The sequence below is a fragment of the Diadema antillarum genome, unplaced genomic scaffold, assembly GCF_040938485.1.
Source record: "Diadema antillarum isolate AM-2024a unplaced genomic scaffold, OU_Dant_1.0 scf00000174, whole genome shotgun sequence".
Taxonomy (NCBI): Eukaryota; Metazoa; Echinodermata; class Echinoidea; order Diadematoida; family Diadematidae; genus Diadema; species Diadema antillarum.
Genome location: NW_027271063.1, coordinates 1,351,141 through 1,481,794, shown reverse-complemented (window position 1 = coordinate 1,481,794; position 130,654 = coordinate 1,351,141). Strand labels below are relative to the sequence as shown.

The 130,654-nt window shown below is 38.1% G+C and overlaps 2 protein-coding genes across 2 annotated transcripts; one reads left to right on the top strand and one right to left on the bottom strand.

The window, feature by feature from the left end:
• Positions 1-9,638: 9,638 nt before the first annotated feature.
• Positions 9,639-89,302, bottom strand: LOC139722864 (uncharacterized). Its single transcript, XM_071634145.1, has 5 exons — positions 88,907-89,302; positions 16,110-16,197; positions 13,139-13,225; positions 10,348-10,571; positions 9,639-9,869 (listed from the first exon to the last, which is right to left on the bottom strand). The coding sequence occupies exons 2-4, from the start codon at positions 16,184-16,186 to the stop codon at positions 10,391-10,393; spliced, it is 345 nt and encodes a 114-aa protein (XP_071490246.1). The 5' UTR covers positions 16,187-16,197; positions 88,907-89,302; the 3' UTR covers positions 9,639-9,869; positions 10,348-10,390.
• Positions 89,303-102,112: 12,810 nt separating this feature from the next.
• Positions 102,113-129,837, top strand: LOC139722871 (uncharacterized). The gene is made up of 2 exons (XM_071634153.1): positions 102,113-102,187; positions 129,412-129,837. The coding sequence occupies exons 1-2, from the start codon at positions 102,113-102,115 to the stop codon at positions 129,835-129,837; spliced, it is 501 nt and encodes a 166-aa protein (XP_071490254.1).
• The last annotated feature ends 817 nt before the right edge of the window (positions 129,838-130,654 follow it).

The window sequence follows — 130,654 nt, the reverse complement described above, 5'->3', positions numbered from 1 at the left end:
TTAGGGTTATCAGGATTAGGTTCAGGATTAGAATTAGGGTTAGGGTCAAGGGAAGGGTTCGGGGTAACTGGCCAGGAGGTAATTGCCCAAGACCCCCTGCAGTAGAATTGTGAAGGCAGTTTTGATTCATCAGCAGTAAGAGGCCCGTAACGGGGGGGGGGGGGGGGGGGGGGGTGTCAGAATGAGGAAAAGTGGACCTTTTTACTTCAGGTTTATATTCAGTTCCGTTATTTGACACACTGGGCCGAAATATAATATTATACAGTATTATATATATATATATATATATATATGTGTGTGTGTGTGTGTGTGTGTGTGTGTGTGTGTGTGTGTGTGTGTGTGTGTTGCTGCTGGCAAAGTTACAGACCTGCAGTAGGTTCATATTATATAAGTGACAATTTGAATATTCAATTCAACTCAGTTTATTTTATTTTCATATTTCTCAATGAAGGAATGTATATCAAATATAAAGTGAATTACGATATCCGGCTTGGATGCACAGTAAATTAATGTAACCATATAAAGCATGGCTGTCAATCTTTGTAGGTTTGGCTCTAAATGCTAAAGAGATATGTGTCTTCAAAGAAAATGTCTTGAAAGATGTCTATAAAAAATGATGTATGTTAATAAGGCAATAGCTTTTCTATTCGATGATGACCTTACTTAAAAATCTTTAAAAATAGAGCTTGTCTGTTTTTGCATTCAAATTTTTGAATTATAACTGCCTTAATGAGAAATTGCATTAACATGACCAGCCCTTTCTGTGATTGCTAATTTACATAGTTTGCCCTTTTTTCACACATTGTTTCGTTTTGTTGGGACAGAATATAGACGTATCATAATCAGTATACCTGTCATTTCCCCCTGCCTTTTCCTTTGTTTTGACCGACGCTTAATGAACATCGAATGATATAGGTCGCTCTCAGTCTATGTTTAATGGTCTTTGTTTATCATTGGGAGCAATGATCTAAAAATGTTCGAATTGTCACAGTTATTTTGATGCATAATCGCCTTGATCAGTTGTATTACAAAATATGTTGCCATTTAAGAAAATTCACAATAAAGCCTAAAACATAAAGAGCTATCACTATTTTTCTCAACAAATCATTACTGTGTAGATGGCTAATGCTAGAAATTGCTTTTGTTTATTTTTCTATACATCTAACAATATTTCACATTGGTTATATTGATTAAAATTTTACATTGGTTGTTGCTATCACCATGGCCACATTTTAGAACTTTTGAAGCACTAAAGATGGGGTTTTGTTTCATTTGCAAATGGTAAATAATGCCTTTAAGTCATATATTTAGTCCATTTTGTTGATACATGATAGCCACACTGAAAATGTTATCTCTTTCTGCGTTCCTCTTCGATTGCTTCTCTCAATCTAAAACATCAAGACTGCATTAACGTACAGTGCTCTGAACTTAGCCCTTTCCGGAAGGCATGGGGAATAATCGGGCATTATTTGCCTCTAAACGCTACGTCGAAGGGATATATGAACTTTAAAAACGATGAAACTCTATCATATTCGTTCTTTATTATCATCGAATAATTATTCTGCCTTTGTAACCTTTTACTGGAGTAACTCACCAGAGTTCACGTCTTAATTGAAGTTTACCTACTTGTATACAGTACCGTACCTATAACTTGATGCAACGTGAATGTAGTACTGAGGGTAGCTTGACCTTTCTCGCTGTTCTCCGAAAGTCCGAATTCACGATACCATTGAGTGCTTTCACTGCAAAAAGATCGGTGTTAGATTTAACACCATGGGTGTTACATCTAACAAGTGTAAATCAAGTGTCAATATATAGGACCACATCGACAGGTGTAGAAAATACTTTGTGATGGTCTTGAAATGTGCTCACCTGACACTTTGTGGTGTTAATTTGACACGGTAGCTAGTGATATTTTTGACACTGTGCTGGGGTTAATTCAACAACGATATACTACATGGTGTTGTTTTGATATTGCTGGTGTTAATGTCAATGGCATAACACACGTCCAGTGTCAGTAGGTGATCACACCAACTGGTGCCACTGTGGTGTGAATATTTTCACTCTTTAAAAAAAAAAATCAAGTACGTTATCGGAAAGTTCTTGTTCGTCTTGTTGAAGTTTAAAATCAAGAAGAAAAGTAACTTATAATTACTATAATCATCTATTCGGAGAGGATACACACTGTGGCTGGAGAGTAAAAAACAGAATGTGAATATGGAGATGGTTCTTATGAAAGAAAATATCCTATACTTTTTCTCAAATATGTATACTATCTTTAGACACTCATACATACCAACATGACAAGAACCATTCATTCTCCGTGTTCTTCACTTGACACAAATACAATAAATTCAGTACTTGTGTCACCGTATAGCGCGAATCACCAATGCATAAGCAATGAAGTGTAATATTATCTTTCTTGTCATTTTTTTTTCATACTTTGTTGTTGAAATACAGAACATTATACAAACAAGCGTAATTTCGTTTAATTTTGTTCTGTTGAATTGTGCGTGGTTTAACGACGAGCTGTGTGCATGGTATGGGGTGAGACTGAATGATGTTGTCGGGCATGCATGGCAGTCACAGTGTAAACCAAACCAATGATTTGAAAACTGACTGGGCCATGATTGAAGCGAGAACGATAAATATGAGATCTTGCATTATTTCTATGAATACATGAATGACTCTTCAGTAACTGTTATTCATGAAAGATGTCGCACACCCTTTGTGGTGGGACTGAAGAGAATTAGTGTATTTTATAGGCGTGGGTGACGATAAGCTTATTAGCAATAAGTTTATTTTTGGAGCTCATGCATCAGATATTAGTCCGCGGCAGGTATAAAAACCTCCTCAGCATGTATGTTGCATTCGGTTATTCATTTTTTTTTTTGGCTTTGTTTTTGTCCGTTTGTTTGTTTGTTCGTTTGTTTGGTTTTCATTACCCTGATAGACCAAAGTCTTACATCTGTGTAATGTTTAACTTAACCCATAATTAATAATGCTAATTTGCCAGAGAGAGAGAGAGAGAGAGGGGGGGGGGGGGGAGAGACCTGGTTATGATATGCACCGAATGCACTGACTTATAACACAAGATAGTTCAATTCAATTAAATAGATAATTTATTTCCATCATCAAGAAAAAAGGGAACATGATCCAAAGCGGTTCAAGTTTTCGATTTGTCTTTCATTCGTCTGATAAGGGCAATTTTTTTTTCAAATACAATATAAAGTATATGCACAACTGATGTCATAAAAAAGGAACAATGCACTTTGTCATGGCAACAAAGATCAGACATAACTTTTTTTTGAAGTGTCCAATTTGAGATAGTTACATGCATTCGCTTTAATCGTCTAAGATATAAAGGTATAGTTTTAAAGATCAGTCATACACAAACGAAACGATTTAGAGACTTTTGCTATTTTACTACGGAAATAAACAATAAATTATCACAAAACAATGGGCTCAAAAGAGAGAAGAATTTCACTCTACACCTTATATCAAAATGAATTAAGATGGTTAGGATAGAACATTGTACAATAAAAAGATAGACCACCAAAACCACTGAATTTTATAGTTTCTATGAGACTTGACGAACCATTTTTGATTAGCCCTTGTGCTAGTTAAACAGGTTCTCCTTTTAACAACGATTTTCTAAGCAGTCAGGCTATAAATGCGTTTGTACTATGATTATGCATGCACTTATCTGTTCCTGTACATAATTTTTGTTTATTGTATTCATATCAGCATGCAAAGACATATTCATATCCTCGTGTAAGTGATTATGTTTTGTTGTTGATAAACTCAAACTCAAACTCAAACTGAAGGGGTAAAGGGTAAACCTACATTTTGGACTGGAAAATGCATTAAAAATTATTATACACTACTCTCTAAAAAAAAATCGAGTGAAAATATTCACTCTTAAAGGAGTGAATACAAAAAAAAGAGTGAATTTAGAGTGAAATTGGAGTGAATTTTGAGTGAAAATGCTCATTTTCACTCATTTTGGAGTGACCTCAGGGATCACTCGAAGATTTAGGAGTGATCCCTGACGTCACTCCAAAATGAGTGAAACTGAAAATTTTCACTCAAAATTCACTCCAATTTCACTCTAAATTCACTCTTTTTTGTATTCACTCTTTTAAGAGTGAATATTTTCACTCGATTTTTTTTTAGAGAGTACTAATAAAGTGGATGTCTATTTTGGTTATGAATAGTTCGTTATTCCGCAGGTTCGTAATTCCGAAAATAAAAAAACAACAACAACCGTTTGTTATTCTAAAGGTTTGTTATTCCGAAGTTTTGTTAATCCGAAGATGAAATAAGGTTCGTAATCACGAATGTTAGTATACGTATATACCGTCTTCTCATTCCACGATTAATCTATATTTAATTTTGGATTTAAAAACGAGCCTTTTGAATAACGAGCTAAACCTGTTTCGTGTTCGACTCTAAACGAACCTTCGGAATAGCGAGTCAAATGTTGGGATTAATGAACCGTATTTAATTTGCGGATTTACGAACATATAGGATAGGGAGTTCTTAACAGGTATAGCAGTATAAGGGATTCGTGTCTCTGAATAACACCTTCGGAAAAGAGAACCTCATTTAATTTTCGGTAATATAAAGTCGCAGGAATAAGGAATACCAGCTTTCTGCTCGGTCCATATCTTATCTAATAGCAGTCTATTCATATCCATTCGCCAGTCTACACATTTCTAGTAATAAGTCGATCCAGCTTGTTCTTTACTCGTATTCAGCAGTCATTTTTCCACAAATCAGTCATTCATTCCTACCTTGATACATTCTTTTCTCATCTATCCATTTTCCTGCAGATTCATTTCAAGACACATGATCATAGATTATAATTGTGTATATCATGTATATATATATATATATATATATATATATATATATATATCCTATATATAATATCATGGAAGAGGAATAATAGTCAATGTACCATCAATTTTCATCGCCCTTGATTATCAAGAAATATTAGTACTGTCACATCGATTGTGAGTAAAATAAACTTCATCTGTGCCTTACATGCAAGTATCTGTCAGGATGGCCATTCAAACATGCGTATCGTTTAAAGAAAATGTTATCAGATTGAATTCACTGTCCAAAATGTCACCAGCAGCAGCAGCAGCAGCAACAAAAAATGACAAACCACGCACAAACACACAGACACACAAACATTCGTTCGTTGCTGTTTGTATCAGCAGGACTGCACAAAATATATTCATATATATATATATATATATATATATAAATATATACACATATGTACAATATATATATATATATATAGTACATATGTATATGTATGTATATATATATATATATATACATATATATATATATGTATATGTATGTGTATATATATATATATATATATATATATATATATATATATACATATATATATATATCCGTTGGGTATATCCGTGCGATATACAAACACACGCCACAGCCTTGTCGGCGGTTTCACAAGGTAGCGGACAAGGCGCCAAAGAACAGGTACGCCTATCTCTCTCTCTCTCTCTCTCTCTCTCTCTCTCTCTCTCTCTATATATATATATATATATATATATATATATATATACGAGTATATATATATATATATATATATATATATATATATATATCCGTTGGGTATATCCGTGCGATATACAAACACACGCTACAGCCTTGTGAAACCGCCGCGGCGGTTTCACAAGGTAGCGGACAAGGCGCCAAAGAACAAAAGAACAGGTACGCCTCTCTCTCTCTCTCTCTCTCTCTCTCTCTCTCTCTATATATATATATATATATATATATATATATATATATATATATATATCCGTTGGGTATATCCGTGCGATATACAAACACACGCCACAGCCTTGTGAAACCGCCGCGGCGGTTTCACAAGGTAGCGGACAAGGCGCCAAAGAACAAAAGAACAGGTACGCCTCTCTCTCTCTCTCTCTCTCTCTCTCTCTCTCTCTCTATATATATATATATATATATATATATGTACGTATATAATGTTATATCGGAGCATTTAAAAAATGATAAATATGAGTAATTCATATATGTATATGCATCTCTCTCTCTCTTAGTTTGAAAATCACAATCAACGATCAAAACTATTGTTTATGCCTAAATGTTCCTAAGAATTACAATCACTTCTGACGTTGCTTTTTTGGCTCAGGAAAGAGCACCACGGACTATCAGTCATGAGGTCGGCGATTCGAGCCCCCTGACAACAGCGGTTGTACCTCAAGTGGCTAAGTACTCTGTCCCCAATATCTGGTCCTGGTGGCTTGAAGCCGTTGAAACCGATGTTGCTTTCTTGTAGAAGCTGCTGCAGTCCTGTTTAATTACCGGCCACGTTACACACATCAAAATTTTACATCACAATCAATGATTCAAATTCAAGTGTTGAAAAGTCTGACGATCGTATGTATGATACAACAAACCCACTTTCTCTTTTTATATCGAACGATAAAACATCAATTATTGACATTATCCTACAAGCGCTGCTTTTTCTTTTAGCATTCCTCCCCATTTCTAGCATTTCTGTATACTTATTTTTGTAAACTTATCCTTTATTATGTATATGATGAAATTTATGTATTCAATTTCTGTAAAATATTTATATGTTTCTGTTGGAAATGGAAAAAATGAATGAATAAATGAATGAATGAATGAATGAATGTATGAATGAATGAATGAATGAATGAATGAATGAATGAATGAATGAATGAATGAATGAATGAATGGCACTGATGACTACAATCTATATATGCTGGCGTTATCGGGATTATCTCTCATTTGTTTTATTTCTGGGTGAGAGAGTAGACGTCTGTACTCATCAACATAATAACCTTCAAGTAATTTATAGGCAACGAGCAAAAAGGCGACGTAATACCAGAGGTCGCATCAAAGTTCACTGCACGGGTGACAGAATGAGACAGAGAGTGAAATTTGTCAGCTTAATATACTAAATGTGTTAGAATTGATATATTGCATCCGAAGATGATTGTCGGCAAGCATTATCTTAACAATCTCGTATATTAAATGAAAGAAAGAGTGGGGTGGTGTCGTTGCCCGGAAAGCAGTAGATGACAGGTTCGAGTCCCACTGGTTCCTTTTTTCCGACATGTTTGTTGATTTACAGATCAGCAGTTGCGATCTTAGCAAATTTAATTTGTAGAGGGAGACAAAGTGAAGAAACTCACACCTGAATCTTGTATATTGTTGGAATGTAGGCCGATCGGTAGTGAAATTTCTGCATAGCTGGCTCCAAAAAAGCTGGGAACACGAAGCGGTAAATCTGACCGGAATAGTAATAATCATGGATTCATGCTTTGTTTTATATACCATGAGTAGCAAGTCAATAATAGCATTGTTTCATTATGTTTGGGGGAATAAAATCTATACTAGCGTTGTTTGTCTTTCAGCATTTCTCCCCATCTCCTTCCAGCTTATTTTTACTTTCAAAATGTTTTTGTTGTTGTTGCTTTTCTTTTCACCTTCCTTGTAAATTGCATACTGAAAATTTCGTGTATTGTGCATTTTTATAATGTCAATATCATGTACTTATTTTCAGTTTAAAACAATAGTATTCACATAACTAATGTTTTTGTTGAAGATGGAAACACTCATGAATTAATGAATCAATTTGCTTGAGGTTGTTTTAATTGTTGTTGTTGTTGTTGTTGTTGTTGTTGTTGTTGTTGTTGTTGTTGTTGTTATTGTTGTTGTGTGTGACTGTGGTGTTGGTGGGGGTTGAAGCAAAGGGTGTACTGAAGCTTTGAGTTCTATTCAAGACAGAGTGATCACACATAGCATTTTCACCAATGGCATCCATAAAATCGCATGCGTAGGTTGACATCACGCAGACTCTGAAGAAAATCAGATGAGAGCAAATGAATCTGTTTATACGAGTCTTCTGGCTGTTTTGAGAAGTTTTATTGAGAAAGAAAAGACATTCGACAACAGTACTGAGTGACGTAAGAATGACGACATAATCCATAGACTTTGACCCCAATCTTACCGATTGCACGCTATTAATTTCAATCCTCAAAAACTTTCAAGGAGAATACAATAGTAGTTTGAAATCACAACAGGTTAGTTTGAGTGAGGGTAGATTTTATGCCATGGACATCAAAAACGTGGAGATTAATCCAGAGTCATAATTGTAATCAGACATTTCTTTGTATATGTAGATGTATATATTTTTGAGGGGATCTCTTCAACCCTTTTCGGTCAAGAGGTTTCCGGAATGATTGGAAGGACATGCCAATAGCTTGTCTTACTATTATAGGGAAGAAAAATTCCCGTTCAGAAACGAAGGAGACAGTAAAGCCTACCATCACCATAATTATCAGCATCACCTATACTATCTAGAAGACTCTAGCATGCGTCATGTAATATTTACATTCTCGAAATAAATTAGATTTATAATCAATATGTACATATACAGCATTTCGAGGAAAACGAGATATACACTGTGTTGGTTCGATGGGCAAGGAGAGGAGAGGTAAAGTGCACTGACTTTTTGCGAGCGAAAAATACTTTCTCAAAGATTGCACGTCGTTTTATACAAAGATAGATATCTATAATCTATAGCCCACATGTTTCTTTCATATAAAATGATGAAATTCAGCGCCTGCCATATTATCTTATTCTTTTTGGTGTATATGTAAATAATGGGCAAGTGAATAGATAATGTCCCTATAAAGGTCGGAGCCTGTTAACAACATAATTACAATTGCAACCTACCAGGTTTTCCGAGTTCATCCAGTGTGTGGAAAGTTCTGTGCATAAAGACATGAAACGAAACAAAACTAAACCCTCCCTCCCCCCCCCCCCCCACACACACACAAGTAAAAAAATCTCCTCATTGAGATTTTTGTTTTCTTTCTGAGATATTTTGGTTTTTTACGAAGAAAAAAAGAAGAAACATCATGACACGTGTACAATTAGTAAGTCAATTTTGTTATTGTCTGTTATACGGACATTCACATAACAATACAGAGAATTATCTTTTCTTTCATGTAACACGTGATGAATGAAATACGAATTGTAATACTACGGGAGTAAAGGGGAAGGATCAACCTGCTCATGTATGCATTCATAAGTTGCAAAAAAGGTGCTGAAATCTTATCATTTCACGATATTTTAATGTTACTAAGTACAATTATCAAGTAAAAACTCCTGTACATACTCCATGGCTGGAGATGATTGTTTGGACGAAAAAGAAGAAGAAGAAAAAAGATGAGCGCTGCCACAGCTTCGATATTTGATACCTCAATGAATGGGTGTATCACTCGTCTGAGAGAATGGTAGGTCCCCTCTTGTTGCCCCGGGCAACGGGGATTAATGCGCAGAATGTGAATGAGACGAGTGATGGAGCAGTGTGTGTGTGTGCGTGTGCGTGTGAGTGTGTGTGTGTGTGTGTGTGTGCGTGTGAGTGTGTGTGTATGTGTGTGCGTGTGAGCGTGTGAGTGTGTGTGTGTGTGTGTCTGTGTGTGTGTGTGTGTGTGTGCGTGTGAGATAAAGGGAAATATGACAGAACCAAAAATATTCTACAAATGGGAGGACGGGGGGGGGGGGGGGGGGCACACTCTCTTAGGATGCCCGCACTATAATAAAAACATTATCAGGTATAGTGTTGGAATGATAATCCAAGGATGAAGTGTCGGATGTATCTGGAGCAAAGGCCGAGACAGCTGTCAATGTTGCGGTGTGCAGTATCTGTTCCTCTTTCCGGTGGTTGCTAGGGGTTACAGGCTCTCGATGATGCTAGACGTTGTGGTATCAGTTGACGGGGAACCAGGAGGGTGAGAAAGATACAATGAGTAGAAGACGCGGAGCTGCAGAGATGGAGAATGAAGAGTAGAATGAACAGTGGCAAGAATCATTAGGATGATAGTGTTTTCGTATTTTCAAGGTGTACTGAGAATAAAGGAATAACGAGTGCAACGAAGCAACTGAGAGATGTTCAGCTTCCTGTATTCCATGTTTGTTTGTTTTTTTTTTAATCGACGATGACGGAGGGGAAGGGGTGGGTTCATGCACTAGATTGTTGTATGAAATATGCGTATGATTAATTTAGCTGGAAAGTAGGTATTTGAAATTAAATAAGATAAATATCCTATCACGATACTGCAATAATCATCAACAGATGATTTAAATTAGAGTGAAACGATTTAGTGCAAAACTCACAGGCGGACTGACAAAAACACGGACAAGGAAATGCCTATGTATGGAAATGGAATGGAGGAAACAACAATAACAAAATGAAACGAACGAATTGAACTGCGAAGCAGCTGCACAAATTAAAAACCTTACTAGAAACAAGGTGATGACGGACATCAGAGGGCGCTGTCTGCTTCTACTCCGTGTTGGCGTCATTCATGTCTGCAGCGGCATCGTCGACGGATCGCTTCCTCTTGCCGACCCCCTCGAGCCCGAAGAGGTGGGCGTTCCTGCTGCGGAGCATGGCCGCCACAGCCTCCTGTTCCAGTCGCAGACGCATGCAGCCGCTAAAACTCGAGCATCCCGAGCGCTTTGAGCTGCAGAAGATGTGAGAAAAAAAAAAAACAACTGTTAATGCTTTACAATACATAATACAGTATTCATCGCATAATCGGGACAGGTTGGGAGTAGCAAACACGGCCCCTTTAAAGCGGGTGCCCGATTTCGCGATGAGCATTCACCATACACTAAATTCATACGACATGTACATATAGTGCACACTCACACACTCACACACACACACACACACACACACACACACACACACACACACACACATGCATACTGACGTACTGTACATATACATGAATACACAACCACGCTACCCCTCGGCGCGGCCCTCTAGCTCATTCATAACTGAGGAAGATTAAGTGACGTACACACAAATCATAGTGTATAGAAAGTTGAAACACTCAGAGACGAGGAATTTGGGCTTTGCCTTCAAAGTGTATGACTGAGATTAAACAACGTACACAGCCTGAGCTGTGTGAGCGAGGCTTGTTTTTTATTGGATGTGAGTAGGAATTGCAAGCGAGCACATGGCTTTGCTTATGTAGGGGAGAAGAATGTTCGCGAAAGCAGGTGTTTCGCAATGGCATGGATACTTATACACGGCGCTTTCGTGGCTATGCATACATCCATGTACATGTACTGGATGGACGGAGGTCAAAACACACCAGTCCGAAGCTTGCTTTCTAAGTTCGATGTAAACGACAACTGAGAGGGAATCTTTGAAATATTGTTGTGGTATTTTGGTAGATTTTTTGTGTAAAATATCAACAAAATCAAAGATCGAAGAAAAATTGTCCCGTTTATCAGAGGTCCCCGCCCGATTATCCAGTGAAAATAACACGCTTTGGACATGTTTCTGGGAGAAGCGAATGTCATTTAAACGAGGTTCCCGATTATCAGATGCCCATTATGCGATGAATACTGTACAAGGGATCCAAGATTTCGTTTTGACCCTACACTTTAGTCTAGGACATGCGTGTGAACTAGCACACGATTCTGTACTGAAGGTGGCGCAGAAAGACGGAAACCAAAGATAAATTACTACGTTTCGAAGTAGGCCTACAGCATTTCTTTCAACATTTATAAAACCAGTTATCATCGAAATCACTGTGTAATATACGTGTCTGCGTTCTTTTGTTGTTGTTGTTGTTGTTGCTACATGTATTGACAAAGTGCGAAATATTGTGCTCACATTATTTTCAATGGAATCCGGTGTGAGAGGTATGAAATAAATTGAATTGAATTGAAAAGTGAACTTCGACGGTACTAGTTTTATAACATGAATGATTTTTATCGCTTTGTTATTGATATAATTGTTATAACCACAATTTTTATTACCACCGCCATTATTATTACTCTCATTTTTATTGTTGTGACCACATTCATTGACACTCACTGTATAGGGAGAAATATAATGTTTTCATTTCAATATGAGACGACACCGGTTACGTGAAAGATTACGTATTGACCATGCAGTAATGAATTAGCTGCAGTGACTTTTTTTTTTAAATCAATGTCCTTCTTCAATAATCTGAATGCTCTGTATAAAACCGTTAGTATATCGTTGCTGATACGAATGCCAGGAACAACACTGCAGAGCTTTTCCTTGAAAATCCTTCAATATCATTGTAGTATTTTGTTTGCAACTGTAAACCTTGGTACTGTAGGTAGTGGGAAGTATCTGTAATCTGATTATCCCAGTATTTATATATCTATTTTTTTTAGGGGGGAGGGGGTTAAGGATTTCCTCATTTGTTACATCTTAAAAGAAGATGGGAACTGCAATTCACAAGTGTAGTTGTAGTGTAGTGTAGTGTAGATTGGTTCATGGATTATGCAAAATGTTCACAGCTTCAATCTACGTGACACATCGCAAAACAACAAGGCATCCCATAATGCCGGCGTAACACTGTCCCAAAATCGAGCAAAGATGCACACTTGGTTAAGGAAATGTTCAAATTCGCCTTTGATTGTATGACCTTCCTGTCATTGACGAGGGTATCTTCAGCCATTGTATAACCCCCGAGTACGGAGTTTCTCAGTAACTTCGCAAGCGGCGGCAAGATCTTAAAATCTTTGGCAACCACCCCTCCCCCTCCCCCTCCCCTCCCCCTCCCCTCCCCCTCCCCCTCCCCCTCCCCCCCCCAAAAAAAAAATGCGATGGTTCATTCATGATAAAGATTCATATTTTCATGTATCCTTCTAGTGTGGTTCGGATGTCATCATGTAACCTTCTGAAGGCATCGTGTTTGGATTGCTTCCGCTGTTGATTGGCTTTTAACCAAGTTCGAGGCCAGCTTAAAGCAAAATTGAAAATTCTATATTCGTATGGCCGTCTTGTGCCCATTTCCAGACAGCGTGACGCCCCCCTAAGGGCGTCGTTACGCTGTCCCGAAATAAAATCCACGGTGACACGCGCATGTGCAAGGTATATGCCTGTACATTTCACACTCATGAAATAGATCAAAACTATGGAATTTAATTCATGCTTCTAGCCCAAAATTATAATTATTCTATAGCCCAGCGGGTGCCTGCAAAACAGTTCCGGTCTGCAAAATGTAACCCTATGAGTCGAGTTCAACGATCAACATACCCTTCCAAAGTGTCTAGCCTGGCCAGTTCGTCTGATGGGTACAAGTCTAGAAGCTCCCGTATTTGCGAGGAAGTCAGTCGGCCATCTCTGTGAATGAAGCAATAACGATAATGATATCATACAAAATGATGAAGGGATGACATTATTTTGAAAGGTAACCACTTAAAGGCATTGTTTACCATTGGGGGCATTGATATACAAAATGTTTGAGTTATCATATTTGATGCATTTATGTATATGTCAGTAGGCATCACAAAACATCCGACCATATAAAAATTTCACTACTTTTTCTCAAGAAACCATAACTGTCAATTGACTGTAGACGGTTTATTTTCGAAACGATCTTATTATAGTTCACATTTTGTATACCTAAATACACTCAACATTGATTATACTGATTAACATTTCTTTTCTTTTTTTTACATTTGTTATTTCTACCCCCGACTCACATTTTAAAACTACATACTTTGAAGTACTAAAGCTGGTATTTTGTTTCATCTGCACGTGGAAAATATTGCCTTTAAATGTTAGTCTGATATAAAAGAGTAAAACTTATAAAATTAAGCACAAGTGTTAAAATTCGATCAGAATAAGATGAAATTAAGCTATGAAATTTACCAAAATTTCCAATGGCAGTTCTTGAACAGTGAATGTTAATATGCGAATGTGGTATTGATTGAGTTGATGATGTCATTGCCTCACAACTTGCAATAATAATTTGTGAAACAAGGACACCTCGATTGTTGTTGTTGTTGTTGTTGTTCAAAAGCAATTGTGCCCCAGTTTTAAAATCTACTATATGTGACTGATAATCATAATTTTCCGGGTAAAAAAAAAGATATTTGGTTAGTTTCTTGTTTATGGGAAATTGTGAAGTGATTATATCATCAGCTTACATTCCTTTGCATGTTGACATCAACTGTTCGAGAGCTGTCAGTTTCTCAAAATTTAGCACAACCCCACAATTTCACAACTTTAATTCCAATATTCATCACATTTTAACTGTTGTGGTCAAAAAAATGTTATTCTTTCTTTTCAGACAAATAATAGCTTGTAACAGATCTGGATTCCCTCCCTTTACAATGCTTTAAGACAGAAAGACAAAAATCAAAAGGAAAAATCTTCGCAGAGCGAAGAACTGCCTTGGCCACTCTGATAAGACCACAGTCATCCACGAGGCCTCGTGGTTGACCCCAGACTGTCAACTGTGAAGCCTCATGGTTCGAGTCCCTGGCAGCAGCGGTTATTTCTCTACATAAGCTAGGGACTTTATCATATCCTCTTTATCTGTAGTCCTTCGGAGGAAACTGAAAGCCCCTAATTGGTCCGGACCCGTTGTACCACATGCAGTGCTTGTGAGCATTCAATGCTTCTTTGGGGCAACGTAAACTAAAGAACAAGCACAAACACAAATCATGCAAGACAAAGTGGTACTGACAAAAAAAAAAATAAATAATCCAGGCATGTTCGTCTGTATTGTTTATAGAATACCTCTATGATCCTGTTTTAACTCTCCTTATACTAATATATGGTCCGCTTTACACACACTATCTTACAGCCGACGAGGGACCCAACACATTATGATTACAGCTCTCTTGCGCGTCACTGTATATATAAAAAGTCCAGCCATTCCTTGAAGCTTAATATGGCGACCATCTGCACTTTCTATGGCTGTTATTACTAATATCTATGTTCTCGCATAATGTAAAATCAACTCAAGTCTATTTCTGTATTTTTATTTCCAGTTACTATTTGTCATTTTTACATTACGTATTTTGTCTTCTCCTGCTGTTTACAAACTTTATGTTGGTAAAATGTTGTTAAATATCAAGTATCATTGAAGGTGCAGAAATAAATCCTTCCCGAAATAAGGAAGCAAACCAACCACCACTCCCCCCACTAGAACGATGATGGCGCCAAAAAGATATACCCGCTCATTCCTTCCCAGATATATATATACATATATATATAAAGATAAGTAACAAAGCTGCAACAAAGTTCATGCTGTATTCACCAACGGTTTATTTCTTCACACAAATTTTCGAGCGTCTCGCCGCCCTTTCTCAAGTGTTGAGAAAGGGCGGCGAGACGCTCGAAAATTTGTGTGAAGAAATAAACCGTTGGTGAATACAGCATGAACTTTGTTGCAGCTTTGTTACTTATCTTTTTATCTTGCCAACACGTGGACTACCTTATCTACATATATATATATATATATATATAGTAGTTGTTCCGCGTATTGGCAGTACTAGAAATAGCAATGATAAAGTCACAACAGAGGAATGCAGGGAATGCATTAATAGCCAATTTTGATTTAATGAATAATCCGAATTTTCGAGGAACCTTCCTCTTCTTCAGGGATGACAGTGCGAATATTCACAATGATTATTAAGAATCATAATAATAATAATCATAATAATAATAATCTTAATAATCATTGTGAATATTCGCACTGTCATCCCTGAAGAAGAGGAAGGTTCCTCGAAAATTCGGATTATTCATTAAATCAAGATTGGCTATTAATGCATTCCCTGCATTCCTCTGTTGTGACTTTATATATATATATATATATATATATATATATATATATATATATATATATATATATATGTAAAGATGAAATATAATGTATATATATATATATATATATAATTATATATATTATATATATATATATATATATATATATATATATATATATATATATATATATATTTGAAATATACTGTGGATAAAACAAGAAAAAATAGAATATGTTGAACACATGATTTCATATCATGCGCCTATCTGCAAAGCCTAGCAACGTTACGTGCACCCGTAATTATTGTCCTGCCCGCCTCCGTCGGTTGACGTGCGTGCGGACGCAGCTGTTTTATTTGGCACGCACTCACAATTCACAGGCAGACCTCCAGAGAATCAGAAAAACTCCGGGGGAACAATGGCGGGAAGATGGGAAACAGACGACACTCACCTGCTTATCGTCGCTGCTTTGATCGTCTGGTAAAAGAGACAGCAGAAGGTGAGCGTGACTAGGTAGGTGGTCTTCATATTGGATTTGTCTGCAGGTGAAAGATAAAAGTTGCATACAGAGTGTCATTAGAAACGTTCCTCTACGTCAGAAGTGACGATGTATACACGGCAGATCGAAAAGTGAAAAGGAAGACGGAAAACGGAAAGGGAGAATGATATATAGAGAAAGAAAGATAGTGAGAAAGGTAGAAAGATGGAAGAAAGAGAGGTAGATAGATAGATTGAGAGATAGATAGATAAATAGATAAAGAGAAGATTTCTCTCTCGCGAAGTAGGAATCGAGTCCGCTTTCAATCATTCTTAATAGCTGAAGTTCGGAATCCATCTCTTCTTTTTTTGTTTGTCAGCGATATAGACCCATGAATGATCTTCTCCTCATTAAGTTTACAACGTGACATTATGAAGGGAGATGTTACTTAAAGCCAGAACTATAAACAGCGATGCTTCAATTTACGATAAAGAGCCAACCTTTCTGTGAAATTTAAACTTGCCTTTTTACTTTTACATTACGACAACTGTGAGTATATCAAAATCATTCAAAGATAAAGACGAGGAAAAGTCCACAACATAACCATTGCAACACTGCAAAAACATTGGTGTTAGATTTAACACCATAGATTTAACACCATGGGTGTTAAATCTAACACCAATCAAGTGTCAATAGAGGACCACAACCACAGGTGTAGAAAGTATGTTCTGATGGTATTGAAAAGTGTTCACCTGGCACTTCGTGGTGTTAATTTGACACTGTAGCTGGTGATATTTTTGACACTACGCTGGTGTTAATTCATCAATGACGCTACATGGTGTTGATTTGATATTGGTTTTAATGTCAATGGTATAACACCAGCCCAGCTTCAAAAGGAGACCACACGAACCGGTGTTACTGTGGAGTAAATGTGCTCACACCTTTTTCCAAAAATCAAGTACTTTATCGGAAAATTCTTGATCGTCCTGCTGAAGTTCAAAACCAAAATCAACTAAGAAACTATTAAAAAAAACCAATTTTATATTTTGAAGTGACACCCGAAGGTGTTAATCCAACACCACAAATGAGCACCCGAAATTTAACACCAGCTCGGTGTTTCATATTTAACACCGGACTTTTTGCAGTGCATCATTACTAGCTACTAAGGTGGCATTAAATGGGTGTAACGTTGACGATTGCTCACAGTCGATAGGTGACTCTGCATGAGAAGATCTGAATTTAATTTTGATATTGCAATTTTGCATCACCCCTTTCAACTTTCAGGAAAAAAAAAATGTGTGTGGTATTAATACCATTTTAAACCCAAACGTGATTCGAATTACATCTTAAACCAGCTACAAATCTACATACGAAGAATGGAATTATGGTTCGCTAGATTTCTGCTCATCTAATTTGACCCCGACTTATGTCAAGTCTTGGGGTCACTTTGAGATTTGTGTCTAATAACTTTGTGGCACATTCGTAATAGAGGGAATGAATAAATTGTCTGTGGAAAGCAAAAACACATCGGCAGTTTTCACGTTGACGTAATGGGGACGTGTTCGAGAGCTAAGTTGTCATTTCGAAGCTCCTCAATTTTACTCAATAAGACTTGGTAAAATGGTCTTATATAAAGTTAAAAATAGCAATGATATAGGGACCTAATGTATCTTAATTGACGTGTTTACGTAGTATTAAGAAAATAGTCTGCATTTGCCTTGAAAGACGGATATTGCGCAAAAATACATTAATGGTGATTCCCTGTCGTACGCACATACTTGGCAATGATTCGTAGTTTGAGATATGATTATGATTTCTAGGAACGTCGTCATGTCTTATGACAGTGTTGAGTTATATGACGAGAATAAATCAACATGGATACAGCAAATAACATTTGGAAAGAGGTTCTTCTGAACATCATCCTCCGTTTACGTTTCTTAAAATAGCTTTCTTAAGAATACTGATAGGCTATAACCGGTGCGGACCGTATGAAGACTGTCATCACTTGGGAGGAAGTATAATGGTTATGTTGTGAATGTTATGATGCACAGGCGCGTACGCGTCGTTTCGCCCCTGTCTATTGGTGATAACAAAATATCAGAACCCAGCTTGCAGTGGCAAGATATTTGGGAGAAGGCCTCCCAAATAGCCTGTGTTTACGAGTCAGAACAGCAAGGAAACGGCGCCAGTATCACCAAAACAAATCTCTTTTAACGACACGGGGCCAACTCGTCTGTTCGGTATTACAGTATTCAAAACTTGACATCAAACAACTCCGAATCGGGTTTTCGCCAAACGAATGACCGGCCGGCTGCACGACGTACGCCAAATTAGCGCGGCAAATTGCGCCCTCAACCAACCGCATAGACGCATCAAAGTCGGTGGCTAACTGGTGAGTCAGCGTATTGCCGTTTTGTCTCATTTAAATGTCGCCATTATCAAATGAATAAAAAAGAGAGGCAAATAGAAAAAAAAAAACATATATATACAAAATTATTGTCTTCTCCCAAGAAAGTTTGATACAGTGTGCTGCTTTGCTTTGATGCTATTCTTATTTATTTCTATGACTTTGCAATATGGGTTAATATTCAAGAACAAGTAATAAATCCCTGTTGGGTAATAACACCATAGTCAGGTAAATTATGCAAACTTGATGGGAAAACTCGGATTTTGTCCACGTCTAAAAGAGGTTATTGCTTAATGTACGTGTGTAGAACTACAATCTTATCGTTAAAAAAAAAATGAGTTACATAGCTTGGAAGAATGCTTATTAAACCTTATCCAGTTTTGTATCACCAGCTATTTCCACCGCAGTTTATGATGGTATAACGCAACAACTTTATCATTGGAAGTAGGATCATTCAGTTCGATGAGAAAAAAACCCTGCTTTAATATCCGGCTTAACACGTCAAACTTCAATGTTAATTAGACCCACAGGGAGACCAAGCACGTGAACTACTTTGAGCTTATTATTGTAGGTGACTTTGCACTTCGAGCTCATTCTGCACGTTATACAACATTGACATCCTCAATAAAGTATTCTGGTCTACTTCTGGTCTACGAGCAGCTCTGGTTTGAAAGACGTAAATGTATGAAGATTGTTATGAAATGATTGCTATGAAATTATGAATAATTGATGATCATCCAGTGAAATCTGTGGAATCCTACATGCGGATAGTCATATTATGTTCATACAATTATTGTCATTTTGTTAGTCTATACGTTAATCTGCAAAGAAATCCCTTCGTACAAACGTCAAATAACACTAGAGGTTCCGAGTGGTTTTCACACGACTGGTATGATATTACAATAACCTTTTGTGGATTTATATAGCTACCGACTGATGTGCTCTCAGACTTCCGGTAATGTAATGTAATGTAATTCAATTCAATTCAATTCAATTCAATTCAATTCAATTCAATTCAATTCAATTCAATTCAATTCAATTCAATTCAACTTAATTCAATTCATTTATTTTCATTATTTATTCTTTTTCCAACAAAACATAACACAAGATCAGGTATTACATCATAAACAAAAACATTTGCCTTTGCAATAAATGAGTGATATCGATAAACATAAGAGCGCATTATGGCAAAAAAGAAATAATACAAAGTCATGCTTCAGTTGGAAAAAAAAAAGAATAGAGAGGTCCACTAAAGACTTCCGGTAGTGTAATATACACTGTGTTATAGGTAGAACGCCATACTCACACAAAATAATTCAACGAGGAAAAGCTATCTCTGCCATCATAATATCATTATTGCCCCGAAAATATATAGAGAACACACACACACACACACACACACAAACACATAAACACAACGACAACTACAACAATACTCGGCATTATGTACAGTGGAGAGCAATCCGTGCTCTTTGAAGAGAAAGGCAACAGAGTTTCGCTCACCACCTTTATGCATAATATTCTTAATTTGGATAATATCAGGGGCTCCTCTAGTGAATCTGAATGGTAGACGTAGCACAGCTGCATTATGCGACACTCGCTAGACTTTCTACGGTGTGAAGTGTTTCATATCTACTCCTGATAGCATTAACAACGAGAGTAACCGCGAAAGGGGATACCGTGCAGTGTACAGGATCCCGGTTTTATCTATACGACACAGTAGGTGGAAAGTATGATGGGGGAGTACGAAAAAAAAACTTAACTACTGAACGCCCGACGTAGAGTCAGAGCCCTTTCTGTGTAGAGTAGAGACATAGCGCCCTCTGGCGTCTCATTCTACTTCTTTTTTTTTTTACCTTTCTTTTCTCCTCCTCTTCATTCAAGCATGAATGGAGAGCCTCCTGTTTAAAACAAAAATGTGATATTCAATTGATGTCGATAAGTTTTCGATGGCATTTGCGATGTGCAAACTTATACTCTTTCACAGCCCCTTACACAGACAGGATATACAACACCCATTATCTATTGTATACAACGTTATCGCAGCTTTTTCTCAGAAGCAACCTTGTGATAATCTAGACGAACTGCCATTTTTGGTGTCTTTTCCTCGTTTACTTTATACACCAGAATTGAGATCAAATCATATTCCTCTCTCTTCACTTTCCCCTCTGACAGCCAAACCGGATATTCTTCACGTTTTCAGGAAATACAAGGTATCAAGCAACTTCACGTTATTTCCATTTGTAGAGGCATGCATCGTATCGACCAAAACCGCCAGTTTGAAATTTCACAGACTATCTAATAGAGATGTCAATTGAGATCTCTATTTTACCCATTCACGACGGGTAGTGAATATACTGTTTCTCTTTTCTATCTCACTCTCTCTAAATTTACGTTTCTCTCTCTGTATACATATATTTCTCTTATTTTTTTTCTATCTCATATAGGAAACCGTGTGAGAAATGTATGATCCTGATATAGTAACTTCCAGCAACAGGTGTACATCAGTGAATGTTTCCATTATTGATGAGAAAAAAAAATGTATATGAGTATACAAGAAATTGTTTCCTCTTACTAATATTTCCTCTTCACTTTTCTCTCCCCCGCCCCTTCCATCTCTGTCTTGCTCAAGCATGGTAGATGTTTAAAGAAACGTAAGTATGGATTGCTTCGTGATCGCTACACAGTCTGCAATCTTTGCTAAAGGAAAGTGGTTTTCGCAATGATGTAATACATACCTGCAGTATACACGAAAAAAAGAGAGATGGAAAATATATGCATTTAATCTTGTATGATAAACATAAATAATGCATAGGCCTAAATAGATATATATATATACATATACACTAAAATATAAAGTTATTATGCATATAATCACAACCTTGTTTATGTGATCACAACCTTGTTTATGTAATTAGAAGACTGTACAAACCAAAGTTACCTCCTCGTACCATAAGATACCGCTCATTTAAACGATTTGATGATAACGTATTTACATTAGCCCTGCAGGACGTAGACTGGTCGCCAGTTTTACTGGAAGAAAATCCTAACACTGCTTGGGAAGTTTGGAAACAGAAATTCCTCGATATATGTAATAAGTTTGCTCCTGTGGTAACACGTAGGGTAAGGGGAAAGAAAACTCCCTGGGTCAATGATGAATATATCAAGCTCTCTCACGAGCGGGATAGACTGAAAAAGCTTGTAGACTCTGGAAACAATCCTGCTCAATGGGCACAGTATAAACAGATACGAAATTATGTAAATAACTTAGGGAAGATACTCAAGAAAGAATACTATCATACAAGCATTGTTGAAAACCGTAGAAATTCCAAAGAATTATGGAAAATTCTCAAAACTGTAACACCCTGTAAGAAATTGAATAGAAAGGTGAATTCTTTAATCATTGATGGTGCATCTGAGCTAGATGAAGGAAAGATAGCTGAAGAGTTCAATAAGTTCTTCATATCTGTCGGTGCAAGGTCAAGTTGTAAAGACAAAAATAACACCGCAACATGCGATAAGCCCTATAAAAGAAATTATGTGAATTCAGTTTTTTCCTTTCATGAAGTTGATGAAGCATTTGTACAAAAGGAACTACAAAACTTGCAAACGTCTAAATCAACCGGTCCTGATGGGATACATCCAAAACTGCTGAAGGCAGCTGCCTCTATCATTTCCAGCCATCTAGCTCACCTGTTTAATGTTTCAATGCGTACTGGGCTCATTCCTGAAGAATGGAAGAAAGCCTGTGTCACCCCCATACACAAAGGGGGCAACGCAGACGATACAAATAACTACAGACCCATATCAGTTATTTCTGTTGTAATGAAGGTCTTTGAAAGAGCTGTACACCTCCAGTTGACCGAGTATCTTGTGGCACATGAAATGCTGGCACCCGAACAATCAGGTTTTCGAAAAAATCATAGTGCAGACACTGTTTTAGCTTTTCTTACTGATCTATTGTATAAGAACATGGATGAACGTTTACTTACTGGAGGGGTGTTTTTAGACTTCCAAAAAGCATTTGATTCGGTAAACCATGAAATACTCCTACAGAAAATGACATCCTATGGAATAAAAGGGGTTGAACTCATATGGTTTACAAATTATCTCTCAAACCGCCAGCAAAAAACAACAGTTGGGGATACTGCGTCAACTTGGGGTACAATACTGTCAGGGGTACCGCAGGGCTCAATCCTCGGACCCCTACTGTTCACCATAATGGTAAACGACTTACCCAGTGTCACTTTCAAGAGCAAGGTCATAATGTATGCTGACGATACTGTTTTAATATACAGTGCTAAGCATGTCGATGAACTTGAATTTCATCTAAATAAGGATTTAGATCTTGTTAACAACTGGGTACAAGAAAATGGCCTCACACTTAACCCTAGTAAGACACAATTTATGATTTTCGGAACGCCTCAAAAACTAGCTGCTATCCCAAATCCTGTCAACATAAAGCTGGAGAGCCACACACTCTCCCAAGTAGAGTCTTACAAATATCTTGGGGTACACTTAGACCCGGCTCTTAACTGGAAGGAACACGTATATCATACAAGTAAGAAAATAAGTTCCAGATTAAGTCTGATGAGTCGTCTGAAAAAATCCCTACCTCTGAATTCACTAAAACTTCTTGCAAATTCTTTAGTTCTCCCATTGTTTGACTACTGCAGCATCGCCTGGTCAAAATGTCCCTCTACTACGAAAGATATTATTGTGAGACAACACAAACGAATGGCCAGAATAGTCTTAGGGGTAGACACACGTACATCTACTGACTACGTACTAAGTCAACTAAACTGGACCACGATAGAGGATAGGTGGAAGCTTCAAAGGTGCAAACTGGTTTATAGGGCACTAAATGGGGACGCTCCAGAGTACCTGTCACTCTTGTTTCAGAAAGTTTGTAATACACACAACTACCAGACTAGATCAGCAGTCTCTGACGGGCTAATAGTAACTAGAGCTCGAACGAATGCTGGGAAACAGTCTTTTTCATACACCGGCGCACTCGAATGGAACAGTTTACCAATAAACTTAAGGCATGCTCCATCTAAACATTCGTTCTCAGCCCAATTTTGGAGGGCACTCCACTGTGCCCAAGTATAGTTCTGTTGTCATTTCTTTTTTTTTTCTGTTTTTTTTTTCTGAGGTAGGGGAAATTTAAGGATATGAGGATGTAATGTGTTGCATAATATTTGTTAAATTTTGAGTTTAATATATATCAGTATACAGTATATTAAGATATATACAGATTTGATACTGCAGATATGATTTTGTTGTTGGTATTGTATGATTATCATACATTTTTGTGTTTATTTGTATGTATGTGTTCATGCAGGGCCTCCAAGAACAACAGTGTTTAACCCACTGACGGAGCCACCCTGTGAAAATAAAACATATAAATAAATAAATAAATAAATAAAAATAATTATCTATTATGATTATGTAATATACATATATGAATATATCATCTATATATATACATATATATATATTTATATACAAAAAGACAGTGTCGTCATTATATCATCAGAGTTGTAGAGATATGAATCGATTCTCTTAGCTGATCGCAGAGCAAGTTTTCAAAATAGGAATTGTTTATCATTAGGTGGCATTACGTCCGAAACTTATAAGAATGACGTTTTTAACAACACGCCCTGTTTGCAACAACACTCTGTTTTTTTTTAACCTACCAAATAAACATTATGGTGCTAATGCCCTGAAGCATCATACCTAGTACGGCGGAGGAATGGCGTCTCGTTCGCTGCACGTTGATGGTATCACGAAAAAGCTGTCACGCCCGGCTAAGTTGAAAACGATCTGACATTATCACTCCACTTTTCCAAAAAGTACACCCGCTTGTTTGATGCCATCGCCGTTGTTAACGATGCTCCCCCTCCCCCTCCCCCTTTCATCCTCCACCTCAATCCACACGCACATACTAACTCTCTTGTCTTCCTTTTTGTAACAGACGTCACAATTACGTCAGATTAGGCGTCTCTCCCAGGCAATTTGACGGCGCCGGTTAAGGCTTGCCTGTCCGTCAAACGGATAACTAGTCGTCCAAATTGTGTAGCGCGATGCCATTTTATTGGATGCTTGATAAAGAGGACGCACTAATCCGGTACAGATGTTCGTTTACCGAAATAAGCTGGATTGCCTCGATTCTTCTTTTTTTTTTTTTCGTTTTGTTGTTGTTAAGAAGGCTCGCTTACCGTTTCGATCCGGCCAGTGGACGGTGCAAAAGAAATGAGAGAGAGAGAAAAAAAGCAGGCTTACAGAGGAGTGAGAAAGCACATTTGCAAACACTTGTTTCATGATACTCCAGAAAGAGGGTAGAGAGAAAAAAAAATGAATGGTAGGTTGTTAGGACAAGTTCATTGGTATTAGTTCCTTCACTTCAACCCGATCTCTCCGTTTATCCTCTATATCAAAAACTCCCTTTTCACTTTCAAAACTCTAAAAAAATGTAGACAACTTTGATTCAATTCTTAAAACTCACCTATTTAATAATTTTTTTTTTTGTTATGTATAATTGTGTATACAAATACATATATCACAATGTTGGTAATAAGTTATATTATGTATTTCAACTTAATTTCTTTGTCTCGCATTAATTCGCTAACAGATGCCAGTATCAAGCGATTTGTTAGTGTTATACCATTTTAATCATTTTCACAAATAATTACTATTTTTGTTATTATTATCATCATTATCATCATTATTATCATTATTATCAATATCACTATTTTTGCTTTTGTTATCGTTATTTTGATTATTATAATTATTATTATTGGAGAGAAAGAGAGAGAGAGAGAGAGAGAGAGAGAGAGAAGAGGCTTTCGTTGAAAATTGACCTATATAGTATTAGCAGTACAATGAAAGACCATTTCCCTTTTTGTGTCTTGAACTGAAAATAGAAAAGAGCCTAAAGCACAAAAATCACACATGAATAATCACATACAAAAGAGAATCATCATATTCCAAAACGGTTGTTGTCGTTTTCAGATTTGACAGAATTTGAAAGTCTGATTAGAAAGGTTTTTCAGTTTTCATTCAATATATACTATCACAAATTTAATTCCGTTAATTGGGAGAAAATTGTCATATATATCTTCTTTTCTCGCAAGGCATTTTCTGTAAAGCCGAAGGATTTGTAGAAACTGTTCTATTTGCTACCTTTATTGCATGCAGTTTCTCGTGGTATCCATAACGTAAATGGTGCGATGCATAAGACGCCGAAGAGAATAATCTGAAAGAAAACTGTCGCACGAGTGTATTGAACTAGAATTCGGTCACAAAAGGGTGGCATGTCGCATAGTCTTCAACGGTGCAGTCCAATTGATTTCCAGGCCACGTAATCACAGAAGAAAGCTAATGCGTCAGGGCACACATCACCGCGCGCGTGAGGTGGAATTCTTTTCGGAACTGGCGTGACTGGACGTAGGGTGCATTATTATACCGCTGAGTGTATTTATTTTGGGATAGCTAAACACACATGAGCGATGATTAAGTCATTTTTCCTGTCTTCGCTAGCAAACGGCGAGCGAGCACGTACTTTAATGTGCGGTCGCTTGAATTTTGATACGTGTTATCAATCAATTTAGGCCACTCTTTTTTTCTTTCCCCCATTTTTTTTTCTTCAAACGCGACTGTGTTGTAATGTCAATGACATTCCCTCTCCCCCTCTCTTTCATTCTTACTTTCCCTGTTTCTACATTGCTCTTTACTCCTAAAAATCCTTTCTAGATAACGGAAATTCGTTCTCCACACCAGCTCAGTGTCTTTATACACACGTGACCTGTTACCGTTACAGTCTCTGCACGCTGGCGAACACGATATGTCTCTACGTACGTTACCAGCGCATGTGCCGAAAACGGATAGTACGAGCGATGGCAGCTATCTATATGGCCGGCCCGTTTTATCACATATCGTATTTTGGGGGAAAGAAATCCAATCAGTGGAGGGGATTAATATCACCCGCATGACATGTGTGCCTGGATGAAGTGAAGACAGTTATTGTGAGAGTAGCTGGCAGCGGATGTACCTGGTAAACATGATCGGTTGTAAGCTCGTTGGCTCTTTCGTGGGCTAACGACTTCGTCGAGGGGTGAGAAGGGGACAAACGAACATAAGGAGTCTTAACCGAGGGCTGAAGAGATATAATCGCGACTATGTAGTTAAGAAAAATCAAAGTCTTCACATGCAGGCAGTGTCATGTTCAAGAGGAAACAGGAAGCAAGAATGAAAGTTGAGGATAAGATGACACGCGCAATGCACACATCTCAACAGAGTAATGTCAAGAAATAGAAAGTGTAGAAGGTTATAGTTAAGGATTATCATCAGAGTAAGATTATTGAAATGTGAGTGATTGCATTATTGGTCTGAAATGATATAGGGATAAGATTATTAATGAGATGACATGGACAGCCAGAGAGAGAGAGAGAGAGAGAGAGAGAGAGAGGGAGAGAGAGAGAGAATCGGACACAGAAGAGAGAGAAAGAAAAGAATAAGAGAGATACTTACCTAGATATAGAGAGATAAGGAGAGATAGAGGGAGATATAAGGTGAGGCAGATAGATCTCAGAGAGAGAGAGATAAGGACAGATGGAGAGATAAGGTGCTAAGGTTAGATAGATAGATAGATAGATAGATAGATAGATAGATAGATAGATAGATAGATAGATAGGTAGATAGAAAGAGATAAGGTGAGGTAGATAGATAAAGAGATAAAGAAAGAGAGATATAAGGAGAGATAGAGGGAGAGATGGAGTGAGGCAGATAAAAAGAGATAATGGTACGGAGAGAGAAAGATATAAGGAGAGATATAAAGAGAGATAAGGAACTAAAAAGAGATGGAAGAATAGCCAGAGAAAGGTAAAGAGCGATAGGTAGAGAGATATACTTAGAGGTAGAGAGATATACTTAGAGATAGATAGATAGGTAGATAGATAGATAGATAGATAGATAGATAGATAGATGGATGGATGGATAAATAGACGGGGAGATAGATAGATAGATGGATAGATGGATAGATGGATAGATGGATAGATAGATAAATAGATAGATAGATATAGCGACAGATGAGATGAGATGAGATAAAGCGAGACTAACCAACAAGAATGTCTTGATGATTCAGGGAGTGCAATGAGACATCCAATCTTGTTTTAGATATTTCGATGATAAAACTGCGTCATGTGATCAAACTAACTCTTAACATTCTTACCACCTGTTTCCCCATGTTTCATAAAAGTCATGATGCCGCCCCCACGCACTTTTTTTCCAGCCATAGTCATCATCTCGCATGGAGAATTATTTCGCTCTTTCTGCGTTCAACTCCGTCAGCACTTGTGGCAAAAGCATTAGCTATAATTTCAATGGTTCCTTAACGTAAGTGGTCCTAAAAGAATTAAATAGTCGTTAATATTTTCATCCCTCTGATGTCGCCAAGGATTCTTTTTAATTCATTCTTTCGTAAGTCATGTTGCGTGGCACACGCATGCATGATTTTGTGGAAACATTCTGCGAGCGGGTTAATGTGGAAGATTATAGTGAATGACAAGAAAAGTTCGTCGCGGAATTTATAGCGAAAAGATTTTCGTCACGATTACAGTTCCACCTTTCTTGATTCTCTTTCATTTAAAATACAGTGGCTCTAGGGTAGCATCATTACTTTATCAGTGCGCTATAAGTCACATTCTATTTTTATATAAATGTGTAGGGAATGACTTAGAAGTTTGTTTATATGTTCATCTCTTTTTGAGGAATACATTGTAACATGATATATGATAAAGTATAATATATTAGAGAGTTTGAAATGTTATGTACGCTATATTTCAATCCATGTATGTCATCGTGTATGCAAATACAGTCATAGTAAATGCATGAGCTGAAAATTGTTCTTTTGAAATTATTTTTTGAACAGCTTTACTCCATCTCAACACATCATAGGAAAATGTGAATTTTGATCTCACATCTAAGCCCCAGTCTTACATAGCGGAGCCTGCACTCGGCAAAACTGCATTATGTATGACGTACGAATGTCATTGCTATTCTAGGTTAGAAACCTAGCTGCGATACATAGTTCAAACCGTGCTACATACTTATAATCTGGCGATGTCTGGTTCGTATTTATTTCCCTCGGGATATTTCAGTCTAAACTGCATTGAAAACCAATAGAATCTTAATTCCGCCCTTCATACGCCATGACAGAGCTAGAACCCTGTTTTTGCAGGGTATAATTTCATTCCATTGATAGTACAAAATGAGGGCAATAAAGTCACGTGGACACTATTCTGTTTTGGGTGTTTATGTTCATCACAAAATGTTCAGCACCATACTACTAGAATTGTGTTAAAATGATGTAATCATTTCAGTTTCAATTTGGTCGAAAGCTGAATATACGAAATGTGTATACATGTGGGAGTAATTTAATAACCGATTCCCGAGCAGAAAGTGGCTTAGACATGTTAGCAACACGACATGATGATCGCCACATCTGCGGGCGCTGCGGCAGACACTCATCTAGAGAGAAAACGGTATTCGGCACGGCATGGGTGTGGCGATGGAAGGGGGTCATTCCATGCCCTCTTCCAACTCCACTCACTGCCGGTCTGTGTGGGCTTTTCATGTGAGTGGCACAGTGACATTAACATAAGCTATATCCCGCATATCTGGAACATAGTATTATAATAGGACAACAATACGAGGCAAGGGGTTTAGAATGACATGGGACGGAACAACCGTATATAAGGTAAAAGGGAGAATACACGTACGACTTGGATGGTGCGTGATAAACCATTTTACTAGGGAGTTGGGGCTTGGGAGAGGGGGTGGCGGGGCGGGGGGGGGGGGGGGGGGGGGGGAGGTGTTTGATGCGCAAGGAGTTTAGTCCTCAAGCGCTGTACGTGCCAATTCAGTATGCCTTCACTGGTCCGGCTATTCGGAATGGCTTGCAGCCAGCGCGGAAGAGGAGAAAAGGATGCGATCCGGTAGAGGTAGGCACGATGGTATGTATTACATATGAGGAAGATGCACATGTAGAGGAGGTGGAGAACGTTGACTTTTAAAGTGACAATCGGAAGAGGGAAGGTTGAGACGGAGGAGTATTGACGGGAGGACGAGGTTGAAAACGAAATGAAGATGAGGACGAAGATGAAAACGAAATGAGAAAAGAAGAATAGCGTCTGCGTATTGTGGAGCTGAAAGGAGACTAACTTTCTTTAAGGGTATCTCGATTAGAGACATTTTTTTGTGGGGGGGGGGAGGGAGGGAAGAGATAAAGATAAAGGATGGGGCAAGAAAAAAAACCGGTTGTGACTTGAAATGAAACATCATCTTCCGAATAACCAAATAGCCCGATTTTCTGCTTGTATGCTTGATCGTGTTTGTGTGTTTGTATGTGTGTGTGACTAAGTCATGATTGTGTATGAATCTGTTTGTGTATGAGTGCCTAGATGTTGTGTGTAACACTGTGTGTTTGTGTGGTTGCGAAAAAGCTGGTATACTAATCAATGACGCTAGAGAGGGGTTGAAGTCACAAGAACCAGATGCAACGTAGACAATGAGGAGGAGCAATATGAGGGGGGGGGTCGTATATTATAGGATAAGGATGAGGAGGAGGAAAAAGAGAAAGAGAAATAGGACAGGTTCAAAGGAATTGGAGAAGAGAAGGCTGAAATAATTAGCTACATTCGAGGACAGACCTCGGTAACGAACATGAAGCTCAGTGCAGACGAGATCTCCTGACTTTTGATTTTCATTATCATCATTAATATTCTCACGCAGCAAATACGTCGGCATTCGATTCCGGACCGTCAATGATGCTTAAATAACATAATATTGCGCAAATGAGTAAACGGTGACGAGGTTTACTTTGCGACATATTGGCAATCCCTTTCCCTGGCCGGCGGCACTGGACGTGATTTCGCCCTTACCGTCCCGACGGCACATGCTAAACGGTAATTTTTGTCGCCATGTCGCGGGATCATTCATGGAATCCGGAATAGAGACGGGTTCTTTCGCTGGCTTAATCGTCCGTCCATCCAGGTCAAATCGATGGACTAGCCACGGCCCACGCTTCGACCCCGTCGATCACGACCATGGCGACAACAACGACCGGGCGGATAGGGACTCCCTTCACTACCTGCTGGAATACCCGCATCTGGACACGCGCATATAATCCCCCGGACAAAGTCAGGCTTTATCTGACAGGAGCTTGTGCCAGTGCCCCACGGGGGGCGGATTGCCACGGGGTGTACACCACACATCGTTGTAGGAAGAAGACAAGACCCGTAAGTCGGTCGTGTATGCACAAACACGCACGCGCCGTTAGGAAAATCTATACTTGAGCGGCGAAGTATGAGGGGGGGGGGGGATATTAAACTTTGAACGCGGGAAAGAATAGAACGAAAAAAGAAGAAGAAGGAGGAGAAGAAGTGCAGGGCAGCTAACACTGAATGGAGGAAATGTAATTCGAATCTGACGGGACAGCTAGGATTAAGGATATGAAAATACATCCCTGTTTGGAGTTAGACCACGTCAAATTCGCAAAGTGCAGTGATACGATTTCAAATAATTATGTTCATTTTATTGGACGGATACGCTCAAAATAGAGTCATAGATATGAATGACACTCCCTTCCTTTCATATATAGTTATTCGCTATAGAAGTTAGAAAAAGAGGAAACAAATCAAAATTACATAAGTTAGCATTGAATTGAATAAAACAAACACACAACAAAAACAATAACAGCCGTTATGTTGTCAACAGAAAGCTTTATCATCCATCTTTTTTTTTCTTCTGTGATGGCATCTTTTATACACCGATTGATTCCAAAAGGAGATAAAGATCTTCATAATAGTGTTGTCAGGTCAATACAAACGATGTTGCGCGGGAGGAAATTACATAAATGACATCATTATAGTCTATCGTACAATTGTGTCAAGAGCAAACAGACCAGACATGACAGTACAGAGATTATATCTGCAGTAACATTCTTGACAACACAATACTTCAAGTCCACTCAATGCTAGAAGCATGTCGGTAGCCCGGCAATGCCTGGTACGCAGTTGTACCACTCTAACGTAAGCACGTACTTCACATTTTTTTTTCTTTCATGCATGCAATCCATCCTCAAACAAAAAGGAACAAAACTGAACAAAACAAGGTAATGGGATCATCGTTCACATACAGTATGTAGACCAGTCATTAGAATATCTTCTGACATGGTATTGACTGAAAAAAAACATGCAGGCGACAATTATTTCTGGAGATCTGTAGCATAAGAACTGCTGACCTGAGTGTTTGCCCTTTTTTGAGTTCACCTTCGTTAAGAAAATTTGTTCCTGTACAGCTTGTCGTAAAATATGATTGGGATTTGAAACCGCAGCTACTGGGAAAGGATTCGGGCGGCTCTTGTTGGCTGATATTGCATGGGCTTAACATACCAGAGCGATTCCTTCATATACTAGTACGATGCACAGATAAATGAATTCGAGAAATTCAAAACTAACAGAAACCATATTATCATAAGCGTTGGTTCAACCACTAGAGAAGATAATAACCTTCAAATTCAAATTCAAATTCAAGTTTATTCCGTTTCTCGACAGTAAAAAAAATAACATAACATACATCACTCTTTCTTCAGTGATAAGAATCGTACCAAAAAAAAAACCAATCAAACAATTAAAGTGAGTTTAACAGAGTAAAACAGTACTTGTATACTTGCAGTAAAGATACATTACATCTATAAGAATATTTGCAATAAGCAGTACTTGTATACTTGCAGTAAAGATACATTACATCTATAAGAATATTTGCAATAAGCAGGAATCAGAATATTTTACTCAAATACGTTGAATCAACCATAATGATAACATACGAAACTGCGTAGATACATAATGTTATAAACATAATATGCATGTAATAGTGTATTTGCGTTCATAAACTGTATGGATTAAGACATATCGTATGTATGATATACAATAGTGTAAATCGTTGTCTATTTCCGTACGATATAACATCTCAGGTTTCAGGAGACGTTTCACTTTACCTTCGCTCTCACGATCACTATCAGCTCCTGACCACTGATAGCACTTGTGGTCAACGGGTGAACTGTCCATATAGGGCAACCAGGGGTCACTCTTTTCATATCATATAGCCATCATCATTCTCATTATTCATTACTTGAGCGGGAGCAACGTTGGGTATTGTCATGGAATGGCGTCTCCCCCCCCCCCCTCTCTCTCTCTCCCTTGATGTTGTGGGCACAGAGCGTTAGCCGCAGCGAGAGAGTCGAAAAGGAGAAAAATCTCTCACAACCGATGGTACAGGTTGTCTTTGTCAATTAACACGCTTTGATCGCGACGGTATGTCCCTTTTGAGCAAAGAATCAATACATCACAAAATGACGCTGATCCGACTCATGGCCGACGAACAATTTGCATATGACTCTGTAATCGGCAACTATAGCTTTCCGAAGAGCCAAGACCAAAAAGGAAACAACATCAAGCAAAAAAGCTTGTCAATAGCACTCAAATGAGAAAATAATTACGTTCATACAGCAACGCGCGCCGCATCGCCACTACCCTCGATAGGGGGGCTAATTTGATTTATCAAGCAGTGGACCACGTGACGGGGAGAAAAAGCAATTTATCATAACCTCACTGAAACAAATTGTCGTCGCGAGTGTGTAGCGATGATAAGCTCGTCAAAGTGCCCTGGCATCCGATCTCCATTTCAGTATTGTTGGTCATCTACCCTGATCACCGCTAAGTACAGCCTTACGGTGTTTTTGTCTTTTTTTTTTACTTTCCCGCCTTTCGCGGGTAAAGATACGAGCAGACGATACGTCTTATACTTCAGTCCATCTTAAGAGCTCCTGCGCTCGCACAAGAGTTGGACGCCACATTGATTGAAGCATTGATAAACTGTGATCAGTTGGGCACTCAGAGGACACCATCGACCCATTTGTCGCGAGTATTGAAACAGAATTTTTAACAGGACCGCCCAACAACCCTCACCACCTCGCTTTTTTTTTTCTCTTTTCTATTGCTACCTACCTAAAAGAGATGTTGACAAGTGTCTGGTGATAACGGTCTATTTTCATTTCGGTTGTCAAGATAGTATTGGCGAACCATAGATAGTGATGCATTTTCAGTCACACACTGCAACATTTCTTGTTATAAAGGACTTTAACATCGCCCCAAGACCATTATCAACTGGTGATAAGTCATATTATTCCGCCCTTGACAATTTTGTGGATGTGTGCGTGTGTGTGTGTGTGTGTGTGTGTGTGTGTGTGTGTGTGTGTGTGTGTGTGTGTGTGCCAGTGCGTGTGTGTGTTGAGTAACTTAATGTCCGCAGTCGTCATAATCAAATTTCCATTTTTATCATAAAAGTCATCAAGCATAGGTCGCACACGTCATCTTTTCGAGGTAAAAAGTAGGAAAAAGGAGAAATATTGAGATATATATAGTTAGAAATAATCCCATAGATAGATAGGAAGAAAGATAGGAAGATAGATAGATAGAAAGATAGGTAGGTAGATAGATAGATGGATAGATTGGTAGATGTATACAGAGAATGAGTGAGAGGAAAAAACACGTCAGTTACCATTACATCGCATTGTGACGCAAAGAAATAGCAGAACATATACAGCTTAGGATAACTGAAACATTATCTGGATAGCGAAAAACAAAAGAAAAGAAGAGCAACAATAAATCATCAAGTTTATCCCGATGTTACTTCTTCAAGTGATGAAAACAGTTCGACTAAATTTCATAGTCTTAGTAACGAAAAGAAAAATCTGACATACGAAATTGAGACTTCAACGAAACAACCGTGAAACAACGAGTGTCCACAAACTACATCATAAGGAAAAGATTGGCGACGCGAAAGCAGAATTCTGTAGAGGATAATATTGCTACACAAGAACTCACATAAAGTCCCGGAGTCAATGTATGCACTGATACTTCACTCGCGAGGGTGGTGGATAACGTGTGTGAAAGGGGAAAGGGGAAGAAGGAAGAAGGAGGAGGAGGGGGGGGGGGGAGGAAGAGAAGAAGAAGGAGAAGGAGAAGAAGCATGATATGAATTTTAGGTTTGCATTTAGGCTAAGAAAAAAAATTAACCATAAGATAATAAACTACTAATGCAACACTGGAACATGCGGAGAAGGGGGTTTCTTTGTTTGCTTGTTGTTTTATTTCTATCATATCTTCCTGTACTAAATGGAATGAGTTTCAACTTGCATTTCGTGTTGGTTCTGTGTGACACCGGCCTTCTCCAAGTCGCTTCTCAGAAGTGAAGTTACTTTTTTTTTTGTCTTATGAGGCAAAGTCGTCTGAACTTCTGAAATTAGCCACTTCTGAAGAAAAAGGGAGAAGGAGAGATACTCAAACTTTCCATCATAAATGTTCTCATGGAATCCAAAGACAATAAATGTAGACATTGCATAAAGAAGACAACCCAAGGGTGATGAATGTTACCGCGCACTGTTCGTCTGCGTTAGATCTGCCATCTCTTACTACACCAGATGATAATTCAAAACACGTCTGCATCGCAGACGAGAGCACACGATCAAAGAGAAATATTCTTTCGTTACTTCGGAACCACTACGTAATACTCCCAAAGGGTTCGTGATTAAAGGGGAAAAAATGAAGTAAAGAAAAACAATTTCACCCGATTGGGCAATCTATCTCGAAGAAACCGATAGATCACTGAGAAATTTCTCCTATCAGATCTGAATATCAATATGTTATCGATTCAAAACGAGGGTGACTGCCCTTGTATTATGTTGAATCATGGGGCTACGGATAAGGATTTATTTGAAAAGGAACGACGCCACGTAATTCCTCAAGTTTCTGAATTGAGGTCACACGATCTAAGAAATTAGCCTCACAAGAAACTTTAAGAGACATCGGATGTATAGGCCTGGATGTATAGGCCTATATGTATGGAACGAATCTAAATCGCCTCCAAGTCACAGCGCCCTCAGTACTTCTAAGGCTGCGTGACTCAGTTTTGCACCGCACAAGCCAATGGCATTAAATCAGCAATGAACGAATCGTTAGCCGAAATAACTATTGCGTGTATTCAGGACTTAGCTTGACGAATGAAAAATATAGGTATATATACAGGCATATATCCAAGACAGCCGCTCTGACGTAAGACCAATTTACTTTTTCTTTCTTAAGATGACGTCCAATGAGCTCATCGTTATCTGTGTCTTAAAGGCAAAGAAGAAACTGATTAAGGGCTCGTTGAGTTGGTGACGCACGCTTTAATACATACTATCATGACTATGGAGACTCCCTCCTCCTTTTAGTTGGGCCGATTGTTTTTTTTTTGTGTGTGTGATGATGTGTAAGTGTGCGCGTTTGTGCGTATGTGTGTGCGTGTATATAAATGCCCATTCCTGTGCGTGCAGGCAAAATGACTTGAATGTACATTGGTAGTTTGAGCACTGTGCAAGCATTATCCAAACTGATGTGGATAAAAGAGGAAAAAAATGACTTCAGGAGTTCAATGGGCTGATTGTTTTATAGTAAAGTAATCTGCGGTAGATCATTTCTGAGCTATCGTCTCCTAATAACGTCAGCCACTGAGCTATGATCCATAGTAATATCAGAGTGAATCCGATGACCAACCCTTGATCCACTGCGCAACCACCAACTAATCTCTGCTTTCAGTTGAGGTCACTGACCCAAGCTTTATGCTTTCTTAGCGATGCCAGTAACCGATGAATCAATCATTGATGAAGTTAGATATATGACATAGAGAGATATAAATGGTCCTCTTTATTCGGGGCAGTCTTTTTGGTATTGCCACTGCTTTGCCAGAGGGCCCAAGTCAAACGTTATTGTCCTAGGATTGCCAAGTACCCATTGCCAAGTACTCCTGGCTGGAGAGGAACATGGTGTGTGGAAACATCTTGTCCAAGGGCGTATAGGCACTTGACGAGATTCGAATTCGGAACCTGCGATTGAAAGTTAAGAGTCTTATCCACAATGCCACATAGATTGCCCTGATATTTTCAAAATTTACAACGGTGTCATGGACCAATCCGTATAAGCCACGGACTTGATTCGGCCACTTTGATAAAGATATGTGTTCTAGGCACTTAGCATTGCTGTTTTCATGTGCATTAAAATGTATTACCAGAAATTTCACACTGATCACAACAAGTGACGCTTATAGCAAGAAACACCTCACTGAATGTTCTTGCTCTCCTCTCTCCATTGATGTAGATAGAGTCATATAACTAGCTGCAAAGACGTTGTTGACATTTACTTCAGCGAAATCAAAATAATGTCGTGCGTGCGAATGATTAGGAAATGTCATTGTCTTCTATGTCGTCGTGGCAAATATCCATCAATTCCTCAAACAGAATGCCGAAAGCTACAACTTTGAGTGAATCATCGAAGTCTTACTTTGAAATTTATCAAGTGCCAGTATGCGCGTGCGGTAGAGGACACGTATAACATTCCTGCCTCCCCCCCCCCCCCCCCCCGGAAAAAGAATGACATTCGCAAAAAAAGTGTTTAACGATATAAAAGAAAGAGGGAAATTGTAGACATGCACTCTACGCGGTTTACATCAATGAGTCGTCATATTTCCTTCTTCTCCTACTAACTCAGTGCAAGGTAAAGGGCATTCTCGCTATTCGTTCATCGTTTTCCGACCTTCTCTCCTTTCTTTAAATAGATATTGAGGAAACTGGAGGAATCCAATTCTAGAGAGAGAAGGATCGAGGAGGAGGACGAGGAGAGATAGAGAGAGAAAAAAAAAGAATATAGACAAGGAAACGGAGATACGATACTGTGAACACGCGCTCAAACACGCTCGAGATGAATCGGATATGTAAACAGGGATGCATTGGCATCGCTACAATGTGTTTCGCATAAACACACAGCAGTAAACATAATAATGCTCTCTGCGCCCATTGCATCCCTCAGTCTGTCTTTGGAGCTGGTCTGTAGGTAAGATGGGTACGAAACGTTACCCCCTTAATAGCAGAGAAATAACCACTGCAGTCGCTTCCGCACAAAGGCAGAATAAGAACCCTCTTGCCAACTTAACAGAAGTTAAAAGTTCTTAATTTCGAAGAAGCTGCACCCAGGTAACCCTTTGTCCTTTGCCTACGGGACTCTGGTCTGCCCAAAGGAAAGTCTACATGGATTTCAATATCGCGGAGGGAATGGGTTCATTCGCATGGGGAAATGACCCTGAGTGGTAATGCAAATTAGGGCATCATATCATACTCCGGTGTTTACCGAATCAAAAGACACCTGCAAGACTGTACAAGGATACAATACGTTTAATAGATCGGTTAAATACCAGTTAATCAGCATAGGAAGGATATTAGAGTTTATACATATCTATTTACCCCTCATCCTCTCTTTAAGATATCTAAAGTGTTGGTAAAAAACCCGCTCATTTTAACTTCAATCTCAGTGCATACTCGTGATAAGAATCAGGGGCGGTTCCAGGAATTCCGTAAAAAAAAAAAGAAAAAAAAAAGGGGGGGGGGGGGTAAAGTAGTTTACACGTTGGTATCCTGTAATTCGACCCAAAAAAAAAAATATTCACGATATCATATTTTTCGGGGGAGGGGGTTATGACACAAACATGAATTGGTAATTTTTCACTGAGCGCCTCTTTTGATTTTCTCGATTTGAACGTATTTTAGCAGAGCGTGGTGACGACTGTCGTGAAACATGTATCATACTTAGCACTCATGAGTGAGGCACTTTATTAAATTGATTCTGTATGCTTAATTTCCATAAAATGCGAAATGTGGATCAGAAAAGATATAGCTATATTCCTCCATTATATTCCTCCATTATATTCCTCCATATATTTCTCCATATATTCCTCCATATATTCTTTCATATATTCCTCCATATATTCCTCCATACATTCCTCCATATATTTCGCCGGTGCTCACACAATGGCGCGTTCTTTCATCACTTCCTATCATCTAATAGCTGATGGGCGCCAATAGAGGTGTGGGGGGGGGGGGGACTGGGAAACTGGCACGATAAGTTAGAGAACGGATATCTTTTATTATCATTATCGTTCCTTTGTATTTATATATATCTCTCTCTCGTTTATTTCCATTTGCAGCTGGTTGAGACGAATGCAGCTTGCCGTCACATAAACGCCATTTGCTGCTCTCTTTCCTCCAACTCTTAGCTGGATGAAAAGGGATCGATGAACGCGTATCATCGTCAAATTACGCTGCAAATGAATGTTGGCATCTGATTTCGCTTAATATTCCGAAGGCAAAAAGAAGGAAAACGAGAAAGAGAAAGTGATAGATAGAGAGGGAGAGAGATAGAGAGAGAGAGAGAGATGGAGGAAGTTTTTTTTTCTTGTTGTTGGATTTCTGACTGAGTGTAGCAAAAATTCACTGAAATCTAAGGTAATAGTATATTCGGCCTAAATACCTGGAAACGAGGCGATTCTTTAAAAAAGGAACAAATTTTGGTTAGAATCAAATAACTCTAATGTCTACCCCCTCAATACTTGCCTCAAGGCGGGCGTTGGTATTCCGCATTAAAGGCCTGATGGGTGAAAAAAAAAAAAACAGCACACCACCATACAAAACGAGAGTTCCTCACCAAACTTTGAGAGATGCCCCCCCCCCCCCACGTGGTCTTCCCTCTGACGTCAATCCCCATTATACATATTTTTTTTTTTTTAATCTTCAGTCGAACACGGTTCTCGTTGCTCATCGACAATTTCATGTCTGCTGATCGGCGTTTTTAACGAAGACTAATTTTTGACGTCATAATTTTACTGTAAGTAAATGAAATGCCGGTCAGCGATTGGATGCATATAATCACGTGCACTGTGGGCCATTTGTAATGTTGTACCATGCACCTGCCAACAAGACATTATGTTCTCTCAAGGGAGTATTGTCGCGTAAACATCTGACAAAGGCTGATAATGTACTCAAAGCACCCGAGATGGGGGGGGGGGGGGGGGGGGAGGCAAAAAATAACCACCTTTCTACAAATGTTAAAAATTACCGACCATTTGCTTTCGACGCCTTCTACTGCCCCTGACGAGCACCGCCCCTTACCCAGACACACACACACACACACACACACACGCGCGCACACACACACACACACATATATATATATATATATATATATACGACAAAAACAGCAACAACAACAACAACAACAACAAACGTTCTAAAGCGGTCCCTGATAATCGCTGACACCCCGACTTTTTATTGACGTGTGACTTTGGGGCAGATAGTGAGCATTCCTTCCGCAAAATATTTTTGTGACGTAAAAACTCGTATTGATCCTGAGCGATAACTGACGATTGATGCGTGTACTTGTCAGCACAACATGACGTCTGACTCATACCACCCATTCTGAAATCATGATTGTAATACTGATTTGCGTTTGGAATCCTCAAAATCACGCTGTGGAATTTTGTTATGCCAATATGACAGGTCAAGGGCTTGGCCTGTACGTAACTGTGTGACGCACTAAACTGAGATTTCATAAAGCTAAAATTATTAAGATAATGCTGACTCATAGTACGTTTACTCTTTCATCTCGTATTTCGTACAACTATTCATCTGCGGCGTTAAAGTGTTGTTGGGGTTGTAATCCAGCAGTAAAGAAAACCCCATCATAACCGAGAATCTTATAAGTACTTGGGAAGCTGTACTATCATAGGGTAAATTGATTCAACGAAGTGACGCTAAAAATAGGACAAGCATCTATAAAGATATATTAACAACTAGATGATGTTTTCAAGGCTGGAAATTATTGCACAGCCGACACTGTGTCGTTTGGGTTGATTAAAACTTCGTGGAGTGTTTGCATGCATCCAGAGTTTCTTGTCTTCGCTGGTGTGTATACATCGGACTAATATTCCGATATTCTATTTGGATGGAGATGACGTAGAATTTAAGATAACACACCCAATAATAGAGTTAGTTCCTTAATTGCTCTATCCCTGAACACTGACTCGATTAAAGAGGCGAATCATTCACATTATCATCTTTTTCTAATGTCTCTGATACTCCACTGTGAACAGAAAGTCTATGTGTCGTTACGTAGGCCTGCTTCAATTGCAGGGAATTTTGTAATCCTCGTCTATTTTTTTTTCATGTCAACCATTAGATCTGCATTAGAAAGCGCAGCATTTCACTGCGTAAGACGATGGTTGTTGAAAGAAAAGAAAAAAATCAATGGATTTATGAAATTAACAATTTACACGGACTAGAAGTGCCCTGGATGCTTCTGTAGGTCCCTAATGCGCGTTTACGCTCACAGCTCACGACAACCGCGCGGTCCAAATCAAATTATGGACAGTGAACTTCAGAGGGTGGAAAGGGGTGAGAAATGGTGTGGGAAACGAAATTACGCGCTAGATTGCTGGTGTAATTGATCTCTGAGCGGATATTCGTCAGTGTCCCGAGGCCACGCACGAACTGCAGCACTTTTCCCCCATCAATGAGGTGGACATTTTGATAGTGATTATTTTGGAGTCCTCGACGTATTGAGCAAACGTGAAGAATGAACGATGACGTTCTCATGGTCTTATAATCTAAACACACACACACACACACATACACACAAATGATAGTTATAATACACTAATTATAAAAAAATATATATTATGTATATAATATGATGTGCATGTAGGTGTATACATAATGTGTACATATAATATACATGCATAATTCATTATGATATGCTCTTTTTCTTTCCTCATATCTCATATATCTATTTACCTATATATAGTTATAATTTTGATTATTAGCATTTACGCATTCATGATCAAGAGAAAAACAGTTAATGTCCTTTTGCCAATAATTGTATTATATTGGATGGCTATGAATGGGATACCCGGGAATATTGCACGAGTTAGGGCCAATATTGCACGAATCGAAGATGAGTGCAATATTCCCTGGTATTTAATGCGCCGCTAAAACGTCCGATATAGATGATAATTCGTTTTTCTTGCCGATTTTTCGGGGCCTCCCCCTTCTTCAAGACTTTGATAAAGAATTCATGAAGGGTTTGTACGCAAAAACGGATAAATGCCATTTTCAACGTTTCTAAAGTATTAGAGGTCGTCACTGCTATTACACTCGTTACATATTGAGAAATTATTATGTTAAAAGATATGAAAGATATCAGATAATTTAATTAGTCCTACTTTTTTTCAGCAGCTTATATTTCAAGTATCTCAATTTGATCAAAATGGAAATATCTGTTTTATTGATTTTAAATGCTTCAAATATGAATATATAATGCACTCCCGTAATAACGAACACGGGTATGACAAAATTCCGGTTATACGAAGTAGAATTTCAGAGCCCAACGTTATCTACTCTATGTTTGTTTATTGTTTATTTCTTCGGTTATAACGAAATTTTGATATAACGAAAGAAAACTGCCGGTCCCGAGGACTTCGTTATAATGGGAGCCCACTGCACAAACTTCCAACCCTCCCTCTTTGCTGAAGGGTATTGTGCAGTTCAATCTAAACCGGTTTTTTCTTTAACGTAGAGATATTGTCTCTAGAAGATTATGAATAATGCAAAAATGCTAAAGCATAAAAATGAAAAATATGTTGGTGACCATGAGTACATAGACCCTAATAATAGAATGAGAACAAAAATGATAACAATAGTAGCAATTTTCATAATGACCATAAAGAGAAGAAGGAAATGAAATAAGAGGAAGGAGAAGAAGACGAAGAAGAAGAGATAAGAAGAAGACGGAAAAGGAAGATAGAAGAATAAATTGATAGCGAGGATAATGAACCTCAATACTATCCCGCTGACTTAGGTTTCAGGAATAGAGAACGTGGCACCATATATATATATATATATTTTTTTTTTTGCCACTCATTCATACACACTACGACGCCGTTATACGCCTTAGCTTCAGATTTCCCAGTGTCATAATTATTGTGCCTCCGCTACTTTTGACACATTCATAAACAGTGTCCCCGAAGCCGGAATCCGACATGAAGGCTCCGGTGCAGAAATCGATCTGTAAACTAAAGACGATAGGAAGTGAAGAAGAAATGTATATGGAAAATGTCTAAACGAAGAACTGCATTTCTGCGTAATGGCAACCGTTAGCCATCTTGCATCATTCATTCATTTATCTACTCTTTTTTTTTGTGCAATCCAGAATTTTCGTGACTGTATTTGTAGATATCTTTCAACATACCTTATCTGAATGTGTCAGAATGTTGATTATTTGTTTGTTTGTTTGTTTGTGTGTGTGTGTGCGCGCGTGTGCGTGTGTGTGGCTTATTTGGCTTCGTCCGTTAGAGTGTAGTGGTGAGGATAGTTTTCATAGGATATTGCAGGATATCTTTCATATTATCTTCTCTGTACTTGCGAGTTTGTATTTTAGTGCCTGTGTATGTGTGTGTGTGTGTTTGTGTCTGTGTCGGTGTCTCTGCATGTGTACGTAATAACCACACACTCTGTTAAGATACACAATCCGTTCGTTTCTTACCCCCATGTGCCCAGTTGCCGTCGACATATCGTACACAATGCAAGGTTAATAAAAGGCAATTTGACCTCGTAGGAGTAGGGTTGCTTGTTCCTTCGTCATCATTTCCTTTCCTTTTTGTTTTTATCTAGTGTTTGGCTTGTTTTATTTTTTATTTTTTACACGCCGGTTCGATTTCAATTGAAACTTCGCTTCGAGGGACTTTTGCTCTTCAATCTTATGGAAACCAGCGATAGGAGGAGATTATACGCCCACCCTGCCACGAGCATGTATGTTCGTAATGTCAAGACAACGCGTTGCTTCCGTCTGTCATCCAACCAAACTCAAAGGTTGCAAGACGGAATTCAGCTTCCACTCGCACCTGGGACCAGGTTATTATTTCCTCCTTTTCTCCTCCCTTTTGCTTTCGTTTTTGCTGTTTCTTTATTTGTTTGTTTGCGTCCTTGCGTTCGTGTTCTTTGTGTTTTTGTTTGTTTATTTGTTAATGTATGTTTTGCCCATAGTGCACGTTTTATACGCACCCTCCTTCTATCCCTTGTCTGAAATCAAGAGAAAAGAGGAGAAAGCCGACATTCCAAAGCACGATGTGCCAAGACTGCACACACGTGTATACATAGCGGAATATACTGATGTAAACAGTGGAACCAAATCATGCACGTGGATTCGTATTTTTCTATCATCTATACAGAATCTGATATTCCTAGTCAGTTGGTAATGTCACATTGCTCCTCCAAAACTGAAGTCAAAGACGAGTAAATCGTGGGTAAATTCCGACTTTTACTGAAAATGTAAGTTCTGGGTGTTTTTTTTTCTTCTGATATTTGTTTTCTGTTTTGCAGACGATGGCCCGAAGTCGAGTAACATAGTCAAGGAGAGTGAATATATATATATATATATATATATATATATATATATATATATATATATATTGATAGATGTTCTTTATCATATGGCTATAGGTGGGCCTCAGGAAACAGGATCTTTCCAATTCAAACCCGGATATCGTCCCGAAGACGTTGCACTCACATTCGGAAGTAGGGTAACATCGAAAGGCGAACGATATATATATACACACATATATATATATATATATATATATATATATATATACATATATATACATATATATACATATATATATATATATATACATATTTATATATATATATATATATATATATATATATGTATATATATATATATATATGTATATATATATATATATATATATATATATATATATATATATATCATATTCTTCTTTTTCATTTTAACCTGGGCGGATGGGTCACAGAAAACAAGATCTTTCCAATCTACCTCCGGATATTGTTCAGAAGATGTTGCATTATAGTCGGAAGTCAAGCAACATAGAAGAGGAAAACTAAAAAACAACAACAATTAAATACGTTATTTAGTATCTTGCCAGCTGGTTATGAGAGAACAGGATCTGTCCACTCCTACCCCGGATATCGTTCAGAAGATATTACATTCACCTTAAGAAAAAAATTCTTGAAAAAATCCAAAATACAACAAACAATTAAGGGATGTTCCAATCCCGATGTTAATTACAGACAGATGGGGCATCAAAACTTGGAGGATGCTGAAGGTGCGGGTGCAATTAGCGCACAGCCTGAGCAGATTGCCTTGCCCGGGAATCCTCGTGGCGCAGCGGCTGTCTATTAGCATGTGGGAGCTGGATGCAAACTAGTATTTCAATAATTATCCCCCACCCCACCCCACCCCACCCCACCCCACCCCATCCCCTTAACGATTCTCTGAATGACAAAAGGTAATCAGAGATAACCTTTCCAGTTTGCGACATAGTATATGGCGCTTTTTCTTCATTTTTTCCCATCTACAATTCAAGTCTACAATTACGCGTGTTCATGGTGTTTGCACACACGCTAATAGCGGATGTCCATCTGCAGCCCTGGGCCTTCTTCTTCTTCTTCTTCTTCTCCTCCTCCTCCTCCTCTTCCACCACCACCTCCTCCTCCTCCTCCTCCTTCTTCTTCTTCTTCTTCTCCTTCTCCTCCTCTTCCTGCTCCTCCTCTTTTATCTCCATCCTCTTTGAGATTTTTCAATTACCAGTTCTTATATACTTCTTCTTGTTCTTCGTTTTTTCTTATCCTCCTCCTTCCCCTTCTCCTCTCCTTCCTTCTTTCTTCCTTTCTTCTTCGTCTAATTTTCTCTTCCTCCTCCTACTCCTCCATCTCCCCGACCATCCGACAGAGAGGAACAGACAAATTACACCCTTTTAAGCCGGTGCATGAGCGCGCAGCCAGCCTGCTGCCTTCAAACGAAATAATCCGAGACAAGGGCCCTACTATAGTATTGTGTGTCTCCGTATATATATATATATGTATATATTGCTGTCACAAATTACACGACGCGTTCTTCCAGCTCATCTGCAGTTCGCAGGTGATCGCCTTTCGTAACTCTGAGCGACCATTCGGCGGCGTTAAAAGGCGCTGTGTCCCCACACTGCAAAAACAGTGGTGTTAGATTTAACACCACTGGTGTTGAATCTAACACCGGCCGAACTTCAATAAAGGACCACACCATCTGGTGTTGAAGTAACACCGTCTCTGGTGTTAAAATATCCAACACCCATGGGTGTTAAATGGTGTAAAAATATACCAACACCAGCCTCGGTGTTTTTTCAACACTTAAGAGAGTGTTAAAAGTTGACACCATAATGGTGTTCATTTGACATCCCAACACCAGTTATGGTGTAAGTTCAACACCCGTGGTGTTAAAATATACCAACACCAGCTTTGGTGTTGCTTAGATTATTGATAAGTTGACACCACTTTGGTGTTCTTTTGACACCCTTTAACACCAATGACGGTGTAACTTCAACACTATTTGTTGTTAAAATCTATACCCCAACACCTGTCATGGTGTTATTCTAACACTTCAAAGTGTTATAAGTTTGCATTATTTGGTGTTTATTTGACACCACAGAAGTGTTGATTCAACACTTCAGAGTGAGAAATAAATTCCAAGTGATGCCAACTTATTAACAATTTGAAGTGTTGATACCTCGACATCATTTCACACTCTCCACATTCAATCGCACAAAATAACACAGTAATGTAAGTAGGTGAAAGACAGTCACGTGCTACTAGGTTGATCAAAATATTTAATAAATTCTGTCTGTCACAACAAAACACAATAATTCTAACATGTAATGAAAGCCTCATCTCTACAATATAAGTATCAAAATGGAATACCTTTGACCCTGTCAGTTGGTTCTTTGATTATCTATGCAAATGAGATACATTATGGCTATTGTAGGCTAAAATATCAAATTTAAATACTCACTCTGAATACCTTTGGCCTTCTTGGCACTATCAAGTTGAATTTTCAAATGAAATTGATACTAGTATTATATCTTCTTGGCTCTATCATTCAAATGTTCAAATTGAATTGCCTACTCAGCTGTATAATTCAAATATTCAACATAGATCATCCAGTCTGGTTGTAAAATGTTAACATAAAAAAATTATACTCTTTCTTTTGATCAATGCTATTGCAAGTGATGATACAAGCATGTGAAATTCGGATCATTTAAATATTCAAATGACACACATAAGGCCTTCTTGGGCCAATATTTTGAAGTCGAACTGGATGTAATTGATACCCCCACCTAAAACTTAGAGAGTTAGCTCAATTCATGATATTCTTGTATGCCTTTTGTTGAAAAAAAAAGTACAATGTAACAAAAGTTGTTACCATAGCAAGATTACTCAACAGTGAGATCAGTGTGCGACTCATTTTAAGATTACACTGGTTACATGAGCGAAACCTCAAGTCAAATGCTAGAAAACTGAGGGAGCTCACCCAATTCACAGTATTTTTTGTTTGATTTTCATTTTAAAAGATGGTTGCCATTACATTAGCACTCTGTTCAATATTTCAGGCCAGATGCTCAGAAACTGAGGGAGATTGCATAATCAACTGTTGTGTAAGTTTTTGATTTAAAAATGTCACTGCCATGATAACACTTTCTTTGACCGATACAAAAGATGACATTTGCACATTAGCGCACTACAATGGTCACGTGCCAAATTTCAAGTCAAATGCCTAAAACATGAGGGAGTTATGAGTCAATCACAATATCTTCGATTGCTTTGTATTAAAAAAATAAATAAGTTAGCATGGCAACGCATTGTTTAACATTGACGAGAAAAGTGTTTTGCACATCTAGAATTTATCTTGTCACAATATATAGGTGTCATATCTCAAGGTTATTGCTAAAAATTGGGAGAGTAAGCTCAATCCACTTGTAGTTTATACGATCCTCATTACAAAATACCATTAACTTGACAACATACTATTTGACAATGACGAAAAATAGAATTTGCACAGGTACATAATACAGTGGTCACATGTGCCAAATTTAAAGTCAAATGCTCAAAATCTGAGGAAGTTAGCTGAATCCACATCGTACTTGTGGATGATTTGTATGAAGATGCTGTTGCCATGGAAACGGATTTATGACCCCCACAAAAAGTGTCTTGCACGATAACATATTATCATAGTGACCATATGTATCAAATTCAAATTTAAATGCTAAAAAAAAAAGAAACTAAGAGAGCAGCGTGATCCACACAATTTTGTATGATTTGTTTAAAAACTGCAATTGCCATGGCAACAGATTTCTGGACAATCGAATTTCAACAGAATTGATTTAAAACTGAGTAGCTTGATCCACATTCTGTATTTGTAATCTTTATGAAAATTTGATGTTACCATGGTAATGCATTACTCCATACTGACACATGTAAACTAGGACATGTAAAAATTACAAGGTCGTTGTTCAATGTCCTCTGGACTAAAGGTAATCACTTCCTCATCAAAAACTGTCATCGACTAATGGAGAGTACTGCTTCATCAACTGTATACAACTTGTATCATCAGTCTCTATCTCGGTTCCTCCATAGAACTGGACTTGGAGTATCTTCACAGTTTCATTGTCACAATGATGATTCTTCAAGTGTCTTCTAAAACCATTGAACGAATCAAATTATGTCCGTACACAGGCCCCCTGGGCGCAGTTTATTGTTTGTCCATCACTCAGTCCATGTTCGTATGGCAAACAGTGAAAAAAAAGCAGTTTCAGTGGGAACTCCTAAAGAATGCATCACTTCATTATCTATTTGAAAGTTTAGATCTCGGTTCACGAACTCGGGGTAATTCCAAATGTCCAAAGGTTGATGAGAGGTTTTGCATACCGTAGACAAAACACATATTTAATGTGCTTTGAACAATGTGTCGAAGGCACTCTGAATGATATCACCAGGGCAGGGTAGTACCAAGTGGTCAACAATGAAGTAATATTTGTACACATGTATGTTATCCTTCTGACGTCCTCTGTCAAGCAAGCTGCATCTTCTGATCTTCAAGCAAGCAAGCTGCATCAAGAGCTGCATCTTCTTCTGCTTTCCCTCTTCAAGTGGTGATCAAAACTAGCATCAGGCTGAAAATGTAAGGAAACAATGAAAAACAAACAGACATTGTATGAATCTATTACAAATAAAAACTAGACAAATTTGACTGTTACCTTTATTTCGATTCCATAATGCAATTTGATAGACTCAGTCATACATAGGCTTAACACATTTTATTCACATTTATGATTATTTTAACAGATTTCAAGCTATCACACACACGGAGGGATGGACTACTCAAAACCATAACAATTCAGGCACCACTTTTTGGCAGAGGATAATAAATGGATCTTATTCCATTTTACTTAAAGATCACTATAATTTCACAATTAAAACTCACTTATACCTATTTTTTCTTAAAGAAGCTTTGAAATTTATCACTTTTCTCTTATTCGTGACTGATCAAAAAGCAACTTCAAAATTTCAGCCTTCATATGGGGAAGACAATCTTTAAAGTTCAAGGATCGACTTTGAAGCATTCACGAGTAAAGTTCTCGTCGACATCAGGACATAACCCTGACAAAGGCAAGTGCGCAAAAATATTCACAACATCCAAAAAAGAAAGTTAACCTGTGAAACATTGAAACATTTCCCTTGACCTCTAATTTCTTTTCTAATACAAAAACAGATCATAGAAAGTAGAAAATGCAAAATCAATTAAACTCGTAAAAATCAATTTCATTTTCAGAATACCAAAGTACTGTGAGTTCTAATTGCCTGTCCAAAATGACTCATAAAGGCTTGTTCAGATATGATGAGTCAAACTCCGGCAACATTTTAGTGCACAAATCAATGCGATATGAGATGGTAAAAAACAAACAAATAAACAGATCAAAATGCAACAAAACAAAACAAAAACACTGAGGCAAGAGGAATATATTTTGCCACACAGTGGCAAGAAGTTATGGTGCAATCAAGCTCAAAAGTAAGTGAAGATACAATGTCATGAGTTTATCTTTATCTTATTTTTTTTTTTAGTCATGTGCATTCATTAACATAATGAAAGTGGCGTGGTTCGGCGCACCATATCTGAACACTAAAAATGTCAGGGGGTTTGTCGCATCATATTTGAACAAACCTTATAGTCATGTAGACTTACCTTTTGAAATCGGATAAGGTAGTCTATAGCCAAAGCCACAGCAATCTTGCACAATCCTTGCGCCCTGGTTCACAGGTGGAAGCAGATAGAGTACAAGAAGGATTTGCAGGTTACTTACATTCTATGCTGTGTTGTAAGAAATGCATGTTATATACAATATATTCTACGACTCATTAACAAAGTATCCAGGTATCAACAGAAATTATCAGTGAATTGCACTGCATAATCAGGGAGCATTAAGTAAAACATATGATCCTTCATGTAGGATGAACCCATGGGTTGTTGTGTGACTTCTTTAAAAAAAAAAAGAAAAAAAACTCGTCTTTATTTCATCAGCATCTCCAAAATAACAAAATTACATTACATATTGATTTGTGACTGTGAACTTTTATATTACAATTGAGTTTTGCATGGTGAAATCCATTCATCTGCCTTTGAAAAATCAAAGTCACAAGATATTTCCTGCATTTTTTTTTCATAATGAAGGGCTCCTGACCCTTGATTATTGACCTCATGACCCTTATCGACTCCAGGGAAACGTTTGATAAAATGTATTGTCAGATGCAAAGATTTCAGCTACTTATAACAGTTGTCACCAATGACAAGTTTTGTGGAACGCCCCCTGGATTTACATAGCCTTACCAAGTTTCACTCACAGATGATTGTTTTCAACTTGCGGCATGATACACAAGAAACGATATTGGATGGATAGACATCTAGAACATAAAAAAGGGGCTTTCAAAACCTATAGTATTGTGCATACCCTGACTGCTACCAGGTCTGGTGGTACACTATTTGATGATTGCTCCAAGTCTCATGAATCCACATCAGTTTTCCGCATGTGTTCTCCCAGCAATCTCAACAGCTTGACTGTGGTTTCTGAAGGCTTTCCTCTTGCTAGCTTGACAAGACCTTCCACCAAAAACTGGCCACTGCTCAAAAAAGCTTGGCATCGTTGCCTGGGAGAAGGAGTGAGAAGTACTGTTCAACCTGCAAGTGTAAGGACCATGAACATACATAATTATCAAGTGGCTACAAGTCCACAAACTGTCAAACTGGTGCGCAAGGTGTGATGCACTGGCTTAGGATTCAAAGTACTGAACATCCACATAACTGCACTAGTGTATTTACTGTATACAAGTGCATGAAACAGATAAAATGTGTGCATGAAAGATTTGATCAGAACTGCAGAAAACAAAGGGTTTTGTTCAGGTGGCTTCAGATTAATTCAGTCGGTGATTCTATTATATATACCTACTTGAGATATGCTCATAATTTCAAGTTCGTTTTAATTAGCCACGGGGGGGGGGGGGGGGGGGGGGGGGGCAATAATATCCTGCTTCCAGGTATTCATCATCTTTATGCAATGTACATTTATGCAAATATTATTTGAGGAGAAATGGAAAAATCAAATGCCATTTTGCAATTGATCTTCTTTCATTTTCAAGGTTTTTTTAGATAGATAATAAAAGGTCTTTTTGCAATTCTGTCATTTTCAAGATTCTCAAGTGCACTATTGCCAATATCATTAAGTGTGGCAATAACATAAGTATGGGGAAGAGGCATATTCCAGAAGGGATTTTTTTTTTTTCAAGAGATTATTTCAACAAATACTACCATCAAAGTAGACGTATATTCCCTCACCTGAATCATGAAAAAAGTGATGATACATGTATTCCATTTTGACTCATTTGTGAGATTTAGGATCAGTTCTCAGACAGAGAACAACTGCCAGTTATTAATATGGGCTGTTATTCTGTTTCTCGCTACCCTTGAACTCGCACCTTACAATTAGATCTAGAGTCTAGAGTCTTAACATGGACTCGGTGGAAATACCGGTTTTACATGCATGTGACGTCATCAACTTTATAAGAGCATATTCTTATATAATGTAAATTTGTAAGCGGTTAGCAAACTCATAAATAGTAGTACTCATATTAGAAACTAGTTAGTAGATTCTAACGTAAGATCCACGCGCAAACACTAGCATCCTATATAGGCCCCTACGTTCCTACGTGTACGTTGTAGCTACTGAAAACATCACGTAACCTGTTGTGATAAACAAAAATCGGGTTGGGAGAACCCCCCACCCAGCCCCTTTAATCGGGTATTTACGCTCTCTTTAGAGCGATATTTGCTACTAGTACCTAGTACTAATTTAAACCTAACAGTTTGGACCTAGAACAGTTACAGTAGGCCCTACAAAAAAATATAGTAGGCCTAGGGGCCTCCCAGTATACCTACGAACATGTACAAACCTACGAACATGTACACACAAACATTGTTCGAACTTCGTCTTCGTGCACGTCAGTAGCGGGTAATGATTTGCGCGCTAACAAAGATCCGCACCAGAGCCTCAGAGGTAAGAAAACTACATCAATAACAATACAAAATGCCACGGAACCTTTTATATTTAAAATTTGATGATATTTTTAAAATGCAATTATTGGACGAAGGAACCCTCAGCGAAATTCGGACTCAATGCACCACTGCAGCGCGTTGGTGTTATGGCCTATTATGTATGGCAAACACTATAGGCTACATGTATGCTGCGCTACATAGTATACTATAGTATTACGTGCGTGCAAAGACAAAGTTGTCTATAATATGCGATGAAATCCGTGAAAATCATGCACATCGTTTATGATAGAAAATAACTGGTACAGGAAATAATTACCTTAAAAGATACTTATCCCCGCTGACAGACTTAGCAAAGTCACCATCATAGATTCAATGTCATTTTTAGCCCCAGACGACATCGAAAACCTGACTATCGCGATGACAGACGTTGACGACTCCGCGCCACAGCAACAAATTTCAGACATTGGCATGTGTAACCAATGAGATCATCGGACTGCGAACACGTGACTTTCTCTGGTGGACAACTAACACCGATACGGTGTTATTAGTGAAAACCCCCTTTTCATGACAAAACTATAACACCACTTGGGTGTCATTTTAACACCGAGAATCTAACACCCAATGAATGAGAGAATGTTGGTGTTAAATTAACACCGAAGGGTGTCAAATTGTGTCAATTTAACACCAAATTTAACACCCACAGTTTGACACCCGGTTGGTGTTACACTTTTAACACCGCATTTTTTGCAGTGCAAGAGTCATATCTGGTCAGCAAGAGACGCGTGAAAAGAGGAAGCGATCCCAACGAACTCTAAAGCACTTATACATTTACCCTGTAATTGAAAAGGGGGGAAATATCCCCTTGTGAACGAAAACAAACACATCCCATTCTTCCCCGTCTATTATGAACAGAGAAAAAAACAAAAGAAATGGTCAGAGTATCATTGAATAGGTAGCTGTGAGTTATATACAATGAATAAAAAAGACGCATCTACCGTTTTGAATGTATAATCATACATTATACCATTGTATTTGTAACATTTCTTTCTTTTAACAATTTCGATTTCAATTCAGGATAATCAGAAATGCCACTATACTTAAAGTCATTTCAATGTATTTCTTTTTTGTTTCAACATTGTACTGTGTTTTGTGTTCCCATGTGTATGAAAATGTTTTGTGTTGTTGGAAATGAGCTAAAATTAGATGAAATATACTTGTAAACCACTTTTAAAACACTATATCCTGGCAGTGCAGCCTATGGCGAAAAATTGAGCATTGTATTCAAATGCAATCATTCAAAGATATCCACTTCTTATAGAGTCACACTATAACGGTCATGTCTCCATAACCTTTGTCATAGTTACACAACGCAGGAAACTTTAGTAGAACTTACATAGGGAGTAGTCGGTTAAACTATTCTGCAAATCATTCTATTAGTGGGCCCGCAGGCAAGAGTTATTTATCATGGTAGATTATGTTGGGCCATCAGCAAGGAAAGGATTGAAAGCTTATAACATCATCTGTTTCATAATTCTATCTTGAAAGGGAAGTACAATCAAGAACGGCTGGTATTCTTTGTTATTGTTTTTTTTTTCATTGTGACTGCCAAGAGGATGTAATTTCTCTAAAGGGCCTGTTGACCCTACTGTAGTGCAACATATTTAGAAATAAGTAATGCTTTAATCCTGTTTCTCTCCTTTCTCGATCTCTCCTATTCATTGTCTGTCATCTCACGCACTCAGAACCAAGTGCTTGAGAGCCTTTCCACATACGTCAGGAAAAGAACAGATGATGAAATGATAAAAAATATAGTAATTAAAAAACTACATAGCAAGCACCAATGACAAAGTAATATCATCAATCCGTTCCCCGAGGAATCTCATTGATTTTTCATTTTTCAACTCCCTGATAAAAGAAAGACACAGTTGAACTCCACCAATAATTGCGAATCATCTGCAAAGAGGGTGATTCATGCATTGGTAATGAAGCGGCAGCATTGTCTTCTTCATCATAGGCTCCAGGATCAATTTTGGTCTGCAGTCGTAACGTAGAATACAGAGAGGGAGATCCGCCGAAGGGAAAGCTAAAAGAAATAAACAGAAGGAATGGTCCCACAGAGATTCCCGTCATTACTCCATGAAGCTCTCATGTAAACCAGACGACGTTTCCGATTTTCTTTGCTTTGGCAAGTGGCCTTGTCATTTGCGTGTATGCTTTTCTTTGCGGAATCGAGATACATCGCGAGAGACGCACACATGCTGTATGATAGCTTTGCGTTCTCAATCTCACTAACAGTCATATCATTTTCACATTAACATCAGTATCCTCATCATAGCACAGAACATGATATATTCCAACAGAATGACAAGACTATTGGTAGGCTATAACATTTCTGTGATATTTGAAGGTTGTTAGCCGTTAAAATTCAAATAATGCACCAAACGCTCACAGTAACGTATTCTGTGTACTAGGCACAGCGGCTTACATTAATCTTCCTGTGGTTGTAATATGATACTTATACTTCGAACAAAAGATATGCATGTTAAAGCTGTCAGAAAAGAAGAATTCACTAGCTTCTCTTACTTTGTCATCGATGGCAAATAACAACACACCACTTACATGAACAACATGTGCAACTAAGTGCATCACACAGGTCTGTAAAATTAGACTAGTAGTTTTGATTTGTAATTTTTTCGTAGTACGAAAAAATTATTCAAATCTGTACGGTCTATTTAACTAAACAAATAAAGACCCTCTTGTGTTCAAATTTACAGGAAGTTTCCAAATAGTGTTTTCTTCAATACCTATGTGTTCTCACCAATTTTTCAAAAACTTGCATGCAAAAGGGATTGGCTGTCTTAAAGCATCGTTAAGGGTGCAATTTTGCACCTTTCAGACCAGAAAGGTGCAAAGTTGCACCTTTAAAGGTTCTTGGTGGTGTGAAAGGTGCAAGGTTGCATCCGTAATGGTACCAAGTTGAACCTATTTCTGTGCAATTGAAAATGATGCATCGTAACGTTTTGTAATAATGGTTACCTTGAATGAGACGAATTATGAATACGAGCTTGGGATTTTTAATCAAACATCAGGGATTGGACTTCGAAAGAAATAGCATCCAAAGGTGTTAAGATCTCTTACTAAAAGGCAAAATTAATCAACATTAAAAATTGTAGAAAAAACAAACAAACAAACAAACAAAGAGGTAATAAAACATCTCCGTTTAGTTACGAAAGGTAGATGCAAATGAACAGTAAATTAGCATTGCGTTAGGCGATGTGAGAGGTTATTATAGTCATTAGAAGCCAAAAATAAAGGGGAAATAACATCATCTCATAAGATGGAATGCGATAAGAGGTTGCATTCTTGAGAACATATCGCTGCGGAGGTATGTTTTTTTCTTTCCTCAGAGAAAGAGAACCAAAGAGAGAGATGGAAATAGAAAGAGCGTAAGATGCATTTTCCTGGTATAGATTTTTTTTTTCCAGCCTCGGCACCTTACGTCACTGGAACAAGAATGTCTAATATCCTTGCAAACCGAGAAAGTTCGGTTTTCTCCCAGGGGGTATTAATGATATCGCAGAATGTGAATTAAGCGCGGAGAATGGTTTGGAACAGTATGAGTATTATATATATATATATATATATATATATATATATATATATATATATATACATATATATATAATATATATAATATATATACATATACAGCGTATATATAGTACCTTTTCTTTTTAGGCGTGCAAAAGTTTTAAAATGGAAGGTGGTGACGATGCTCGGTTACTTCACACATAATCCGCTTTCATTCTGCGAGTTCCCATCCAGTTCTACAGCCCTGAATATAGCCACTACTCTTTGAACCCATTCTCGTCAGCTAAATACCTTTCTCTCAATTTTCGTGTTGACATAGCTCCTTGAGAACTCTTAACGGCATCTTGGACCTTTTGAACGTGCGCGCTCTGCAATAGCAACTTGTGCGTGCTTTCCTTTCTCTTTTCACTCGATTTCTTTGGGCTGTTTTTCATAGCATACAGCATAAAAACAACAGCAACAACAACTGGGGAGAGGATTCTCGTTATTCGCAAAGGGCTGCTTATTGTCCGGTAATGTCCATATTATATATTATTGGTTGAGTTCGTTGCTATAGTGACATGCATTAATGGGGGAAGATGGTGATGGAAATAGTTTTGTAAAGTTTTGAACACGTCGTTGTATAAAGTCTAACAGAGTTCTTAGAGAGGCACACTACAGAGTTTACGAAGGATCCCCCTCAACGCCTAAAGTCGATGTCTATGGTACCACGAAGGAATCGAAACTATCACGAAATACAGAGAGGCGCACACGGAGATACATGTAGACACAAAGAAACTAAACCTTTCACAGCTGTAAGTTGATCATTAGCTCGACTTACCATTGAGATATAACAAATTGTGAAGACACAATGTTTTGCCATATTGAGAATGATGTGTATGGACTATGCATGTTGTTGTTGTTTTTTGATAGTGTGGTGCTTTTCATGTTTTGTACATTTTTATTTTTGTATTCATATCAATATTTTTGTATTTGTTGTGAAGACGAAAATGAATAAACGAAATGATTAAATCAATGAAGGTAAGTTTTCTCTAATTTGTCACTTGCTCATACCAAAAATAAGAATAAAAATCACAGGAAAGAAGAAAAATAAACAATTTCAAATGAAAAACCCGAGACTAAAAAACAGCCAGCGGTGGTCGTCATGGTGCAGCACCCTGCATGCAATAAAAAGAAAATGCACTCAAACACAAATCAGTAAATTCAGGCTAAAAAAAACCCAACAAAACAACCCCCCTCCCCCCCCCAAAAAAAAAAAAAACAACAAACAAACAAACAAACAGTGTAATTGAACAAGGAAATTTTGCATTTTTTTTTTTTTTTTTTGGGGGGGGGGGCAGTTTCTTAACCAAGAAAACGTATACAACCAGGAGATAACGCTATGTTTATCATTAAACTTTAGTTTCCTGGATTGATATTGTCATGTCATATATAGGAATGTAGTTATTCTGGCATATCACGGTACGTGCCATGATAGCTGCATTAAAGGCGCCGTGGCGGAAAACATTTCGTTTTACAGGTGATCTGACGTGTAATTCCAACAGACAGGAGCATGTGTACGCTATCTGCCCCTTTTCACGTATCCATATTACATTGTATTCGGTGTAGCGCCACCCCCTGGAGTGCACTTTTATAATGGCTTCCAGTAAGATGGACACAGACTTTAAAGGCATAAGTTACCGTTTGCAGATTATACAAAAACCCAACTTTAGTGCTTAAAGTTAATTCTAAAATATGAGTTACGGATAGAAGCAACCAATGTAAAAATTTTAATCAGTATAATTAACGTTAAGTATCGTTAAATGTACAACATGTGAGCAATAGTAATGGTAAAATTGTTTCTACACTAAACCATACACAGTTATGGTTTATTGAGAAAAAAAATAGTGATATCTCCTTATATTCTAAGCTTTGTTGCGAAATTTTATGGTAGGATGTATTGTGATACAACTGACCTATATCGAATGTGATAACTCGAACATTTTTAAAATCACTGCTCCCGATGGTATGAGCAATACCTTCCAAACTAAATTTTAGTGACTGTTGTCTTCTCCTGCGAGATCTGTCAGGAGTTGATCATGAAAGACCAAGAAGGTTGTATACACCCATCAACGTTTTTTTCTTATGATATTATGGTGGCGCGTTCCGGCAAACCAAATTCATAAAACTGACTTTTTCGTGGCTCAAAAATAAATTTTGATGGCCCGAAAAAAATGAATGTAGAAAAACGTACACAAGAAAATGATTTCACAAAGCATTAAAACAACACAACAAAGCATAGAATATTGAAAAAATATCTCAAACCTTGATAATTGTATGAAATTGGCAAGCATAATGAGGGCGTGCAAATGCCACTTACTACATCACAACTATAGGCTCACTACATAATGTTATGTAATACTGGATTGAGGCATAAGCAATATATTTCATTGCACCTTGCACGAATTCATGAAATTATTTTTATTATCTAATAACATACAGGGGTAAACCCTACTTCTATAATTAGAAAGACCAAATTTCGATGAGCGATTTGAAAAAAAAAATGGTTTAACTGAGTTCGGCCATGAAGACTGTAATATCTTGCAACCCCAGTCGCGACATCTGCTTAAAATGCTTGAAGTTATGAAGCACTGAGCCGTGAGATATTCTCTGTAAAACAACGCTGTTAACGATAGCAGCTCTGAATAGGTTCATTCCTCCCTTGAACTATCCATTTTCATGCATCTTTTTGTTTGTATATCTTTTTTTATGACGGAAAAAACAATACAATACAATACAATACAATACAATACAATATAATACAATTTTGTCCTTTTTGGGATGAGTAACAATTCAAAAAAGTCTACACATAAAACATAAAAGGAAATCATTACTAAAATTCGGTTCTTATCGTATGAAATAACAGATACAATATCACTTATATATCTGCCACTGATGTCTTGTTTAAAGAAAACCGCATTGTTAAAATCACTGACTTCTATCGGCTTTAGCTTGGTTGTTTTATGTACAATGTAAAAACGAATGCTCCCCCTGTTGCTTTTAAGGAAATGTGCCAAAAAAATAAAGTTATACATGATTACTCAATAAGGCAAGCGAATGATTGTCATCTTCAACTAGTTTTGGCAACATAACTTTTATCTTTACTTGTCTTAAGCTTTGGAATTCCTTCAATCGTTCATTGAAACAAGCTCAAAGCTTTAATAGCTTAAGTGTAAGCTCAAAAAATGTTTCTTGATAAGTATTAACAATCGATTTCATGTTAATAAAATGTCTGCATAATTATTCTAACTCATGTTTTCTTTAAGTATTTTCATTTCGTATCCTAGGATGATTATTTTCTGTTTCATTCTTATTCTCGGTAAACATTTTGTACATAAACCTGTACTATTATGTAACATTACATGTATATTCAAACCAAGGTTCTTAGTTGAGAACTTGTACATATGCATATTTAGTGTTTTCGTAATACACTTTGCCTTTTATTTGATATTATATTTGCCTGTATTTCGCAGGGGGTCTACATTTTACAAGCAGTGTTCTCAGTAGTACCCTCCACATTAATTTTAGTGATTATATATGTATTATATAAAAGAAGTCACGATATTTTGTTGATATTGTACTAATTCTGAATTATGACATAATGTCCACTGTGTGGAATATGACCAAATTTCATTTCATTTCAAATTTCATTTCAATTCAATTATGAAAAAAGTCAAACAGATAAAATAAAACAACAAAATATGACATTTTGTTTGAAAAAAAATTGCTAATTGGTCTTTCAATATTGATCACTTCTTATGTCACGGATGAACAGGCTAAACTTCGTTACAAAAAAAAAACAACAGCAACGATTCCTCAAATCATGGTTTCAATGTTTGCTATCGAAGCGTCCCCCGTTGAAAACTACCAAAGGAAGCAAGCATTGACGTCACTTTCAAATGTATTATGATAAAATCGAGTCCCTTAAAGTTGGGGTGGGGGGGGGGAATAGGGAAATAAGGATCCAGTACGCCGTAAAAACAACAACAACAACAACAACCACAACCCACCAACAAACAAACATGAAGAAAGTCCGTCCTCACCCACAATGTATTGCGGGATTGCCTTGCGCTCGCGCTCCCGACCTCGTCGTGTCGCAGGTGCGGCGACGCGAAAGTCTGTCACGAGAGTAAATTGAAGCCGGCCGGCAAGGACGGCGAATACGCACTGACGAACGCGGGCCTGTGAAATCCCGTCCTTCCATCATTATCATTATTTCAGAGACGTCTAGAAGTCTAAAAATCGTACAATCGCCTACAGTCTGCACGCAACCTTTGTCCATGCACTGACCATGCTGAACATAATGTGAGTCAATCAGCATGATGGAGACCATTTTTTGGCAATATAGAGTCTGAACAAAATAGTCGAGGCAGCATGGATGTTTCTTGAAGACCAAAAGAGAAGAGGAAACTGTTATTTCCCATTTTTACCTCCATCTTTTGTTTTGTTTGCTATTTATTGTTATTTTTAGGTGTGTTTTCCGGAGAGGAGGTGGGGGGGGGGGGGGGGCTCGATTGTCCTTGGCTTCGTTACTCCTATAACTCCTAATCGTGTGCATGAGGTCAACAGATGAGAGTACCAAGTACGTATAATTGTGCCCATGATAACTTATTTGCGGAGCAGACGAAGTTAGGTTGTAAACAAACATTTAACAAAGTGTTCCTTCGTGGAACTTCACGAAACACAAACTCGATGTATATGAATCGTGTTGAATTGCGGCTAGCAGCTTATCATCTTTGTTGACGAATGCGTTGATTGCTGGAGTGCTGACGTCATCAACATAATGATTGCAAGAGAAGAACGTGCGTTGAACAAAATATGCACATCGCCGGTGTGACGGCTGATAGTGCCTGAGAAAAAAGACACTAAAAATAAGAAAAAACAAATGCGAAGAGAGCGAACTAAAAATCAATAGATTTGATAGTTATAGTGCAATTTCTGGAATATAAGGGATGACGAAGTCTGTCGCTGAGACACCTGTACGTCACGTTTGCTTATCACAATTTAGACACCATCCGTCGATTATTACCCGATCTGTACGTGACCATGAACGCAAATCAGTTTGAGGGCCTTCCGGCAATCAATAAATGCTTTGCATGCTTTGGGTCGCTATTTCACGCTTCGAGTAATTCGTGGCGCGTACCCACTTTACGCACTTGTCCGCCGCTTCTCCTGGAAAGGCGACGTGTTTAAGTGAGAGTTGGCCGCGCGTGTGTTCGTGCTTGATCGATTTGCTTAGCAAATACCTTCGTTTAGATTATTTATCAATGTAACAACGCTTCTTCGGCAGATATAAGGATACCTGCGGCTGGCATTAGAGAGACGCTATAAAATTCAGGAAATTGACACGCTCGCTATTCAACAACGATTTACAACTTGAGATGGTAATGTTTGTAACTCTAGCCCACTCTCTCAACAACCAAACCCCTACCCCCCGTTCTTTTGTTGTGTTTCTTTCCCTTACCTTTCTGCGAATGTCGTATTGGCAGCAATTTGGTGAGCCCTAATTCGAGCAACGTTGATTTGTTGCATGTGCCGTGAACAAAAGTGCAATACTTTATGCCATCGTCAGCATAATATATCTAAAAATTTCTGGAATTTTTCATAGAATTCATCAAATCAAATAGGATAACCATGCTTCTCCAGACTGGATTTCGAGCGAAGCTTATAACCGTCACTTCTTCCAGGCTGATCAAGATGAAAAATGATGCGTAATGATAACTCATTTACTGATTGGTCAAAACCGGTAGTTAATCTTTTATTTCTCTCTCAAATATGTGTATGAAGTGTACGATATGATACACGGCAGTATCATTTCCGAATGAAGAAATATTAATCACATATGAACAGTGAAATCTTACCATACATTATGAACACAACTTGGAAGATAAATGAGCATAATTAACTGCTTTTACGCAGCGATTCTGATTTAAATCAAGAACATAAATTTGTGGTAGAAATCATAGCCTCCCCAATGTGATGTCTTGCACGTAGGTATAGGCTATAATTATGTGATGTCGTGTATGCGTTTGTTCATATGTGTGATTGTCTGGATTGTGCCTTGGTTTATCACCAGCCGGAGTTTCTGCCTGACGAACGAGCAATCGAGCTCGGCAAACAATCGCGGTCAATCGTGTTGACCAATCAGTCGCGTAATTACGGGTCTCAAAACGCATATTAATCCCCTTCTATGCACGGTCCCGAGTGGCCCGCATTTATTGTCCAATGATAGATGAGGTGTGAATAGGGACGCTGACATTTTAGGTAGGATTTTCTCGAAATTTAATTGAAGACAAACGGTGACTGCACACGCAACTGAAGGAAGAATTTTCTCTATGTTGACAGTCCTGAAGAGTGTCATTTTATGACAGAGTGCTCCTATCATAAGAAACCACTGTTGGAATTGTAATAATCATTGCTATTAATATTGCATACATTACCAATATTGCCATTGCCATAATTGTTAGTATTATTATCAATTATGTCATTGCTGTTATTGTTGTTATTATTTTCATCATATGTATTATCATCATTATCGTCATTAACATGATTATCATTAACTACTTCAGAAATATGAAGCAAAAATCTGGACAAACTTTGGAAAGATTTACATAATGATGAAAATAACGGTTACACAATTAATCATATTGAATCTAGTTGCGTCAATGAAGACTAGCCAAGCTAAAACAGTGCAAAATAACAAACGAACAAAAGTGAGTTGAAATTATACCTATATAAAACAAACTTAGACGCATGATTTATTTTTCTTTGAAAACACATTGATTTGGCCATACTAATGACTGATACATGTATAATATATATATATATATATATATATATATATATATATAAATGAATGTACAGTTTTCCATCTTTCGAAGATCTACTTGATCTTTATTTCTGTGGCGATGCAGTGACGTAAGTAGAGAAATCACATAGGTGGGTGTTTGGGCGAACTAGTGCTCGGCTGATGAGACGTAACATATTTTTTTCTTGGCAATTACCGGAATTGATGCATGCCAGGCTATCCAAACTGGCAAGATTTCGGGCTCGTTAATCTTCAGATATTAAGCACATTCTGCCAAGTCGTCCCGTGATACTCCGAGAGAAGGTAAAGATTAGGACAAGCGAGAACGCAGCCGTCTATTCTTTCAACCCCCTCATGCGGGTGGCAGGTGCCGGCGAAGATTAGGAACTGTTTAAAAACTTAAGCTTCTACCTCGGTATAAAAAAGGGGGAAAGGGAACCGAGTCTTTGGAAGAAGATCAGTCATAACAGTGGAAGACATTTTGTGTTCAAAAATAATGTGTATGGGTTTTTTTTTCAGCTATAACACTTTCAGCTTAAGGCACACTTATCCCACATAATCCTTCCATGTCAAACATGAAGCAGATTTTCACGCTGCCATATTACAATACAGGTATGAATGCCATTGGGGGAAAAGTAGAAATGTTACGACTGCTTTCTGGGGGAGGGAAGGAAAGATTATGAAGATAAAGAAAAGGACACACCTTGGAAAACCATTCGTAGATTCATTCGCATTAAAGGGATGGTACAGTATTGGTGGAGATGAGAATTGGGCTTTTAACTTTTTGTGAGATACCAAGAAAATGCTTATGAAATAGAACAAAGCATACCAGTTTAAGAGGAATTCAAAGTTTATTTGATGAAAATCTGGTTTGGAATTACTGAAACATCCAAAAACAAAGTAAAACAAAGCGATCGTAACAAAATGTGGGTCCCACACTTTATTAGAATTGCTCTGTTTTGGATATCTCAGCCATTTCAAAACCAATTTTCATCAAATAAATGTTGAATTCCTCATGGAATTACATGCTCTTTCATATTTCACAAGAGGTTTCTCATTATCTCACCAAAAAATGTTAGAAACCTGAAATTAAGTCTCAACCAAAACTATATGATTCCTTTAAAGACATTCACAGTAAAAACAAGGTTGGGGCTAAAATTCTGCTATTATAGGGGATTATTAGTAACCATGTACTTTTATAAGAAAGCTTATAAATAAGAACGACATATGAATTTACAACAATTTATTTCTATCTAATCATTAAGCACGCGTCATTACTTTCTTTATATCAATAATTGATGAAATATAGATTAAGATTTAACACTTATCTCGATGGTGAAGAAAATGAAAATTGTTCTTACAAAAAGTATTGCATTCATACAAAATATGAGAGGTCATTTCTTAGTAATATATAGAGGAGCTTAGACTTAATAAGCCACACCCTTTTCAATTTCGAATGGTTTATTATTCTTCAGTGGGTTGCGCGTAGCGGAATGTGCCTTTGTGTGCGTGAGTGTTTGCGAGCGAGTTTTCCAAAAGCTACTGGTGACATCGTGATTGCTAAAGTTAGTTTGATCTGTAATATCATGGTACAATCTCTAGCATAATACAGTATCGATAGTCGTTTACTCTCATCTTACATAGTTTTACGCACCTTATTTTCTGCTAACAAAAAAGTGATGTCTATATGAAGAGCTTGCTTCCAAAAGGCGCTAAATCCGTCATTTTTTCAATAGAAAAATGAAAATAAAAAGTTTAATTGAATTGAATTGAATATAGTTGAATTGAATTGAATATAATTGAATTGAATTGAATTGAAATGAATAGAGATATAGATAGAGAAAGGGAGATAAGGAGATACATAAATAAGCGAAGAATAGGATGAAAGGAGGGGACTGCAGGCTACAAGCTCAGCATTTTAGCACTCCCCTTCATTTCCAACATTTTTTTTTGTATCACTGTTCATAGTTTGTTTTTCATTACAATGTTGTGCCCCTTGTATTCAAATGTTGCAATCATATGTGTTGGAAAAAGAAATAAAAGGAAATGAAATGAAGTTACAGAAAAGGACGAAGTGCATGGGGATAGACATAATATAGAGGAAGGGAGATAGATGCAGCTAAGGAAATATAGATAGGAAAGGTGGGAAGATAGGTAGATATACAGGGAAATATATAGAGAGGGAGATATAGAGAGAAGAATTGATAGACAAATTGGAGTATATAGGGAGAGGGACATAAAGATCGATAGAAAAATGGAGATAAGGAAGAGAGAGAGAGATTGGTGTAGATAAAGATATAGGGAGAGAAAGAGAGAGAGAGAGAGATGGAGCGAGAGACAGAGATGAGGATTGGTTAGCGGGGATCGCTCTTGTAGAGACGGTAATGTTGTCCTTTCTGCTAGCGTGAAATGATGTGGCGTGGTGAAGAGATGTAATTGGTACTTACGCCTAACGTCACGTGGTGCAAATACTGCTGCATGGTATGATCTATCATCCCATTTTCATGCGGATATTTTCACACTTCAAAATATGAAAAGTGCACGATCATGTGGCAAATGGCACCTGATATGTCAAATAACACCTGTGTTCATTTTTTCGTCTTCTTCTTCCTCTTTCCCACGTAGGTAGCGATGCTTTTGAAAATTATAGGAAATTACCGAATAAAGCAGTTGTTACAAATTTCTACTTTGAAAAATGTTTGTTTGCAAATATGCACGTGTATGTACGTGTGTAAATACTTCGTTCGTAAGCGTGTACATTCACCAACAAATTAAATTGCCATCTGTTCAGTTATAGTTGCAGTTATTGTTGTTTTGTTTTGATTGTTATGCAGCATCTTCTGTAGGTGGTACAGACCTAAGAGGTATTCTTACATGTTTTAGACTATGAATGCGAATCGGCCTTTTTAAAAGCTTTGCGCTATCACTGTATTCGTGTAATTTCATTTCAATTTATTCGTGTATTTCGGCGTTCAGCGACAATCACACCTTTGAATCGACCAAAATTGTCGTACAAATAAAAAGATGTTGTCATGCGTGGATAATGTGACGACAAATGTGATGTTTGTTTGTTTTGTTTTTTTTTTTTGGGGGGGGAATTCATGGTAACAGTCGTGTCTTTTATCAAGTCTTTACACCATCTGAGCTTAACGGCAGCCCACTGCAAATACAGCTGGTACCACAGAAGTACAAGTCAACACTTTTCGATAGAGAATCTTGAAATACGGCTATCCATCAAAGAAGTCCATATAGTCGACACATGCACAGAACACGCACACATACACAAGCACACACGCACACACGCACATACACACACACACACACACTTCTCACCTGAGACTTTATGTTTGCCATGACACTGTCAGTGTCCTCTTAAATGAATGCTTCTTTAGAAGCACCCAAGTTCACTTTGATCAACGTCGTAACCTAGCTGATTGAGGAAATGGCATAGCAGCGAACATCTAAGTGCTGGAGAGCATTATCGAGACTCCATTTTCTCCCACACTTTATGTTGTCCTTGGGTTAAAAAAGAAGATCAACTAACAGAAACAGCAGAAGAATACCCAACCTCACCAACAAAAGGAAACCACGATCAGATGTCGTTTTTCTCTATTACCTTGAAGAGTCTATTTTAGTGATAGACGTCCTAAAAATGCCAAAGTCATTGTCAAAGTACTTTGTCACTCACAAGATTGTAGACTGAAACATATCATGTAGATTGTATGGCAGAAACAAGAAACAAAACAAAATAAGAAGAAAAAACAACAAAAATGACGGTCCTTCCAGACTCACCCGTCTTCAGACAACTTTCAACCTCTAAATTCTGGTTGAGCGATCTCCCCGCCCCCCCCCCCCCTTTCTTTACGTCCCCTCGGGAACAAGTGTTACAGAGGGAATCTTGTGCGATTCCCGCGCAGCTGCCAAAGTGTTCTCTTGTAAAGAAATCGTCCGCGCCGGTTCCCGTTACACAGATCGCAGGTAAAAATATGCAAGGACATGCTGAGACACCGAAATTTAGAGTCGTGGGGTCCCCGTCTATGCCTCCTTGACACCCCGAAGGGACGAAGGAGGAACACTGCTCATCTCCTCCAAGACAAACTGCGGCTATTGCCTCCTTCTGTTCTTTTTTTTTTTCAACACTGGCGCCGTTTTGAGACTCACGAGGACCACGCTGCGTTTTCCACTTGTTGTCGGGTATCAACTTCAAAACTTGTTTTTGTTGGTTCGTCCAGTAGTTTGCTTGTTTGTTTTAGATTCAATTTGCATCTACCTACATTCTCTTTAAGTGAGTTATGTATTTTATTCATGACATTTTACATAAGAAGAATCGCTTCATTATCAGGGTGTATCAAACAAATATGTTTTCGAAGGGTTGATGTAACGTTGTTGTTATGCCCAAAGGCGCGCATGAATTTATTTGCACTCCACCTTAATACTCCTGTTAGCATTCAAGGTTTTCATTTCCGTAGGTCTGACAGATAAAATCACTGAAAATCTTCTTTGTCTATTTTGTTATTCGATGAAAAAGATACGGAGCTTTTGTAACCATTGATTATGCATATCTTCTTCGTCACAGTCTCTCTACTCTGTGCAGAAATATCCGAGTTGATTTTGTATAAACATTCTGGACTCAAAAAGTATGACACTCTGTATCTAAAATGCAACCAGTTGAGACCAATGCGATAAAGTCGTTAACACAGAGACGAACGCTGGACACAGGTTGTGAATTCAAATCGTGATAACACTTGTTCTTTGACCATCGTACTCAAAAGCTTTGTTCCCCAAGCACGGCAAATGATCTTACTGCCCGTATTTGTCTAGGTGTTATTTCAATTGTAATTAAAAAGATGTTCCGTGGCAAGGCAGCTGCTGCAGCAATGACAATGAGGATTAATGAAGGAAACCCAAACCTAAAGAGAAATTTGGATTGAGTGAAAGCAGCAACATAAGTGGAACACATAACTGAAAGTTTGAGGAAATTCGGACAATCGATGCAAAAGTTATGAATCTTTGAAGTTTGGTGTTGGAACCACTGGGGAAAATAACACATTCCATAAACTCGATACTGACCTATGTTATAAGGGTAGTAATTATTCACCCTGCTTTAATTCTGTAAGCGGTTAGTCAAGTGTTCTTTCATTATGCTAGAAAAGTAAACGCATGTTGAATTTCTTTATATTTTCTTCATAATTGTTGTCCACACATGATGTCATAAACTCAAGTAGTCTCCTAATCCAGCGGTTCCAACACCAAAACATTAAAAATTCATAATTTTTGCATTAATTGTCTGATTTTCCTCACACTTTTACTGATGCGTACTATACTAATGTTGCTGCTTTCGTTCAATCCACATTTCCCCTTGGGTTTTGGTTTCATTTAAGGATGAAGTACGTGCAATTACTCAGTTTGAACCATGGTGTATCTACAATGTACTTTCTTTCGTTATTTCTTCTTTTTTATATTTTTCCTTGTCTCGCTAGTCACAGGGTAATCCTTCACGTATGTAAATGTTTATCTTCCAGTCAGGCAGACACAGCTGATCCCAGACTCGAGGCCATATTGTTTGCACAAGCCAGTATCTGTTCTGGATGCAGCCAGCAACGAGCTTCATGATTTCAAACAAAATCAAAGCAGTCTCATCTTCCCGGGGGCGGCTTGTTATGCGAACATGATCACTGCATGACTGAAGAATTGCCGGTATTTAGCCCAGTGACAGAGATTTCTTCCCTCAATTTTGTTTTCTACATAGTCTGGTTACGTCCAGTCTCCTCCCCCCCCCCCCCCTTCCCCGTTCCTGCAATCTTATTTGAGCAGACAACATGTGTCCTAAGATGATACTGCAGGAAAAAAAAAATCGGGAAGTCATTATTATTTTGTGAACAGTGAACTCCGGTAAGTACGTGAGGTACTCTTTCCATGTATTTTTTCCCCAGCCATTTCGTTCTGTCTGGCTTCTTATCATTTGAATTGAATTGAATTGAATTGAATTGAATTGAATTGAATTGAATTGAATTGAATTGAATTGAATTGAATTGAATTGAATTGAATTGAATTGAATTGAATTTAATTTGATTGAATCGAATTGAATCGAATTGAACTGAATTGAATTGAATTAAATTGAATTGAATTTATATCTTATAATCTTATCTATAATTGCCGTTGTATAGATATCGCTATCTATCTATCTATCTATCCATCTGCCTGTCTATCGAAATATCATTATACATATTATGTATCATTCTTTTTTATTTAGAAAACAGAATGAAACACCAACACGGGAAATGATAACAAAGGTGACAAAGTGCCCTCGAGTTGATTGCAGTAATGCATTTGTTTAAGTTCGCCGCAGTCGGTATTAAACATCAAGATCAAAATGATAAACAAAATGATAATAATATACAGGGTGCATACCTTCCAGAGCTGTCAAAAGACGGTAATACAGACGTAAGTTTTTAGAACAGATGTTGAAGCCGTATATTATGACAAGTGAATTGTTTGCGAACTTTTGTTACAATGTCGAGAAGGCGCGCAGTGAGTATTAAAGGTACCGTCGAATGGAAAACTATTATCATATTTTTAAGACCACATTAAACAAGCGGCCCTTCAGCCTCTGTACGCTATTTAATGTGTTGCAAGGGGCTGTACCTCAATCAATCAATACGCCCAGTGACTGCTGAAATGGTCTGGTAATCTTGTTAACACTCTACGAACCCTTTTTAGTGTCGGCTTGCTTGATGTCGAAAACATGGGGCCTCTTGTACCGTGTATTCTTTTTTTTTTTTTTCTTGCGGAAGACGCCATCCGTGCATGCAGCGGTTTAATACTCAAACGCACATAATACACATCAAAAACCCAGCATACACTCATACGCACCCACACAAACTCTCGCACAATCACTTTTTTAAGGATTTATTTATTTTTTTTGGAATTCCGTTTGATGTCACCATCGTTTTCACAATGAAATGAATACAAACATTCAACTAAATCAATGTAATCATACTGAAAAAGTCTGCTTAATTGTACAAGATATAGAAATTAAAAAAAAAACCAGCATGACATGCAAGCCTCCTTAATGGTACAAAATAGACAAATGAAAGCATAACATGGCATGAGAGCCCCAGTAAACTAAAATCTCATAAAGCATTCTTGAATTGATCAAACGAAATTCTTTTTTTTATTACATCGAAACACACACACACACACACACACACACACACACACACTCTCTCTCTCTCTCTCTCTCTATCTCCCGTACGGCTCATACTTTCAACAAAGAAGAAGTAGACGAAGATGATGATGATGAAGAATCAGATGACGAAGACGATGAAAAATGATACGAAGAATTTCAGCAGGACAGTGGTTTATGTCGTGAGCAAAACGTATCAAACCTGCAGCAAAACGGACACGCAGTATCTACTGCACTATTGTGTGTGAGAGCCAAATTCTCTCCCAACCGCACCGCGCGTGGCTTATTAATGGACAATTATCCGTTTTGAGTATAAAGCATTTTTGGAAAGGACACTCTCAGCGTTTCATAGACAGAGGCTGGATGGAGATTAAAGGAGTATATGAAGCGCGCACGATTAAAAATATAAAAAGGTTAGGGGGAGGAGACCTTGTATATGTAGTTTCTTTGTTTAACCACTCACCATCTGCTATATGGAATGACAGGTGCTGGATTATTGAAGGTTTCCCTGCCTGCTATCGTCACACTGCATCCCGCTAAAGTAATAAGCAGATTGCTACCTGCATGATCGGCTTGTATATTGTTTTGTGTTTTTTTCAGTATTTTTTCCCTTTTATTTTGTTTGTTTCGGGATCTTTATTTCGGTGTCATTACACTTTTATGATGGAGTGAGGTTCCAACAATGAACAAAAGTGCTTTATCTCTCTCTCTCTCTCTCTCTGTCACTGTAATCACGTAATGGAAGTAATGAATTATAAAGGAAGAACGGCGGGTATCCAATCGCAATATTTGTTTCATGGACGTATACAAACAAGGGAGAGAAAGGGAAAACGAAAATCGTTTGCCTTGAGATAAAAAACAACAACAAACAAACAGGAACGCAGCATATAGATGTGATATGACAATATGAAAGCAAACGTCACAATGGTTTATTATTCAGAAACTAACTACAATAAACCATAAGTGCCACCTGTTCACACTTTTTTTCTATACCCTTTGGAAAAAAAAAACAAGCAAATAAAGATAATCAGGAAAAGGGTTCATCGGGATTTGAGCGAGGGTTTTTTTATCCCATAGTAAAAACAAGCGAGTGAGGTCTTCTATAAAAGCCACTACTATAGTCCCGCGGCGGAGACCGGAGTTTGGTGACATAAGAGTTGCGTTGGTGAGTCAAAGGGGAAATCGAGTCCAAGCATAAATTAATCTGATTTAAAACGAGTAAATTCTTACGAGTTCAACGGTAAAAATTAGACTGAAATTGGATGAAAACTAAGGAAGTTATGACATTTTGAAGTTTTGCTAATTTCTGAAAATCAGTTCTTGTACAGTGGATATGAATATGCAAATGAGTTAGCTAACCATGTCATAACCTCACAATTTTCCAGTGATTGTGTACAAAATAATCACGAAAATTCAATGTTTCTGTCATTGATGTCTGAAACATGATATGAAGAGTTTGTTCGCAAAAACCGATAAGTCCATTTTTGAAGATTTTGAAGTACGGTCTCTGTCATAAAGTACAAAATAATACCTTTTAAATGATCTTATTATTGGTCACTACATATAAAGGTACATTTTTGAAGTTATGGTCAAAAGAAGCAAAAATTTTCTTATTATTCTCTTTATTTTTCTTGATCTTTATTCGCAAATATCTCCATTTGGCAAATATGGAGAATAGTGATCAGTAAGATATACGAGGATTCGAGCCTCGGGCATAATTACGTTTGAATAAAAAGCTGGAAATTTTATGTACACACTAAACGGCAAGTTGTAACGGGATGACATGCTCACTTTGTCATTCTCGTATTATATTGCCCGTTCAAGAATTGTTTCTTGAAAAAAAAAAGATAGCGAAACCTCAAAATGTTATAATTTCCTTATTTTCCATCCGACTTCGATCAAAATTTTACCGTTGAACTCGTAAGATTTTACTCTTTCTTTCCAGACTTACTTATATTTGGACTGGATTTCTCCTTTAAAAGCAAGCCCAGTTAAGGTCACAGAGCCTGTTCTGGCGCCACACGGCGGAAGCGAGGCGGTTCGTCGAGTTGATCCTTCGGTTACCGAACACTTTTTTGGATTTTGTGAGTTCATTGGATCGAGCCTCAGAGGACCCGGTGACGACAAATGTAGGCCTATTATTATTAGCGGGTCATGTCACCATTCTGTGTAATGGTTGCACGCCTTAAAGGGATCGTATAGTCTTGGTTGAGACCTAACGTCAGTTTTCTAACATTTTTGGTGAGATAATGAGAAACCTCTTATGAAATATGAAAGAGCATCTCATTTCAAGAGAAATTCAGCATATATTATATGAAAATTAGTTTTGTAGTGGCTGAGATATCCAAAACAGAGCGATTCTAATGAAAGGTGGGACCCACCTTTTATTACGATCGCTTTGTTTTACTTTGTTTTTGGATGTCTCAGCAATTCCAAAACCGATTTTCATCAAATAGACTTTGAATTCCTCGTGGTCATGGCACGCTCTATACTAATTACATAAGTGGTTTCTTTCTTGGTATCCCACAAAAAGTTAAAAGCATAATCCTCATGTCCACCAATACTTTACCATCCCTTTAAAATCCTTACCCGCAACACACCACTGGTCCATATTCAGTGTATGAAAAACTAAAACGCTTTCTGAAGATAAGGCTTTTAGTATATCAGATATCGATGATTGATCGGAAATAAAAATCTCATGCTGTTATGCCTTCATGCAAATCGTCAGGAGGGGAGGGGGGAGCCTGACTCTTTGAAACACACAGAGCAACTTTAAACACCCCAAAACAAACAAACAAATAAATAGACAAAACATAGAAAATAATTATGAACAATAGAGGAAGCAGCTGCATTTTTCATAAAATTTAAGTTGTTTTGTCGTTTTTTTTTCTTTCAACTATGAAATATTTCTATCTCACTAGATGTGTCAAAACATTGTTCATGATGAGCCAAAAGTATTTTACGTACAGTCCAATGTTGTTCGTAAAATCTTATCGCATTTCCTTTTTCACAACCAACTGCATACCCTCCTCCTACACAATCATGACAATGAGCGGAAATGTTTGTCAAGTTCTGGTAATAACGAAAAAGAGAAGGAGAGAGAGAGAAAAAAAAACCCACAAATATATCTGCCCTAAGCTCAGTCTGTGGCACTGATTGATCTTGCCAATTATTTATGCCCTTACCGAGGGAAGAGGGTGCCTAATGGAGCGGCTGCCCATTCATGCTGTTTGCTGTCTATGATAGATACCAGTGCCAGTTGTCTGGATCGTGTAGGGTAATACTTCACAACATGGTGACTTTGTGAGCATATGTGGTTTCAAAGTTCTCTCTTTCTATCTATCTATCTATCTATCTATCTGCTTATCTATCTACCTATCTACCTATACTCTATCTATCTATCTATCTATCTATCTATCTATCTTTCTCGTCCTTTTCCTCTTCTTCATCGTCATCTTCTTCTAAAAAGAGTGCCTAAATGTTTTCGTTTTTCGGTAATCAGCAGACATAAAAGTAGACCTACATTGTACCGTGAACCCACAAGAAGATGGTAATCATCATGCGTTGGTATGTGGAGGTCTCCCTCACCAATATAGTTGGTGTTTCTTAACTCAAGACGCCGAACATTATTGTTTCGTCTGGTCGAGTTTGTGTAGCACAAGGCAGGGAACCAGTCATGAGGAATGTATGTGTCCTATTTCAATTCAATTCAATTCAATTAAATTCTATTTTATTCATATCAATTCAAATTTATTCTTATTTGTGTGTGTGTGTGTGTGTGTGTGTGTGTGTGTGTGTGTATGAACCAAAACATAAATTTCACTTTAAATCTTTTGTAACAGAAAAAAAGGAGAATTCAAACAAGATAATGTGAAATGAACAGAGTATACAAGAAGAGTGAAACCCTACAGCATTTATACATTGTAACGAATGCCGAAGTAATCAAAGTGAAGTGAATATGCAATGGGCGAAAATGATGGAGGGACCCCTTGAAAAGACAATGCTTGTAGTATGTGGGACCCTTGTGGGGAGGAAGCTCAACAGAAAAAAAAAATGAAAAAAGAGAACATAATATGAGTGCAGATTGGTATATTGCATGCCGTGGAGCACATAGATTGTGAGGGGGGACTCGCATTCTTGCACCCAAAGTCTGTCGTGCACGCGCTGATTGCTCCCGCTTGTCAGCACGTTTCCGCCCCTTTCCCTCAATCTGCCGTCATCTGTACAAGACTCGGGGTCAGCAGTCATTATTGACTCAGTTAAGCACGAACGATTGTCATCGCAGGGATTTTGGAAATTTTGACTGAACAAAAAAAGAAAAGCAGAGTCAGGTATAACTTTCTCGAGGTGTAGAATGATAAAACATGTGGAATTATATATTAAAAACTACGTGTATATTACAAGGAATGAAAGGAGAGTGTTTGCGTGCAATATAATTGCTTTTGTAAGTTTTAGAATTGTTGTTGTTGCTTTTTACATTATTGTACAAAGTTCCAAGGTTCCAATATCCACGTGACTCCCTGTGCACGGATATGATTTGCTATCTACCAACGGACGTGATACATTAATGATCTACTGCTCGGATAAAACGACCTTGTTTTGCCTTGTTCTACAAAGACACACACACAAAAAACACGCACACACACACCTACACACACGCACACACGCACACACACACATATATACACGCACGGATATGATTTGCTATCTACCAACGGACGTGATACATTAATGATCTACTGCTCGGATAAAACGACCTTGTTTGCCTTCTTCTACAAAGACACACACACAAAAAAAAAACACGCACACACACACATACACACACACACATACATACACAAATGTACGTGATGACTTGGTCGAGATGGGTTATTGAGGTAGGTAGAATACGAGGCTGTGATATATTTTTCATCGCTCAAAAAAAAGGGGGGATCCTACACAGAGATGATAAAGGGAAATATTTTATGACACCTGCACTAGCAGTAAAGGTGTTTTGCACTATTTTTTTTTTACTGTTCGTGACATGCAACGCACTACCGTTTTTGTCGACTGTGACGTCAGCTAATGGACGGTCGACCGACAGAATGCTGGCGTAAGCTACTTTAATGTACGGATAACCTCATATTATGCATCGGAATGTTGCATTCCTTTGGTGCGTTGTCAATGACTTAATTCAAATTCTAATTGCAAGAGGAAAGTAACGTTCCTTTTATACTCGAGTGTACCGAAATACTGATGTCTGCAGATTCGGCTACTTTCTCAGTCTTAACGTTTCAAACGTGATCATCATTATCAACATCCAAACAGCATCGCATTCACATACACGAACGCGCATACACACAGAATCATACATACACACGCCCACACAAACGATTACATAGAGCATTCCCTGATGCAAATTGTGTTGATGTTACCAGTGTTGATTTTGACACTAATGACGCCATGAAAACGCATGAAAACTGTAACTACTCCGCCTACGCTATATGGCGACATAGGAAAGTGTACCTGTACTTTCAACAGCAATAACCCCCCCCCCCCCCCCCCCCCCAAAAAAAAAGGATGATCACAAGGGCGACTAAATAAGTAATTCTTGTGCCTCCCATAGATATCCCTGGCCTCTCGTGTTTGACTTTGTGGTAAAATCATCGTCAAGGATAATATTTCGGATCAATGTTTGAGCAATCAACTCAAAATATTTTCACCTTTCCCGCGCAATTAAGTGACAACGCCTATCATGGACATGGTAACATTGTCTATTAAAGTTTTTGTTTCTTTCTTTCATCTACTATTATAAACTTGTCAATACATTGCTGACGGCTACGTAATGATACTGCTGTCGCTGTAGGAATTGTCTATTTTGACTCTTGTTTTGACTTCCTTACCTGGGAGTTAATTAAGCCTTGTGATTATAAGAATGCCTTTGAATAAAAGAGGTCAGTAACCAGAATATTTTACAAACGAGGCTGTGTCTATAAACGAATGCAAAAATCGACTTCATAACCAGACTGTGAGAAAGGGCGAGATAAGCTGCCTTATCGGGATTGGGAAAAAATACATTGTAATGATTATATTTTCCTTAGTTCTATATATTTTAGTAAAATTATGCAAGAGGGTGCTTTGATCAGGTTGATTCATAATGCCATTTGACACCAAAATGAAGATTGTTTGTTATTGTTCTTGTTGTTGTTTTCGTTTGTATTCGTAAGGGAGGTATAGTCTGAGCGGGATTACCTCAATTTTATGACCATTCTAATAGCTTTGCTCCTTTCTGGATAATCAAGGTATTTCTTCCAGCTTGCATAACTATATTTCCACCTGTTTGCACTTAAAGGACACCGCCGGATGATTTTCAGATTTTTACATCTGAACAACTATAAATCATTTATACTGAGGACAGAGTTTCAGAATTTGTGATAATTGGGATGAAGATTAAGAATATTTTCAATATTTAGGACAAATAGCAACGAACAAGGATGATGACATGGCAGAGTCACCATAAGAATGCACGAGTTGGGACTCTTGGAAGCAGAACAAAAGAAGAAGGCATTCTAGATTATACACAGGTGAACTCGCAAGCAAGCGGTATTGTAATGAAATTACACTGCTACATTTCTGAAATATGTGAACCTCCTATGTCATCATCCTTGTCCAGTGTAATCTGCTTAACGTTTTTTCAAAGTATTGTTTCTCTGCTCAAGGACTACAATCAATTCAACAAATCTATGTATATGGAGTTGTCGATTTATGTACTACATGATGTGAAATTATGAAAATCGTCTGGAATGTCCCTTTCAAGATCACGTGTTGTTATCCCCCATTCCTTTTTTCTCCACATTTACAGATCTATTTATAGTCTACTTTAACATGAGACCTGCCCAAATTTAACTGGTCATTTCAAACACCCTCTCACACATTACATGAAAACCCCTTTAATAAAGATTGCGTTACGATATTCTATTCTGAAAGTCTTTGCCGAGTGTGCGCTCATCTTCATACGTCTATCATTTTTTTTTGACCGCCTCTTCTGATTGAGGACTTGCGGCGGATTAATTGGTCTCGAGTGGACCCCACTTAAGTCTGTGTTGTGATGTCGCCACCCGCTAACACTGAACAAATATCGTGATATCGCAGCATGGTCAGCCTGAGATTGTGCGTTGGATAAAAAGCCGTTACCAAGCAGACTGCAGTCACCCCGTGCAGGACCCGGGAGACGTTGACCTGCCTTCTTGTCTTTGTTTCTTCTATCCACATTTCTCTCTGTCTCTCTTCCTTTCTCTATATCTCTCTATCTTTCTCTTTTCTAACTGTATATACCCATCCAGAAGTCATGTGTGTGTGTGTGTTTGTGTGTGCCCACGCGCGCCAAGTTTTGCGTCACGCGTCAAGATCTGTAATAGCCCGATTCATCTAAGACCGATCCAAAGTCATGTTGGCATTCTGTCGCGCCCTCCTAGCTAGCGGAAATTTATTCATAATATGCTAAGAGTACACAACATACATACATACACACTCTTCTTTACGTACACACACACACACACACACACACACACACACACACACACACACACACATACCTAACCTGACTCGAGCTGATGACGTCTATCTTGTGTTCCTCTAAAGATTCTGCGGGTTTTTTTCGTTTGTTTTTTGTTTTTGTTTTCTTTTATGCACTCACGACAGGTCATGACGGTGCTGGGAAGAAAAGTGATGAAATTACTGTATCTATCACGAGCGGCTACCTTTATCTACAGCAATGAGAAAAACGAACCAGCTGAATTCTTTCATTCGTTTCTGGTTTTGATGTTGGTGTGCGTGTTTTGTTTGTTGTTGTTGTCGTTGTTGTTGTTGTTTTTTGAAAGCTGACTGTCATTGAAAACTCTTTGCCATCGACCCTTACGTGAATTCATAGAGTCTTCTCGTTTTTTTACGCGTTTGCAATGGGTGGCACGACACATGGAATTTACGGCATGTGAAGTTGGCGGGAATTCTCGTCGGACAAGCCATGAGGACACCGCGCCACTCAGATCGTATTTCCCTCCTCCGAGGTGCGCCCTATGACGATCTTCCCTTCGTTCCGTTAACTAATCCTTCATTTGATGATCACGCTGTTTCTGTCTATCGTGTAGATGATTACTTTACAGCCGTAAATAATCTTAGTAGTCTTGCGTCTAGACAATCTATCATTCATTCGTCAAATTCCGGGAAAGACGTAATAAAATTTCCTGTTTCGTATCAAGTATGGAATTAGTTTAAAAGTCCAGAATCTCTACTATCGCATACATATTTTATCGTTTATACATCTTCACCTTTGATAGACCCTCCAACGAATATCAAAGCAGTTGGATACTCAACATCAACATCATCTCAACCCCCATGGCAATGCATTTGACGTAGAAAGTAGTGAACGGAAAGGAAACTATAGAAGTGAATGACCCCTCTCGCAAAATAATCTTGATAACAATGAAACCGAAAACAGGCCCCTAATACTATTTGAATAAAACTTGATGGTACATTCTAGCAGAATTTGCACGCCATCCTTTGAACAGATAATCTGCTCCTGCCTGAAGTAGATATAAGCTGGATTTAATTGAATGGAACGGTTGTATTTATGATCAAACTTCTAATCAAATGACCCCATTGTTTCTGAATGACAATAATAAAAGTACAAAGAGAGAAAATGCAGAACACAAAAATGATTAAGAATAAAAATCTAAAGATAATTGAAATATCAACACATCAATACAACAATTGTACATCTGACAAAAATAAAAATAGTCAGCATGTGTTAAGAAAAAGGAAGCCCCATGATTTATGCTTGGTTTATATACCTTATAAAGACGCTCATATAACATCAGATATTATGTAAAATATATGATATATTTTACATACATATAGATAAAAAGATAGATCAACAGATTTATAGATATGATAGTCATTCCGCATTTTTTTTTTTTTTTTGGTTTACTATCTCTTTCTCATTAGATGAAATATCTCTTGCTCTCTAAAAGAAAAAAAAGTAAACAATCACTGGACCAAAGAATACTGATATGTCCAAAAGGAAAAGTACATGGTTTTTAACTTGTTTATCAACGTGGAGGTAATTACTTGACATCAACTCCATCTTGATAGAGGAGAGCGAGTTGGCGCATATACATTCGAAATTTGTGTATACGGGTGTATTACGTTCTTTCATGCGCTTTGATGCCTCCATTTTCAAGATGCTGATACCAAATTCATGAATGCAGATGGACTAAAAATATTCCAAGTTGGGGTGACTCCGAGGGCTTTTGTCGGCAAGAACTACGTTTCACCTCATCACTGAAATTTCTTGCAGATAATAATCTCGAAACGTCTCGCATGGACGCGCAAATGGTTCTCGATGAATACTGAGATGACCGCAGCATCAGCGGGCACACACACACACACACACACACACTCACACACACAGCAAAAACAAAAGCAAAACGTTGATAGAAACAAGCAAGCGACAAGATAGAACAAAAAAATCATTTGAAACCGACTGTTTCCACAAGTACAATCCACTGGCGTTGCTCATATGAGATTGTTATTATTATTATTATTATTATTATTATTATTATCATTATTATTATTACTATTATTCATTATTATTATTATTATTATTATTATTATCATTATTATTACTATTACTTCTAATACTACTACTATTACCATTACTACTACTAATTTCAAAATTATTGTCATCCCAGTTGACTTTTGTGTAACCTGTGAGAGACAATTCTGTTCATATAGCTCTCATTTAGGAATAAATTAGATATATCTGTTAGTGATAATATAAAACAGGCTGTTCCATTCACCTCCTATTTCCAGATACAATCGTGGCCGTAATCATTTGATAGGCACGAAACATTCATAGAAACAACAACACCCACCCAAACACACACATACACACATACACAAGTTATTCGAATTTAAGGAAACAGATAACTTGATCATCCTGTCTTGTTGAGATGCATGCATGGGAGGGGGTGAACAAATGATATAAGAATCTCTCTCTCTCTCTCTCTCTCTCTCTCTCTCTCTGTTTTCTGCCAAAAATTAACCCATTATCTGATGCAAACTGCATATATGTCAGTTGTTAGGGGTATTGGTTCATTCTGTAATCCTACATAAGACCCTTTAAAAGTTCACAATTATCTTGACGATGAACTTTGCCTGCGAAGTATACTAGCAATGTAGAAAATCTAAATGCTTCATAAGTGTTGATTCATTTTTCGTTCCTATTTCCTTTTTCAGTCCCTGACTCTTCAGATCAATGGAATACACTGTATAGATCAGTCTGTCAGTCCGTGACGTAGAAGAAAATGGTAATCACGAGACATTGTTTCAGAAAAGAAAATTGTAGACTGAAAGCAAATAGATATATTGATAAATGAATGAATGAATGAATAAATAAATAGACATTTCAATACACAAATAAATGAATTAATGAATGAATAAATAAATAGATAAATAAATGAATGAATAAATAAATAACTAAATGAATAAATAAATAAATACATGAATAAGCAGATACAACAGCCAAAGTCTGAAGTTCTTGTACAGGGTTCTTAGCGACGAGTTTGCATTGACCATATAACTAACGGAGGCTAAGTTGAAGAACTACAATTTTTTTTTCCAGTTGCTTCTCATCTTTTTTCTTATCGGCATATCTGTACAGACATAATATAGAGCTTACAAATACATACATACCGAATATATGCCAAGTAAAGATACCTGCAACGCGATGGGATCACATATTGTTTTAATATGTACGCAAGTCTGCTTTTTGTTTCTCTTTTGGCCATTATCATAATCATATAGACATTATTCAAAGCCAATGTTGGCCAACCTAAATGCAAAACACGTGTTTGTGTGTGTCAGCGTGTGAGCGTTTGCGTGTGTGTGTGTGTGTGTGTGTGTGAGTGTTCTTTTTTTTTACCGTGATTTGAATGCACTAAATCCAATTGGATTGCGCAAAATCTGCTTCAATCAAAATAGTTGCCTTTTCATGGCGCCATTTTTCTTCTTTAGATATAGCTACTTTTCACATTAAACACTTAATAAAGTTTATCTGGTTCTCGTCTAGTCACACTGACAAAGATTAAGACGTCAATAATTTGCTTGATATTTTTAAACAGATGATATATTCACTATTTTCTATCCAGATTTCAAAATCCAAGAACGATTCGGAGTTTTAATCGTAAGCCTTGCTCTTTAATAAAGCGTGTCACAAGTTCTTGTCAGACATTGTCAGTGGTGATTTGAACGCTTTTTGATGCCTTGTCGCCTGCATTCTCGAGTGTATTTCATGTCAACGCCATTTTTTTAGTGGCAGGTTTGGTATCATTGCTGCGTTACGTTTTTGTATCTTATTATGATGTTATGGCTGAAAATCATAGAGATTGAGGCTGAATTAGATTACACCAAAAAATTTGCGCCATAAAATTAGAGTTTAAATGGACGCCTTCATCATGTTTATGAAGTTTTCGTGGTCGCAAGTCAAACACATGTAACGTTGCATGAAGTTATTTTCAACAAAAGACCAAAAACACATTAAGCTAGCTAACCGCTAAGAGGACCTCTGTTTGTGTTTCATGTCGAGAGTGTTTACAGGCGTGATTACAGCGTAATACATCGACAGAATCTGCTGCGGTTGTGACATCCTGGAAAGAAAAAAAGAAAGTTTACTCGAACCTCTCTCTTAGTTGAGAACGTAGAAGAGAAAATGAAAGTAATCTGTTAAACACGGAATTTTCAACTGCAGAGGTGCATTCTCGCACCTCGACAACATCAAGGGCAAATGTTCCACTTAGAAAGAACGAGTACACCGCGCGCCCCCTCTGACAAGAATAATTAACGTTGGTGAACGCAGCATCCCTAACAACCGGGGCGAGATGTATTCCGCCACCCGCAGCTCTGGGGAGAAAAAGTACACCTCCCTAATTCTATCGGGGCGTAGCTCCCTACGTGACGGGTCGCAATGCACTTGTCAAAGAAAGCTTGGATTATTCCAGGTTTTTCCCCCTTCTTCTTCTCCCCTCCTCCTCCTCGTCTCTAAGACTTATCCACAATGTTAAACATCCCGTGGGAGGCTTCGATTGCAATTGGGATTGGCGGAGGGCTACAAAGTCATGTGTAGCAGCAAACGCAGACAAATTGTGACTCAATTTCATATCCCACAAGACTACAATATCCATACCCCTCCCAAAAGTGTGAGTATGATTCCTTATATCCACGTCGAAACAGACATGACGATCTAGACGAGCGAATATTAAAGCTCATTTTTTTTTTCTAAAAGAGAACATTCTAATATCGTTATGTGCGATGAATACAATGAAAACTTATTAAGGTGTGGGAAGCGCAAAAACATGCATAAAGTTATTTTTCTTTTTCTTTCATTTGAAGAGGAGTATCTTGAAACTGCTTCAGTAACGACAACGCATTCGATCACAGTTACTTTAGTTGACAGGGTTCATTAACAAGTGACAGAAAAATAAATTGGTTGCAGCGCTGAAGTGATGGGGTCTTTACTTCAAAATATTTCACTCATAGCTTTCAGATGCCGAAGAAATACGGTGACGAGAAATCGATGCACAGAGAAAGACAAAATATTATAAGAGAAGTTATAAAAGCCAATAGTCGTTTGATTGAATCACCTTGCTAAATCATATTTATGTGATAATGTATGTCTACTATATAAACACACACGTACACACACACACACACACACACATATATATATATATATATATATATATATATATATACATATACACGTTGTATGTATTTGAGAAGGTTGTCCACGTGTTGGCGTGATGCTGTAATAAGATTAAAAAGGCAAAACTGGAACAAAGTTAATGCAGTATTCACCAACAGTTTATATCAGCACACAAATTTTCGAGCGATTCGCTCTTTCTCAAGTGTTGATACACTTTTTGATCGTATATCTATCTATCATTATATAGTGAGAACTTCTCTTTCTTGTATGTATACACACACACACACACACACACACATATATATATATATATATATATATATATATATACAATTTTGGTACGGTTTTGTATAGTTATAAAAGTCAATACATATATTGCTTGTCCACTCATCGTTTTCCTGCATCTTAAAGCTGCATCAATTCTGTATATTTATGTATAATCATGTATATGTGTAATACTGTAATCGTATTTTGTTGGAAATGAAATAAATGAACTGAAATATGTTAGATAAATAATTATAATATCCTTCGTCCAGAAGGCATGGAGGGTGTACAGACTATCATGAAATAATGACGTGTATACACGTTATTTTATCGCTATAGTTGAAGTTTATTGGTCTGACCTCTAGAAGCGAAAAAAGAGAGAGATAAATCCCTATACATTCCAGGGAGATCACCTGACATTGTTGGTGCCCGCTGATCAAAAAGACCCGTAGAGGTCATCATCATCAGTATTCAAAGCCGGGATTTACAAGAGTCCGTCAACATTTCAAATGAATTTGGCATTGTCGTCAATATATGTCGGCTGTCAATAGTAATTCATATCAGGGAAGAACGCTGCGTTCATTTTGAGGTCAAAAATAATCATGAGCAATATGCTTGTATGTATAGCTGTAACTCGATATCTACCTAAGATAGCACTTGCACACAATCATTCCGTTAAGTTTAGTTTTGTTTCCTATCCTTCTTTTTAACCAAAACGACGCACGCACAATATTCCCTTAATATCAATTATTGTTACTGATGGTTTAGATATTGAATATTGTCCTCTCCAGGCACACGTGCGTGCGCACACGCACACAACACGTACGCACGCGCGCACACGTACAGGCACGTGAGTTTTAGCCTTGCACTTGAACCAAAATCTACTTGGCAATTCGCCTTGTGAGGTACATAATAACGGATGATCATGCTAATAACGAACCAATGTAAGAAGGGGCCTCTGTTTAACAGAATTCAAATTTATCTTCACGAACCTCTAAGGCGAATCTTTCTTTCAACTGCACCCCTATACAGTTGAATCTGTACAGTTTGACTGAGTCACTGATTGTTTGCACTCTCTGCATATTACAGTATAGCCCCACGCGTTGGTATTCATGTTAACATCTCTTTGTGCTGCTGACAAGAGCGTTCGGCTCTTCATTATGAAATTTGACGGGAAAGCAGAGGGGTTCTGCAGCAGCTGATACGACTAAGGTTACAGCAGCGGGAGCGAGGATCGCGGGGACGCGTGTATGTTGTGGGGGCGGACGGATTAGCCCTGGGTCACTTCTACTTAATTAGAAAAATGTCTCCCTGCCTCTGTTTGTGCCGGACTTATCGCAAATGATAATGATAAAGACATGACTATGTATATCTATAGTCAGTGAGCTGACAGACGTGAAGGCTCCCTTGAATGGATAGGAATAAAAGTTGGAGATTATACGCCGAGAAGAAAGTGTTTGCTTGTGGTATAGTTCTTATTTGATTGATAAACGTGAGATACGATTCAGCCTAGCGACAGTACTACAATACAAGCGAAATACAAAGCGAAATTGATACACATGTTGACGGCTAATGTACAAGCATATATATGTATATATCGTGTCAAATGTACGTACCGAACATATTTTTGTTTTGCTTTGTTGTTTATTTCCTCTTTGACATTTCTATTTTTAGCATTTGCAACTAGCAACTAACAGAATGTAATGCACTTGACATGAAAGAATAAATGACAATGAAGACTTAATTTGACATCAGTGGTCTCAAACATACGATGTAGAAACCAATACACACAAATACACACACACACATATACACAAACAAAACAAACGCACACTGTCATGAATATACATACAATGTACTGGTAGTAATAGTGTATGGTGGCTTTAAATGTGTGTATGCATACAGGTTGACCAGATTAGTAGAGACGTTTCTATTTGGTATAGCTACTGTACATGCATGTGAAAGGAAAAAGCTTGCACAAAATCTAGAATGTTCTTGGAAGTGCCTACATGTTTGCTGAGTGATGCAATACATACACTCTCCTTGTAGCCCAATGCGATTGGTAGTTATTTCAAGGTACAAGTAGGATGTTATGCACATAACTAGACAGGAAGTCAGAGTATCTGGAAGGCTCTTGAACTTGCAAATATCGATCCCCAGATTGGAGAGAACTACAGAACCTTCAAGAAAGGGTGAAGGTACCTATATAAGCCACAGAAATTCTGAAGTACCCAACACCTCTGCTGTGGGAAGCTACGTCACTTCTAGCTCTGTAGCGACTTGTTATAGGCAGTCCTGTGTTACCTGCTGACCTGCTATATTTGTGAAGATAAGGCCTGGGTGGCATATTGCCTGCGGAAACGTATTACAGTGCACTCCCGTTATAACGAAATGCTCGGGACCGGCAGGTTTCTTTCGTTATAACGAAATTTCGTTATAACCGAACGAATACAATAATATATATAACAAAAACAAGGAAACCACGTATATATATATTATGTTTGCTGAATACTCATCATACACTGGAAAGCTATGTGAAATGTGATGGGATAACTGTATTACATTAAAAAACGCAAGTTCCCCTCAGAAACTGTGCGTGACACAAGGAGCAAACACACAGTGGTGTGAAGCGTTCTCCCATGCAGAGACGCTATAAATGCTTGCTCCGCTACGTATTTTCGAAGGCAATTCGCATTTCGTTATAACAGAGCACATTTCTTTTGTTTTTCTTTGTCTGTGGCGCTCGGAAAAGACTTCGTTATAACGGAAATTTCGCTATAACCGTGTTCGTTATAAGCGAATTTTGTACCATAGACTTTAATGGTGATAATTTTGGGACCAGAAGATTTACTTCGCTATAACGAAATTTCGTTATAACCGTGTTCGTTGTAACGGGAGTGCACTGTACCTATTAATAAACGGCCTGAACATTAGTTTATTGGTTCTTTTGTGCGATCATTCTCAGTGTGATTTTGGTCGTAACAACACACACACACACACACACAGATACAGACACACACCCACACCTAAATATACAGTAACAGTTCACTGATGTGTTAAGACTCTCCCAAAAGTTCTCTCTTCCTCTCTCTAACTCACCCATTTAATGTCTTCCTCACTCACTCTCTTCATGATATGCTATTCGTGAAGAAATGTGGGTCGTACATCATACTATTTTGTTAAAACGATTAAACTGGAAAGAAAACAGTACAGCATTGGTTACTCTGATTCGAAAATTGGGCATTTCTCTCAAGCGGCTTCTGAAAAAAAAAAGGAAGAAAGAGAAAAAGGAAATGGAGAGAAAAGCCCTTCAACAGCATATTTTATTTCAATCTGTTGGCCAAGCTGCTGCCTACTGCTTGCTGAAATCAAATTACGCTGGAAAATTTCACGCAAAATGAAAAGTGATGCAGAACTGGTCGTCGTTTTTCTTTTGAGATGAGTCAGTATTGCCTTCACTTTGTTCGAATTTCGCCAAAAAAAAAAAGAAGAAGAAGAACAAGAAGGAAAAACACCGTTGTACAGATTTTCCTATATATTGCAGTGTGGATAGGAAAAAAAGTACAAAGCAGGTAGGGTTCATATTCAGTTCATAAGAAAGAAGTTTTCTGAGCCCGTCATGATTACTGTAACATCTAAGGGGAGGGAAAGAAATAATCTACGGCCTTGGAAGACGATTTTTTTTTTCTCTGGCAATAGATAATTCAATCGTGCTTTTCGGATCCCAAAGCCTTTGGGCATGGTGGTCAAACTACTTTGTTCTCGCTGGGAGTTGCATAATTTGGTTTGTTTTTGCCTTTCCCGAGTTGTGACGTATGGTTTTATGCTGACGACAGAGAGTCAATTTCAATTCTTGCCTCCGATCTATCACTTCCCTTTGAACCATCAGTCCTTCTTCCTTTCCTATTCTTTAATTGTTGTTTCACTCTATCTCCCCCTCTCTCACCTCTCTCTCCCTCTCCCTATCTCTTGCTCTAAGTTTTCCAGTGTCTCGACAATGTCATACTAGCGTTGACTTACGAAACGAGTTTACGAAATAAGGCTTATTTATCTCTAATTGACCTCTGTCTTCCTTAGCTATTAAACTCCTCTCTCTCTCTCCCTCCACTGTTTTATTTTCTTCTTTCTATCTTCTCTCTTCCCCTTTCACTCTTTCATTTCGTCCATCTTCTTTTTTATTTCTTTTACCTTTTCCTCGTGTTCTTCTTTTTATTTCACACGGTCTTTCTCAGCAGCCTTTCCTTTTTAGTGTCTGTGCTTCTGTCTCTTTCTAATTCTCTTGAACGTCGTCCTACATTCGGGTCCAAGCATCAATCAACGGGCAGGTAGCAGGCTGAATCTGGGTTAGGGGTGTTCACTGCCTTCAAACGCCCGTCCACTTATGTACCCGAGTGGCGCTAGACGTGGAAATCCCGACAACTCTTGGGAGGTACGTGGTACGTTTTTTCCTCAAAGGCTTAATCGATTCCCCACCTATGTCATACTTTGTTAAGTTGTTTTTGCACCCGACATCACTGGTCCTCCGATCAGACTACGGGGACCGTATCATGAGGGAGTCCATGGAGAACATCTTTCACGTTCGATAAATATCACTTTTGACATCTGGACGTCATCTGGACGTATATGTGGAAAGATATGCCTCAACTTCTTTTCCCATTTCTACCTGGATTCTGATAATGATGATGATCTATATAGCTGGCAAGCAGTCTTAAAACACGACGGTAATTCATCATTGCACAGGTTCATGTTGGTTGCGAGCGAACACAAAAGTCAAGTATAGGGAAATGAAAAACATGTCTTTATAAATGTGGTGACTATGAAAGACTTGTCAACTCCCGATACTTTATGAAACACCTTATTTTGCAGTTTCATATTTAAGGCGAAAGGGAAAACAACAACATAAAGCGAAAGGTTGACGGCATACAATATTCGTGATATCCAGCTGAATCATGATACGCACTGACATCTGTCGTTAACAAACTCTCCCTCTCTTCCCCCTCGTATTGAAGTTTCACATTATCATTTTATTCATTAACCACTTAGGATATCTGATCATTTTCTTTGCTATAGCAACAATCCAGTTCCAAACATACCAGTATATTTCTGTAATCCTCTCCCTAAACGCAACTTACAGACGAATTATTGATTCCCAATTACAATTTCAAAATGGAAGGCACATACTTTAAAGTAATGCTAAAATAGCCTCATCACAGGAACGTTAAAATGGATTGGAATCAATTTGTTTCTGGTTGACCTCCCCGTATAGTTGACTGCAACATGGATTCTTAGCAAAAATACATTATAGGCCAAGTATATGTCATGTTATGCTACCAACACAACAGGCATTGCATCGACCAGATTTGAGGCTCGTCACGACATCAAAGAAGAACCCCGTTAAAATGGTTTGGATTCATCTCGCGACGAGACACTACCATTTCTAATCTTCCCTCTTGGGCAAGATTTATTCCCACTAGTCATTGCCAAGGCAAAGTGAATTCAGTATCCCCTAACAGGTCTTGGAAACCAAGATGTGTAATTGACTTCGCTCCGTCTTCTTCGGGAAACAGCAGGTTGAAATCAGCAATCTATATTATAATCTTTAATTTCTAAAGTGATCCTTGCACAATCACCGGGGAATCATAACTTGATTCAACTCTGCTTTCGCTAGAGTCTGAACAATCGCACCAAAAATGTGTTAATAACGTCCTCTAGCATTAACTGTAAATAATGTGAATGTCGTGGTCAAAATTAATTTTAAAAAAAATCAGCAAAAAAGTATACCCGGATTTATTCAGAAATCATCAACAACAACGAAGAAAGAAAAGACAATCAATGGCAAGAAAGAAGCGAAAACAAAAACAAAACACTGGTGCTACATGTTCCAGTTTACCATCTGACAGACTATAAGCCATGAAACAAGGAGTTGGTGCAACGGAGACATCGTACTGCTGAGTTGCCGTTGTCTTACAAGGAGCTGGTTGAAAATTGATAATGTGACATGATGCTCTTTTAGAATGAGGACAAATTGTTATACGGGTGATATTCTTGCAGTCAAAGAGAAAGCAGAGATATCTGAACCACGTACTACTAAGTCCGCGTTACTCTTGTTCTTTTGTTTCGTTTGTGTGTGTGCGTGTGTGTGTGTTTTTTTTTTTCTTTGTACAAACGGAAACCAAAAGTTCAGCGATATTCGCATCGGATAAACCGGAAAGACACTATCTTCCGAATAACAGCAAGAGCAATCGTAATAAGTGCAAGTGAGACCATTCAAATATGAAACATTGTCTGATTATTCTTACCTGACACTGTTGAATGTCTGGGACTTCTTGATGGCACACGGTAATCAAGTTATGGTCGCGTTAGGTATCTTCTCTTTTTCTCGTTAACCAGAACCGCACGCCTTCTCTGTTCAACCAACTGCTACTCTTTCTTTTCTTTGCCCGCGGCGTCTTTGCCAAGTTGCCGCTTCGACACTTATATCCGGCACCTGAAGATTGCTCTGGAAACTCTTCTCTCAAAGTGATTCGTCTCTCGCTGTCTGTTTCTCTGCTGTCTTTTTTTCTCTCTCTCTTCTGTTCTTGCCCTCAGCCGATGCAGCGTTCCCACAAAATTGACTTAATGTTCACTGCAGTTGATGGTCAGTCGGTGCTTGGACGGGAGATAAATACGCCGCTCGCCTACTTGACTTATTCGTCGGTCGATCACGCATTGGATGCCTCGCGCCATCCCCGCCAGACTTTATTGCCGCCGCATCAAGGGGTTTTGCGAGCACTGGCAGATTGGAGCGATCCGATTGGTCGGTCTTCCGTCAAGTGACTAGCTACGTCATCAAACACTACCCACTATACTTCTTTTTTGGAGCACAATGTCAGATGTTTCATCAATGGACTATGTTTAGCGTAGTGAAAACGCGCGTGAAATGAAGGAGTCTGCAGGGTTGTAAAAAACATCAACCACCCTCTCTCTTCCGACTAAAAATTCCACCTCTTCTCTCTCTCTCCCTCTCTCTTTCCTTGTATCTCTCTCACTCTATGTTGACTCATATTCCTTTTCACAATATCCTTGAGGTGCGTTATGGACAAATTTTCACTCCTACATCATTAATATTTTTTCTAAAACCTTTTCTGTGCCAGGGACTTTAGACGGTTTGTACAATGCTATGGGTTTTTTTTACTCTCATCGGCACTCAAAGCATACGAAGGATTTACGGACTGTTGCATACAGTAACTGCAAACCAGTACACTTTCAGATACTCTATAGGGGTGTGGAACAGAGGTGGTTTAACATTGGGAAAACAGCATCTATTGTAAAAGTTAAAGACGAAAACAGAAGGAGAAAAAAATGAGGAGGAGGAGGAGGAGAAGGAGAGGTGGAGGTCGGAGGGGAGGAGGAAGAGGAGGAGGAGAGGAAGAAGAGGGGAATGAATTGGAACGCAAAGGAAGAGGGAAACTGTAGAAAGTGTGCTTGGTTGGTGACAACTGCGTAACGATGCTTTTGTGAATATCTAAATATCAAGTTGGTTATGATTTATCCAGTTTGGAAACACACAAGCTGGGAATGATTTATCCAGTTTGGAATAAAATGCTCTAAGCTTTCCGAGAAAGTTTTTTTTTATTTCGATCTTCCTCGACTACGATTCATTCCTTTACTCAATCAAAATAATTGTGCTGTTTTCTATTTCGATTTACTGCTGGCTTCATTCAGGTTTTTCTATTTCTCGTTCATAAACACAAAGCGGTCATCACATTGCTTATTTCTTCAGGTGGGGGGGGGGGAGATGTAAGTCCATAGTAACGTCAATTCAAGTATATTCTTGCGTTTTCGAGCTGAAGGAATAGCGAGACATGGTGGATATCGTTAATTTTTTGCGGAAGGCGAACAAATTGTATTATGAATACCACAACGCGCAGTCACGTGTGCCACCCACATTGCACAACTCGGCTCCCGTATCCCAAGCATGACATAGAGTCTGCTATTTGAAAGAGGTAAATCAAGTGCTCCATCATTATGCTAAAAGAGTGAAAATGTGTTGGATTTTACTGTTATTTTCTTATCATGACTGCACAGAAATTTGAAAAAGCTCATAAATATTGTTGTTATTGCGTTTTCGCTTTCCTCCAGACTACCAATGATGTGTTTATATATTGCTGTTTGAAGTCAATCCACATTTATATCTGGGCTTTGATTTCCTTGAAATTTAGCATGTTTGTTCCGCGGAGTACGGATGAAATCTGAGCTCTTGACTTACAATTTGTGAGTGTGCTTGAAATCCATTTAGGTAGTAAAAATTTGTAGCAGGTTGATGATTAATCAATGCCTGAAATACTGCACTGTACTTTTTAACTATATCAACACATACATATACAAAGATCTGAAAAAAAGAGGGGTGGGGGAGGTTCGAAGTAATATAAACGCAAGTGGCTGAAAGTGTCAAAAATAGCTACACACAAGGTTATTCCTACAGACAGCGGCGGTCTGTTGCAATGACGTGTCAACTGAACTTTCGTCAGATCAGGAGAAAGCCAAGAAGTACTGTGTACTTCGAAAACGCATCAAGTGCCAATATCGCAAGTGGTCGATGAGCTCACTGAGGGAGTGGTATTCCCAAGTCAATCGCTAACACCTTTACATGTTTTGCATATCACTCTGACAATAATGATTTTTTTGAAGACGCACTCTTTAACCTATCCCCTCCTGTAAAAGGCATTTCTATGGTGTTGGTGTGGTAGCTTGAAATTAGTCAAAATATTTTATCACTCATTGCTTTTATAATGGTAAGGTAGAATAAATATTTCTTTTCCACATTGATTGCGAGTCCTATTCTTGGTCACATACCATTGCTTTGGTAAGTTGCATATTCATCAAAATTCTTTAAACTGTTAAATTCTTGACTGACCCTTACATTAAGAATACATTTGTAGGCGATAAGTAAAAGTTTCTCTCCTGACTTTGAATTCTGATGATTTTGCGCATTATCAATAAATGTAATTATTGAATTTCTCCTGATTTTGTGCTGAATTAGTAAACTCATAGCATGTTCAGTCTTACATATTTTTTCAAATATGAGATACACAGTAAACGTGGTAAACTTATCAGTTGTCAATTTATGATATGATGATTCCTATTGCCCCCCCCCCCCAAAAAAAAAAATCCATTACTTGCTGGATTAATTGGATGATGTTCGTTATTCCGAGGTTCATTATTCCAAAACACACAAATTCCCTATAGGCCCTACCTACATGTTCGTTAATCTGTAAAGACTAGTCCCGAGTATACACGGGTGTCTATGAGTAATATATTTTGTGACGTTCTTCCAAAGATTCGTTAGTCCGGAGATTCATTAATCCGAAAACAAAATAAGGTTCGTTATTTCGAAGGTCCGTTAATCCCAAAACGGAAAGAAAATGCGCACAAAGGAAAATTCTTGATTACATTTCGAACCATACATGTTATTTTCGGATTAAAGAACCTTCGTTCTAACAAACCTTTGTAATATCGCAAGAGATGTATCGATTAACAAACCCAATTTCTTGTTTTCGGAAGAAAGAAATGTAACATACTTGTAATCAGAGACCATAGTGGCTCAATTGCTCTTTAATATGATCTTCAAGAGATGTTCAGTTCTTTTGAAAGCAACTGGCCCACGTAGCTCATAATTATGTCTTAACCTATATAGGAACATTTTTTTTTTTCAGTTCAGTTCAATTCAGTTCCATTCATTTCAATTCTTCCATTATTTCCATTATCAAACTAGAAATGTCGCTATGGCGACTGGTATGCCTCCGCCATAATGCATGATTCTCCTAATAGGTCTAGATAGTACATGTGGACAATGTGTGATTACATTTTCACAAAACTGGCAAAATAATGAAATGACAAGTTTGTCACAAATGTGTTGAATGTTCACCTTCCTTGACCTTGGTTTAATTGGATGAATAGGAGAGCATGTATTTGGGGATTTAAGGACTTTAACCCATTCATACATTTATGCATTCAGTAATTTTCATGGTACAGGTATGGAGAAAAAGTGCAATTTCTGTACTGAATAGTAAATTGTTACCATGTTCATCTGGCCTTTGACCCTAAAATTCATAAGATAATCACGTTCAGGTAGAACATGCATAAATATGCAGTAAGTTCCACGATAAATTGAGCCACTTCTGAGATATGGAGGATAAAGTTAGTTCAGCACTTTCACTTGATCTTTGACCTTTTGACCTTTGAGGCAAAAAAAAAAGAAAAGAAAAGAAAAACTCTCCAGAGAATTTCTGTTAGGTTACACATGCATACACCAAGTGTAAAAAAAAATAATAATCCTGCTGGCATTGCATGAACATGAGGGAAATAGGAAAATTTTGAAGTGTTGCACTTGACCTTTGACCCCTGACCTTTGACCCCATGAACCCTACATTCTCTAGATAATCACTGCCAGTCAGTACATGTATATACTATGTTCCATGAAGATACCTTGCACAATTTTCCAATTTACAGAGAAAAAAAGAAGTTTTAATACTTTTACTTGACCTTTTGACCTTTGACCTTTGACCTCATGACTCAAACTTTCACCAGAGAATTTAAATTGGGTAATACATGTATACACTAAGTTTCAAGAAAATATCTTCAGGCATTGCATAGATATGGTGGAAATAGTGAAATTTTATGTATTTGACCTTGACCTTTTGACCTTTGACCTTGAGCGTGTGCACCCAAAAGTTGATAGGCACAACTTCACCCCCTAATACACATACATGCCAAGTTTCATTAGGATACCTCAACAGGTTTTGATAGTTACCTTGTCCACAAAATTCATTACGGACGGACGGAAAGACGGACGGACGGACGGACGGACGGACGGACGGACGGACGGACGGACGGACGGACAACCCGAAAACATAATGCCTCCGGCACCACTTCGTGGCGGAGGCATAAAAATGAAAAGCGATCAAAGTACAAAGAATACAGGCAAAAGTAAAGTAAACACTGTAAAGAATAGTACTTATGTTTGTGCAAATGAATATAGTGGTATAAAAAGTATGTATACTTTGCAGAAATGACATCAACAGGTAAATAGAATGATGGAAATGAGTAGTCCACTAAAAAGCACAGCTTGTAAATGTGGATCCCTCTGTAAACAATATGCATATCTGTCAAGTGATATCTAAGTTGAATAGAACATTTGTTTTATCAAATTTGCCTTTTAACAGACTGGATTGTTGTTGGTAAGGGAATGACTAAAAATATCCACAGAAAAAAAAAAAACCAAGAACAGGAACAACAACAACAGACTGATTTCGAAATCACTTCTTTGTCATTGTTTGTAGAACCCACTCGGACAAACTTTGATGTGATGACATAATTCCCTAGTCTAGTTGGCATAACTAAAGATTATAGTAAAATTTAAACTACACATTGATTCCGTAATATATATACATTTTTTTTTTGTAGTAACCATTGGGGCAGAATTTGACGCAATAATATAATTCCCTAGTCTGGTTGGCATGATTAAAGCTTATGGAAATACTTAAAATCGAGTTGTCCGTCTGATTTCAACAAATTCTGCGCTACTCCTAGTTCGGCTCTATGCCTGACTCCTATTATATTATCAATGTTACTACCTGTGAATAGATAATGGTTTTGCTTTTTATATCGGAGAATCATACTCAAATATGTATAGGTGAATGAAGTGAATGCACCGAACGCATCAGTAGCGCTTGAAAAACATCGGATGATCAATTTAAGAAAGGTTATGAATTTTCTTTTTTTTTTTTGTGCCAGCATCGCTGTAAGAGTAATAGCATCACTGCACCACTACGGTATAAAGAGAATAAAAAAGAGAACTCAACAAATTTACTTCGTTTCTAACACAATGAAAAACGACTTGACTTACTTCTTTCAGAAAGCACTGGGCATAATCTTGACCTTTACTTACCTCTTACGCAGCAGGAGAAATTGCATACTCTTAACATATCCATCGACCATAAGTGATAAGCTAAGGAAATGTGTAGGCCTACTTCTAATGAAATATGAAAGTTTGTGGAATCCTCTTTATACATGCATGACTGATTGTACATTTTGCTATGAACGTCTTGAATTCATGTAAGGATCGCAGAGCATTTACGTTGGCGAAGTGTAAGCACTACTCATATCACCCGTTGTTTTCCTATAGGACCTAGAGAACCCAGTGCTTTTGTGAACCAGAAACACACTATTTGAACAGTGACATGAATAGTCACCATTGCAAAGTATACACTGTTGCCTCATTGTTTATGATAATCATTCGCACATATATTTTGTATTATATTTTATGATTTTTAATTCTTACAAACTGTTAAACTGTATCATCTGTCACAAATGAATTAAATGAATTGTCACAATTGAGTATATGAATATAAGAACGACCCAAGTCCATTAGAGAAAATTTAGGAAAAATGGAAATTGATAAAAAATTTCCTACTCCCTTAAGCGTTTTCGGTTATTGGGGTGTTATTAATTCAAATTTGAATATAACACAGTCACTTGAATGATTATCTGTATTTGCATGACTACGTAAATGTCTTTCAAACGCGATAGCCAAATTTGGACTTGGGTCGTTCTTATATTCAGGTACTCAATTGAATTAAATGAATTGATTTGGAATAAATTGAATCAGGTTAAATAAACTTGAATTGAACGCATTTATATCTACAACTTAGCTTTCTCTACCCTGATTTCTCTCTTGGATCCTTAGTTTCAAGGAACACCTATCATGAAAAAGCTTAGCGTGTTCTTGCAATCTGATTGGTTGATTATCATGTAATCAATTCTCACTGACTGCATGCATATATCATGTTCTTTCAGCAATGCCTATTTTCCATAATTACCCCACGCAGGGTTATGGATAATAATGGTAAAGTTTACCGGATGTATGGAAAAATCATTTCCACGAATCCGGCAAGCTACAGTTAGCACACAATGTGTAGCTATAATTTCAATCATTTTTTTTACCCATTTTATAAAACAGTTAGCTCACTTTTTTTCCGTGGGTTGCTGGGAAATGCATACGGGCAGTCCCTCTGTATCATGCGAACCCACGAGGCGTACGATAAACGTCAGAAGTACTTTGTGTACACAATTGCGATCAAACATCAATCATACTATATAGTGCCTGCTTTGATACACATATACCGATCCGCTCCTGCCCTACAATTAACTCTCATCGGTATCAATGGGGTAGAAGCGCCGGTATATATTGTCTGCTGTACTTGTTTTAGTTTGTTTGTCTATTTTGCACTTTTGTCGTTCATAACACTAAGAATTAACGTTTCATGACTGCTATACCCGACTAACTTCCGTTTATTATTATCCTCCACGGTGCTTTAGATTATTTTGTGTCCTTGAGCAGATATTGTTTCGTGGAGGATATTTTATGTATTCAATCTAGCTGTCATTAGGCTCATATTCACTATAGGGTCAACGCTGCAGTGAAGTGACGTTAGTACTGCTCTGTCTTTTGTACGCAACCACGTAGAAGAAGTGGTTTGAGAGCAAGAATTGTTTCCCACGTCACGCCAGTATTGTTCCAGCCAATTCTCTTGTTCTTTTCTTTGTGTGCAGCCTAGGTTTCAAGTCTGCTTTATTTTAGTGCATAGCCCGCTTTGCGCATAAACGTAAACATATATTGCTTTTTGTGTGTGTGTGTGTGTGCCATAAATAGTCAGTGATATATAAATATAGATAGTGTGTACGCATCTTTGCAAAGAAAGCATGTAACGATGGAGAAAATAAAGCGCATCCGCGAAAACGTGAGCAGGTCTCTTCAAGAAAATGAAAAGAGATTAAATTTAATTTTAGTAACCGATCCACAAGTTTGGTTTTTGCGTGTTTTGTTTTATTGTTTGTTGTTGCCTTGGGGGGGGGGGGGGATGTCTGTGTCATTTTATCACGTAACAATTTCGTGCACGCACGTAGTACAGGGGAGCAATCGCTCTTACCAGAGGAAATTTATGATTGTGCCATTGCACACTCTCAAAAACCCATGCTCATGTCCAAACAAACTTAGGTTAGATACACTTATTGAAAACGTATGATTTTTATTTTAAAGCCATATCAGTAATAACTAATTACCCAAATCTACAGAAAACCCCTTTCGATTTGCTTCAATGGTCATAGAGGAATGAGGAATTTTGTAGAGGATGTCAGGTATCTCTTCCCTCCTAGTTTTGTCTATTGTATTCACACACAAGCGCATCGAAGTGGTGAACTTGGAAGACTCAGACTCATGACATGCTTTACAACAATCCACATTCTCTGTGACCGCTTAACCAAATTGTACGGGGTTTTCGGCAAAATAGAGCCAAGATGTTTTATTGTAAGACCTTCAAGTAGCATTTAGACAGTTTAATCATATTGGGTGTTATCAATGCGAAAATCTGACTTGGGACATACTGTATAGTTGATGACACCTTTTTTTTTCCGTAGAAATATGTAGGATAATGTAATATTATGAATATGATAAGGAATGGATTTTTTTAAACTTTTGACTTAATTCAAATATTTCATTTTATCCGATGATAACAAATGAATCATTTGCAGGATTTTGTATATTGCACCCCCAAGGCAGAGAAATATACCACCCACCCATATCAGTTCGTTGTATTCACAGTTTATATAAATCATATATATTCATAAGATTATGTTGAATGCTTGAACATTGATGTTGATATAAGATAATGATTTTTGCGAGGTACATTTCTTTATCCCATCATGGGGTACTACTTTGGGCCAAAAAAAAAAGAGAATAAATCATAGCATATAAATACTTGGAAGCATGTGAAATAAAAGTCCAAGTTTTTCTTCTTTAATAAAATCAAGAATGAATCAAGCACCTTTTGCAAAACTGCTCGGTGAAAGACCTTGTCGGAATAGGGCGCAATGTTTCTAATTTTAAGTTTTGCGCGCATGTGCTTGAAAAGGATGTTCCATTCATCTGTACAATGGTTCTCATTACGACATGGACGTCGCGAATCAGACACACCTGAATGTCACCATTTCATGACAATCACTTACATCTTAGGCAATAAAATCGCCTAAGGGATGACATGTTTGTTACATTTTACACATTAAACGCGAGAATATGAAACAAGTTTGTCCTCAGTGATGTAAGGTGTAGTAACCTCACGCGTATTTCGAAACCATTATTCAATTCATCTTTTCCTCTGCATTACAGAGGTGCAGTGCAGAAGAATGTAACAAACATGTTAAGTGATATAATGCTTGTATGGGGGGGGGGGGGGGGGTAGGGGTAGTCCGGACAGACATGTTTATATGGCCGATATTTAACCGATATTGAAGCAATGTTTGTGTGTGTTGTGTCAGTTGGGTGATAGTTGTGTTTCCAAAAACCTCTGCAAATCTCACTTTCTTTTATTAGAAATGTTTACTTTGTGTTTTTAAAAACATGCTTACCAAAAGCTGATATGCATGTGAGCATGTTCAAATCATATTGTTGGATTTTCTGACTTGTTGCTCTGGAAATCTGGACATTACTTTAGCTTCTCAGCAGCACTACTCACACAGTGTCAGCTCAGTTTAGTGTATTAAGGAATGGATACATCAGCCCCAGGGGTTGCCTTGTGTGTTGGTACAAACTGACACCCACCTGCACCAGTGAGCTTCTTCAGTTCAAGCTTCCTCCCTTGCTTCTATGATGTTCATAAATGTGACGGCAAGTCTGAGTACAAATCAATCTTGACTCGAAGTAAGAAGATGTTATGACAAGTGTTATTGTGGTTGACTTGCTGATTTATTCTTGACTGGTTTTCAGACTGGACTTCAGGTCTGAATACATGTTCATGTAGCCCAGTCAATGTAGGTGTGCAGTGTAAATGTACAGTACTAGGCCTATATACAGTACTGTATATGCTGCACTACTACATACAGTACACTACCAGGTACTATTTGTACCTTACTCACTATTTCTGCCACATAAAAGTACTACAGTTTGTTGTTTGATAGTACCACTTTATAGTAATTGAGTCTGGTACATCACTTTTTACATGCTGCATGGTACTTCCCACAGCATGGGTAGACATCCTCCCTCAGTCATGACCTCATGGTCCCATCCTGTCATCATGGCCTCCTTCCTTATTTTTACCACAAGCCTACTGCTTCTAAAGCCAGTCTACCAGCAAGTACATGTGCTAGGATTTCCTTCGCCCGATGCCTCAAACATTTCTCTTTGCCCACGAGCAGATGTGCTACTTACATGCAGCAAGTACGTCGCTTCTTTTTCAAGCATACCATAAGAGCAGAAATTCAATTGGAGTGCTTAACTTACATTCTACAAGTGGTAGTCATCTGGCTGTCCTTCTACTCCTGAGTGGCCAAGTTGAGCCAAATCCAGGACCTACAGAGACTTTCCCATGTGCTATTTGTACAGTGAATGTCATAGACAGTGACCACGCACTTCATGGTGACAATTGCAACACATGGTGCCATATAGCATGCACTGGCGTTTCTGAGCAATCATATGAAGTCCTCTCCAGACTCAACAGCTTTTCGTGGGTCCGTGTCAAATGTCATATTATCAACGTGGAATCATCAGATTCCTTCAGCAAATCAAACCTCTCTACAAGCAATCGATTTGAATCACTAAGCATTAGTGACCCGACCAGTGATGTTCAAAACCATCAGACATCCACACCAACTTCCAGGTCACATGGTCATGCAACAAGGCTACCATCACGCTTCTCACCATATAAAAACCGCAGGAACATCCTAAAGGGCATCATTATCAACTGCAATGGTCTTAAAAGCCGCGTGAAGTACTCCCAATACCAAGCGACAATTGTCCACCACAAACCAGATGTGATTCTTGGATGTGAGTCAAAGCTTGATGAAGAAACTCCTGCGTACAGTGTCTTCCCTTGTAACTACACAGTATTCCGGAAGGATCGCAGTGAACATGGGGGTGGAGTCTTTGTGGCGGTGCACGAGTCTCTCATATCATCCACCTGTCCTGAGTTTGAATCAAACAGTGAAATCATCTGGTGTAATCTGCAGTTCACAAATGCAAAGCCGCTATTCATAGCGAGCTTTTATCGTCCTCCAGCGAAAACAAGATCTAGAGGAACTCCGTCTCTCCATATCAGAGGTTGTCTCTAAACACAGAAGAAGCCACCCCAATATCATAATTGGAGGAGATTTCAATCTTCCAGATATTGATTGGGAATCCTGCACTTTGACTGGCACAAGCTGTGCAAATAGCATTCATCAACTTCTGATTGATACCATACTGGAATTCTCCCTGACTCGACTTGTTAGGGATGTAACTCGTCCTGCATCTGGTAACATCCTAGATCTACTTTTGACATCCAACACAGGTCTCGTCATAGACGTATGCATTCATCCAGGGTTATATCCGACCACAATATTGTATCCTTCATCTTCCCAGGCAATCCAAAAACTGGCCGTGCACTTCCCAGAAAAAAAAAAAAAATTCCAGTTCCATCGAGCAGACCACCAGGTCATAAAAGATGCAGCTGCAAAGTTCTCTGCTAACTTCCTCCTTTCTTCTCCAGAACTCCAAACCGTTGACGAAAATTGGAAGAGGATATCTGGTTTCCTCAAGAAATGCTTGGCGGATCTGATACCATCCAAGATCAGCAAGACACGGCGTCATCTCCCGTGGGTCATTCCTGACCTGAAAAGAAAATGAGGAAACGTGAAAGATTGTTCAGGCAAGCCCGTAGTCACCCAAAAGCATCAAATTGGGAGATCTACAGACGGCACCGAAACATGGTTGCCAAACTGGTTCACCAAGCTCATCATGATTAGGAGAATAATGTCATAGGGAACAGCTTGCAGGAAAATCCCAAGGCATTTTGGTCTTATGTCAAGCACAGCAGGTCCGAAAATATGGAAATCCCTTCATTGAGATCCAAAAAGGGCATCCACATGACTAACACAGAGAAGGCAGAGTGCCTCAACTCTTTCTTCCACTCAACATTTACAAACAACCAAGCTTGTCACGTGCATATGGAAGGCTCCATGCACTATCCCGACATAGGTCACCTGCACATTCATCGCCCTGGTGTGGCCAAGCAACTGTCAAACCTCAACCCATCCAAAGCCTCTGGACCAGATGAACTACCATCTAAGTTTCTCAAGATTGTAGCTGATGAAATTTCCCCTGCCCTTGCTTTCTTGTTTCAACAAAGCTACAACTCTGGCAATGTTCCAGTGGAATGGAGGTGTGCCTTAAGTAGTGGCACCCCTTCACATGTCCGGTGATAAGTGCAATCCAGGCAATTACAGGCCAATTTCCTTGACTTATATCTGCAGAAAGGTGATGGAGCACATAGTGCTCAGCCATGTCTCAAAACATGTAACTGCCAACAACATCCTGGTAGATGAACAACATGGGTTTAGGCAGAAATTGTCCACCACCACCCAACTCATCTCTGCCACCCATCACTGGGCACACACCTTGCAATGCAGAGGCCAAACAGATGTCATCTTCCTCGATCTTCAGAAAGCCTTTGACCGGGTACCTCATCATCATCTACAGACCAAACTGGAATATTATGGCATAAAAGGAGACACACTGCATTGGACCACGTCCCTGCTTTCCAACAGGCAGCAAGCTGTTGTTGTCAAGGGCTCCCGATCGTCTTGGGTGCCTGTGACATCTGGGGTACCTGAAGGATTGGTTGTCGGCCCAGCCCGCTTTCTGCTGTATATAAATGACATCACCACAACTATTAAGTCCAAGATGTGCCTCTTCGCAGATGACAGTGTGATCTACAGAGAAATCCAAACCATGAATGACGTCGCCATCCTTCAGCAAGACATTCAAACCCTGTCAGACTGGTCAACAAAATGGCTTATGGCATTTAGTATTGAAAAGTGTGCTTCCCTCATCATCACAAGGAAGAGAATGCTCCATTGAGCACAACTACAACCTTTGTAATGAGTCTGTACCCAGGGTCGACAGATACAAGTACCTCGGAGTCACCATATCTAAGGACCTCCGATGGAACACACACTGTCAACTCGTACAAGGCAAGGCTAGCAAAACCCTTGGGCTGATAAGGAGAACCCTGTCATCGTGTTCCAAATCTGTAAAACCCAAAGCATACATGAGCCTTGTTTGACCACAGCTGGAGTACGCTTCTGAAGCCTGGAATCCCTACACTTCCAGTACTGCCGAAGGCTTAGAAAGAGTGCAGAAAGCAGCTGCTCGCTTTGTCACCTGCGACTGCAAAAGATCCACGTCAGCTTCAGGGCTTGTCTCCAATCTGGGATGGGATCAACTGCACATACGTCGTCTCCATGCACATAGCACCATGTTTTATAGAAAACATCACCAGCTAGTCAACATCCATCTTCCTCACTTCATAACCCAAGCTCCGTATGTCAGCAGAAGAGATCATGTACTCAAGCTCACCGTCCCCATAGCATCAATTGATTCTTATAAATTCTCATTTTATCCCCGAATCACTCGCATCTGGAACCAGTTGCCAACCATGGCCGTTACTGCCCCAACAGTTGCTGCCTTCGAGGAGGCTGCCCTTCCTGTCATCAGAGGGCTGAAACCTCCGGTGGGTTCCATGTTGCTGTAAATCTTACACTTACAGAATTTTAGTGTGCACATCACTATTTTTATTGTAAATATACTACAACTGCACCATCACCTACTGTCACAGCACATCCCATCCCAGTTTAGTTCGGAAAGAGCTGCTTCAGGGATTATCTCATCAAGGTCGAGGTCAAGGGATTCATATAATGTTATGCAAATATTCAATATTTAGAAGTGTGACGGTTCCGGATATTACAAGAGCGAGAAAGTTTAATTGTTCTATTCAACGACGCGAAGCGGAGTTGAAAAGAACGGTTTAACTTGCACCGATCTGGCAAGGATCTATACATGCGTTGTATAACATATTTTATGTACGTTTGTTTTTGTATGTGTTATTATATCTAGCACACATACACACACAAACACAAACTGATAGTATATAGAACAATTCAAGAATTACATCTATACTTTGAGAATAGATTGTTCTTGTTGACACATCCTTGCTGGTGGCAAAATCGGTTATGCTGGGGTTGGTTTGCTTGTGGATTAGTGGAGCAAATGACGTAGGCCCCTAAAATCCATATAGGTGATCCTGCTCATTAGACCATAACCACGACAACAGCGATAATTTATATGGCAATATATCGTGCAATATCCCCATCTTAGTAAGCGCTCCCAGAGGTTGTAACACACATACACACAAAATTGTGATGTTGCTCATAAAAACGGCGTATTTTCAGTCGATAATTCGGGAATCACCAGTCAAACCTCAGAAAATTATAAGTCATCCTGTTTCCACAGGTTATTAAAAAAAAAATAGCGGTAATTTCATGAGATGGATGATCTAGGATGTTTTCGTTATGTTGAGGGCGGTAATCTGGCTCAGTTGGTAGCACGTCTGTCTACCAATCCCTATTATGACCCGGGTTCGATTCTCGAGTCTCTGCTAAGCAATCTTGCTAGAGGCAAAATTGCTCTGTCCCTCGGATAGGATAAACGAATGGAGGTCCCGTGAGTAAGAAAGTCACAACTCATGCAAGTAAAATATCCCGCTACATTCATTCATCGCAAAGTGCAGGGTGCATAACCCAGTGAAGTGGACCCGCCTTATAATACACCCAGCTGAACCCACTTGAAAACTAGCTAGTGCAGCTGAATACGGACTATCCTGCCATCTTCTCAGATGGAAATATAATAAACATGAATCATGGTTCATATCTTCAGATTCATGAAATTCTTGGATGAGGATTGACTAGATTGAGGATTTGAACCAACACTTGCTGTCGGGCGAAAGCTCGATGGTCTAGAGGAGATGACGCCGGTCCGGAGATCAGGAGGTCGTAGGTTCAAATCCAGCTGAGTATATACGCCCATGATTTTCTATCATGGCTCCTACAAAAGCACTGATCAATTCAGTGCTTATTTACGTCGATGTAGGGCAATTTGTCAATCAGTTGCAATGTTCATGTCTTGAAAGGAAATGTAAAGATTGTTGATGTGTGATGGTCAGTGGAAGACTTCTAAGGTGTTAGCATCTCAACCACATAGTCCTCATATTATATAGACTAAATATCTCCATTTATGTAGTTGTGATAAATCTACTGTTGGGTGAAAAATATGCCAAAAAATGAGTGTCGCATATCGTTCACTGTACAACGTGCAATTTCGACCATTCCGCTGGTCTGAGTTGTGTGTGTGTGTGGGGGGGGGGAGGGAGGGGAGTGAGTGCGCGTATGTGTGTTTATATATGATAGTTGTTGTTTTTTGCAGTTGATGGCACTGCACTTTGAGAGTCATTTGTCGTCTCAAAAGCTTAGAAGGTTATAATTATTATAGTATAACCGACAAATCACTGAGAATTAAAATAAAATAATTACTTCTACCAGTGACAGTGAGATATAACTTTCTCAAGTACGACCTTTAAAAGCATTATCCTTTTCTCTCCTTTTTTTCATTCATTCTCGCTTTATTATTTGTCCCCTCTTTCTCAAAGGCTCTATTATTGGACTCTTCTGCAACATATTTCCTTTATTCCAGTTTTGATTAATTAAGCTTTATAACGTTGATTGTAGGGCTTTTTTCCAATAGTACAGTCATTGTCTCTGAGTTAATCTATTTTCACTCTTTCATTCTTTAATACAAGAGGACGAAAAAGCGAACTGCATACAGACGGACAGAGAGGGATAGAGAAGAAGGTGGGGGGGGGGTGAGAGGAGGGGAGATAGAGACTTCAGTGCTACACGCAGTGTGTATTACTTTTATGGTGCAGTGAGTAAAACATTTGATTGAGGCATTTTTAAGTCGGCATCACCCAAAGAAGAAAACGTTGACGTCACTGAACAATATCAAGGGGGGGGGGGGGGGGATGGGAGAGCAACTTGAATTAAAAAAAAAGGCGTACGTCTATTCTTGGGGGAATTAATGGCTTCAGTGCGAGAAGGTCCTTCAAATCGGAATGGTCTTGTTCGGGGATAAATTGATCTTCTTGAAAAAAGGGCCGAGGTTTGTGTTCTCATCAAGGGTGACTTGCCGTCACTTCAGCTCAAGGGGACGCAGCCGAACCCACCCGTACACCCTACATCCGACCATGGGGCTCGTGGCAACGTGCCCACTCTGCCTAATCAGGAAAAATGCGGTTGCTCATGGGCATGATTTGACTTTCATTCTCTGTCATTGCTTCTAGTTATTGCCGATGATTTTAAAATGTGACAGCGCTGTGGTAGAGTGACTACTGTATAAGCTGTTATTTTCGCGAGGGTTTAATTTTCGTGAATTTTGCGAATCATAGTTGGATCGCGAATTTAACAATACGCGAAAATGTCTCAGTGCGCTTGGGTGATAGTGCATTAATGTTAGTGTCGATGTCAATTCGCGAAAACAACATCTCGCGAAACCATCTGTACGCGAAAATAACAGCGCACACAGAATACGGCTCTGGATAAGTTAACAGGAGATGCTAGGTTCGAACTGTGCCTGGTGCGACGATTCGAACAGATTTTCTTTTCTTTTATCAAGGTTAACGGTCCTATTAAGCGGTCCTATTATAGATAAGAGATTCATCAAATTCACAGAGCAAAATTATTAACGTTTACTGGGTACGAATTCACTTGATGACAGGGAGATATAGTGCAACTATGAGATACTAACAGCGTCTCGCGTATTGTACCAATTAGTGCATGTCCAACGATGATACAGAAAACCAATAAAACATACAAACAAACAAACAAACAAAACCGATCTTGTGCCGTACCTTCAAGGGATGGTATAGTTTGGTTAAGATGGGCGGTTCTGATTATATCTCTCTTTTTTGCGAGATGATTAGGAACCACTCATGAAATATTAAAGAGCATAATAACGATTGAGAAAGGAATTCAATTCAATTCAATTCAATTCAACTCTATTTCCACATAATCATTAAAAGGATACAAAGGATACATAAAATGTGATATAATGAACATCAATTGGAAAATACAAACTAAAAGAACAATACACATAAGATACCATGTTCACCACAAAAGTGTTTCAACAAACACAAAGTGAATTACAAAGAAAGGATATAACAAAATGATGGATGATTTGTGGAGGGATCATGAGAAGTTTTTATGGAGATTCAATAAAACTTATAAGTAAGATCCCCAAAGAGTAAAGAAATGAGAGTATTACAGTATGTGTGTTAGTGTGTGGGGGGGGGGGGGATTATCTAGATGTCATTTAATCGGATACACAAAAAAATCAAAAAAAATCAACATATTATTACAGATACAGAGAGCTCTAGAGATTCTATGAAATTTTTGTCAAGAGATTCTTTTTCACTATTCTTTTAAATGAATTCAACGATAAAAAATCTTTTAGACTACTTGGTAAATAATTCCACAGCTTTGGTCCTTGATAAGTTATAAATGAATGTGAAAATTTAGTTCGTCCATACGGAACTCGAATATGAAATTCTGATCTTGTATTATAATTATGAATATCAATATTCTTTACAAATAATGAACTAAATAACTCTGGTAATAATTCTTTACTATATAAAAACATAAATATGGCAAGATTGTACTCATAGAGTTGATAAATTGGTAAAATATTCAATCTAATAAACAATGGTCTAGAATGAGACAGAAATGATGACTTTGTTATTACTCTAACGGATCTTTTTTGCAGCTTATGTAATCGCTCTAGAAGATACTTATTGCACTTACCCCAAAGAATAATACAGTAATTAAGATGAGGGAGTACCAATGTGTTATACAGTAACAATAATATATTTTGAGGTAGACAATCTCTCAACTTGCCCATGATATCAACATTTCTTGAAACCTTGCTAAGAATTTGAGCAACATGGCTTTTCCATTTCATTTCTTCATCAAGAAAAATTCCCAAGAACTTTACAGACCTCACGTGTTCTGAGTATCATTAATAATATATAAATCTGTGTCAACATTAACTGAATTACTATTATCAAATTTCATAAAATGTGTTTTAGCAACATTCAAAACCAATTTATTTGCAGAAAACCAATCATTAACTTTAGCCAATTCATTATTCATCAAATCTTCAGCTTGATTGATATCTTTATGCTTCAAAAATATGTTGGTATCATCAGCAAACATCAAAAATTGCAATACAGATGAGGCAGCAGGCAAATCATTCATACAAATCAGAAATAAAATAGGGCCCAATATTGAACCCTGCGGAACACCGCAAATTATAGTTTGCATTTGTGAAGAATATGAATTATAGCTAGTGAATTGTTGTCTGTTTTAAAAATGATTTTTAATCAGCTGTAATGGTGTCCCCCTTATACCATGGAAATTAAACTTACACAACAAAATTTCATGATCAATACTGCAAAATGCCTTTTTAAGGTCTAACAATACCCCCAATAAAGATTCTTTCTGTTCTAAGGCAAGATTTAAATTACATAAAAAATTACAAGCTGCTAAAAGAGTAGAGTGTTTTTCTCTAAAACCAAATTGCTTCTTAAACAGAACATCATTTTTATCTAAAAATTGCAATAACGCACACTTATACATTTTCAAAAATTTTAGCAAAAAACGTTAACAATAAAATTGGATGATAGTTGGTAAAATCATCTTTTGCACCACTTTTATATCCAGGAATAACTTTTGATATCTTGCCTGCATCAGGAAAGACCCCTTTTTCAAAACAATAATTAATCAAAATACTCAAAGGTTTATATAAAACATGAATCTCTCTTTTCATAATTTTGATATCTATAGAATCATAACCATGAGATTTACCGTTTTTAAAACTTAGTACAATATCAATAATCTCCTTTTCTGTTACTGGCTTCAGAAAAAGTGACCTAATATATGAACCTTTGAGGTAAGAATGAACAGATAAATTGGTATTTGCAAAACTAAGTGATAAATTTTTACCTATATCCACAAAATATTGATTAAATTTTTCAGCAATTTCCTCTTGACTATAAATCATACCAGAGTCATCTTTGAATTCAACATCTTAAGATACCGTAGCATTTTTCTTAGCAAGTATGTTGTTAATTAATTTCCATGTTCCAGTACTATTTCCTTTCACATTCAAAAACTTTTTGAGTATAAAATCTTTTCTTAGTATTTCTAACAGCATTTGTAATTCAATGTTTATTTAATGGAAATCGGTTTTGAAATGGTTGTGACATGAATACAAAAACATAATATGACAAAGTGATCCTGATAACAGGTGGGTCCCACCTTTTATCAGGACACTTTCTTTTTTGATATCTTAGCCAATTCTAAAACCATTCTCACCAAATAAACTTAGAAATCATCTTAGAATTGTATTCCTTTTCGTGATTTCATAAGAGGTTTCTCATTATCACAAAAAAAGTTGGAAAGCTGAAGCCACATCTCAACCAAAACTTTGCCATCCCTTTATAAAGACGTTGCAAGGACCTGATGTTTAATTGTTTATAACACGCACACATTGTTTTCAAATGACAACCCTACTGGAAAGAGCACAGTGTCCCACAGTGTGTTCACAGTGTGGTCACATTGTCGACTATGTGAAAACGCTCGAATTTGATAGTCTGGAGATGATTTCACACTGTGGTTTGGTTTTCAATGTTCTGTGTCACACTTTGAATTGGTGATTCACAATGTGTTCACACTCTTAAAACGCTCGAATTTAAAAGGGTGAAGAGATTTCGCACTGTGTTCATACTGTGTTCACATGGTGTTCACACTGTGTTTCTCACATTGTGGGATACTGTGTTCTTTCCAACAGGGAACACGCATTTTCAAACACACACACACACACACACACACACACACACACAGAAAGATGTAATCGCATCTACTTCTCATTTTCATGTGTACCTTGTCAAATTATGTTCTGTGAGTATTACAATTATCCTGTACATATGCAATGTGTATAATTTCTTTGTTTATTTGATGGAAGTGGAAATAAAGTTGAATCTTGAATCTTGAATCTAATGTCAAAAGGCATAATTCTGCAACGAAAAAAAATATAGAATAGCAATCCCTTCCAGGATTAGATAACAATTATCGTGTAAAAACGGAACCCAAGTATGATAATGCTCTGAGACTAGAAGGAGAAGAAGACGAAGAAGAAAAAGAAGAAGAACAAAATCTTCCAGATCGATGAAATTATTTAGTCGAGTTGTTTTTATTGCAACTGATTGCCTTTCTCGACCTAATAATGGCTTAAAGCACTGATCTTTTCCGTGGTTATTTACGTCTGAAGTTTAGGACAATTTTTCAATCAGTGGAAAAAAAATGTTCTTGTAACCGATGACTTTACTATCTAATGGGGTAACAAAAATCCAGAGTCCCGAAAATTTCATCGAGATTTTATGTAAACAATAATCTTTCCGGCGAAAACCCACAGACACATCGCCCTCATAGAATATCAAACACACATACAAATACCAAGTATCAGAAAAACAATCACTTGATTCTTACTGTAATTCCATTTTATGATTTATGTCTTTATATAATCGAACGTGATTATGAACTAAAAACAATGTATTGTGGGTTTTTATTTTGTATTCAATGTTTACTGATAATCTCCACCCATGATTGTGTGTATTTGTGTGTTTACGCGTGTGTGTTTGGGTGTGCACATATCCTTTATAACTCATAACCTTTCCTCGTGCCAACAGCAGAACTCAGCCGAAAACATCGATTCTAGGAAATGGATTATGCTTGCATTTGGTTCATTGAAAACTTCCACTCACATGCCTTGCAGTGACGGGGAAGCCACGTAAAAATTTAGGCGACAATCTGCAATAATAGAAATAATCAATATCAGGAAGAAAAGACCAGAAAACAAGATAAGAATGTCACTAAAGTCGTTCCATTTTCATCACTATATTTTTCCTCTCTCCCCCATCTATCTTTCCTCCTTTTTACCAATCTCTCTCTCTCATTCTCTCCCTATCTTTCTATCTTTCTGCACACCCCTCTCTAACTTCCTCTGTATGTCCTTCTCTCTTACCTTTATCTCTAATCCTCCCTCTGTTTTTCCCTCCCTCCTCTCCAATCGGATGAACGCGTATCGCGCCCGGGTTCTTGAACGAAATGCTTGGACGGCACTCGGGCAGGACTAGCGGTCTAGCGGCTCTAATGCAAAACCACTTGTCGCGGCAAGTGGGGGCCGACAGCCGGTTACTTATTACCGTGGGTGAACACGCCCCGGATCGTGCGCGCGAATTGAAAAGCGATCGGTAATACTTTTGAGAGTTCTTAAAGGAGTCAATCTCATCCCCACCAAAACAAGGGGTATTCTCTTCCCCTGTGATAGCCAGGCGAAGGGATTGCATGATTTTCATTATCAGCCCTCAGAAGGAGTCACATTAATTTTCTCTGCGGCGATAGCGTGTGAACCTATTTTTATTTGCATGACTCCCACACACTCCCATTGGCAATACAGGTATATAGGGACAGCTGAACTGTCAATGAATTAATTGTCATATTCAACGTTAACTGAGCATAAAATTGTCAAATATATCTGATTTTGAATGCGAGCTAGGTACAAATTCCAGGATATTATACATTCATAACAGTGTGTAACAACGGCTGCAATCTCGAATAAAAGAAGAACTTTGTCAGTGCAGTTAAGGATCAAGTCATGATTTGTATTCATTTTTGTAATCCAACTTTGTCTCTTTTTGTTCTTTTAACCTTTACTATTTTCTTGCATTAATTTCACTAATTTCATTTGTAACATAATACCATTATCCTCAGTTGCTATCAACGTGATCATTATGTAGAGCCAGTAAAAATGCTTTTTACACCTGACCACGTAGGCCTACTCTACTTCAAAGCAAACCGAGATTAAAGAATATAAATAGCAAAAATGCTCAATCATAAATGATAAGGAAATAACACAGAAGCCAGTACACTCTGAACACAATCAAAAGAGACCGTAATTATGATAATCTACCCTTGTTCGAGTTTGGACAAATTTGAACTTTAGTATAGTTTTAATTCCTTGTTGTTGTTGTTCATTTTCCATCTGTCAAGATGGCTGGATAGCCCATATTCAGCTACACTAAGCTGGTCTTCCATGGGGTCCAGTTGGATGTGGGGTGGGACCACTTCACCGGGTTAGACACCCTGCTCTTTGCGATGAATGAATGAAGCGGGATCTTTTACGTGCATGAGCTGCGACTCTCTCACACACGGGACCTCCATTTCATGTCCTATCCGAGGGACAGAGTGTTTTGCCTCTTGCTAGAGGGGACGGTATGTTTACACACAACATTGCTCCGTTCAGACTAGGGTTCGAGCCCGGGCCGCGTGATCGTGAGGCAGACGCGCTACCGACTGAGCCAACTCACCGCCCTGTCAAGATACACACCCAGATGCGAGGACGTATTGCTAAGAGTTTGTTAGAAACATAGAGAACATCAAATGGGTTACAGTAACAGTATTGGCAGGGGTGGGTACCAAGTCTCTATGAAACTTTACTGACGTTGATGTAAGTGTGAGCGTTCATAAGAATGACCAGGGAGATGGGAATTCACACCTCCATGGCATGACAGGGAAGAACCGCACATGGCTCAATCGGTTACTAACATGTAGCGCAGCTGCATGCCTTATATAATTATGATACTATGGTACAAATCAGTAGGCTAGAAGGATTGTTGTCGTTTTGCTTTTTGTTATCTATTTTTATATATTCCTTTCTAGAACATTTGTATTATCACACGGCGGAAAGACTATTAAGGACAATGTGACAATGTCTAGAGTAATTCACAAATTTTACAAGCTATGCTTTTCTTGTGAATTCATCTTTTCCCTGTAAAGTTATAAATTAAGATTGTATTGCTTACTTGTTTATTCATCCAAATCAGAGTTATCATTATGATTATTATATTCATGTTCTGTTGAAAATTACGTGATTGAAAGTTCCTTTTGATGTTATGTACTCATGTAAGCGTTATGTATATTATTTTGTATTACTTTATATGGAAATAAAATCATATGAATTTGAATTTGAATGTGTTAATAACATTTTTCTATTGGATTGTCTTTACTCTCTGATGTGTTATATCATTTTGATTTGAAATTTATTCATAAATTAGTCCTGGTTTAATATCTGAAATTTTCTGAAGGGTCTCATGTCTAATAAAACCAATGTGGGGACACAGTTTCTGCTTGCCAAGATATACTTTATTCTTTCTACCACAATGTTTACATGACTCGTGTCCATACATGATATGCATACATAAACATTATGTATGTCATTTTTATATGAAAATTAATTTACACGTTTTTTTTTTATAGCATTAACAATGATAAAACAACGAAACTACAAATATGCACTGGCAAACTAACTCACTTCATCACTAATGCATTTTGTAGCTACCTTACTCGGTTATACAATTTAATATATGTATCAAATGATTCGTAAAGAAGTACGAGCCATATGCTTTTCCAGGGCCGCCATCAGACTCAAGCTTCAGCTTAAGATGACGGTCTCCTGCCTTTTGTATGTATTAATTTAATTGAAGAGGCAATGATTATGATTCACCTATACAATATTTCATTATTGATACATCAAATATGATTAAATCTATATTCATTTTGTGTTGGATATAATGTGATTAGTATTGGAAAATTGTTTGTTACGTTGTATATACCTTGTGAAAAATGCAGAAAGAAATCAAATCAAATCAAATCAATATGTCGTACTGACTTTTTCATACCCACGATAAGGGAGAATCTGTTTGCAATCTCAATTATTTCGCACAAATACAAATAAGGTAGAGTGAAAAAAGTTACCCTTTCAATTGACATTAAGATGTATATCCATATTAGTCAGAAAAGGAGAAGGAGACAGAGAGAGTGATAGAGAGAGAAAGAGAGAGGGAGGGAAACGGGGGGGGGGGGGGGTGGGAATAAGGAGCAGTAAAGGAATGATAGCTATCTGTCTCCCATGGAGTAAAATACGCCATCCCACTTTACTCGCCGGATGACTGCATCAGTTAATTCTGGACCCCATTTGTCACAGCCTGATGAGAGGGGATGTATTGCTACAATAAGTGGTTAACTAATCGACAGGAAGGAGGTGCCTGTCCCTTTGACCCCGCTCGTCCTGGGAGCATTTTCGCAGCAGAAGCGATCACCTCGTCATCATTAAATCGGCAACTCTAGATTTCATCGCATATCTTATACGTGGGAGAGATCAGACTGACCACGTTACGCTCATTAAATCTATGCACAATCAAAGAAAATAAGATACAAATAATGTGTCCGTTTGAGATAGGGACGCAACTATGATCTTTCATTTCATTTTATTTCATTTCCGACGAAAGTATGTAAAAGTAACATTGTACTTTATTTTGTTTATATGCAATTGTCATATTGTATACTTTCGTCGGAAATGAAATAAAATGAAATAAAATGAATGAATCGTCTTTCATGATGTGTTGCCAATCTTAAGAATCTGTCAATATTCTACATACTGCAATTGAGAGGCTTTAAAAATTGTTCAACGAAAAAAAAAAACAATTCTATTATATTTTTGAATATAAAACAAAAATGCTGAAATGAAAATAATAATTTCACTCTACATGAAATACAAACAATGAAACTAAAAGTACAATTAGATAAGATATAATGTAGTGTCGATGAGCTTAGACAACAATACATTATTATTGTATAGTGAATTGCTGGACATTATCAGTTCTGTGGGATCAGTCCACGTTGCTCAGCGTCTGAAGAGCCAATCAAAAGGCTATACATAAAATTGCTTTAGAACCGACACAATTTTACCGCTTCCATTGCTTTAATTGCCAAGAGCTAAAACTAATGATTATCTGAAGACTGATTATCAGTAGGCCAGTCAAGGAGTAGCTTGATGTCAGAAGAATATTATCATAAAAATAAATGATTCATAATAATCATTACAGGTTTTCCCGGCCTATTTCTTGCATCTTTCAGTCCAATTTCTTTTTGTTGTATTAAACTTAGCAAAATTTAGCCTTGATGACATGTCCCATACTTCCATGTTATGATATCTTCATTCAAAATCATTTTGGAGCATTCTGATCACCTTTAACCTCACTCTAATCAATATTTTTTCAACAGAAATTCGTAAGACATGCACCATTCATTTGATATTTGTTCGCTCAATTTAGAATGATATATTCACGTGATTACGTATATGCTGCGCTCGTTCATCCAAATTCATTTTTGACATCCAATTTAGCACGCATTGCAGTCAATTTAGAAGGCATGTTTTTGTTTTTTATTCTATAAAACTTTCTATCATTATAGTTGTTGTTTTGTAAGCATCATAACAATTCATATTTTCGTATTCATTCTTTATTCTGATATAATCTTGGCAACAGTTCTTTCAATGTGCTTGATTGCGTCTCCGGTCCGAGTTATGTGGCCGTTGAGCGCTTTATTCCGAGTGTGTTGGCAAGTTCGAGGTACTGAAGGTTATGACCCTCAATAAAATGCTTCTATAATTCTGTCTCTGTCTTCTTGACATATACGCCTGTGCTGCCATGACTATAAGAAGATGAAGTGGATCCCTGGTACTGCGCACATGCAGAACTTAACCTGTTTCATTTGGGAACCCGGTGGCCTGTGTATTAAGTCTATGGGGAATCCAGAATTCACTATGGAACGGGTTAATATGACTATTGTATGAAAGAAGAGGGAATTTTATAGAACAACAAACTCGAGTTATTTATGGTCAACCATGTGATACTTTTATTGCATTAGTGTGTGGATGAAACAAGAAGTCACATTTAAATACAGATAATGAAATGTTCTCACCATTTCAAAATATAAATAACATGACATAGATTTGAAAATGTTTTAGAATTGGACTGCCCATCCTCGAAATTGAATGACGAAAATACTCTATTCGACCAGTGCTGGCGAATTCAAATGAATCTAGAGCACGTGCCAATTTGAATACCCTTTTTTTACGAATTTGAAAGGCACGCATGCTAAAATTTCATTGCTCGAAATGCTAAATCGAACGTACATGTTACAATTTAGAAAGACGGGGTGAGCGATAAAGAGGATTTCTGCTAAATTGAATGAGCCCTCTATCAAATGTACTGACAAAAGTGCGCATTTGGCCGGAAAACCTATATTATTGCTGTCGCTACCATGGCACTGTAATTTAGTTTTACGAAAAAAAAAAGAAAGAATCAAATTGACACCTGGGGCAGTAATTTATCTTTAACAACTCACCTGTAACTTGCTCATTTTTTTTTTTCACTTATACGATCCATATTTGTTTTTATCCTACAATCGACTCATTATTCAAGCAACGAACAGAGGAATATTAATTGGCACATTTTTGTGAAATGGTCTTAAAGAAAGCGGCAATTATCCCGCTGTTCGCCTTTCTTTACCTGCGAATTTCATGCCATATCCCAAATCAACTATACAGTCAGCATCAATGACGTATATTGACGTTTAACAGATTGGAAACTAGAGCACCTTTAAGCGAGTGCATTTACATTGCCACTCCCCCAACTCCTTGCGCGGAGTGCCGGGGAGGCTACCCGGTCAAGAGTCTGTTGAATACTGGTCGAATCACCAGATATTCCTTGCTGGATCGGTTTCCACTGCGAGAGTCTTACGAGGAACGAGAGTCCGACAATCTCCACACGAGCTTTGGGCAGCAGCTGCCCCTCGCCATTACAGTATTATAAAAACTCCTCACACCTGAAATACCATATTGTCCCCCCCCCCCCCCCCTTTCCCGCTGCCTGGACATTTAACAGCGGCCTTTAAACTTATTAGCAGTCCCCTCAATCTCCAATAAAGTTAACGCCTATAAAGTTAACCATTCAGGGGCGGATCCAGGAATTGTGTAAAGGAGGGGGGGGGGCGCAACTTATATTTCTGGCGCCAATTCCGGGTTTTATTCTATTTTTTGAATATTTGAAATACATTGTGTCAATACAATTACGCTGTATTTGTGATTATATGAATTTGTTTCTTGGAAATGGAAATAAATGAGATGAGATGTAACAACTGAATTAAGAAGACTAGCTTTCATAATCGGAAACGGTTCGATGGCATAATATTTTTCTTCTAACTAAAGGAATTTTAAATGCTCTCAGATACGCAGGGGTCAGAGAACGTTTTCTAAGGTGATCCAACCCCCCGCAGAAGTGAGGATGTCGTCCTGTAGGATTTTTTTTTTTTTTTTTATTATTGTAAGCGATCTTTTCCCATCTTTTTGCAGTCACCCCCCTCCCTTTTTTCCGGTTCCGCGTTCCTTAAACACATACATTCTAAATGTGTTGTCTCGGACAGCAAGTTTTGCTCTGATAGTCACATGAAAATGCCACAGTCACAGTGAACAAAGTGTCTTTTGAAACTTATCGACCAGGGCATAGCTGGGTCACCAAAGAAAGATAACCCATACCAAATTCGTTCACCAGACAACAATCGATGATTACCTGCGGAGAAAATAAATTAATAAGAATGAAGAGGGTTGCCATCGAATTCGCCAAGAGCAAAACAATAGGAAACAAAACAAAGTAAAACAAACAAAACAAAACAAAACAAAGCAAAGCAAAGCAAAACAAAGCAAAGCAAAACAAAATAAAACAAAACGAGAGACTTAACTGGAAGTGTTGTTTCAAAAACCTACTACCAGCAGTCTGTAATAAGTATTAGAAATACGACCAATGTCCATGCTACAAAAGCATACAATGTAGGCCTACATGGTTGCGCTGACGTCACACACAGACACACACACAAAATTTGGACACACACACACACACACACAAAATGAAATAAAAATAAACACACAAAGGTAAACCGGATCTCTTGTTTATGTCCATGAGTTTTAATTACGGGCAAGCTTTCATCGTGCGTAGGTGTATAAAAAAAATGCGTCATACTTAAATTAGAAACCAGCAATGACGCCTCCATACGTCACTTACATGAACCTACATGATAAGAGCTCTGGAGGTGCTGACTATGCACACGATTATTGTTTGTAAACGTAATGACAAGTGTGAATAAATTTAAACGAATGATATATTGAATAGATTTGGAAGTAAATACGTAAATATTTCGAAAAATATATGAAAACACATAAGTATAAATAGATACATTATTATCTAATGACAAAAGCTGAATTACCGTAAGATTTTCCCAAATTTAGAAAAAAAAGATAAACCGCTGAATTTTTATTACATCAATGTGATTCATATGAATAAGCAGAAAATATAAAGAAACAAGGATTTCTTGAATGAAGCAAAGCACAACAAATTAGCTCAATAATAAGAGATATACTTCTATAAACGGTGCAATTATCTAAATTTGTGACGGTTATTTTCGGGTGCAGTTGCTCTGACGTGGCGAAGGAGTACCCTCAGCTATTGTTTTTACTTCAATGTTTCCCATCAATGACGATTGTTGGTTTGGAATAAATACAAAGTTGTTTCAACACAAGTTATGAAGGCTTCCAACAAGGACCAAAGGTGAAAGGAGAGACGGCTGGTGGCGAAGTTGCGTGAAGGGAGAAGAAATTGATTATTATCTTTGTTGAAATTTTTTGTAATGTTTTATTTCGTCCTCCTCAAATCGGCAATTCATAATACCATTGCATAAACCACATTTATCTCTCTCTCTATTATGTATATCAATACAATGTATATATATATATATATATATATATATATAAAACGAAGAATAAAAAAATAAACTAGTAATGCATTATTTCGCCAATAAGAATGAGTTTATTGCACTCAACGTTTCGATGGTCTCCACCTTCTTCAGGGGTCTCGACGGGGAGTGTATAATCTGCCCCCAACGGAAGAAAGCAGTAACTACATATCTGCTGAGCTGAGATAAATGCTATTTTGTGTGTTTTTTTTTTTTTTTTTTTTGCTGATTCTTTAAGAACACAGAAACATTCAAAAATAATTTTTGGTATGCTTATGCACCATACCTAGTTGTCTAACAATACCTAGGAAAACATTATGTTTCCGTTATGTTTGAATGTAATTTAGGAAAATGTAGTTACTGCGGTGACTTACCCTTGATTTTGGGTAGTTTCACCATGGAAAAAAGCAGTAACTACAGATGGCCAGGAGTCTGCCGTTTTCCCCATGGAAAAAAGCAGTAACTGCACATGTCACATGACCATAGTGAGGAGAATTGTTACCACCACCAGCTGCTTACAAAGTTCTTCTACTTTCTAGTTAGTCTAGATCTATAAGATCTAGGACCTAGACCTAGACTAGGTCTTGTCACTTCTAGGAATGAATGGCATTCTGTGTAACAGTAAGGTAATTGAAGTGCCTGGCCTGGTCCGTGGACTAGACTATATATAGTATAAAGTCTCTTCGTCTTAGATCCTAGTCGAACTCTGACGTTACACTTAGACTCTACAGATCTATGCCCAATGTTAGTGCTAGACCTAGATCTAGATTACTGACATTTTGTCTAACACTAAACAGTTAACTCTGACTCTGTAACGTTAGATCTGGTATGCGGTAGACCTAGATCTAGACTATTTGTGTATTAATATTAGTGCTCATCTCCCTTCAAAGCCGCCATTCTGTCATTTTTTTTTTCTGATTTCCAGTCAAGCTGCAGCCCAGGTCCAGGAAAAGGATAGATCTAGTCTAACAGATCTAGACTAGGGTCTAGATCTAGATAGCTTACCATGGCATAGCCCACATCTGGTAGGCCTAGTATTTTTGCAATATACCTAACTGTACCACTTTTTAGTGTCATAAAATTCCTCAAATTTTGAAGGGCGCAATTCAAATACCAGAATCACATTTGGGTGATTTTCAATTTATTTTCTACTGAAGACTTCAGTCTGAGAATTTAATTCTTTTAAGTTCAGATAGATCTAGAGATCTAGATCTGGAGGGGTCTAAATTTTGGTAAATATAGTCTAGATCTAGATTCTAGGCCTATCTACTTGTAGATCTAGACCTTGGACTGTGGTAGACTCTAAATTCTAAACTATATTCTGTTAGAACACTAGTAAGAGTTTACTTAGATCTGGGTCTAACTGTTTCTATCATCAAATTGTACTCATCATCAATCATCATTATCATCAACAACAATATTATTTTGTTGTCTAACACTAGGGTCTAGGTCTAGTACAAGTTTAAATGTTAAACAAGGTTAAAAAAGGATGTTGATTGTAAAGTTATTTAAATGGCTGTTAAATGACATTTCTGGTCATTAAGTTCAATCTACTGTAGATCTGGTCTTAGTCTCAGAAAGTAAAATACTAGGTTAACGTTAGTAGATCCTAGTTACAAGTTAGACTTTCTCAGAGAATCCAGATCTAACAGCTACAGTAGATTATAGTAACGTTAGACCTAACGTTAGATTGACCTTAACATGTCAAGTCTAACTCTATAATTTCGGGTTAACTCTCAGACCCTCCTTACTAAATTTCTACTCATATTTCAGCTCACCTTGATTTTCTGGTTCTGGCCAAAGCTATGACCACCATGACTTTTCCTCTGCAATTCATGAAAGATTTGCAGGCATGCCTGGACCGCAGAAACCATGCAGTCACTGTGTGACTGCATGGTTAGCACTGTCACTCAGAATGTACTGTGATGACTGTGATGTGATGAATTCTGCAGTGCAGTTGTAAGCATGCTGCAAAATATTATGCGCATGCAGCATTCTGCACTCTGAGCGGGCTCAGTATGTCAGCTGTGCTAGTCTCCAGAAAGAAACTTTTCTACAACTTGTCATATATGATTCCCTGCGGGCAGAGTCAAGTTACTGGTGAAACAATCTTTTTATAGGCCTATCTACTCCCCTAAATTATACAAGCAACTGCTGTTTCTATTGTTTTAAAAAAATTATAGAATTCTTTTTAAAAAAGGTATTAGGAAAAAATGATATACAGGAAGGACTGCAGAGTCTGAATGAGTAGACTAAATTGATAGTTACTGCTTTCTTCCGTGGGGAAACTTGCAAAGGTGAATCAACTGGATGTAGTTACTGTTTTTTGCGAAAGTGAAAAATTGCATTTTTGGTCACTTTCACTTTTTTTTTGCAAAAAAACAGACCTATTCACATTAAAGAGCATTGGGTAAACTATTCATTTTTGCAAAAAAAGTGCAAACTCATAAAAATGTCAGTTATTGCTTTTCTCCGTTGGGGGGGGGGGGGGGGGGGGGGGGGCAGACATATATGAAGAGCTTGCTTCCAAAAGGTGATAAATCCATTGAAAAATGATGGATTTAGCGCCTTTCGGAAACAAGTTCTTCATTTTCATCGATTTACTGCCTTTCAAGAATTCTGCAAACGAAATCAACAGCCACCAAGGACGAACAAAGTCCTCAAATTAAAGGACACTCTTTTTTTTTTCTACCAGATACGATTTAAGAATATGACCAAAAAAAGTTACGAACGCCAAAGTACTGTCCCGTAGTTTCTTGGAATTGATGATTCAATGGAATTCATCGTACGTCAGCTGAGAATTGAATCAAAGTATCTCTTATCTCCTCAACACAAAAAGGGGGCGGGCCCACACTTGTCATAACTATATCGGAAAGCTGTTACTGTTAAAAGAGCTTCATTTTCAAGTCTCACTCATATAATTCAGTGTAATGAAGAAACCATACAGACGTTATTGGAATACTATATTGAGGTAAATGTTATGTAATATGTACATGCACGTTTAATTACAAGCTCTGGCACTGCCGAATGTTTCTTTCTACTGATTGTTCTTGATACATGTTCTGAGGAGGTAATTTCCACGAGCATTCAATATGAAAATGATCACTCTCGATGATTTGTCACAAAATGAAGTAAACAAAAAAACTCCAGAATAATTGATGAAGACTATCTGACAGCCGTACATGCCATCACTCTACTTTCCGCGTCATTGGCCCCAAACTCGCCTGCTGCAGTCCCGTACGGTGTCCCTGTTTGGTACTCGCGCCGCAATTCCACGGCAGAAATATCTCACATTTTTTCAGCGCGAGGATTTTTGTTTTGATTTGTTTTGTTTTTGTTTTTAATTTTGCTTTGACTTCTTTTTCGGTTTCTCTTTGTTGGTTTGTTGGGGGCCTCCTATTTTGTTTCGATGGAATTTGAGAGACATTATCTGGGTAAATTGCCCGCCCTGAAATCTCATCAAGATTTAACCAGACGTCGAGGGCGCTTCGTTAGTAATTCAAATTGGAAAGATAAGCTGTCAAGTTCGCTAAAATTAAATGACCAGAAAAAAAAAAAACTGTATGACACTGTATGGAACCTCGAAAGTACTACGACCATCGGCGTATCCACGTGAACACTTTGTGAAATATCGCTGCAGTGCACACAAATTGAGTTATCTTCGTATGACATTACTTTTAAGTAAAGGGTGTTACAATCTAGGCCAAAATAAAAGAGATGTTATAGTTTCACGACCAAAAAGGAAAGAAACCCCCTTTTCCTTTTTTTTTTCGTTTTTGCATGAAACAAAAACAACAAGAATAAAAAGCTGTACTGTCAGTTCGTCCCATTTCGTAATATTGTCATCCGAACCTTTCAACATTGGCACGTGTTATGAAAAATGAAAGCATTGACTTTATCATGTCAAAAAGGAAAGATAGAGAGAGAGAGAGAGAAAAAAAAAAGTAATAAGCACACTGGTGCAGAGAACCTGGTAGTATTTAGTTGCCATTTTAGCAGTAGTAACAACAACTCTTTTCACTTTTTTTTCCCATATATTTTATTATAGTAGTAGGGTTGAGCAGATGGGTTGTGCAAAAATATTGACAGATGTCTGTATAGTGGACACTTTTTTGTTGTTATTTCTATACAACTTTACAGCATGACGACACACACAACGGTGTCAACCAGACATAACGGTCCTTATCAGACATGCTTTGATCCATCCATGGAGTCAAGGTGTTGCTGCCGTATTATAGGGCGACAAAAAAAGCAACGGAATGATAGAGCGTTCCCGCGTATTTCGTTTTATTTATGGATACCCATTGTTACCACAATAGAACATGACAATGCTGGCCATCTCCGCGAATTTTACGTGTTCCGTCATCATCGGCTCCTGACATCAATGGCGTCTTGGCAATTAATGACGTCACTATTCATTTATCGCTCACGTGATTGGACCAGTCATTAACCGCCCGTTCAGGGCTTTGGTTCAAGCGCTTCAAACGTAGTTCAGGAAAAATGAATAATGGTAATAAAGGAGGATGCGAGGCTCCTCAAAAATAAATCGGCGGCACCTCGTGACTACGAGAGGGACATGAAGGAGGCGAGAGGATTATTTCCTAGCCCCATAAAGCCACCCTTACTTGGGACGACGCCTAAGATGATTTAGCGCTGAAAATATTTGGTTCGACCAGTATCCACATACATCCATGTATCTTTCCCATTTGTTTTTACCCAATCCTGCTCTTAGATTATAATTATTACGTAGCGGAGACAATACCCAAGATTTCGGCTTAGATTTAAACCACACACATGAAGAGTTTGATAGCAAAATTAGTTAACTCTGTTCTTGTTAATTTGAGATATTTGCGATGAAAACTAACGTATACAAGACAATTCTAAGAAAATATGTGATATTATCAATAACAAGTTTAAGAATATCTTATGTAGTGTAATGAATGAGATATTGTTGGTTTTATTTTGCTCTATGTAATGATGTGCTCACTTTTAGCTGTTTGAGAATGGGACTTTAACTGTTTCGCCACCAAACCCTTTGTACAGTGTGTTTGTTACTGAGCATCACAAACCAACAATCGAAAGTCCGACACCCGAACTTCATGTGAGAACCTGATATGGGTGAAATCGGTCAAAAAACTCAATCTCCATTATTTTTTCTGAAATAGATACTTTTCTTCTGCATAATTGTGAAGTTCGTAATCAAAAAAATGAACAAGGAAAATTGAGTATATTAAAGTTTTTCTGGAACACTTCTTTTGCAGAATAGTGCAAGCGATTTGAAACGTGTTGGAATAAAACCCGCTTTGATATCTTAAAAAAAAAACTTTACACACTCTTCACTTTCAATTAACCACGCTTTTGAAAAGAGGAGTCCAGTGCTTCAAGAGTTTACAGTGGTCATAAAAAGACTATGCTTATAGATTTTGCGCAATGTCACCTTAAAGGCATAAATTACCATTTGCAGATAAAACAAAAACCAAAATAGTTCTAAAAACAACCACTGTCAGAATTTGAACCAGTATTATCGATTTCAGTTATTGTTAAATATGCAAAATGGGAACTTGACTTATAATAAAAATGTTTCTAGACTAAACTGTCTACAGTTATGGTTTGGTGAGAATAAAAAATCTCCTCATATTTTAGGCTCTATCACGTGTTTATTGTATTTTTTTTTATGGTAGGATGTTTTGCGATACAAGTGACATACACATATATGCATTACTTGAACCTTTTCTTTAATTCACTACTCCCAACAGGACCATTTATCTAATAATGCATTCTCTGTGGATATTATATACGGTTCTACATCCTGTTTTTTTTCCATTCATTGCAAAAGGTACAGTTTGATGAAATTGAATAAACTTGAATAAACTGTAAACTTCAGAGCCTTTCTGCTCAGTAACCCCCTTTTTTTTCAGCGCGTGTAGTTTATTTCCATCATCTAGACAATATGTTTTGAAAGTCCGTTTGTGCTGAGTCATACAACATTTTGACGCATATAGAGTCTTTGAGAATTCGTCTTTCACTGAAATTGGGGCGAAATAGGGCAACGCCCTTGAAAAAGCAGAAATATTAGAGAATTTGTAATAGGCTTTGGTTATTGGAGAAAGACTGTGCATTGTACTTCAAAAATTTGGTTTAAAAAGTAATGTAACATAAACCAGTTATAACTATAGAACTTGTGTCAGTTTGGGTCTTTGTTTGTTTGTGAATTTTGTGTCCGTGTTTGTGTGAGTGTGGGGGTGGGGGCTTTTCTTTTTGAATGGACTGTTTCCTTTCTTGTATTTGCAGTACAGTGTAAACAACCTTCATTTTATCTAAATTGGCTTCTTGCTAATAGCTAACTCGTCTGGAGCAAAAAACAAACAAACAAAGAGAGACTTGCGGACAATAACTGAACCAATGGATTGGCAGATTGTTTGATTCGTAGAGACTAATGCGCAACACAGGAGTGCATTTGACTTAACAGCAAAAATTGTTTTTTTTTTCTTCATGTCATACTTTGCAATTTCGATGAGTCTTTTTTGCCCACCAAATTGTATTCCTTTATTATTTCACTCTCGGACAGGCGTTTTGGCGTTGGGGGAGAAAGAGAGAAAGAGTGTTTGGTTTCTGTGGGTGTGTGAAAAGGACTATATTTCCTTCTCCTCCTGATGTTATTTTTTATGCTCCCCTCCCGGTAGCGTCTTATCTCAACTTTGCTCCATTTGCTGAAAGCATCTTAAATGGACGTCTTGTGAGCTACCGCACCTAAAGGTGGTGACGATGCACGGCAAAGGACAAATTCGGGTTAGATTCCAGCGGGACAAACGTCGACACAAAATATTTCGATACACAAATTTGGGTTGACATTTTGGCAACGATATACATATCGATCGACGCTCCCTCTCATGCCGGCGATCAGCGTGGCGTGATCGACGTCGAGACCGCCACAGTTATTCCGCAGCACGTTCGGTTCTCGAATCTTTTATTTCTTTTTTTTTTTGTGGTGACGTCAAGACAGTTGACGTATTTCGTAACCCATTAGTCCAATCCGAGTGCTATTATGGCCGGCAAGTTTCATATTTGTACTCCATGCTAGCACTATTGCAGCGTAGCCCCTGATGGTGTTAGCAAACCATAATGGATGCGTAGATGGCAGTCATTACTCAATAAAGTATTTCTTTTTCTTTAGTTGCAAGGCCTCTTTAGACAGTTATCTAGACCAGAATGATAAGGACGAGTGTCTCATGTGAATGAGTAGTGGCTCCATATTCATCAGTACGTGGCAATATCGGCTCAAGAAGCAATAACAGTCTCTTTTTGCGCATGCAGAGAAAACATTAACGTTTCACCGCTGCGGCATTACAGGGTCCTTGCACTCAATCTAATGTTGCATTCCCTGCTCTTCTTAATGTTCCCGTTTTTGTATCTGTGTCTCAGTCTGCGCGCCTTTTTTTTTGGGGGGGGGGGGGGGGGCAGTGCTGTTAAAAAACTCCAAAGGCCTGCGTTCACTGGATAAAAGTAGACTTGTGACAGAACTGGTTTAAGCGATCTTTTTCCCCGGATGATTCATTCGAGATAACGTACAACACTCTTATTTGCTATATATTTGTGTGGCATAAACAGTTCACGTTTCTTACAAGTCAGAAAGTGTCGAATGGACATTTAGCACAGTGGTCGATAAGGTCGTTAGTACTAAAATGCCTTTATAGATAAATCTGACCTTTGGAATTTAAACTTGCAAACTTTAAGTATTTGTCATTCCTTAGATCATAATACCACCTTGCATGACAATAAGCATCAGAAATTCAACTGAAACAACCAATTGTTAACTCTCTGATGAACAAGAACAAGAGATTAATACACATACGTAAATATAAACATAAAGACACACACAGGCACAAATAAATAAACAAAAACATAATATTGTTTGACCTACGCGTTGACAACGAATTATTTCATACATGATGATTAATAGTTGTTATCCTACCTTACGTTTGCCACTGTTTGACAGGCTTTAATAACCTTGTTACTACCTATACCTGTTTTCCAAAAAAAAAAAAAAAAAAACTCGTTGTCCCGATGATGTACAAAGACATGGAGCTGTGTGTGTGGTAGAGTGTGGGGGTTTGACTGCTGGATCTCCCTGAAAATCCTCAGATTTTAGCCAAAAGATTTTATAAATGTTTGAAGAATTCAGCATTATCGACACAAGCAAGGAACGTGGAAATAAGAGGATACGGATTTGTTGATTTTTTACAAAGGATTACCAAGATTTTCATGGATGTTATTTGCACCTCAGCAACCTGTCACCATGGAACACTGCCAGTGTAGTCCCACGAGCAACAATTCATGGTGGCCACCTGCTGCAACAGCACAGCTCTGACTGGAGGCCATCTTGGATAAGTATACAACCACAAGACTGAATCCTTCCATCAAACTGAGAATCTGCTTTATTTGTGTACACAAGCCAGGAAAGAAGAAGTATGGTATGCAGGTTCTGTAGATTCTAAATATTTTGCAAAAGATGCTGAGATTTTGATGGATGAAATTTGGACCCCAGCCAGCACTAGCACTCAGACTGTAACTGCACTGCCAGTGTAGATCTAATATTATGTGGTATATTCCATGTTAGGTACCTGAAGTAACACTGACTGGAGATCATCTTGGATTAGACACTACTGAATCCTTCCATGAAATTGCGATTCTGCCTAAATTTTTTACACAAGCAAGGAATGAAGAAGTATGATATGCAGGTTCAATACGGTGTAAATTTGTTTGAGATGGATTAACAACATTTGATGGAAGTTGCGAAGAATTATCAACAATTTACACCAATTGATGGTTGCTGCGAAGGATAACCAACATTTTATGGATCATATTTAGACCCCAGCACTCAGTCTGGTGTTTTATATAATGTACTGCCAGTGGCTTGGTTAGAACTAGACCCATGCAGTATACCCCATGCTGGGCTACCTGAAGCAACTTGACGAAGTGGAGAACATCATCGATAAGTATACAATTATAAGACTGAATCCTTCCATCAAATTGTGAATCATTCGTGTGAAATTGACAAATGATAGACTAAGTTCAACTGCATGGATGATAAATTTAGAACCTGCTTCTGATGAAACTACGCAGCAGGGCATGCTTGTTATTTGGATGTGATACAAGAAGGAAATGATTTTTCAACCTGAGGATACTATCAACATACAAATAATACATCAAGACATGCTGAATAAATAAATCAAGAGCTAGCCAGCCTTGACAGCACTAAGTGAAGGCATAGAACACTCAATTTGTTACCTGTCTGAAAGAAGTGGAAAATCAAAATGGCCAATTACAACACACGCAGCAAGGGAGCTGGAAGTAGTAAACAATTGCATCTGAAATTTATGCTGAGTTCCCAGCATAGTCTAACCCCACTGACAGAATCCACTGATGAATATGAGGAAGAACAGTATCAAGCCATCAAGCCATGTGGCAAATGTCATGTGATCAGCCATGTGATCAAGATATAGGAGAGTCAGAGGTAGGTTGCATGCATGCTGTCTTCTGTGATGTATGCAAAACATTTTATCATCAGGAATGTGGAGGTCTTTCTGACGAACTATTTGACATCGTGACTACATTTGGAGCCCAAAGTAGCCAAGAAATCCAATGGCATTGTAGCATTTGCAAGAAATATGCCAAAGCAATGATAGACGATATGATCAACCAGAAAAGAAGACAAGACAAACTTGAGAAAGAAATGAAAGCAGTTAAAGAACAATTGAAAGGAGTGCAAGAAACTAAAGAACCGAATGACACACACTTGCTCAAAGCTGTCAAAAAAGTACTTGAGCAAGAAAAAGAAAATTGAACGTAGTCATAAGCAATCTACCTGAAATTTCCAGTAGGAGCCCACCAAACGTATTGATGGAAGCAGCCAAAACTCTCTTCGCAAACAAACCTCAAGTCAGCACCAGTGATATCGAAAAAACTGACATTATCCCGACTGAGCGAGGCACTCTCGTCAAAGTACAAATGAAAAACAGACGCTCCAAGGGAACTGACCTGTCCAATGCAAAACACCTGCAGAACGATGTAGAATACAACACAGATCTGAAGCCTGGCTTAACTTACCAACAAAGGCAAAAGGAAGCGGAACTCAGAAAAGAGTTGAAACAACGCAGAGACAAAGGTGAAAAAAACTTAAAAATAGTGAGGGGGATCATCACAAGAGTGGAACCCCCCGCAGATTACGGACTTTAGTAAAGCAAACCAGCACATGCACCGATGTTTATAGAGAGCACTCAAAGCACTACGCACCTTTCGAAGAATCGAGAACTTCGCAGGAAAGTCACCACGAAGTGGCTCATCCACGTTGTCCCGAGAACACAGCACGAGTAGAAGATTGTAGTAACCAAGCAGGTGTAAATGTATACAAACTGAGTATCGAAAGATCAGTATCAAGCAACTTGGAAAAATTAAGCACTCTGGAGAAAACCCATCGTGAAGAGATATCATCAAGTATTGTTGACGGGGAGCAAAGAGAACAACCGGGACAAAGTAAAACCCAAAAGAATTATGATTCAGCCAAAAAAGGAGGAAAAGTGAAAGACTGTGTAGAAAAACAAGGACCTTTGACAGAAAGAAATGATGGAGCCACAACCCGTAACTACAATGAATTCAAAGATTGTCGGAAGACAGATAAATCTAGGGATATTGACACAAAATCCAAAAAATACCAGGAAAAAGCTGACTTGCATTTTCACAAACGCACAAAGTATTACAAATAAAGCAGATGAATTGTCTGTAGTCATCGAAGTGGAAAAGCCTGATCTGGTCAGTATAGTAGAAACCTGGCTGAATGACAAGACTTCTAATGCAGAAATTCAAATGCCAGGGTACCATATTACTAGACAAGATCGCCAACGAGGAGCACATGGAAGAATCATTTTGTATACAAGAGATGACATTGAAGTGCAACCTAGAGAGTGTCCAAAACTAGCTGAACATGATGAAGCACTATGGTGCGATATCTCAAGTGAGGATGAGACTCTTGACATACTTTTAGGCATAGTTTATAGGAGCCCGAGCAACTCGAATGATCAAAATGACTGTCTGAATCGAGTTTTAATGTCTCTAAATGATGAAGATAAAGACATAATGATCGTCGGAGACTTCAACTACAGAGACATTGATTGGAAGAAAATGCAAGCTGTACCTCAGGAAAACCAAGTGCATTTGTAGAAGTTATACCGGACAATCTATGGTGCCAGCATGTGACAGAACCTACAAGGCACGATTCTATCTTGGACCTTGTCATCACATCCAATCCTGACATTTCATTTCATTTCATTTCAATTTATTTTCATATTTCTCACATATATCACAATATGAACTAAATTGATACGAAATCTATACAGAACATAATTCAAAATAGAACTTCACCGGAATGTTCAAAAGTTTGTCTTGGTATACACAAGGTCTGTATACATGCGAGTTAAACTGAGATCATAATGCGAAAAAAAAAAATATGATGGGGCCTGCGTAAAAGCAAGCTTGTATAGAGCCGCAGGTCCCGTGGTAAAATCAGATTAGGGGAACATGATCAGGGGAATCAGAATTAGAATTAGGGAATCAGATTAGGGACATGATCGACGAAGTGGAAATCCTCGCACACCTAGGATCCAGCGATCATAATATGCTGAGATGGGCACTAACTACTATGTCCAACCAAGTGTGCACCAGCCTAAGAGAGACTACAAAAATGCAGACTTTAGTCAGATCAGAACAGAACTGAAAGAAATAGATTGGACAAAGGAACTTGAAAATCACACAACTGACCAAACGTGAATCATAACTGAAAGAAAGCTGAAGCAGCTAATAAAAGACCATGTACCACTAAAACGGCAACCTAGAAAGAAGAAAGCTCTGTGGCTCACAAAGGAAGCACAAAAAAGCCTACGTCGAAGGCAACGAGCATGGAAAAGGTACAGATCAAATAAGACAATGAAGAACTTAGAATTCTACAAGAAATATCAGAGAGATGCGAAAGATAAAGTAAAAACAGCAGAACCAGAACATCAAAAAAGATACCAAGAGTTTCTAAGCATATGTTCGATCGAAACAAAAGGTGAGAGATACTGTAGGACCTTTCAAGAAAGAAAATGGAGAGACAGTTCCATTGGGTCAACAGACAGCAAACATCCTAAACGAATACTTTGCATCTGTCTACACAAAGGAGGACCCAATTGTACCCAACCCTCAGAAAGTTTTTAAAGGAACTGATGAAGACCTCCTTACTGAAATAGAAATCACCGAAGATTGTGTGGGAGAGAAACTTGAAAATCTCGACCCATCCAAAGCACCGGGTCCAGACGACATACGGCCGGCCTTCCTTAAACCTCTGGCTGAAGAACTGAGTGTGCCATTCACCATTATGTTCAGAAAATCACTCAAGGAAGGATGTATACCAGAAGAATGGAGATCAGCCTATAACTCCAATATTTTAAGAAAGGGTCAAGATCTAAACCTGAGAACTATCGACCAATCAGCCTAACATCAGTCAGCTTTTAAGTACTAGAGAGCATTATCAGAGATGCAATATCTGATCATCTGGAAAACCATAACCTGATAAACGGAACTAGGAAAGGAAAGTCTACAACTACCAACTTGTTAGAATACCTGGAAATCATCACCAAATCCGTAGACAATGGTACAGCAGTCGATGTGGTATACCTTGACCTAGCAAAGGCCTTTGATACTGTCCCACACAAGAGAATGGTAACAAAGATGGCGGCCCATGGAATAGATGGCGACATATTACGGTGGATAACAGCATAGCTCGACAGTCGCAAGCAACAAGTTGTTACCCAAGGAGACCAGTTATCAGCTCTGTAGTGCAAGTATCAGTCCTAGGACCACTGTGCTTCCTAATATACATGAGCCACCCAGAAATTGGATTAAATGACAAATCAATAGTAAGCAAGTTTGCTGACGATACGAAACTTATCCATCCAGTGCAATCAGATAGTAATAGATAAGTCATGCAATCCAGTATCGACCACCTCCACAAATGGGCAAACACATGGCAAATGAGATACAACGCAGACAAATGTCGAGTCATGCATTTTGGAAATGATAACCCACACTACACATACACAATGGAAAACTCCCAGCTAATGGAAAGCACAGAAGAAAAAGACCTTGGTGTACTAGTCAACAAGTCCCTGAAAGTGGGCACCCAGTGTGCTGCTGCAGCAAACAAAGGAAATCGGACACTGGGAATCATTAAACGGAACTTCACTTTCAGGAGTAAAGAGGTGATCCTCAGACTGTACAATCACTTGTCAGACCCATCTAGACTATATGCCATG

Coding starts and splice junctions, on each gene's coding strand:
- LOC139722871 (XM_071634153.1), top strand. CDS start 102,113: ATGGCCGTTACTGCCCCAACAGTTGCTGCCTTCGAGGAGGCTGCCCTT. Junction 102,188..129,411: donor TCAGAGGGCTGAAACCTCCG/GTGGGTTCCATG, acceptor TCGAAACAAAAG/GTGAGAGATACTGTAGGACC.
- LOC139722864 (XM_071634145.1), bottom strand. CDS start 16,186: ATGAAGACCACCTACCTAGTCACGCTCACCTTCTGCTGTCTCTTTTAC. Junction 13,226..16,109: donor AAAGCAGCGACGATAAGCAG/GTGAGTGTCGTC, acceptor CTTCATTCACAG/AGATGGCCGACTGACTTCCT. Junction 10,572..13,138: donor AGGCTAGACACTTTGGAAGG/GTATGTTGATCG, acceptor CATCTTCTGCAG/CTCAAAGCGCTCGGGATGCT.